The following is a 108,006-nucleotide window of genomic DNA, read 5'->3' on the forward strand; positions in this document are numbered from 1 at the left end:
CAGACAGATGAAGCAAGTAATGAGAGAAGACTTGCAAGGGAGATACACAAAGCAGGTGGAACGAGTGCTACAAATCTCCAGCTTTGTGGATGCCCGATTTAAGGGACCCTTCTGTAAAAACCTGGATGACACCGTTGAGGCATGTGTGGAAGAAGCTGTGAACCTTGCAACAACTTTGGATAGAGAACATCCTCAAGCAGAAAGAGGAGAAAATTGGGCAGAAGCGGGAAGCAGCAGTACTACCACCACCAAAATGTCTATCTGGTTTGTTACAGCGAATCACTTCAGAACAAGGCAACCTCAGGAAATGAGAATGTCAGTGATAAAGTGCTGTCTGAAATGACGATGTACAAGTCTCTTCCCACCATCAGCGCGGACACTGACCCACTGGCATGGTGGAAAATGCATGCTGCCGAAATGCCTCTTCTGGCAAATGTGGCCAGGAAGTATCTTTGTGTCCCTGCCACGAGTGTACCTTCGGAGAGGATGTTTAGTACAAGTGGACACATTCTCTCACCTCAGCAGTCAAGAATGAGCCTTGAAAATCTCAACATGCTTACATTTCTTCATCATAACCTGACCTGGAAAAAAAAGCAAAGAAATGCATGCTGCTATGATAATCTTAACAAACATGAAAATATTAACAAACATGACCCTGCACATTTTGCTCTCCCATATATGCTGTTAAAGAGGAAGAACAGTTTGGTTTATTCTTGTCTAATATAAAGAGAAATAACTTATTCCTTATATTGTTCAAATGGGAGATGTGCTGCTTTATTTTTCTTTTTTTCCCCCCCAAAAGGTAGACTCATACTTACATAAAAAGTTTTTTTATTTTCATAAAAAAAAAGGTTTGTTACAATAAACCATGTTCAACCAAAAACCATATCTGTTTTTATTCATTTAAGGGTCATTGTAGCTGATGATTATAATAATAATGGTAATTTAATACCGTATACCGCGAAACCGTGACATTTTCTGAGAGGATTATCATACCGTGAAAATCTCATACCGTTACAACCCTAATAGTCACAAACCAATCTCCGGTTCTGATATGAGACAGAAATGGATTTTAAAATCAGCATCTTGTATTTGCTCACTCTGAACACAATATTTAGGCGACGCAAGTCCAAAATTAGATGTAAACCCCCATTATTTTTGGGCAAAGCAAAATTCCGGCTGTAGAAGTCTGACTCTGTCTGAGAGAGAGGTATTTCTTCTATAGCCCATTTCTCTAGGAGTGACACAATCTCCTGACTCAACGCTGAGGCATCTAATGGTACAGAGCACCCACTGCGAGATCCACGTGGCCCAGTAGTCTGCCAGGGGGCTTAACCGTTCTATGCTTGGAAACTGCTGAACTGCAGGTGATGAAACATCCTCTGATCGCCACTGGGATCTGCGAAAACAGGAAGCACGTGCGGAGAGACCACACTTAATGAAGTCGTAGTTATAACCCGATCCTCCTGCATCGGGCCCTGAAGCACGCGAGTGGCTGGAACCTCTGAATCAGGAAGCTGTCCAATCGCCTGATCGGGCCAACCTGGCCCATCAAAAGTGGGGGCTTTGAGCACTGTCATAAACGAGCCATGTGCGCATGAAAATGAAAATCTGGAAAGTCTCAAAACAAAGGTGCCTAGCGTTGCCCTTGACTAAAGATTTGTATAGTCGACTAGTAGTAATTAATTTAGGCAAATAATCATCCAATAGTTTGTTTATATTAATAAGTCATATAAATCATAATAATGAGCCTCTAATAGTCTAAAATATGTAGCCATGCATAAAGCTTGCTGGAGGGCAAAAGTAATGATTATGAATGTGTTGGGGAAAAAAAAAAAAGCAAAGAGACTGCCTGAACATTTTAGTTATTAATTAATTACCACATTGAGCACCCGTGTTAATGATCTGTCCATCAAAGTAACTGATTCATCTCATGACCCCTTTAAACATTTAGCTGGCAGAATAGCTTTGGATGTTTTTGTTTTTATTTCTTTCATAGTGTTTTGCCACATCTTAGCCTGCAAAATTTTGCTGAGCTGTAATAAATGTGACCACACCTTAATGAGGAATTTTGAGTTCTGAAAATGATATTGCTTTGGGGAAACATATAGACTATGGAGTGATTTTATTTTAAACAAATTATTTTTTTTTTTACCATTGTAATCTTTCCTAAATAGAAGGTTTGTGAATGTTGAAACCGAGCAGGGTGACAAGGACTCAATTGAACTACACGAGAGCAGAGGGGTCAGATGATGAGTCTGAGATGCTGGATAAGAAGTCTAACTTAAAATCCAGCAATCTTCTTGAAAAAACCATTTGAAAGACTGAAAGAGACACAATGTTTCATTCAGCTGATGAGGTTGAGAAAGCAAAGCAAAAAAATTCCAACAAGAAAAAAATCTAAACAAGTTGGCAAAATCCTGACACGTATTTGGAACTAAAACAGTACTGTCTACTGTGAAAAGGCACAAGGCAAGATCTCTAGACATTTTGAGAGAAGGAGAGAAAGTGAAATCAGCTGTGGCCTGTCTTATACCAACGGCAGCAAAGTGCTCTGTAGGCCTCAGGGATTAAAGATCTCCGTCGCTACGACGGATTTCCGTTAATTGCAACGAGTCTATGACGGATTTCCGTCAATTGCAGGGTTCCGCCTGTCCTTAATTCACTTTTCACAATTTTAAGGCCGTAAATAGGCTTACATTTCTCAAATAGTGTAATAAATGTCTTAATTTCAGTTTGAATAGGTCTTAAATTAAGGAACGATGAGGTGTATTCAGCCTGCTGAGGGGGATGTGATCAAAGCCTGGAGTGGAGTGAAAGCATGTTCCTCTCGAAGCGTTCTGTAATCACTCCGCTCTGGATCCACTCCGGGTTTTCTTTTCCCGCTCATGGAAAAAGTGCTCCGTGTGTTCAATCCATTTTAAAAGTTATTCTAATGTGTTTATTTTTTGCATGTCAGGCTACAGCTGAGGTAGAACTGAGCAATTCCAGCGTTATGGACGTGACATTCGCAGTCAAAACCTGAAATATAAATTCTCATAAATTGTATTCTTTACCAATATATTGAACCATCTCTTTATATTTTTCTAAACCCCTTAAAATTTAGTCCAGATATCAGAAAAGTATCAGTCTATAAACCTGTTTTATATTTTAAATGAGGGAAATACATGCGTTACGGACGTGACAAAAAAGGACAGGAGTTTCTGGGAGACAACATATTTTAGACTTTCTGTGAATTACAATGCACAAACCAGAAGCAACAATATCTGCAGAATGGAGAAGGGTTGGCCATTTATAAAACCTAAAATATCAATTTTGTTTAAGTTTTCGTTTTTGCGTGTCAGAGGAAAAATCAATGTTACGGACGTGACATCTCTCCGTTACGGACTTAATTTATTTCCGACTATGGAAACGCGTATAAAATGCTTTAAAAACTTTAATGGAAACTAGTCGTTCGTTTAAGTCATTATTTAACTAATCACACATTTATATTAAGTCAATAGACCTATAATCCATAGGCTATTCCGCTCAAGCACACGCGTACAGTTTTCCACAAGCAAAAGTAGATTAAATTAATGATTATTAATGAATAGAAAAATGAGACATTTAAATTATTTAACAATAAACTAATGTTTTCTTGTCGGCTGCAAGATGAAATTCACAGTGTTCGTCTCCACAGTAGCCTACTGGACGTGCCTTAGAGAGAAATGTAACCTTCATACAGATTATATAGCCTAATCAGGGAGTATTTCATTTAGTTTTTAATTGATTCATTTAAGAGTATACATTTCAAGCTATAGCTGTTTCTCTTGTAGCCTATGTGAGAGAGTTGTGTATTATTTTTTGAGACGCGCTCCAGTTCAGTGACAGACGGCAAAAAGCATATCCTGTTTGTTTTCATTATTTTACAAAATCACGTTTTTTTTTTTTTTTTTTTTTTTGAATTTACATAAATAAAAATCAGCTCGAAACTGATTTTATTTGTTTCATTATCAGGTAAAAGTGCAAGTGATTGCACGGGCGCCTGCCTCCCTGTCATGCATGCTCATTGATACTCCGCACAAACACTTAAATATGGGCCAAAAATGTAGCACATTTATATAGGTTAAAGCTAGAGTTTGGAATCACATTCAAATAAATCTTCACCAAACTACATCTGAGACAGATGCAGTTCTAACCTGCAAATAGAAGGCTATTTGATATTTTAAAATGATCTAACAGACCAACGCAGCTCCAATTCGTTGATCAGTTGTTGATCAAGATTAAAAGGATGCCGCTGAAAAAAAAATGTTTTAATGACTTGCTTATGCATTAAATAACTAAGATAAAATACAGGTTAATTAAAATATGCTGAACATATAGGCCCGCCTGCTGTACAAATATTTATGAAATAAAACTGCAGATTCACGTTTTGCATCTGCATAAAGTGAATTAATTTAATATGCAATGATATGAAATTGAACCAAACAAGATATGTAATGAAAAAAATATATATTTAGACAATAAAATAAAATAAATAATAATAAAAAAAGATATAGGCCTAACCGCAGCATGCTCAACACACACAATCTTGCGCATGAATGCAGCGCAGATAGCAAACAAGTGTTATTTGAAACACATAAAATGTTTAAATAAGATAATATTGACAATGAAAATTAGGCCTATATGATATTTAAAAAAAAATAATAGTTTTGGCGATTTGTCATCGGCTATACAGTCCGCCTGTGCATATATATATGCAAATGCTTAGGCTATCTTCGCGAAGTTCTCGCAGAGAATGCGATTTCTAAAATGTTATTAAAATGGATTTCTTTATTAAATGTTATACGGTAAGCCTGAAACAGCAGTATAGCTTTATTAGTCATCAGCAACGAGGTAAACATGCGCGCCGGTATGCTATGAAGCATCCGTAGACTACAATAGATTTACAATGCACAAACCAAGCAACAATATCTGCCGAATGGAGAAGGGTTGGTCATTCACAAAGCATAAAATATACATTTTATTTTAATTTTCGTTTTTGTGTTCAAGCACACGCATAAAGTTTGCCACAAAGCACAGACGATAGCCTAATGATTCTGAAAAAAACGAGACATTTTAATTATTTAATATACTAATGTTTGAGTCCTTGTCGGCTGCAAAAATGAAATTCAGGAAATCTCCACTGGACGTTCCTTTGCAGAGAAATGCATTCACAGATTACATAGCCTAATCAGAGAGTATTTGATTTAATTTTGAAATGGTTCGTTTAAAAGTAGACTTTACTTAGATACAGGGCTACCGTTTCAGTCGGATTTGCGTCTGAAAACTACTGCGTGCGACTATGAACCATATTTAGGAGCACCAGTGCAACTGACCCGATCAGCGTATTTGTGTTTGTGCTGAGGGAGCTTTAAAGGTTTCTGACGTAGGCCTATTTCAACGTGTTTTTGCAGCGTTGAGTAATGTATCAGACGCATCCTCTCATTATAACAAAAAAAGTGTAGACAGTGTAAATAAGAGATTCATTGTGCAGTGTAAGGAGCTTCGTTGATTATAATGGAGTTTTGTGAGATCGTGATGAACTAAGATGAGGGACAGCTTTTAATGATTTTTAAGAGAGTTTGCAAATGCGATATTGATTTAATACAACAGTTCATTAAACAAGACGTTAATATTAAATGACTTATATTGTCTGACTACAACACTATTGCCTTATTTTGCTCCATTTCATCAACAAAAATAGTTTCAAACAAAGTCCCAGCCAAGCCGCTGCGCATCTCCATTCAAACACAGCGGTGTTTCATTTATGAATGAGCTGCGTTTTTAAATTAATCTAGTAAGTCAATAATTCAATTACCCATTCATAAAGACAGTCACGTACTTCCTTCCTGAATGAATCAGCGTTCCAACGAATCAATTAAATGAATGATTCAGTGATAAAATCAGTGACATACCGCCACCTACCCGCAGTTTTAGTTTAATTTTTAAAGTATCTTTTCTATTATTTAAATCATTTAATATTTCTTCATTCAAAATTGTATATTTTAAACATTAACCTCAACATGAACTTATGAATTTAATTGCACTTATGCAACCTCTGAGCCTCATTAAACATCTGAAAATACACCTACAAGCCACTTGTGTTCTTCGTGCCACCTCTGTAGTACACATTTATTTCTTAATTACTGATTTCATTTGATTGGCATCTTATTCTACTTGCCTTTATTCTGTTGTTTTAATTAGAAATGATAAAAGCTTATAAATATATTTTTTTGAATTTGGCATAAAAGATGACATACTTTTTATAAAGTTAGAAAAATGCCATTACAAAGGTAAAAACTAAATTCCCTGTAAATCACTTTAAGGAGTCAAATATCACCTCGTAATGGGAAGGTTAATTTTTGATCAGAATTTTTGATTATTGATTTGAAGCTGCTGCTAAATTTTTGACCATGCTCTTAAATATTTTAAATTAGAAGCACAAGCACTCCTAAAAAGAAAAGTAAGTGTAGAGCCCTGAGATATATTTCTGATGTATGTGAGGAGCCCCAATTTTAAGTTTTCTTTTTTTATTATTATTAAGTTGATTCATTTTCAGGAAAAAATGCAAGTGATCGCGAGCACCTCCCTGTCATGCATGCGCATTCTTTTCCGCACAAACACTTGCATATGAATAATAGTCTAGACTCTAGAGCATAGCCTCATGAACTTGTTTATAAATAAATCGCTTATGCATTAAATAAAGATACAAAACAGGTTGTTAAATATGCTGAATATATTGTTCAAATATTTATAAAATGTGAAACTGTAGCTAATCTTATTCGCAGTCTAGCAATTTTTGCATCTGCATAACATAGTGAATTGTTTTTAACATGCAATGATACAAAATAAAATCAAACAAGATTTGTAATGAAGAAAAAAACAAATATTTAGACAAATAAGAATGATGTAGCCCACATCTCTTGAGCGTCTCACTCAGCATGCGCGTGCCGAACACGCAAAATCTTGCTCTGCATGAATGCAACGCAGAAAGCGACACAAGTTTGTTTGAAACACATGAAAAGTTTAAATAAGATAATAATATTAACAATGAACATTATATGACATTTAAAATAGTTTTGGCGATTTTTCCTTCAGTCCGCCTGTGCATTTCTGACCCAAGCAGCAAAGCAGTCTAAATCTCTGCGATATTCTCGTTAAATATGCAATTTCTGAAATATTACAAAGAATTAATTTCTAAAAAGTTATGATATGAAAAGCCTGAAACAGTTCACAACAGTGTAGCCATACACAGGCTTTCAGTCATGAGCAACGGTAAACATGCATGCCAGTATGCATCTGATTTAATATGAAGCGTCCGTAACGCATTATTATGTTTGATAAGAGCAAATAATGGAGATGAGCTTTTGATCATAATTAGCATGGCCATAAGTTGGCTTTGTACAGAAAGTTTCAAGTTAATTGCATTAATAATTACTATATGAAATAAACCTAATCTTTAAAACGTTACGGACGTGACACAGCGCTGAAGCGTCCTGACGTCATAAATCTAGCCCTTATAAATCCAAAAATCATTGCTGTTTAGACAAAGTGAGTGTATTTACTTTTCAGACAGGCCTCCATCTTTCTACAAAATACTTACTGCTGACATAAATTTAAAAATGGGCAGTCTTTGATATCTCATTTCAAAATATGAAATACAGTCGAATGAAAATGTATTTTTACTAGGCCTATAGGTCCACCGCACATATGTGGTGGATACACATAGCGATTTCCTTCAAATTTCTATTAAAGCACGTTAATGCAGTAAAATACAGACCTAAACACACAACTTAAACAGTGTTTTGTTCTTTTGGTAAAAACTAAATTTTTTCATGGTAAGGTTGACATTTGCATGAAGTTAAAACATCTTCCACGCTATTGGTCTCAACTATTTAAATAAAGTGTTGGTTAAAGGAATATGACTTCGCCTGAAAAAAAATTTCAGTCAGAAGAATTTTTTTCACTTTAATCCCTGAGGCCTATTAGACCTCTCTTGCAAGTCATGCGAGAAGATGAAACCACACAAACAATAATGAAGGGCCAATTGATTTGTCTATATAGTGAATTACTTTATAGAAAGTCTGGTCATGATAAATCACAAGATTAGTACATGATTCCAAAAATGAGGGAGCTGGCCAAGTTAAGTCAAAATCCAAAAAAGTGAGGAATCTTGAGGAGCTTTGTAAGCCTGAGAACTTTCTCCAAGCCATCACTGCTTGTAAGGGAGTGAGCAATTATCAGCTCTTGCTCTGAAGATCGGATACTTCTTCAAGGATACCTGTCAGTTTAGTTTGGGACAAAGTTTAATGGCAGACAGAGCCGGTTCTAGACATTTGGAGACCCTAGGTAAAATTCAAGTTGGAGCCCCCCCCCCAATAAAAAGCATTTGAAAAAAATATGATTCCTAACCATTTTATTTATACAACATTTCATTTTAAAATGTGTATATTTTTACTTGTATAGTGCCGGTCAAAAGTTTGGACACATTTTTGAAAGTCGCTTATGATCATCTGCATTTATTTGATCACAAATACAGAAACTATAATAAACTATAAAATTGTGAAACGTTTTTTTTTGTGTGTTTTTTTTTTAAATAATGGTTTTCTATTTTTAGAATACTTTAAAATATCAATTTCAGTAAGTCATAGTTGAATTTTCAGCATCAATTGAGCACATCCTTTAATGAAAGTATTAATTTCTTTTAAAAAATACTGACCCATATTGCAAACTTTTGAACGGTATTGTTACAAAAGATTTCTATTTTACACTGGACAAAATTACAAACGCAACATTTTTGTTTTTGCCCCCATTTTTCATGAGCTGAAGACTTTTTCTATGTACACAAAAGGCCTATTTCTCTCAAATATTCACAAATCTGTCTAAATCTGTGTTAGTGAGCACTTCTCCTTTGCCGAGATAATCTATCCACCTCACAGGTGTGGCATATCAAGATGCTGATTAGACAGCATGATTATTGCACAGGTGTGCCTTAGGCTGGCCACAATAAAAGGCCACTCTAAAATGTGCAGTTTTACTGTTTTTTTTTGGGGGGGGGGTCCGAAAACCAGTCTGGTGTGACCACCATTTTTCCTCCTCCCATTTAGCCAATTGTATCTAGTCTACATATATTGTTATATGATTAATATTAGTAAATATAATATTACGTATTGTATTGCTACCTTAAATATGAAATATATTATATATATATATATATATATATATATATATATATATATAAATAAACTGAAAGTGTTATGTTAGAGCAGTAATGTATTCATCAGCACAATTTATAAGTTACACGCATCTGAGGTACTTAAAAAAAAGAGGTCTGGTGTTTGCTTTCTGAATTTGAATATAAACTTCTTTGCTTTTACTTTTGTAGCTAGTCAGCTCATGGCACGATGTTATTCACTGTACGTGCAAATACAAAGCGTCGAGTCTGAAGAAAGAAATACATAAAGTAAACTAATCCTTTAAATGCTGCTTTTTATTTTTACAGGACAACAGTATGTATTATTACAATATAAGATATATCTATATATTTGTGCTAAAATGTATATTTTTAATAAGTGCTGGGGGCGTGACTTGGGAAGTGGTCAGATTTTCCTTGTTTGTCTCTAGCTGATCACATGCCTGAATATAATATATATGTGCAGCTAATAGCATTTTTAAATACCTAATATCTTTCAATGCATTAATAAATTTATTCAACGAGGATACATTACATAAAAAAACCTTACAAAAGATTTTTGAATCTTTCTTAACATTGCACAATTTTTCAAACTTCTTTGATGAACACAGAGGCAGCGAGTAAACCAAAATAATAAGTATTTTTATTTAAAATAAATCTATATCAGTCCATCTCTATGTATGCAAAGATCCTGATTCTGAGGACAGAAGAACTTTATGATCTTATAATGTCAATAAGTTAACTTTTTAAGAATAGTACATTTTTAAAAAGATAAAGAAAAATGTAAACTAAAGAAAAATTGTTGTTCTCCAAACAGGAAAAAAAAGTCCTTTTACTTCAGGTGTATAGAGCCAAGGGAATACTTGCTAGTTGCACACTGAATCCAGTGCCAGCTGAAAAAGTCTAGCAAAACAATGTTTTTATTTTAAAAACTGCATCATGCAAAAAAGTTTAGGGTGAATGTAAATTAAAACCAGACAAACAAATAGTCCATTTGTTTTTTTATTCACATACACCCTGCACTTTTCGCACGATGCGATTAAAAAAAAAAAAAAATCAGTGTGCAGCTAGCAACCTATTTGCTCATTAAAAAAGATAAAGAATAAATTACAAAAAATAACAATATAGCTGCTCTTTTCTCATATTTATGAAATAATTTACAGCACAACAGTCCTCTTCATCAAACAATCCTGAGAATTACTGTTCAAACTGTCTTTAGGAAGAGAGATGGTGGGAGAAAGTAGAACGTGAGAGAAAGGGGAAATAAGAGGAGGTTTGGGACGCTTCTGAAGTTGGAGGATGCTGCATTGAATGCAATAAACCCAGACTGGTTGCTGCCCGTGTAAAACTTGATCCAGTCCTGGTACTGAGAGACTCTGGCAAACACAGTGGGATATATGGGCACAGCACATTCTCTACCAAAACTCACAATGCCAGACTGAATCCACAGGGAGCCGTTCCTGCTGAGCATCGGACCTCCAGAGTCTCCCTGTATTGACAAATATTCAGCATTTATATCTCTGAACAGCTGTTACAGACAGAAGTATGCAATAGTGCAGTCCAATGGTAAAAGTATGCTGACCGTGTATCTGTAAAAAATTTCTTTCTTTTTTTTCTGAGGCCGGCATACCTTTTTCAATTGTTCACAAGTCTCAAAAAGTAATGAGTGCAAGTCTTCAGTCAGCTTTTCATAAGTCTTTATTTTTGCAACTTGATTCCACTTGAGCAAGTGTGAGCTTGACTTATAATATATACACTCACCTAAAGGATTATTAGGAACACCATACTAATACTGTGTTTGACCCCCTTTCACCTTCAGAACTGCCTTAATTCTACGTGGCATTGATTCAACAAGGTGCTGAAAGCATTCTTTAGAAATGTTGGCCCATATTGATAGGATAGCATCTTGCAGTTGATGGAGATTTGTGGGATGCACATCCAGGGCACGAAGCTCCCGTTCCACCACATCCCAAAGATGCTCTATTGGGTTGAGATCTGGTGACTGTGGGGGCCATTTTAGTACAGTGAACTCATTGTCATGTTCAAGAAACCAATTTGAAATGATTCAAGCTTTGTGACATGGTGCATTATCCTGCTGGAAGTAGCCATCAGAGGATGGGTACATGGTGGTCATAAAGGGATGGACATGGTCAGAAACAATGCTCAGGTAGGCAGTGGCATTTAAACGATGCCCAATTGGCACTAAGGGGCCTAAAGTGTGCCAAGAAAACATCCCCCACACCATTACACCACCACCACCAGCCTGCACAGTGGTAACAAGGCATGATGGATCCATGTTCTCATTCTGTCTACGCCAAATTCTGACTCTCGATTTCTGTTGAGACATTCAGATGGTAGACTCATCAGACCAGGCAACATTTTTCCAGTCTTCAACCGTCCAATTTTGGTGAGCTCGTGCAAATTGTAGCCTCTTTTTCCTATTTGTAGTGGAGATGAGTGGTACCCGGTGGGGTCTTCTGCTGTTGTAGCCCACCCGCCTCAAGGTTGTGCGTGTTGTGGCTTCACAAATGCTTTGCTGCATACCTCGGTTGTAACGAGTGGTTATTTCAGTCAAAGTTGCTCTTCTATCAGCTTGAATCAGTCGGCCCATTCTCCTCTGACCTCTAGCATCAACAAGGCATTTTCGCCCACAGGACTGCCGCATACTGGATGTTTTTCCCTTTTCACACCATTCTTTGTAAACCCTAGAAATGGTTGTGCGTGAAAATCCCAGTAACTGAGCAGATTGTGAAATACTCAGACCGGCCCGTCTGGCACCAACAACCATGCCACGCTCAAAATTGCTTAAATCACCTTTCTTTCCCATTCTGACATTCAGTTTGGAGTTCAGGAGATTGTCTTGACCAGGACCACACCCCTAAATGCATTGAAGCAACTGCCATGTGATTGGTTGATTAGATAATTGCATTAATGAGAAATTGAACAGGTGTTCCTAATAATCCTTTAGGTGAGTGTATATACATATATAAACACACACACACACACTTATACAGTATATGTATATACAACCCAAATTCTGGAAATGTTGGGACATTTTTAAAAAGTGAATAAAATGAAAACTAAAAGAACTTCAAATTACATGAGCCAATATTTTATTTACAATAGAACATAGATAACAAATGTTTAAACTGAGAAATTTTACACTCAAAAGATTGCATGAAATGAGCTAATTTCAAATTTGATGCCTGCTACAGGTCTCAAAATAGTTGAGGTGTTGTAAGGTGTGTGCCTTTGTAGTGGATGGTGATGAGGATCCAATGACATGCAGGTGTGTTCAATAATTAGGTGAAGCCAGGTGAGGGTGTGCGTTGTGATTGGAGAGGGAGAAGGACAGACAGACAGACTCGTAACAATACCCTTAAGTCCCTTATTATTGTGGCATAATGGACTAAATTGAATAATAATAGAATAATAATAAGCTTTTTGCTGTATGGGAGGACAAGTGAAAGTTTGCGTATTGTGTTCATGGCCGTCTGCTTGCCTTGTAGTACATTTAATAATAACTATACATTGAATTTTATGTTTTAATTGCACTTAATGTATCTTAATATATTAAGCCATGTTAAGTGTTTATGGTTTTCTAGAAACTTTGCGTATTGCTCATATTCTGCTGTTCTGTAGCCACGGATTTGCGGGTCTTGTCTTTTTCTCCTACAGATGACTTGCAGGACCCTGTTCGTTATTTAACTAAATTAGTTTTAACAAAGTCTCTTTATGACAAGTTCTGTCACTCAGCGGCCATCTTTGAAACGCTTCTCGGGCATCCAAGTGCAGTTCCTATCTCTTTGAATGGGGAAACATCAAATTCTCCAAAACTGTTCACTAAGCTTACGATTAAATTTCATATTTGAAATCACCAATGAAATCGGACAACAACTGTATCATAAATATTGTTTCTTTTGCTCAAAAAGCTTATTTCTCAGGCTAGATCAGCCAGTGCACATGCACATTCCTGAGCACGCGTCTCAAGAGCTTTGACTGTTTCTATAGCAACCGGGACTTCTAACGGCAGCTGCAGCGACGCGTTGACTTTAGCGATTGGCTCTTTCATTCAGAAGGTGGTGCTTCCTGCGATTGAGCGTTCATATTCAAAACCATAGATATATATGTCTATGTTCAAAACAATACGAGTGACATGCCTTGGGTATTCTATAGTCTTTGGTTTTAATCGTTTAACCACCAGAGTGTCTTGTCTCCATTGGCAACGCACACGTTTCGTGTCAAATGCAAGTTACGTCGCAAGCGGCGATTGCAAGTGACATTGTAATTTAGTTTATTTTTTCTTGTCTTCACCACCTGGCTAATGTTGTGCGATTCAAACAAAAAATAATCAACAAATAGAACAAAATAAAAAAGACTGCAAGTGACATCACTCGCAGAAGTGCAAGTGTCTGAGCGTGCAAATACTGAGAGTACAAGTGCAAGTCTGCAGCCAGACCCTTCTCGAATTTGATCCCATTCTTGCCTGATATAGGTTTCCAGCTGCTGAAGAGTTTGTGGTCATCTTTGACGTATTTTTCGTTTAATGATGTGCCAAATGTTCTCTATAGGTGAAAGATCTGGACTGCAGGCAGGTCAATTCAGCACCTGGACTCTTCTACTACGAAGCCATGCTGTTTTAATAGCTGCAGTATGTGGTTTTGGTATTGTCCTACTGAAATACACAAGGCCTTCCCTGAAATAAACATCGTCTGGAGGGTCTCTAAATCCTTTATATACCTTTATATAGTGCCTTCCAAAACGTGCAAGCTGCCCATACCGTATGCACTTATGCACCCTCATACCATCAGAAATGCTGGCTTTTGAACTGAACGCTGATAACACACTGGAAGGTCTCCCTCCTCTTTAGATCGGAGGACATGGCGTCCTTGATTGCCAACAAGAATGTCAAATTTGGACTCGTCTGACCATAGAACACTTTTTCACGTTGAAACAGTTCATTTTAAATGAGCCTTGGCCCACAGTACACGACGGGGCTTCTGGACCATGTTCACACATGGCTTCCTTTTTGCATGATAGAGCTTTAGTTGGCATCTGCAGATGGCACGGCGTACTGTGTTTACCGACAGTGGTTTCTGGAAGTATTCCTGGGCCCATTTAGTAATGTCAATGACAGTATCATGTCGATGAGTGATGCAGTGTTGTCTGTGGGCCCGAAGACCACGGGCATTTGGCCTTGTCCATTGCACACAGAGATTTCTCCAGTTTCTATGAATCTTTGATGATGTTATGCACTGTAGATGATGAGATTTGTAAAGCCTTTGCAATTTGATGTTGAGGAACGTTGTTTTTAAAGTATTCCACAATTTTTTACGCACATTTTCACTGATTGGAGAGCCTCTGCCCATCTTTACTAAGACATCCCTTTTATAGCTAATCATGTTACAGACCTGATGTCAATTAACTTAATTAGTTGCTAGATGTTCTCCCAGCTGAATCTTTTCAAAATTTATTGCTTTTTCAGCCCCTTGTTGCCCCGTCCCAACATTTTTTGAGACCTGTAGCAGGCATCAAATTTGAAATGAGCTCATTTAGTGCATAAAAAGTATAAAATGTCTCCGTTTAAACATATTATGTCCTCTATGTTCTATTGTGAATCAAATATTGGCTCATGTGATTTGAAAGTCTTTTAGTTTTCATTTTATTCAAATTTAAAAAACATCCCAACATTTCCTAAATTCATATATATATATTAGAGGTGGCACGGTACAGATTGTATGTACAGTTTGGTACATACCTCGGTTCGGGGGTCACATTTTGATACAATTTCGGTACAACAGGAAAAAAAAAATCTACTATGCTCAGTTTCTTTTCATTTATTTTGAATAGACAGTAGTGCAAATTACATTTTTTCCATCTAGATGTGAAAATACTGAATATTATTACGTTATATGTATAAAATCTGTTTTGTTTTCATTGTGAGTGTACACAAATAAAAGCAGACCTTTATACAGCGATTATTAATATCACCATAAGTGTTTAAAGTTGATTCTGCTGGTATAAGGAAACAGTTGAAGTGATTGCGCCGGAGCGCGTGTGTGCACACACAAAAAAACAAACACACACATCAGTTCCAGCATTGCTAACTTGACAGCGCAGTTGGTACTTTATCAAAATAAAATACAGTGAGCCAAACATCAGCTGACCCGGCTCTGTGTCACCGTTGGAACGCGACTGAAATACAAAGGCTATGATTTACATAATAAATAATAGTTTAGCATTCAGATATGTTACATCGCAAATATGGAAATATTATGGAACATTTGGATTTGTGACGAATGAGAGAGGTAGGATACACGAGCACAAAGCCCCATTTCACAAACAGTTGAGTACACAAGCCTTTGAAGTAAACTCCTTAGACACGTTCAGAATCAGCACACGGTCACTGTTTAGTGGGCTTTGTTGTCAAGCGCGCAACTCACGGGCCACGGCATTCGCTGTTCTTTTGCTGGCGGTTATCAAACAGTGTTGCATTGCTGCGTGCGCCCCCTTCTGGATTTGGGGTGAATTGCCTGTATTCATCATAAGGCCTCATGCACCGAACCGAGATGTCCGTACCGTGACGGTTCGGTACGAATACATGTACCGTGCCACACCTAATATATATATATATATTAATGTTTTTTATTTATTTATGTATATGAATGTAGCAACATTAATATAGAAGGTTTTTATTTTTTGAGAAGCTGGAATGGTACCCCCCAAAACTGGTGAGTAGTGTTTTTCAAATTGCTTCGGATTAAAAAGGGTTCAAATAAATGACTGATGTCTTACCTGACATGCACCTTTTCCTCCCTCATTTAACAATCCAGCACAAATCATATTGCTTGTGATGCTTATGTTGATCCCTCTATAAGCATTAAAACAGTCACTGTTCTTCACAACTGGTATCATCACCTCCTGCAGTATGTCAGGAAGCTTGCTGCCTGTGACACAGATCAGAGAACAAAGTTTATGGCTTTATTTTTTATGGCTAAAAAACATTTCTATGTAAATTGTTAAGGTTTACAGTAGTGTTGTAGTGAAGACCACCTAATCCAAAACCAAATCAAGACCAAGACTTTGAGTGGTTGAGACCAAGACAAGACAAGACCAAGACCAGCATTGGTCAAATTCATATGGAACATTTACTGCCTGAAAAAAAAGTTATGTATAATAAATAAAATTAGAATAATAAGACACTATATGGAGCATAAATACGTTTTCTACGTTTCTGGACCTTGATCATGTTAGGATCCTTTCTGTCTATGCAGGGTCAGAGAGCTCTCACAATTCATCAAAAATATCTTAATTTGTGTTCGGAAGATGAATGAAGGTCTTACGTAAGTAATTAATGACATAATTTAGATTTTTGGGTGGTCTATCCCTTTAACTAGTTATTGATGGCATTTGAAGCAGGACGTTTTATATACAGTCACAATGATGTTTCTTCTAAATAAATCAGACAGTGCACTGGCAATTTAGTGATATCCCCATAGTCTTGACAAAAATCCCAAGTCCTTTTAGTCTGGGACCAAGACAAGACTGAGTAAAAATGTGGTCAAGACAGAAACAAGACCAAGACCTTCAAGAATGGTCTTGAGACCGGTCTCAAATGTTCACTCACCTCCAGGTTGTAGTCTGCCCCATCCAGTGACCCAGCTCTCAGTACCTGCAGTAAATGTACTATTAGCAGCAGACAGACAGACCGGCTTAATGTAATCAGAGAAAGGCACAGAAGAGGAGAGCTGGATCAGTGCTATGTCGTTGTCAATAGTAGCAATGCTAAAGTTAGGATGATTGATGATTTGACTCGCTGTCCTGTATGTCTCATAAGGGTTTGAGCCGGATTGGCTCAGACGACCAAAGTACATCACAACGTAAGATGCATTGATCCTGTAAATAGAGAAAATCTGCTTTAGTCTCACTATTATCAATCTACAAATGTATCTTAAGCTTTATTTAAGCTTTCGACATACTCCAGGAAGCAGTGAGCTGCAGATAAAACCCAGTCTTTAGTGATGAGAGTCCCACCACAGAAGTGGCCAAAGTCGATGTAATGAATGCTGACCTGCCACGGCCAAGCCCCTGCCGTCGCATCCTCCCCTCCAACAATCCTGTCGCTGAGGGGGGCTTGACCACATACTGATGAGAGAAAGCAAGACTTCCTTCTTAAAATGCCTCACAGTCAGGGCCGGACTTTACCGATAAGTGAGGTAAGCGGCTGCTTAGGGCCCCGGGGAATCAGGGGCCCCATCTGATATTGGCAAAACATATTTGGCAAACTCTCCAGTGTGTATTTGTATTATGGAGAGTGTCAAATGTTCACTCACCACTCAAAATGGAAAGTTTTTGTCAAGTGTTGGGTTCCGCAAGTTCCCAAATCCTCTCATTATAAAAAAGTCTAGATGTGATGTGAATAAGAGATTTATTGTGTAGTGCAGACAGCTTCATTGATTAACGGAACGTCGTGAGATTGTGACGAACTGAAGTGAATGACAGCTTTTAGTGATTATAGAGGTAGCGCTCTGCACACTTTCTGGCTGTGTAATCCTGACCGTCTCAGAACGGATATATTCAAATAAAGAATTGTTTTCTGTCATGATTTTATTTGTCTTTTTGTTTCATAATGACTTGCTTGTGTGCTTTTCCTCTGCACACCAGCGTGAACTGCAGATTTTGGCTTAATAAAAGAATACATTTTCGTTTGGTTTCTCGGCAAACCCTACCATATGTCTGAAGAACACTTGGAATACAGAGCGAGTTGCATGGGATAATTTTATCACATCTGAATCCTTTTTGTAAAAAGATTGAAGAAGGTTACATTAAATGGACAAGTGCAAGCATTTTTTAAATAATATCTTCTTTTGTGGTCTTTTTAGGGGTGTCCCTGACTAAGGATTTACAAAGTCGAATCGGAATTTTATAATCTTGCCGATAGTCGACTGATAGTTGAATCATATGTTTGGGGGCGGGGCAAAAATACATTACCAAGAGTCGAGTCAAACATCCAACAGTCATTAAAGACGTTAACACACAGGGAAAATGTACATCGGACACCTTGCAGATACAAAAATAATGTTCTATATTTTGGTTAAAAGATAGTTACCATTAAACGTCAGCAAAACCCTAAGAATTCACAATTATTTTAAAATTTGTTTTTACAATAGTGCTCTCATTATAACAATATATAGGCCTATATGATATTAATGTTATGCATTTCTGTTTTGAGCTGCGCGCGCTGAAGATAACCAGTAGAATGAAGCACATAACAGCAGGTTTTTAATCAATGGGATTCAACTCATCAATTATCTCATATAGAATACGCTTCGTTATTTATACATAATGTTAATATGTACAGACTTATAGGTTATCTGCACAAAACGCCCCGAATGCACATAAATGTGTCTGCACGGCTCTGAATGAACTCCTTCACGTTCTTCACTCAACAATGTGTAGAAACATGGCAACTAAATAAAAAAAATTCACAGTGTTTTATTATAATAGTGTTCTCATTATAATGGTATGTATATGACAGTCCTAGTCATAGTTATTAATATTCTGCATTGTTGTTTGTGCTGCTCGTGCTGCGCGCTGAAGAGATAATCAATGTAGTAACTACTACAATGGCGGAACCCTTGGAATGGGCTGAATTGGAACGTCCTAAGCCCTAGATCCCTAGAATCTGCTGTGAAGTTGGTTTTTTGTTTTCCCCCTTACGAATTTGTTTGGTGCAGCACTCTATATGTATACAGGTATGCGTGGGCTGCTATAAATGTAAAAAATAATAATAATTTATATATTATAGAGTTGTTTTGGGCGGGGATAAATTCAACACAATATGTGATGATATCACAATCATGTTGCATTGTGGTCTACAGAGCGGCATATGAAGCAGACTTGCTCCCTCTGTCAAAATTGAGGGGTTGAGGGTCTGTCCATATAAATTTCCCTCGTCCACATCCCGAAGTGGAACGCACTTCAAAATGGCAGCGGGGATTCCCCCGGGGGAAGTGCTTAGGGATGTTCACGAGTGCGTGTCTAAAAGTGGAGTGGAACGCAGCCATACATTCTGTGAGTTTTACAGTCATTTTGAGAACTTACCATCTAACTGACAGAGGGAACCTGTGTGGACAGACAAAGACAGAGACAAAGAAAAGTCAGTAGACAATGGGTCCAGACAGAGCTGATAAACTGGTTTGTTTAACCCACTATCACTACACAATACAATTTCACCTGTTACATCAGTGTTGGTTCAAAATGTCATGAAAACAAGACAAAAAACACTTTCTATGAAGCCCATATTTATAACACATTATAAGGGTATTCTTAAGACATTATAATGAATGCATAATGCATTATAAAAACCTTATAATGTGTTATAAAATCTCAATAATCATAACAACAATTGAAGCCTTGAGACGAAGAACCATACAAGTCCATATTTTCAAATTTTGAGTAATAAGATTTTTTTCATTTGGATTATGAACATTATATTATATATTTTTATTTTACTTGAAAATAGACAACAGAAGCTTCTCAATTCTAAGGAGATAACATTTTTCAGTGTCAGTATTAAAAATCAAAAGTTATTGTGATTTATATTTCTGAAATGTGGAAGAACGGTATATGTCCAGTTAGTGTGGAATAACAGTATAACTCCAGTTCATCATATCACTTTAAACCACTAAAGATCTGATACCTTTATCTTAGTTTTAATACAGTAACAGAAACTTCAGGTTAATATTAAGCATTTCTTTCAAGTTTATTATTTTAAAAACAGAAAATACAGTATGAACAATGGACAATACATAGACCTTCTTACAGTACAGGCAATAACAATGCATTATTAACAAAAAACAATATATATATATATATATAAATAAATAAGAGGACAGTTTTCCGTTGTTTATCATGATGGGCATAGTCTCTGAACTTTGATCACTTCTTGTATGTTTAGATAGCTCCAATAGTGCACCTTGTCCTTTATTTAGAAAAGCTGGCGCGCACCTGTGTAAGTTATACTACTTTAAACTGTTCTTGCGCTCCGCCATCTCACGATATAAATAAATATATAAACAAATAAACTCTGCTTGCCGTACTTTACACAGGACTGGCGGGAAATATGAATGAATACAGCTTTATTATATATGGTATGTGGTTTATTTTGATAGGTTAACTGTTTATGCGGTGTTTAGCGCTCCTCAGCGCGTTCAGAGAGAGAGAGCGATCACATCACATATACGGTTCTTCCACTCACCTCTTTCGGTGGATTTTTCCCTGGTTTTTGTTCTCCTCTTCAAGTCAAATATGGTTTTCCAGCATCCCTCAAAGCCTTCCTTACTCTGTCCTTCCATTTGGTCATGTCGGCTCTCTTTTTTTTTGCCGAGGTTTTCCCTTTTAATGTCCGAAGCGGACATGACAGCAAGCGGCATCTCCATTCTTCTTTGTGGACATAAACGGTTTTTCCGCGTGATGCTATTTTAACGTTTAAAATGCGGACTCTTGGTCGCGCGAAAATATCCCCAAACTGTTTCTGTATACAAAGTTCACACATACAATTAATGTCACATGGTTATCTCATTTTTTGTTTTTTTGGACTTATACGGTTGTTCGTCGCACACACTCATTTATAATACATTATAGTACTTACGTATTTGTGGTTATAACTTATGATTATTATGATTATTTATAACACACAATGAACTTCTCAATTTAAGACAACTTATAGATTTAATTTGGGTTGGGATTTAATTTTTTTGTCTAATGGTCATTTTGTGTTTCAAGAATAAGCTACTTAAATGTCAAATGTTTTTTTCTCTATTTTACAACAGTGAAAGATGACTTCCCTTATTGATCACGTCTCAGATTGATTGCATGTTTTCTTGTACGGCTGGATGTTGGTCTCGTGAAAAATATTCACGTTGTTTGTATTCGCCAAAACTGATTTACTGAAGTCAAAACGGAATTGGCATTAGCATGAGCGCCGCTTGCTGTGAGGTGGGAGCAACGAGCCGGCAGAGGATTTCACAGCCTTCCTCAAACAGTTATGTTCACGATTTCTGATTTAGTTAACGTATACTGTGTGAGGGTGGCTGTGACTGGATGGTGATCAGTCAGGGGTTATCAGTCAAAAACACGGGACAAGGGAGGTCACGTACTGGACACATAAATCAAGCCCAATATATGGGATGGTTGGCAACCCTAGTTATTTCTGAGTTTTATGGCCATAAACTTACTGAATAAAAAAATTATTGTCTTGTCTTTGTGTGCATTTTCACACAATGTTTGAGTAGTTTGCTGAAGTATTTTACAGTATATTACAAGTATGACAGTATTTTTGTTACAGAATATAAAAAGTATTTATTATTCATTCTTCATAATTATCACTATTTTCCACATTTTGGAAAGTGGAAAGCCATCAAATCTCATGGAAATGAGAAAAGTAATCAAATATATAACTAACTTAACTAAACAATTGGATCAATGTAGTGATCAAAATATCAAACAAATTAAAAAGTATCTTTCAGCTTCTTCAAGTCACTCAACTGCATCCTGATTCTTGACATCCTGGAATTTACATGAATATAAATTATCCATTGAAATGCAGAAATTATGCATTTGTAAAGACATTCATACAAATGCAGAATTTGTGTTTATCTACAAAACCAATTTCAAGCATTTAGTCTTTAAATCCGAAGGTTTTTACAGTCATGACAAGCATAAGGAATTAAATGGCTTAAACAATTGAAACGGATATGATTGAATTTACATCTGATTTTGTCATGTTGGAGGCTTTTTGTGTGGTCTTACCTGCTATGTAGAGAAATATGACTCCAGCAGCACTCAAAGCAGTGTTGAACTTCATCCTGTTCTGTTCTGCTCTGTGATCCGACTGCTGTTTCTCCACCGTCAGGTTTCTGACAATACTGAAAGCAAGCCACGGCATTTATCAAGAGCTCTCCGTCTCTCCACCCCACCACTACATTCATCTCTGACACATTTTCAGAAAAATAAGCTTACTCTGAGCTTTTCATAGGCATTTTTTTGCAGATGTGGGTGGGATCATCACTACCTTTAACTAAAGTCGATTTCATCGCCTCAACTTTCTGAAAGCATTTAAAAAAAAAACCCCAGCATGCAGAAGCATGAAGTGAAGTGAAGTGACATACTGCCAAGTATGGTGACCCATACTCAGAATTCGTGCTCTGCATTTAACCCATCCAACGTGAACACACACACAGCAGTGAACACACACACACACAGCAGTGAACACACACACAGCAGTGAACACACACACACCGTGAACACACAGCAGTGAACACACACACACACAGCAGTGAACACACACACACCGTGAACACACACCCGGAGCAGTGGGCAGCCATTTATGCTGCGGTGCCCGGGGAGCAGTTGGGGGTTCGGTGCCTTACTCAAGGGCACCTCAGTCGTGGTATTGAGGGTGGAGAGGGCGCTGGACATTCACTCCCCCCACCTACAATCCCTGCCGGACCTGAGACTCGAACCCGCAACCTTTGGATTACGAGTCCGACTCTCTAACCATTAGGCCACGACTTCCCCCAAATGAACAACACAGAGGAACAAAAAAGACATCGCCAATCCATCATTCTTCATAATTTAATTCACAAATGCATCATGAAATAATACAAGGCATGTACATTTAATCCACCACCTATATCCATAGCTCCAATATATGGAAATGTGGATTAAATATAGAACAATTTCTGTGAATGTTGCATTTCTAGGAACTGGTATGAATCAAGTACAGCGATCAACATTTTTTATGATTTTTTTGTGTATTATTATGCCTGTGGAAATCTTAGATTTGGTTGGGTCTGTTCTTTTTTTTTTTTTAAATACTTTAAACTAGTTTATTAAATGTCATAAATACGCACATCTACTTAATGCTTGAAGTAGTGAAATTGTTGAAAATTGACCTAGTTCACTTAATTTAGATATTGTGATACTGACTGAACACTGACTGATATTAAATCTATCTTGAAACATCACAAGTTCAATATTTTATTCAGTATATTCATATGAGAACAAAAGAATACACTGCACTGAGCCAATAGTTTATGCAATGCAATCAATGAGCAAATTTCCATGATCCCTGAACTTTGAATATATATATAATTTTGTATGTATATATATAGGGTAAACATACCTATTAAGCTCACCAAAATCTACATTGAGACATTTTTAGTGCACAAGATATTGGTTTCGGTACAAAAAGTTATGTTAAAATAAAAATATTAATCTTTCACATAAAAATATATAATTTTATTTTAAATGACAAAATAATTTTGATTAAGATATACATCATTAAATGCAAAAAGTACAAAGTCAATAAAAAAACAAAAACAAAACACTAAAATCAAGCAATCAATATGATCAGTTATATGTCATTTAAGGACACTGCAACATCAAGACTAGTCCATGTTCAGCTAAATAACACATATTCAAAAATTAAATAAAACATTTCCTTCATGGGGATGAACACAGAAACAATGCGCACATTTCTGTGTGAGTTTGTTATGATCGGAAGGAATTGAAAGTCTGCTTATCCATCAGGCAGGCAAACATATAAAGTAATAGACTAATGAGTAAATAAACTGAATGAAAGTAATGGAGCAGCGGCCAAATCAGTCAGCAGGACCCCGGGATGTTTCCGGACCGATGCGGGGCTGCAGGCTGTGCACACGTCAATGCCGTTTACGTTCGGGTCCAGTCGGGTTCGAAAATAAATCGGGTCGACTCGGGTCTAATTTCATCGGGTCTGTCTCGGGTCGGGTTTATCTTTTTAAAAACATTATTTATGCACATCGGGTTCGGGTAAGAAGTGATTCGGGTCTGGCATGGATTTTAGGACCCGAGAAGACCTCTACTGCATATGTGTCTTTATAAATACATAATAAATATACACAGTACACACACATATATTATATAAACAAAAACTTTTGATTTTGGATGTGATTAATCGTTGCCCAGCACTACTCATATATTAAAAACCCAAGATCAGATGTTATGCAGTGACATTGTATTGCACCGTTGATGAGATAGTTGATGATCTATTATATAATCAGAGAAGAGACCTGCTTGTCCATTCATTATTCTAACCTACTTACAAAGGCACCTGCATATGGCCAAAAATTTGAAAAAACCTGTTTGTACAGTCAACCCTATTCATATTTATAATAGCAAAAAAGTCAAACAACTTTAAAGGTTAATCTGTTAACATGATTTCAGTCCTGGAGCTATGCAGAGACAATTGAGACAACAACAACGAACTACATTATGAAGTCAATTCAACTTTATTTACACAGCGTTTTATACAAACAGATGGTCAAAGCAGCTGACCCCTGACCCGATACCTTATAGTGAAAAATGCTGACATTGCCAGAAGACATAAAAAATATATAATCTACATGGACTATAAATGATAAAATATTTTTTTAAATGAATGCCAGAACTAGCTAAAGTGTTAGTCATTAGGGATCAGGAGGCGCTGGATAAATACCAACGAGGATATTGAAATATTTAATGGATGGAAAAAAATGTTTACAAAAACATTACAACACTGCAAAAAATCTTCATCTAGTCAAGACTTACAATCTTATTTCTAGCCATAAAAATCTTATTGATCTTATTTTATTCAAATACTATGCCGATTGTGTAAGATTATTATGATTGTTTATGACTATTTAACTTTTTTTCTTACTTAGTTATCTAATAACTGAAATATGTAATACATGGAACAGTTTTGACGCTATATTATGTGACGCTACGTGAACTGTTGGGTGAAGCGGTCATGCTGACCAATCAGAACAGAGAACTGCAACTAACTGTTTTATAAAAGAATATATAAAATATCTTTTTAGAAAAATTATGAACTATAATGTGATAGAACTAGGGGTGTAGCGGTACAGCATGGGGGGAAAAAACATAGATTGCTTTTTAAACAATGGTTTACTGAATAAATTGCTCTTTCTTTAAATAAATTCAATTATAATTAAAAGTTTCTAAGGATACAAATCTACCTCAGCTTCTGCTCTAAACTATAGGGAGCCCTTTTACATTACTATAAGATAACAATTAACAACAGAGCCCAAACTTAAATTCAATTACTATTTATTTTACTATAATAATCAACACTCAAATTAAAAAATTGTATGCAAACATGCAAATTGTTTTAAATTAAAGGTTCAGTAGGAGATCTCGGAAAATGCTAAAATGCTATGGATTACTTTCATTTTTAAAAGTAATGTGCCTCAAAATTGACCTAAATACGTTTATCACACTAGACTCCTTTGTGAATGTCATGTCATTATCAGTGTTGTGTAAGTTACTTCCAAACTGTAATACGTTATATATTACTTGTTATTGTTATAGTAGTAATTCCTTACCTTACAATATTACTGTCTCAGAATTGTAATGCGTTACATGACTCCTGTATTGAGTTACTTTCACCAAAATATCTACAGAAGTAGAACTTAACAATCTAAAATGACTAAATGTACTGCAGAGTATTTTACATCCAATAGAGGTGTAGCAAAATGACTGTGGACTATCTAGGCATCTCGCGACTTTACAGTCTCCTGCCATCTTCACCCATTTGCCGCTTTTCCACTGGCCAGTGCGAGCCGGGTGAGGCTAATAGCCTCGGAGTTCGAGCACAGAGGCCGAAATAGCCTCGCGGCACTCTTGTAAAACCCGCCCTAAACACGCCTTCACACAAAAGTTCCACCAGCGAGAGGGAGATGAATGAAATAAATCGCTAAACAAATATATCAGAAGCGTTGTTTAGTCTTTATTTACAAACTTGGACACCACACGCAGCTATTGACTGACCACAAACAGGAAACAGAACTTATTTGCGGCATTTTTGATTCGTTAATGTCTCGTGGTCTTGTGTTTTTTTTCTTTGAACAATTAAATTTTGGGCTAACAGTGTGTTTTATATAAGAAATTAAATATGTAAATAAAACCAACAGCAATATGCAGAAATGAACAGGAGTGTAGATCACATTCTGAAAGTCCACGCACATCTGGCACAAGAGCACTGTGTGAGCAGCACAAATGGCTCTTTTGCAGTTTGTGCACTACTTGTCAGTTTTTTGAATCCTTGGCCCGTGGACAAGCCTGACACCTCTTTCTGTTTGATGGTGGAGGTTCAGAGGAAGGCCTTGGAGCGTCGGAAGAATCCTGTTGTCTCTTTAGGATTGTTGCAGAGGGTGGTGCATTCCCCAGCTCCTCTAGAAAGAGCCTCCTTGATGGTTTGACATCTCTCCACACCACACCACAAAGGCATTTATTGCTGAAACATCAAGGATTGTTGAGAAGACAACCACTGACCAACGATTTGTCTTGCGCTTGCAGTTCTAGCTTGCAATCAGCTGCAATATTTCAAACACACATAAATTAGTATATCTGCTGGCAAAAGAGATAACACTCACTCTATCACCAACTTTGAACATTTGCAAAATAATGCATCAGATCATAAAATTTGTAAATACCTTGTCAAGGTTGTCAACTCCGCCTTTGCAGCGATTGTAGTCCAAGATGATGTCTGGCCTCTTGTCCTCCCTGTCACTGATTTTGGCATCCTTGTGACATGTGCTCATGAGCAGCACATTTTTATGCCTTTTGGGGCAGTATGACACAAAACTGTGTGCCTCAGTGAATGCAAAAAGAGAGGAAAACACAGCTCTGTCTCTCGTTGCCAGAAGATCAGGTGAGAGTTCAGGTTTGTTTTTGCGAACTTTGCCAACCATGGTCAATCTCCTTTTCGGGAGCTCCTGGCCAAGGGCATAAGAAGTGAAGAAATTATCACACGTAACTGTGAGTCCCTGGAGCCCAGTGGTCAAATCAAGGACCACACGCATTCACTGATTTCTCTCTGGCTGTCCATCTGGAGGCTTGCTGGTGTACACTTGCATGTTCCATGCATAGCTTGTCCTGTCAACGATGTCATACCTGCATGGAAACGTCAAATATCCTTTTTTTTTTTTTTTGTGGTAATAAAAATATATCTAAGGGAACAAAAATAAATATATAATAGCAATGAGGCAAAAATAATTGTTTCAAATGAAGTATCAAAAGCAAGTTATATGGTTTTATTGAACAAAACATTTTAAAATACATAATGTAATATAAAACGATATAATCATAACTTAAGTACACTATCCCCCAGTTTCACAGGCTAGGCTTAAGCGTAGTCCTAGACTAAAATGTAAGTCTGAGCTGTTTCAACTGAAAGAAACTTACAATGACTGATCTTAAAATATATCAGTGCATTTGTTTTGTCTCAAAATGCACACCAGTATATACAGGTCCTTTTCAAAAAATTAGCATATTGCGATAAAGTTCATTATTTTCTGTAATGTACTGATAAACATTAGACTTTCATATATTTTAGATTCATTACAACACAACTGAAGTAGTTCAAGTCTTTTATTGTTTTAATATTGATGATTTTGGCATACAGCTCATGAAAACCCAAAATTCCTATCTCAAAAAATTAGCATATTTCATCCGACCAATAAAAGAAAAGTGTTTTTAATACAAAATAAAAGTCAACCTTCAAATAATTATGTTCAGTTATGCACTCAATACTTGGTCGGGAATCCTTTTGCAGAAATGACTGCTTCAATGCGGCGTGGCATGGAGGCAATCAGCCTGTGGCACTGCTGAGGTGTTATGGAGGCCCAGGATGCTTCGATAGCGGCCTTAAGCTCATCCAGAGTGTTGGGTCTTGCGTCTCTCAACTTTCTCTTCACAATATCCCACAGATTCTCTATGGGGTTCAGGTCAGGAGAGTTGGCAGGCCAATTGAGCACAGTAATACCATGGTCAGTAAACCATTTACCAGTGGTTTTGGCACTGTGAGCAGGTGCCAGCTCGTGCTGAAAAATGAAATCTTCATCTCCATAAAGCTTTTCAGCAGATGGAAGCATGAAGTGCTCCAAAATCTCCTGATAGCTAGCTGCATTGACCCTGCCCTTGATAAAACACAGTGGACCAACACCAGCATCACTGACTGTGGGTACTTGACACTGGACTTCAGGCATTTTGGCATTTCCCTCTCCCCAGTCTTCCTCCAGACTCTGGCACCTTGATTTCCGAATGACATGCAAAATTAGCTTTCATCCGAAAAAAGTACTTTGGACCACTGAGCAACAGTCCAGTGCTGCTTCTCTGTAGCCCAGGTCAGGCGTTTCTGCCGCTGTTTCTGGTTCAAAAGTGGCTTGACCTGGGGAATGCAGCACCTGTAGCCCATTTCCTGCACACGCCTGTACACGGTGGCTCTGGATGTTTCTACTCCAGACTCAGTCCACTGCTTCCGCAGGTCCCCCAAGGTCTGGAATCGGTCCTTCTCCACAATCTTCCTCAGGGTCCGGTCACCTCTTCTCGTTGTGCTGCGTTTTCTGCCACACTTTTTCCTTCCCACAGACTTCCCACTGAGGTGCCTTGATACAGCACTCTGGGAACAGCCTATTCGTTCAGAAATGTCTTTCTGTGTCTTACCCTCTTGCTTGAGGGTGTCAATGATGGCCTTCTGGACAGCAGTCAGGTCGGCAGTCTTACCCATGATTGCGGTTTTGAGTAATGAACCAGGCTGGGAGTTTTTAAAAGCCTCAGGAATCTTTTGCAGGTGTTTAGAGTTAATTAGTTGATTTAGATGATTAGGTTAATAGCTCGTTTAGAGAACCTTTTCATGATATGCTAATTTTTTGAGATAGGAATTTTGGGTTTTCATGAGCTGTATGCCAAAATCATCAATATTAAAACAATAAAAGGCTTGAACTACTTCAGTTGTGTTGTAATGAATCTAAAATATATGAAAGTCTAATGTTTATCAGTACATTACAGAAAATAATGAACTTTATCACAATATGCTAATTTTTTGAAAAGGACCTGTATATACACACACATATATGTATCTTTAATTTTATGGAATTGCAGCATTAGTGAATTCACAATAGCACTATGCTAAAGTATGATTTTTAAATGGTTTTAATGCATAGTGCAGCCTTAGGAAGCGGTCTACTGTGTTTCATGGATTCTCATCCGTGGAATGGACCACTGTGTGTATTTTGCTGGTTAATCAACAGTTAAAATTGCAATCAAATATTTTTCAAATTAAGTACTCTAATTTAATCAGGGAATCATGACCACTTCTGTATGCCATTCTGTCTGTCTATCAGTCTTTCTACCTGTCTGTCTGTCTGTTAATTTACTATATTTGGTCTTGACTTGAGAAAATCTTACACACTGTTTCTAGTGTAATGTACGTAGTGCATAGACCTGTAGTTTTAGGAAAGCCATATAAACCCTTTGGTACTAAATACTCACATACACACATTTCACAGGTTTAGCTGAAGGAGGGGACTCTTTGTGAGGTTCAGCTCTTAGTGTTTCAGGGCTTTATAATGGTATGTGCTTGAGTTTCCAGTATTTAAGTGCTCTTTTTTGGATGTTTAGGAGAGGGTTGGCCTAATTCTGCCCTGCATCCGTTATTTTGTGTTTTTCTGTGGATATTTAGTGTTCTTTTACAGAAATCTAGATGTAGAGTTTTAATTGGATGTTTTTCCCAATTAACAAAATCTAATTTTATAGATGGACCCCACACTTCACTGCCATATAATGCAATTGGTTCAATTATTAATTTGAAAAGTTTGAGCCAGATTTGGACTGGAATGTCAATTTTAATCGATCTTTTTATGGCATAAAAACGCTTTGAGCTCCTTCACAGCCACTGAGCTGATTTTTAGGCCTCTGTCTCTCTTCTCTCTTGTGGTAAATGTGGCATATGAGTAAGGTTAATGTACAGTAAGCCAGTAATTTTCAGTTAATAAAGCCTGACATGGTGATCAAGACCTCAGAGTGCTATCTTCTTATTTCAGCCGCTTGCCAAATACATGACCATGATTTGGTTTTAAAACATTTTTATGATGTTTTATTAGGTGCTTTAAGAAAATTAGGAATCAGATATTGAAAATCATTTGTAGTACCCTGTTACGACAGTTTTGTTTCTCTCTCTTCCACTTTTTCATATTTTTCTTTCTTTCTTTTTTGTCCTTAACAGCATTTGGTTGATTACTCAGACAGCGAAGATGAAGTTTTGTGTTCTAAAATAAAAAAGGTATTTATTTTTCTATTTACTGCCATTTGTTTTTACCTGCCTCATACTTAAAAGACCTTCTTTTTTGTAAAGCTGAATAATGTGAAGTAAAGTAAATTTAAAAGGACAAATAAAAGTTGAAAGAGGACCATCTTTTGGACCAGCTTATAATCTATTTTCTAAATGCATGTTACTTTTGTGAATAATTCAACAATTCCATACATATGCTGTTTATTTCTTTTATTTCATTGGTCTTATTTTTAATCTTATACATTTTAATTTTCTATGTGAGAATTCTCCAGTTGTTTATTCTGCATAAAATACAACACCCACACCTCAAAATCCAATTAATAACTAATAGTACAATTCTGATGTACATCACAATAGAAAAGATTTGTCAGTACTATAATTTCAATTCAATATTAAGTCATAGTCACAGGTGTATAATTATTTTCACTAGGATAGTCTTATTAAGGTGCTTGGTAACTATATTGTTTGCTTTGTTTTGAATATTGTTTGGTAATGGTTCATGATGTATGTTGTTAAAGGGATAGTTCACCCAAAAATAAAAATGTTCAAGCCTGGTGATGAGATGCCTAAACCTGGAATAACCCGTGTCCAGGTTCTTTGTGGCTTTGCGCAGCCTCCCCCACCAGGAGTAACTCATGGTGTTTGGAGGCTGTTAAATTCCATGAACCAAGACCAAGTGGCACTTGAATCTAGAAATGACTGGTGCATTTTAGAGCTAGGAAAGCATCTTTACAACAAGTATGGGTCAAGAGTTAAAATGCACGAACACATCCGCCAAAAGATGAGGGAGCTTGGAAGACTCCTAATATGTGCAAGAGAGGTATCAGTTAAAGAGCTCATCTATCCCACAAACTTCATGCATACCATCAATGCAGTTAAAAGAGCCGCTGGATACAATGAAGAGACCTACTTATATCAAAGGGCTAGTGTGGATGTGAAACTTGGACATAGTCGCAATGCTTACTGAAAGCCATTCTACCATCGTTGGAGATAAAGAGACAGGAAAAGTTGAAGCAGCTTTCAACAGCTGTATCAGTCCCAATGGCCCGAATACATTTCTTCAACAGCCCGGCGAACACTGGAGGAAGCCAAGTGAAATTCCCCACATTTGCTTCCATTCACTGAAGTTGTTAAGCGTTTTCATGTGTATCTTGACGAGCAAGAGAAAATGTATCGCAGACTCTTGTTAACACAGCCACCATCTCAGCATTGGTCAAAACTGGCCAAGGTCACATTAACTAGGTTATGCTTTTTAATCGTAGACGAGATTGGGAAATGTCAGAGAAGTGTTAGAGAAAGTTACAGTAGACAGTGATTTGGAGGAGTCCACTTCCAGTCCAAAAGGTTATGAATACATTTGGTCAGTGTGTTCCATTTATTCCACCGGTCTCCGCTCCTGTGAAGAACAAAATCAAGATCAGTGTCACTTCTTCAGACCCACCGAACTCACAAGACAAAGACTCACCTCTTGTCACCTACTCCACTGACATCTTTCACGATTCCTGTAAATAAACTCACTGTGTTTTCACCTACCTCTGCATCCAAAGTTATATATATAACACTTCTACCTCTCAACTATTGATCAACTTGATAAATGCCAAATTCCCTTTTCCATCAAGACAGGCGTGCTCTTCATTCATATCACTTCATTCATATCACAAAATAAAAATAACAGTGGCATCGTGCAGATCATTTTTGTTCAAATGCTAATCTTATATAATTTTTTTTTAACTGGACTGCCAGTGATCACAATACATTCTGATGCTGCTTTTGATGAATAGTCTAGGTCAATCGCGATTTACCAGTCGATCGTGAAGGCAATACTGGTAGATCGCCCTTTAGGTCAGTGGTTCTCAATCAGAGGGAGTGCAATATAATTTAAAACTAATATATAATGTATTCACTAATGCTATGACTAATATGTTAAATAATGTAGAAGCCAGTGTCACACTAGTAGCCTAAAGTTTTAATGGATGACGATTGTAATTTGGGTAAAGATGATTACGGTGACAAAGGATTGTGCATTAGGTGCGAGTTGTGTCTGTTATTTGATACAAACGAACCGTGTATGTGCACTGTCGGCGCACATCATCATATTTCTGCTTGAACACAGCTCAGTATATTCATGTAGTTGAATACAGCGGGTGTTTTGTAATGGATGCTCACGTGTGTTGGAGAAGTTTGTGAGGATCAGTGGTGTTCACGTACATATGGGTATCATACGCTCCAAACAGCTTATTCTGACAGAGGAATTATTCATTGTGGTGTCGAGCTGCCTTCAAATCAAATCTCTTTATTGTCATACATCATGTACACAAGTTTACTGATGGTGAAATTCTTAGGTACAAGATTCTGTGCCATGGCAGTACAAGCAACAAGATATGAAAAATGTGCAATATACATAAACAACAGTATACACACTTTACACAATATATGCATTTGCACATTATACATTAAACAATAGACAATTGTACACAATATACAATACACACATTTCCATAATATACACATAGTAAACCGTATTCTCAAGAGACTTGTAGATGAATGTATAGCTTTATTTATGACTTACAGTGATGTATACTATTAGTGTTTTACTGTGTAGTTAGTGCAGAAGAGAAGATGGAGCTGCATGTGTTCTAAGCTATGCAGTGCAGACATGCTACAGTGCTGTCAGAGTCAGTGTGTCTGATGTGTAGATGGAATCCAGTGTGAGTCACTGTGGGTGAGTATCGTTTGCTATCAGGAGTTCAGCAGTCTGATGGCCTTTGAGAAGAAGCCGTCTCGCGTTCTGCTGGTTCGGCACCTGATGCTGCAGTACCATCTGCCTGATGGTAGCAGCGAGTATAGGTCATGGCTCGGGTGGCAGGAGTCTCTGATGATCTTCCCTGCTTTCCTCACACGCCGCTGGGTGTAGATATCCTAGAGGGAGGGAAGCTCACCTCCGATGATGTGCTGGGCCGTCTGAACTATTTTCTGCAGGGCTTTTCGGTTGAGAGCGGTGCAGTTCCCGTACCAGGCGGTGATGCAGCCAGTCAGGATGCTCTCCACAGTGCAACTGTAGAACTGTCTGAGGATTTTTGAGCTCAGACCGAATTTCTTCAGTCGCCTGAGGAAGAAGAGACGCTGGTGGACCTTCCTCACTTCTGACAGTGTGTGAGTGGTCCAGGTGAGGTCATTGGTGATGTTTACGCCGAGGAACTTGAAGCTGCTGACCCGCTCCACTGGACTCCCGTCAATGGTGATGAGGGGGTGCTCACTGGTCCGCCTCCTGAAATCCACCACCAGCTCCTTGGTCTTACTGATGTTCAGAGAGAGGTTGTTTTTGTGACACCAATTAGTCAGGGTGTGCACCTCTTCTCTGTAGGCTAATTCATCGTCATCGGTGATCAGACCTACCACCGTTGTGTCATCTGCAAATGTGACGATGACTTTGAAGCTGTGCGTGGCTACACAGTCATGCGTGTACAGGAAGAACAGGATAGGGCTAAGAACACAGCCCTGAGGGGCTCCAGTGTTGAGGGTCAGCGGGGAGATGTTGCTGCCTACTCTGACCACCTGTCGTCTGCCTGTCGGGAAGTCCAGGATCCAGCTGCACAGAGAATTGTTCAGACCTAGAGCCTGGAGTTTCACTACAAGCTTTGAGGGCACTATGGTATTAAACGCTAAACTATAGTCAATAAACAACATTCTCACATAAGTGTTCCTCTTCTCAAGATGGGAAAGAGCAGTGTGCAGTGTGTTATTGCAGTAGGCGAACTGCAGTGGGTCGAGTGATGGTGGTAATACAGAGCAGATGTGATCTCTGATAAGCTTCTCAAAGCACTTAACTGATGATGGGAGTCAGAGCAACAGGGCACCAGTCATACATGCAAGACATTTTGGGTGTATTTTGTATTGGCACGATGATGGATGTTTTGAAACATTGGGGGACAACGGACAGGGAAAGGGAGAGTTTAAAAATGTCCTTCAGATCACAGAGTTCAGAATATCCATGCTTTTACATACTTTTAAGTTGAACAGAATATCTGCAGTGACATTTTTGCAAAGTAGGCTATGTTTGCAAAAAAAAAAATGCCTTTAACTAAAAATTGAGTGTTTAATCTTATTATACTTTTACTGAAACTCTATCCTCCAATTTGATACTGTTAGGTGCTTTGACACAATCTGTATTGTTAAAAGCGCTATATAAAGGTGACTTGACTATTTACAATATTCAATTGAATTTGATAGGTGTCTCTCACATTGTCCCACAGAAACATTAAAATAGTGTAGATTAGTGTACAATGTTTTATAATAATTTATATTTAGTGCCCATTTCATTCAACACATTTGATTTTTTTTTTTAAGTAACAATAGTTACTTTCCCTACTAATTAGTTACTTTTATAATGATGTAACTCAGTTACTATTTGTGAGAAGTAACTATAACTAATTACTTTTCTAAAGTAACATGCTCAACACTGATCATTACAAAAACAATTGTCACTTTATAATCCAACTATGTAATCTTGGTCATTGTGTGTGGGAAAACATTTTTTTTTTTTTTGAATGCTCATCCATTTTGCTTGGGCAGCATTGAGGATATCATATATGTATTGTGTATTTTATAGTCATTTATTCATGCATTCTTCATCATCTAATCATTTTAGTATTCAATTTAATCTAATACTTTTTCATAATCATTATAGCCAATAATTGAATAATCATTTATATTATATTGTTTTTTATTTTATTTTTGCATTGTTTAGGCTTATGACTGTGTGGGGCTGTTTGTCTTCATGAATAAGAGATACGAGAGAATATTTATGGAAACCCAAGGTTGGGATTTTGTTGTGAAGCAGTTTGGTATAACACTACTTGTTCGCTTTGTGCTGGTCAGACGAAGTCTGTGCATTAAAACATATGCAACTGAGACTATTCAATAAACTTTGCTTCTTTTTATCATTACTTCGTCTCCTGCTTCTGATCTTCACTTGATTCATTCAGTCAACTTCTTGGCTGATAGAAGACTGTTAATAGTGTTTTGAGTATTTTTGGTACCAGACAAGACTTCCTGTTAACAGGTTTTGGTATTACTAACAAAATTTATATTTTCTGACAGGATTTGGCATCCAGGGCTGGATCTTAATTATCTGGTGTGGAGGCATGATCTAACATTTTGGAATTACACTGAGCTCTTATCTCCATAAGAGCAGAGGCGGGATTGTTTCTCATGAGCAGATGGTGGAATGTCCCAGACCGCTGGGCTTCTGAATCCAGGCTGAGTGAGGACGAGGACAACTCTCACAAGAGTCTTCTACTTTCTTATCTAGTGCAAAGCAGAGTGAGTGTGTTCTGTCTGACATTTCATGGAAATTTGGTGCGTACCATGGGGGCAGCTAAGCTACTGGGTCAGATGATATAATTTCTACAGTTATGGAGTAGTCAGAAGTTATGCTAGATGATAATTATCTTTAATTATAATTATCTATAATTATCTTTTACACAACAATCGTAAGAGCATTTTAAGACCAAGCAGAAGCAGTAATAATCACAGTGCAGAAAAGCGTTCTTATTTTAACCTAAGGATAACCAAATAAAATGTGGTAAATAAGTAGTCAAATAGTTGGATACTTTGGAATAATTTTTCACTTTGGGGAAGCATTTGAACAAGTTTGAGGGAGTTTTTTGCGAGAAAAGCACATCCTAACACAAGGGGGGAAAAAACTCTGAAATTTTAAGGGTTTAGATGCAGTGCCGACACTAATCTCATAGAAGATGAAGATGGTGGCATTTAAAATGTTCTGTTTATTTGTTAAGCGATTTACAGGCTTGATTTGGTAAAAAATACACTTTATTCACTTTATTGTTTTTCAATATCTTCTTTGTGTGTTTGTGCAGAAAATTACATTATGCATTGTTATTCAGTGATGGAATATTTGAAGAGTTCAGATGCAAAAACCTCTAAGTGCTGTCTGAAATGTTCATCTAAAATTAGCATTTTTCTAAGGCTCCTATGTTAATGTTCAGCTATTTCACTTTAATGGCAATGAACAGAACATATTCATTGCCATTAAAGTGAAATTACTGAACCTAAACATAGGAGCCATAATAAGCCATAATAAAAATTGACGTGAAGGAGCCATAATAAAACTGCTCATTTTAGAAGAAAATTTGAAACGGTACTTAGATCTGAACTCTTCATTTACAATGTACTTTCCAGTAATACATGTATAGGAAATGTTCTAGAAATAGACTGAAGTATATGTGTTTACCTTTATTTTATGTCTATATCAATTTTTTTTATTGATTATAATTATTTTGGTCAAGAGTTTATGGTATATATGCTGCTGTACTTTTAATTTGTTTTTTTTAATGTGCACAATTGTTGTAATGTTTTTTTTTTTATTGTTGTTGGCATTTATTGTTGTAATTTACACAGGATTTATTGTTGCAAACTACATTAAAGTTCTCTAGATTTTAAAGTGTGTGTATGTGTGTGCCATGTTAATTTAATGATCTTTATGCTTTTAATACACCATATCAGAATGTTGAAAAATAGCTTTATAACAAACTAACAGTGTACTGGTAAAGCATTTCTACTGATCTGAAATACTATTTAAAATGTACTTGAAGCACATTAAAAGTGAAGCTTAAAATATAATCTAACTGTACTTGAAGTGTATTTTAAATAATGTAAAGAAGTACATTTAGATTACACTAAAGGTACTTGAAGTTGTTCCATTTTAGCACAACTAAATATATTAAAATATATTGCAATTAGCCTAAAGTTGATTTTAAGCATATCTTAAAGATCACTTAACATACTTGAAGTTGTTCCAAAATAACACATTTATTATGCACTTAGTATAGTATAATAAAAAATATAAGTACATCGATATTAGTACAACTTAAGTGCATTTCTTTTTTTACCTGGATATACTCATTGAGTTTTGAATGCAGCCACTGCCATAGCACTTTCAAATGCTATAAAACTCAGTTTCTAACATAACCTCAGTTCGTTGAGATAATGAGAATAAGCATATTGCGTTAGTTAGCTGATGCATTGGGGAAATTCCTTTTCTCTGAAATAATGTTTAAACGTTTAACCTTCAAAAACACATCTCAACACCCTCTTTTAGTTTGTTTGAGTTTTTAAAAGCACAATCTCATTGATTGCTGACTGCAGTTTTAAAGCCCTCAATATCTGTTCCAGGCAGTGTGGGACTGTAAGCTGGCAGATTTCAATAAACCGCCTCTCACTGCCTCTCTGGTGTCTGTGTGCAGTAGACATGTTTCTCTTGGCTCATTGCTTGAACGTGTTTGTTCAGTGTGTGGGTGAATTAGGCTCCTCCTCTAACAGACGAATAGACAAATGAGAAGAATTCACAAGAGAAGTATTAAGTGAAAGTAAATCTAAGCCCTGCAGCTTTGTTTCTCTTTTGAAAAAATCCTCAACGTGTTTCATTTTCATTAACAAGTGTGGTTTATTAATGTTTTGTACTTACTGGAGACAAAAACGTTTTTTTGTACTTACTATTTTACTGGAGTAGCATTAACTAAAGATGGCAGAGGGACATTCTGTGCCTACAGGTAAGAAATATCTTCACACAGACTCAATGACTGTAAGCTTTTGTTTTTGCCAAATTTATTTTACATGGCTATCTGAGATGTTGTTTTGCTAAATGTCTTTGATTTTTAGAGAGAAGTTTTTGGCATTGGGGTTGTGTAACCTTTGAATTATGTTCTTATTCTTGTACAAATATGACTAGAAAAAAAGAAAAACAAATCACAAGATGAATGATCATTTTACACCAAAAGAAAAGCAAATTCACAATGTTCATGTTACTACTATAGTAACACGACCATACCTTTCAGTCATCAGGCTGTCAGAAAAACAAGCAGGAACACGTTCAGTGCTCTAATGTCAGCAATAAAAAATAAAATATACCCATGACATGTAAATTTTAATTATTAAACAATTAATAGACAATTCAATCATCATAGGTCAGCAGAAAAAAAAAAACTGAGATTAAATCCAAAACTATATTTGTATCAGTTTATTTTATGTACATCATTATTTTGTTGCAAGACTAAGTTCAGTGTCTGTATTTCACTGGCCATATGGCCATATAGAATAATTCTTCGGAATAAGGAATATTATTTTTGTTTTGTTTTGTGCAAGTGAGACAAAGAGCTGCTGTAGAAATCTGTTTAATTTCTTATTTTTCCATATATGTTGACAGAAGTTTCCTGTCGATATTTCACTCGTACTGCGTCGTAAGATGCTTGTATGAGAAAAACTCTTTTTTCTTTTCTTTCTCTTAATCTCGTTTGGTGGGAGTGACGACAACATGGATGACAGCCTTTCTCTGGCTGTTTCGGATGCGGAGAAGTTATTCTCTTGCGGCCGTCCTCTTCACACAGTGCCAGACCCAAAATGGACGAGGAGCTCGTCCGTATGATGACGAAGGCTGTCAGTGAGCTTGGGCTCGAGTGGTCTCCGCTAGTAGCCTTCTTGCAGCAGGCTGGATGAGTGGTTTCTCCCGGGGCACCAACAAGCTCCCCGCCAACGCTCGCCCCCCCCTTCCCAAAGTGCACGACGAGCTCACTAAATCATGACGCGCTCCCTACTCGTCTCGCATCCTACCTTCTGCTTCCTCCGCCCTCACCTCCGTTGATGGCGCTGAAGAGAAGGGATACGAGCACCTGCCCCCTTTGGATGAATCCGTGGCCGCGCATCTCTGCCCACCCACGGCTATCCGTCCAAGCCGTGCAGAGCCACGTCTGCACTCGCTGGACGCGCCTACGCGGCAGCTTGTCAAGCAGCTTCGGCGCTGCACTCCATGGTTGTGCTCCAGGTATTCCAGGCGAAGATGCTCGCCAGCGAGGAGGCCGGTCTTGACGCTGCTTCACTCAGGAACCTGGCCCTGCGCGCCACCAAAGCCACCGCTCAGACTCAGCAGCCTGCCAAGCCAATGCTGGCCACTCCCGAACCCCGACCTCCTAAGGATCAGTAGGATAGAGGGCATTCCCGCTCGGCAAGATGCTACCCCTTCCCGAAGTGCCAAGGACCCCAGCCCAAGATCGCCTTGGATCCAGCACCTCAGAAGTCTTTTCTGCCTACATAAGCGTCCTGCCCTCATGCAGCCAGTCTTTAGGGCCTATTCAACCCCTTGACCCACGGGCCGAGGCCTGGCAGGCCATCCCCGGTGTGTCAGAGTGGGTAATGGCGACGATAAGACGAGGTTATTTACTCCAATTCGCTCGAAGACCACCACGCTTCCGCGGTGTGGTCACCACCACAGAGTGCAGTGAGGACGTTCGTGTCCTGCACGCAGAGGTGATGAATTTTCAGGTAAAGGGAGCCATAGAAATCGTTCCTCCAGCCCAGAGCGAGTCAGGCTTCTACAGCTGCTACTTCCTCGTCCCCCCAAAAAAAGACAGTGGCCTGTGACCTATTCTAGATCTCAGACTCCTGAATCACGCCCTGGTAAGAAGGTCATTCAGGATGATCACATTGCAACAGATCCTCTCGCAAATATGCCCAGGGGACTGGTTCATGTCACTGGATTTGAAAGACGCATACTTTCACATCCAGGTAGCCCCCCATCACAGACAATTCTTGAGATTCACATTTGAAGGGGTGGCATATCAATACAAGGTCCTCCCATTTGCACTGTCCCTGGCTCCCTGCACTTTTATGCTATGCATGGATGCGGCTCTCTCCTCTCTGCGACAGATGGGAATCCGCATTCTCAACTACCTCAACGACTGGCTCATTCTGGCCCAGTCAACATCACACAAGACAACTTCCAATTTTGTTCAGTGTTCAGAATTGTGCACGCTCATTGACTGAATTCTGATGAATATGCATTCGCAAATTCTTTCATCAGCATAACAACAAACTGCCATTGCATGACATTGGATGCGGCTCTCTCCTCTCTGCGACAGATGGGAATCCGCATTCTCAACTACCTCAACAACTGGCTCATTCTGGCCCAGTCAACATCGCACAAGATCCTCCTCCTCAGCCATTTAGATTACCTGGGGCTCAGGGTCAACTTTGCCAAGAACATACTGTCACCCAGCCAACGAGTGTCATTGCTGGGGACAGTTACCGACTCTGTGCAGATGACAGCAACTGTCACAGCGGAACGAGCCATGACTATTCCCTCTGGCTGAAGCGAGGTGTGATCTTAGACACGACGCAAAGAAGGAAGGTTGTTACGACAGATGCTTCCAACAAGGGTTGGAAAGCACTGTGCGACGGCAAGCTGACCTTCGGTCTTTGGTCCGAAGAGGAGTCGGGTCTGCACATCAACTGCCTAGAGATGTGTTGTGGAGGAACAACATCTCCTCAGAGGAATGGACGCTCCACCCGCTCGCAGACCAGAAAATCTGGGAGGTCTTTGGCAGAACTCGAGTAGACCTCTTCGCCTCCGAAGACAACTCTCATTGCCCAATCTATTTCACGAAGAACATGAATGCCCTGGCCCACGAGTGGCTCAGCCTTCCGCTCTATGCATTTCCTCCAATCGCTCTGCTACCGCAGGTACTCCGACGAGTCAGGGAACAATGGCACAGGCTTCTTCTAATAGCCCCCCTTTGGAGGAACCAGTCGTGGGTGTCTGAGTTATTCCAGCTGCTCGAAGCAGCCCCGTGGCCCATTGCCTTGAGACGGGAGACTCTCTCTCAAGCGAACAGCACGCTGTGTCATCCACGGCCCCAGTTATGGGCCCTGCATGTGTGGCCAATCAACGGGAGCCTTTTGACCTCCCAGAGCGTGGTTTAAACACTATGGCAAAAGCTAGAGCCCTGTCTAGCAGATGCCTCTATGCTCTGAAATGGTCCATTTTCTCGGTTTGGTGTCAAGACCACCACTTAGATCCGAACTTTCAATCTTGTGTCTGACATTTAATTACACTTTTTAAATAGCAAATTATGGTAATCAGAGCATATAAAGTTAACGTGTAAATGATGGTAATGAAATTATGTGCATGCGACGTTGCAGTTACGTTGCCAATAAGTCATGAAACTACCAATATATTATGAATAGAGTACATATCTGGAACGTCCTTGGTAATATTACGACATTAGGAGGACATACTGATGACATTGTGAGTTGGTAATTTGATGGTAATAAAATTACGGGCATGTGACGTCGTAGTTACGTTGTCAATTGGTAAGTCACGAAATTACCAAAAATTACCAATACATTACATAACAGTTACGTCGTTTGTTAGCAGTGATTGTAGTAGCGGTAAGCTACATCGACTGTCAAGTGAAATGTGTAGAGTGAAATTAATGAAAAGTGTTGATCGCGACATTTCATTTATAGTAGATTTGCTTAATTACATTGCATCAAATCCTTTCTGCAGCGTTGAGAATTATAACCAATCACACGTTTCTGTTGAGCTTATGAATGCAGTATCCAATCAGAGGCGTTTTGATTCGTCACCTCGAAGACTTCCAATTTTGTTCAGTGTTCAGAATTGTGCACGCTCATTGACTGAATTCTGATGAATATGCATTCGCAAATTCTCTCATCAGCATAACAACAAACTGCCATTGCATGACATTGCAGCCTCAACTTTTAATTTGTTACATGAGCTAAGGTAGTTATAAAATTGCCCTCAAGTAAGAAATGCAGAAATGCCCCTGTGGAAATCAGTTAATTTCAGATGCTGATTTATATATACACTGGTAGCCAAAGGTATTCAAACACTAGTATTTTCACCAGTTAAAAAAATATTTTAAGTCAGTTGTTTGTTTATTTTGCTGTGTCAAAAGGAAATATCAGTTTATTTCCAAACTTTCATTTTGCCATTAATTGGAATGATCCAGTGAGATATTTGTTTGCACAACAGCCTTATTGGCCATATATATATAGATACATACATACATATATATATATATATATAGATAGATAGATAGATAGATAGATAGATAGATAGATATCTCCAAAGTAACTAGTAACTCACTACTTGAGTAGATTTTTCATTGGATACTTTTTTACTCTTACTCAAGTAACTATTAGGATTGTTACTTTTACTCTTACTTGAGTATTAATTTATATAAGTATTTGTACTTTTACTTGAGTACAGTTTTTGGCTACTTTACCCACCTCTGCTTCTCTTATAAACACTCTTATGATTTACTGGTTTTATAAAGCCCCTCCCTCATAAATACGCAATGGGTTCCAGTGTTTCCCACAGGATTCTGAGAAACTTGTGGTGGCAGGTGACGTCACATATTAATTTGCATATTTATGATGTCATTACGTCAAGTTTGCGTTCAGACAAGTTTTGGGACTTAAGATCTGTTCTACATCTGAATGCCCAATAAAGCTGTTCACATTTACATTTTCTGTTGTCATACATAAATGAAGAATAAATAGTGACTAAACACGACCCATTGATACATGTTAAACAGGAATCACTCTCACTATACTCATTAAATCCTGATTTATAATCGTGACATCGTCTGATAAAATCAACATACATTTACACTAACAAGCGACTATTATGTGGTGGTTTTGGCTATATTAATGTTTTGCCTCATTCAGTGCCTGCGTCTGAGTAACAAACTATGAGCATATTAACAGACGAATTATGTTCATATTTAAAAGTCCAAACAGTTATTAAGCAACAAGCGTGCTTTAAGCGACATTAAGCGTGCTTGGAAAAGCTGTTTTGTTCTCATTTATTGACGAGTCTTCTATGGTATGGCCAACTGAATGTGTGGCTTCACTGCCACTCACTGCACAGAATAGGCGCTGAGAGAGGCAACACTGCGCCGGGAGAGTCAGACTTCATGCTCACGGGGCAGTGCTTGTGACATCTTCCAACTGAATGAAAGCTAAAGTTTTTTCAATGGGCAACCAGGTGAGACACAGGGCACACGACTGATCTAAAGTATTCAGAGAGAAATGTGTTACCCATTCTCAGTGGGAAAGTGCTCATTGCTCAAAAAGTTGCCCTGTGTATCAGCCTTACAGGATGTTTCAGAATTCTATGTTTTTCTTTTTTGTTTGTTGTTGTCTTATACTTTTAGATATGTTGTTATTTGTAAATGCTACTGCTTATGTTAGCATTTAATATACGGGTTTATCCTGATTAAGGTTTTAATACAGCAGAATACATGATTGCGTTGTAGCGTTTTTGTAAAGTAATCGATTAATTTGTAACAGCACGGTAACCGCATACGCATCCATGTTTAACATTTCTCATAGCTATGTGAAAAATATCTGTCTAGCTATACACATAAAGTGTATAATTTTATTTATTTATTTAGTCATTTAGCAGACGCTTTTATCCAAAGCGACTTACAAATGAGGACATATGAAGCAATCAAAACCAACAAAAGAGCAACAATGTGCAAGTGCTATTACAAGTCCTGGTTATAAGATAATTATTATTGTAATCATTTAAAAAAAAGATTTTTTAATAAAAAGACATATAGATCAAATAAAATAATAGAGAATAGAGAGGGGTAGAGTTAGAGGGTCAATTAAAGAATTAATTGGAATAATAATTAATAGTAATTGGAACATAGTTCATTGAAGAAGCTCTGAATCAGGTGAGAGAGAGATGCAGAGCAGAGCGTGTGCAGAGCAGGAGGACACGAGGAACAGGATTAAGAGCCGCTGCTTTAGAATATTGATTTTGAAACTTGTGAATCCATTAGAATCGTTAGAAGAAGGAATCGCGATTCATATATGAATAGATTTTTTTTGTGCACCCCTAGTTTTGAAGGCATGATGGCAGATTATTCTCTAAGGGCGTACTCACACTAGGCATGGTTGTCTTGAACCTAATTGATAGAGTTGGACTTGTAACCCGAAGGTCACGGGTTCAAGTCTCAGGTCCGGCAGGAATTTTCGGTGGGGGAGTGAATAAGTGAATAACCAACGCTCTCTCCACCATCAATACCATGACTGAGGTGAGACTTGAGCAAAGGCACCGAACCCCCAACTGCTCCCCGGGCGCCACAGCATTGGCTGCCCATAGCTCCGGGTGTGCTCACAGTGTGTGTGTGTGTGTGTGTGTGTGTGTTCATTGCTGTGTGTGTGCACTTGGATGGGTTAATACTTGGCCACACGTCACGTCACGTCACTTTCACTTTCACTACATGCATATTGCACCCGCCCCACTTCTTCCAACCAGGCCAGGGCAGGGTAAAAGAACCGAGCACGGCACAGAGCAATCACACTAGTCAAACGAACCGAGCTTTGGGGGTCAAACGCGCTCGGGCATGGTTCAAAACGCCTCGTGTGAGTACACCCTAAAGCAGCGCAACATGGCCTCGCCCCCTTTGTTGCATGTTCCCTGGGGCAGGGTTTATGCTAATTTTAGGGTTTGTGGTGTCACAAACCCGGGAAGTAACTCATTGTAGTCCCTACCAGTCGTAACTGTAGGCATTATACAGACTTTTCTTTAAAATAAAATGTCCTTGTTTCCATTGAACTTTAAGCACCATAATTGTACAGATACTGTTTTTGCTCAAACAGCAACATTACACACTAACTAAAGTAAAAAAAAAATGAAATTGCAATCAACCACCGCTTTAATTTTGCATTGGTCTCTGAATTTTTTTTTTCTCCCAGAGCTGTATTATATAGTCCACAAGACTTTACAAACCATCTGTTCTACATTTAATCTTCACATGCTGCATGACTATTTATTTTTTTTTATTTCATTTGTAACTGTGAAGAATGAACTTTTTTAAATTCATGTTTTACTTGAACCACAGAACATTAAAGTAAACAAAGACTATTCATATTCAAGTCTCATTCTTACAGGAACTAGCTTGAACTTTTACCCGCACTTCTTGTCAGACCTGATTGTCCGAAACCAGTTTTTATGTAACTGACTCACCCAAATACTTCTTAACATAATAAACCTTGAAATAAAGGTATGACCTTACCTTACAAATACTCTCTTTATGTTTCTTATATGAAATATAAATGTGAAATACAACACTAAATAATGAGTTTACTTATGTTTAATCATCAATGAAATGAATAATTAATTACATATGAGCTGCAGTAACATCAGTGATTTTCCCTAGTATTCTTTTTCACAAAACCACAAAAGAAATACATCTGTGTTCAGGGCTAAGATGCATAAATATTTCCTGAAGGGAAGTGCTTTTATTCAGTTCTTATCATACAAATGTAAAATGTACAGTTGTACCAAAAAATGTTGGAGTGACTCCCCCCCCCCCCCCAGATTTCTTAAACTGCTTTGAATCATTCAAATCCTTCTGTTCAGTAATTAAGTTTCATGTATTTCAGGAGAACAGCATATATGATTGTGTGCAATGGGGAAATAAATATCCAGACCCACAGTAGTTATCTCAAGTAGGGATATAGACAGTTTACTATCTGACCATAATTGACCATTGTGTGTGATTAATGCCACTGGTTAATTTAAACATTTGTTTTAAAATTTAATTACTGTCCTGTTAAAAAAAAAAACAATAATTTAAAAAGAGGTTATCTGGAGCAGATTAATTATTGTACAACTACTAAAAGAGCTGCTTCCAGAAGTCATAGATCCTCCCTAGTGTGATTGCTCTGTGCCGTGCTCGGGCGCGGTTCATTTAGCCGGCCCTGGCCTGGTTGGAAGAAGTGGGGCGGGTGCAATATGCATGTAGTGAAAGTGAAAGTGACGTGATGTGTGGCCAAGTATGGTGACCCATTTTCTGAATTTGTGCTCTGCATTTAACCCATCCATCATGCACACACACACACACAAAATAATTGTCACTGTGTGTGGATACCCGGAGCTGTACCATAGACCAAAGATTACCTGTTAGATTTACCCAAAACAAATGATATCTTATGTTTATCCACTACAGAGACACTAACAGGGCCAGTGGCAAATGTCAGAAGGACTAGCCGAGGTTATGCTCCTCTCTTCGGGATACATGAGCACGAGCGCCCGGTGATCGTCTGGAGCTCACGGCTCCGAAATCGGTGAAGCACATTTTCAAATAGGTGCTGTTTTTATAAATAAACCGCAGATTTGAGTTTTAAACAACTACATTTTAAAGGGCTGATATTATTTGCCAAATTCTATACATATGCTCTCTGTGGCAGTCATACCTGTGCCGCCTGGCAGAAGTGAAGTGAAGTGAAGTACGGCCAAGTATGGTGACCCATACTCTGAATTCGTGCTCTGCATTTAACCCATCCAACGTGCACACACACAGCAGTAAACACACACACACCGTGAACACACACCCGGAGCAGTGGGCAGCCATTTATGCTGCGGCGCCGGGAGCAGTTGGGGGTTCGGTGCCTTGCTCAAGGGCACCTCAGTCGTGGTATTGAGGGTGGAGAGAGCGCTGGACATTCACTCCCCCCACCTACAATTCCTGCCGGCCCGAGACTCGAACTCGCAACCTTTGGATTACGAGTCCGACTCTCTAACCATTAGGCCACAACTTCCCTCTCAAAATGTTCAAGCGTCCAACTACGCGCGAATAGCGTGATTTATTCACGCAAGTTGCGTCTGGTGTGAACGCACAGTCAGAGAAGAGGGGTGGACAGGGGTTATACATCGCATCAAGGAGAGCAGATCCCCCTCAGTAGAAATCACATTCCTTACTGTGCGTTCACACCAGACGCGACTTGCGCAAATAAATTGCGCTATTCGCGCGTAGTTTGACGCTTGAACATTTTGAGTTTACTCGCTTCATTCGCGCGTGAAATTCACTTCACTTATTCGCATCATGGCAGGGGCTTCTGCCAGGCGGCTCCAGTCTCGTTGCTAAATGGCTGTCATGGATTTTGTTGAGAGGGTAGTTGCACTTTATGTGCTATGGAAATACTGGATGCATGTATTTCAGCCGAGAATGTAGTTATTTAAAACTCAAATCTGCGGTTTATTCATAAAAACAGCGCCTATTTAAAAATGTGCTTCACCGATTTCGGAGCCGTGAGCTCCAGGCGATCACCGGGCGCTCGTGCTCATGTATCCCGAAGAGAGGAGCATAACCTCGGCTAGTCCATCTGACATTTGCCACTGGCCCTGATAGTGTCTCTGTAGTGGATAAACATAAGATATCATTTGTTTTGGGTAAATCTAACTGGTAATCTTTGATCTATGGTACAGCTCCGGGTATCCACACACAGCGAATGATTTTGTCTTCTATTGTTGTTTCGGATTTCTGCCTCCGCTCGTAATCACGTCACTACTAGAGCAAGCTCCTGATTGGTTAACGCGGCGCAAATTTCCTCCAAAGTTCCGATTTTTCAACTTGCGCGATTCGCACAAATCACGCGTTACGCGCGTCAAACGCCCGAAACGCTCAATTCGCGCCGCAGGATGTCTATTCGCGTCTTTGCATTGACTTAACATGTAAATCACTCGTGCTTAACGCTTCATTCGTGTCTGGTGTGAACGCACCATTAGGGAAAGAGCCTTATAGGCCTTCCTGGCCTCTAGGCCCCCTGTACACAGTCCCCTTTCTATTTATTTTAAAGGATTAGTTCACTTTTAAAAAAACTTTTGCTGATAATTTACACCCCCATGTCATCCAAGATGTCCATGTCTTTCTTTCTTCAGTCGAAAAGATTAAGTATTTTGATGAAAACATTTCTCCATAAAATGAACTTCAATGGGGCCCAAACGGTTCAAGGTCCAAATGACAGTTTCAGTGCAGCTTCAGGTATTTAAACGATACCAGACGATGAATAAGGGTCTTATCTAGCGAAACGATCGGTCATTTCAAAAATAAATAAAAAAGTTTAAGTTTTATAAGCACAAATGCTCGCCTTGCTCTGTTCTGTGATGCACGTTCGTGACGTCACGTAATACGCAATGACGTGGAAAAGGTCACGGTTGACTTAGGCGGAAGTACCGAGTGAGTAGGCTTTTTAATATTAAAACACCCAGGATACGCAGACGAAATGGGCATTTTAAACAATAAACTGACACAAAGACATTTGAATATGTGTATATGGTCCTCCTTTCGCACATTTGTAAACACTGACTCGGTAATCCTTTAAGTTTAAAAATTGTGCAAATATGAATATTTGTTTGTAAAACGGATAATATTACATTTAGTTGACTACATCTTTGCATTTTTAACTAGATTTTTCTCTTACAGGGTTTCACATAGCTCATTTTATGGTAGAACAGGGGTGTCCATTTGTTACAGAAATTACATTATATGATTGTTTAGGGATGGCGCTAAACGTGCAGGACAGTGGACCTCAAGGGTTGGAATTGCCCACACCTGAGGATACAAATGAGACAGTTAAAAAAAATTAAAAATACAAAATATGTCTATGCCTTAATTTTAGGACAATTACACATGTCATACATGCAGCATATTTTGAATAATCCATATTTGTTTGCATTAAATAAATCATAGAATTATTGATGACTTGGGCTGTTTTTTATACCCAAAGCAGGCAACATGTACTCATAAAATCCAAAATATATCAAATATTACAAAAATTATTTTAAATATGTTTTACTTAAGTCCAGATGATATAAAAAGTGACATGAAATGATTTTTTGCTGATCATTTTCCACTCTTGCCTGTTTTAGGGCTAATAAGGTGTACAGAGTTTGGTCGTTTAATAATACTTCCTTAATGCATTAGAGGGATAGTTCACCCAAAAATGAAAACTGTCATTAATTACTCACCCTCATGTTGTTCCAAACCTGTAAGGCCTTCGTTCATCTTCGGAACACAAATTATATGTTTTTGATGAAATCCAAGATCTTTCTGACCCTAGAGAGCTAAGGGTCCTTCCTCGTTCAAGGTCCAGAAAGGTACATTGTTACATAACACAGTGCGGCGCATACATGTTTTATTATGTCAACGGCACCATGTGCATGCATTGTTTACATGCATTGGAAAATGCGCGCTTGCATTGTGATACTCTACAAAATGGCACTAGGTTTACACAGAAGAGAAGAATTGTTGAATAAAGGTTTTTTGTTTTTTTTTTGCGCACAAAAAGTAATTCATACATTTATGACTGAACCACTGATGTCACATGGACTTATTTTAATAATGTCCTTTCTACCTTTCTGGACTTTGACCTGGCTGTCTGTGGAGAGTCAGAAAGCTCTTGGATTTAATCAAAGATATATTAATTTGTGTTCCGAAGTTGAACGAAGGTCTTACGGTTTGGAATGAAATGAGGGTGAGTAATTACACAATTTTCATTTTTGGGATAACTAACCCTTTAAGCCACGCCAAGTGTTTTCTTTTTCTTTTTTCTATAGGAAGAAAGTGCTTAACATGAAACTGTGCATTGCCTTCATTTACTGGGTTCATAAGCATTTTTCACATTAAGTGTTTAAGTCACTGGCATAGTCCCTTCAGAAAAGCAAAGAATACCCACATATCAATGGTGAATGTAAAGATTTAATAAGATAGTATCGGTATTGGTGATACTGACCCTGTATATACTTGGTATCAGATTGATACCAAAAACTGCAGTATCGTTCAACCCTTACTGATTTATTTAAAGGTACATTATGTATGATTTTTGCATTCAAATATCCAAAAAAAAACAATTAGAATAAGGTTATATGTTTTGTTGACTTGTGTATTTAGATTATCCCAAATGTTTCCAACAATGTTTCAATCTAGAGAAATGCGCAATTTTAACCACTGAAATGGTCCGTGTCATTACGTTACCTGTCAGTAGCGTCATATCCCTGCAACAATAAGCCTGAAAAAAAAGCATAACTGCTAATGCTAACGCTTCTTTTTTGGAAGTACATGGGAAAGGAGACCAGAAGTCTTTTTTTTTTCTTTTAATGGATGTCAGTGGAGGAGAGGCTTCACTTTGCTGAATAAACAGCTTATCATTTAATGAATAGACAGCCTATCAGCTAATCTACAGCATGTTTTACACCAAACAATACTTTTGGATTGAACTATTTTTAGAGTTTACACCAAAAAAAAAATGCTAGGTTTTTAACTGTAACTGACTTTTTGCGACAGGTGGGATTCAGCTTATGGCATTTATCATTCATTCCTATGGTATCTGTAAACGAATGTTGCACAACTCTGACTGAAATTCAGTGATGTCAAGGCTGTAATGTGATTGGTTATTAAGGCACACATGATCTAAGTTGACCGTTATAGTAAGTAATACAGACCCTCTCATCTCCGAATAGTAGGACAATCTCTACGGTTGCCTGTAGAAACAGTGCTTCCTGAAAAAAACTCAGAAGTAATAGTTGTACGTCAAGACTGCCGATCTCTGGTAGCATGTAGCAAGCCACAGCTGTTTGTTTTGCACATTCATGATGGACCACACTTATTCATTATTGTTTCCTGCAGGTTCTGTAGCCAAAGATAAACCTTTAATAAAGCAAAAATGGCTATGGAGGTAAATCCAACAACTCCCATGATTCCAAGACCTGTCACTGCATCATCAAGCTTTATATTGTTCTCATTGTATTTAGTATGTTATATATTATAATAAGGAGTGTCACTAAGTGCAAATAGCCCACCTTGTTGGCAGAAGCTATTTTTACTAAATCTGCCCACCAACGTATGATTGGGCTAGTCAACACTACAAAAGAAGATTGTGAAACAACAGCTCCAGTGGTGTAGATGGTAAAGCTCGTCTTAGTCTTTTTGATGCGAATAACCCAAGTTTGAATCCGCCTTTTGCTGAACTTTTTTTCTCCCTTTTCAAATATCATATCACATTGGAAAGGCATTTATCTTCAATTAAAAAAAAAAAAGTAAATAATTTAAAAGTTTAAAATAAAGTATTGAGTAGGGTTATGTTAGGTGTAGGGGGGCTTTATTTTCCAAATAAGGTGGCATCCATTTATTAATTTGAATCAATATGTTATTATTGCAGACTGTTTTATAATTTACTACAATACTGAGGTGCAGATAATTGCCAGTATTTGCAATAAGTAGTATAAATAGCAGACAATATTGCTATTTTTACTTAGTGTAAATAGAATCCATTACTACTTGCACTTAGTGTAAATAGCATCTATCACTATTTGCACTTAGGCTGGCTGCACACTAGAAGATTTTAAGGTTGATTTTAAGGCAGATTTGCACCCCCGAATGATCAGGGGGTGTGGCCTGATTCAAGGCTCGTCACAAACTCTTTTTTGTCCCAAAAATCCTCTATTGTGTGGTGTCATTACAATTATTTAATTGCTCCTGATTGAGACGGATTGTCCCTGAACTTAAATTGTAAATATCAAACATGTTTGATATTTATGACTCTTGATTGGGCTGTCTCTGATGTGATACCCGCGATAGCCAAAGAAAGTTGTGTAGTGGATGTTGTTGCACTTAATGCAAATAGCCGCTGCCATTACAATATTATATTATATAGTATTTTATCATGTATTATAATATTTAAATGTAATGTGGAACTTTTGTTTCATGCTGTGATTGCTCCCCAAAGTCCTGTTCGCAGGAGAAGATGGAGCAGAGACCCGCCTCCAGACTGTAAGTCTTTATTTTGATGAACAAATACTTAAAGTAATGAAGAGAATGTGGAAATTATGGCAGAGAGATAAATTCAACCTCAAATATGACACTTACTGGTGGTTTACTGTGATGTTAGATTGAGAGTTTGCATTTATTTTAGTGTATGAACACATAAAAAAATATTAAAGTTTGGAGAGGAAGAGGAAGAAGAGGGAGGGCAAAAAATGTCTCCCATATATCTCCCATTGTTCTATTTGTACTCCTGCGTATTAGCCATTTCAGTCAGTACTTGTAAAATTGATCTATATTTAAACAGACCCTGTTGGGAGTGTTCATATACTGTACAGAACTTGATTAGTGCCCCAAACTAAGAGAGAGGAGAAGTCATCTGATGTACCCATAACCGCACCTTAAGTGATCTAAATATTACAACGTCATTAGTGACGTAAGTACCACCACTACGTTAATTGTCTCTTTGTGGCTGAAAGCAAAATCACTACACTATCCAGGCTGGACTAGGGTAATGCTCTCTTAGCCAGCCTTCCAACATGTACTTTCAAACCTCTCCTGCTGATCTAGAATGCAGCAGCGAGCGTGGTCTTCAATGAGCTAAAGAAAGCACATGTCACACCTCTCTATTCATCACTTTGCACTGGCTGCCAGTAGATGCTTGCATCAAATTCAAGGCACTGATGTGTGCCTACAGCAGTTCAGAGTATGAAAAGACAATGCAGAAAAGCTGAGCAGATGTGGCGGAAGCCAAAACTCGAAATTCACTATAGCATCTATAAAAACAACCTTTATGCTTTCAATGTGGACCTAGCCACAGCTAGATAGACCTTCTTCTCTTCAACAACACTCACAAGAACAACCACTGCCTCGGCACCCCTTTACCTAAATCCACTACTCCAAATTTATGTGCCCACCAGAAGCTTGCATTCTGCAAATTAACTGTGGTTTAAAAATCTTAAACATCTTACTGGCCACTAAAAAAAATCTGAAAAATAAGATTAACTTAATTATTTAGTTATGAAAAAATAACGTGATTAAAATATTTTAACACAGTTAACACGCTGGCCCCACCCCCAGACCTATACATTATCTTACATTTAATACAGTTGACTGTTGACAAATATGATACAGGACAACAACTCCATAAATACAGTTATGGCCCACAATTAAATATATTTGTGCAAAAATGCTGAGTCTTTGTCTCATATTTATATCATATGATAAGCGATATCACATGAGTGTAGCGTTTGGACCAATGAGACACATTTATTCATTATATTTAATGAATAATCCAGCAAACCCTCTCATCCAACAAACAATCAGTGAGGGTCTATGGACCCTTCCCCCCCAAAAGTGCACCCTAAAGGGCTCGTGCCGTAAGAACAGACCCTTCTGAAACCCACGCAATGCCCATACAAACAAAACTTTCCTCTTTGTCACTCATAGACAAACCTTTCTACAGATAAACATGCATCCCATGACATTGTGTGTATGATTTTAACTGTCTTGTATAGTGTCTCTTGCATTGTATTTTGTTTTACGCATACTTTATGAGTTAAGTTCTAGTTAAGGTAACCCCACCTATCGTGTCTCTTACCAAATTAATGCTCATTTGATGATGCACACTTTGGTGTACACCACCTTCTCATAGAATACCAGGTGTGTGTAATTTAATCTAATTATAGACTGCTAGAGCCTTTCGAACCATGCTCTCAGACAAAAGGTCATAAAACCCCCCAATATTTCCAGCCTCCCACTTGGAAATTCAGCCTTTCTCATTGGTCAAGCCCATCCTGAGAGATGGGACTCTTCCCTGACAGGGCTCACACACAGGTCCGCCTCTCTTCTGCAAAATCTTCCGATTGCTGCCTGTGTGGTTGGACTCACGGAGTGCCTGAGCCGGTGCGGGGCGTGAACGGCAGGCCCTAACATAGAGCCATGTGCGGTCTCCTCAGCCTGGGGAGATGGCTCCTGACCACTGGAGTTCATCTTCACTGAACCCTGGAATTCACATTCATGGAAAAACCTTCGCTCAGACATTTCTCTCTCCCCGCTCCCAGCAGTCTCTGCATCTTCATCTATGGATTGCGGCCCCATTTTACACCAAACCATGTGCTTACTTATGAGAGAGGACTCTCCCTACAGAGTCAAGAACAACCTCGGACTGTCAAGAGATTGCAACTTTGGCCATCGAATGGAACCATCCAGCCCTTCTTCAGAAGCTTCACAAGACTCGTTTTACAGCCAAGTCAAATGCAAGTATAGTTCCCTGCACCACACAGAGGTTTGTTGTAAGCTATCATATACTATGCTTTGAATTAGAGACTGATGGTTCTCTCAGATGGTCAACTCAGCCTCATTTCCCCTGTTTCTGTCCGGTTTCATTCATTCAGTCTCCCTTATCCTTCCCATGTATGTGTGATGTGTGTGTTTGTTTAGTCTAGTTATGTGTTTGTGATTGAGTTAATAAAACTTTGTGCACAATACATATGAGTATTTGTTTATGATTCCCTGCTTGCAACAAACTCAATTTAACGATCTCGATCTTGTTACATGCTCGGAGTAGTACTGTACCTTAAAAAAAGGTATTTCTCTTACCCAAGAAATAAAGATTTCTTTGAATTCATAAATAATCAATACTGAGCGTTCACTAGACAACCTGATTCATAGATTGTACAGTAAACTCTGCTTCATCAAGATAATTATATTAACTTATCCAAATATTATAATTAATTATAAAGAGTTATGATTAATTATTAATATTCCCCCTTGAGCTAAGATTACTACAGGAGTTGTGAGAGAAATATCACACAAGTGCTGTTTGTCCCGAATATAACTAGTGAAAATGTGATTTTATACAACAGTTCAGTAAATAAGAAGTTAATATTGTGTTATATTTTAAACACAACATTGTGTTTTTGCTCAGTTTTGCCAACAAAAATATTACCTATAATAGCCACAGCAGAATTGTTGTGCGTCTCTGAGCAGCACAGCCGCGTTTAGTTTCTGAATGAATCCGCGTTTCGAATGAATTGGGTGACCCAATAATTCAAAGACCCATTAATAAAGAGAGACGTTTATTTCATTCCTGAATGAATCAGCTGTTTGAATTAATTGCAGTGTTAATTTTGGCAGGCATTTTTTATTTAGTCTTAGTCTTTATCTTGAGACGAAAATGCTTAATAGTCTTAGTCACATTTTAGTCATTTGAGTCTTTCATAGTTTTAGTCGACGAAAAGTCATTGCATTTTTGTCAACTTTTAGCCATTACTTTGTCAAACTGCAGTTACCATCATTTATTTTGGTAGCTATTTTATATGTAGTATTCAAACAAAAATAGTCATCAATTCTTCTCTCTTTAGACCAAATAAATTAAGCTTAGTTATGAGAAATTTGAATCAAGGATTGAATTTGGAAAAACTGGAATACATTTTTATTTTTTTGGTAGAGATATAAATTAAACTCATTTTTCAGATACAGTAGGTTTACTTAAGTATACATTTATTTAACATCTTTTGTTGGTTAACATTTATGACAGATAATTATGAATGCTGACCATTTAAGACGGAAGGTATGTATGTAATAGCCTACTGACATACATTCAGTTTTCACCCACCTGTTTAAGCTCACTTAAACCATAACGGACTGTATTTCCGTGAGATACTCTACATGAGAGACATGTGGACTGCTGTGTGTGTATTTGAGCACTGAGAACTGATCGCGCTGTATGAGAACTGAAGAAGTGGAGCGTGCGCGAGAGAGAGCCCTTCTATCAGCGCGTTTCCGCCTATCGCACCCTCACTGACTTTAAGTTAATCGACAATGAATTGTGACTCCCGGGAAAAACGGGACGTCTAGTCACCCACTCCCTAACCCTTCGGGTGCTGAGGCCATTGTTTCAGATCGCTAGTTCGCGTTTTGGTAGCCTATCCGTCCACTGCGGCTACCATACTGAGACTAGATATGCAAACGCACCTTATCCAATGACAGAGACGCACATTTTGAAAGACAAGACAGTTAACTTAGCCTATAGGATGTATTTTGAATGTCCGGTAGTCCTCAAATAACATTTTAGTCCCGTCTCGTCTTGTTAATGAAGACGCGCATAAATTTTGTCAGTTTTTATCATCAGATATTAGTTTTAGCTCGTCAACGTCTCGTCTTAGTCACAGAAAAAAGGTTCGTTGACGAATATTTTTCGTCGTCATCTTCGTCGATGAAATTAATACTGATTAATTGAATTAATGAATGACTCATAAAGACATAAACCGCCACCTGCTGGCAGTTTGGTTTCTTCTACTTTCTTTTGTGAAACATAAAATAAGGTATTTTGAAGACTGTTGGTAACTTCCAATGCATGAACGAAAAAATCTGAGATGTTTCTCAAATTATCTTCTTTTATGTTCCATAGTTTGTGTTACGCCATTGTTGCCTAAATGTTCATGTGTCAATGTGTCAATGTCTCGTTTGGCTCTCATCGAAGGCGGTCGCATTTTTCTTCCCTCCCTGCCCTTATCACCCCTGCTTGCTCTCTCCTGTCTTGTCCTTGTCTGACACTGAAGATACTTTCTCCGCAATATTCGACAAAACCGAAATTATGGATCTGATCAACTGGTCTCTTAATGCAATTGACACCATCTTGGGATCGGGAGAACACAAGTGTCCTGCTGGGACTTTCGCAGCTGGCTACACGATGGACGCATGGGAGAGGTGGCGGGTCTTTCCGTGGAGGACATTGAAGACATCTACCTATTCGGAACCATGATAACTGGGTTTCTGCTGTTTGGATTAGGTGTTACCCTGTTATCGGAGAATTCAGGAGACGGGAACAGCTGTCCAAAATCTCACAAGGCTGCCCGTCATGATTGAAGCAGTTGGCAGAGCGGTCGGCTCTGAGACAGAGACTATTAACCGCAATATGGATTCGATCACGGTTAAGCTCTCGGCTTTGGAAAGGAAAATTGATGGACAAGGAGATCAGAATGGACAATGAGAATAGCTGCGAAATTAGGCAGCTGTTCGCCCAAAGACCAAACAATCTCATCTCTTTCGGCTTCCCAAAACAACAGAACAGCTTGGCAAGGTTGTTCTGGAATCTAACTCCCCGGATGAATACTGCAGAGAGACGCTCTTTCTTCCCTCCCCCCTCAACAAACACCTTGTGATTGTCGAGCGTTTGGGTTCCGGCCAAGGTCGTTTCCATGTCAATACAATCTGCGGACTGAGACAACTTGTCTGGAGTGCCAGCGCGGCGGATCTCTAGGCACACGAACTTACACATACACACATACAGATATTCATTCACCTCCCTACCCCCATCCAACGCCTTTGACGCTTCTTCCCGTCAGACTGATAACGTATCTGTGTTGGCGCTGTAATGGCCGCAGACCAGATAGCTGGTCGCCTGAGCTGGATTATCTTGCAAGTGTTCCTGTATTGACTGTGCTCTATGCTGAGGTTTTTTGTCTGTTCTCACACTGTACTCCCGTTCAGGAGCATAGTGTGAGGATTATTTTTTTCTCCTTTCCTTCCTCATGTTGTGCTGTATTCTTCTTCTCTATTGCATTTTGTTGCCTTGTTACATGTGCAATGGCAATAAATTGAATCCAATCCAATCCAATGTGTAATAAATTTTATGTTAAATCAAATAAAATATTTCTTTCTAAGCTACTTTTTATAACACAAAAATAGCTTTGAATAATTTTTTCAGAGTATTTTCACAGCCAAATGTAATTTGCGATTAGTTAGATTAATTCATCGACACATCATGTAATTAATTAGATTAAAAATCATATATACAGGGTTAAATTGGGATTTGTTATGTGGGGGGGGGGGGGGGGGGCTCTATGGTATTGAGATTTTTTATATATATATATATATATATATATATATATATATATATATACACACACACGTTTACATTTACATTTAGTAATTTAGCAGACACTTTTATCCAAAACGACTTACAAATGAGGACAATGGAAATATGTATTGTGTGTGTGTGTGTGTGTGTGTGTGTGTGTGTTTTGTTTTTTGCAAATATGATTTATTCTAATGTAATATTCTCATCATTTTCTATCAGCTGTGACATAGGCTATAAATCTGCATGTTTTTTAATATTTTATCAAAGTAATTTTTTTTATTTTACCTTTATAGAGGGCATTTTCCCACTAATCTCATTAACTATCATTTCAAATTCTTACATTTGATCTATAATAATGTGATTGTTATTATCGCTACGTTATTAAATTAAGTTATTTACACTGAAAAATACAACTACATTAAATAATGAGATTCTTTAAAAAAAAAAATTTGAATATACAAACAAGAAATGATGGTGGAAATTATACTTTTCAATGAAGTTAAAACGCCAGTAGGTGCCAGTATTGGAATCTCCTGAGGAAGAAAGAAACCACTGGTGTACTAAATAACACACCTCAAACGGGTAGATCAAGGAAAACATCTGCAGTTGATGACAGAAACATTGTGACAGCTGTAAAGAAAGACCCTAAAACAACTGTTAGTGACATCAGCAACAACCTCCAGAGGGCAGGAGCGAAGGCATCACAATCTACTGTTTGCAGAAGACTTCATGAACAAAAGTACAGAGGCTACACCAGAAGATGCAAACCACTCATTAGCAAGAAGAATAGGAGACGAGCCTCAAAAATTCTGGGACAAGGTTTTATGGACTGATTTTACTTACCAAAGTGATGGAAAGGCTAAAGTTTGGAGAAAGAAAGGATCTGCTCATGATCCCAAACATACTAGCTCATTTCAAACACAGTGTACACAGGTGTACATTATAGTACACATTACTCAAGTAATGTAATGGCTTGGGCTTGCATCGCTTCTTCCAGGTTGCGGTGAAAGCCTGGAAAAGCATCACAAAAGAAGAATGCAAAAGTTTGGTGATGTCAATGGGTCACAGGCTTGATGCAGTTATTGAAAGCAAAGGATCTGCAACTAAATATTAAGTCTTTTTCACTTTAATCTATGTTAATTCTATCTGTTCCCATACTTTTGGTAACATTAAAAATGGGTGGGTTCAAACAAAAGGTGCTATCTTCGAAGTTCTGTATCAGATCCAGATGAAAATACCTGTAAATAAAAGCTGAAATGTTAATCTCTCATGTCATATTCATCTTTTGATGTCAAACCCAAATGTTTTCAGTCTACAGCAAAAATAAAGGAATTGGCCTTACTGTTCCAATACTTTTGGAGGGCAATGTATGTATATATATATATATATATATATATATATATGTGCTGTCAATCGATTAAAAAAATTAACTAATTAATGGGTTCTTTTCTGAAATTAATCGCGATTAATCCTGTAACAGGGCGAACGATACGTGAGACGTGTGGATCCATGTGCAAGCTCTTATTAATAGACATGGTCAAAAACAAAGGCAGGGTCAAACAAATGGCAAACAGGTATATTGAGGGCAAGACAGATGAGTACTCAAGTAAACGGGCGTGGTCTTCGATCGGCGAACAATATTCAGAGGGCTTGACAAGAGGGGTAAACCAGGTACAATGGTCCAGGCAGGGGCAAACAGAGTCCAAATGGAAGGCAAAGGGTTAATCCAAGATACAAGGCAGAATATCAGGAACCAGACAACAAGGCAACACGAAAAGACTAGACTAAAACTAAAATAAGAAACAGAAACTAGGAATGGCTCCGTAAAGCAGCTGATTAGTGCAATTAGCTTTGTGTGTCGTCAGTGCAATAGATGATGGGAATTGTAGTCCGTGGGTGACGTGCAACAGTAGTGTAGTGCAAGAGTCAATTTGATGGAAGTGCGACCTCTGGTGGCTAGCGGGCGAAAAAGGCCACAGACCGGATTCGTGACAGAGCCCCCCTCCATGGAGCGGCTTCCAGATGCCCCTAAAACAGTAAAATCCAGGTGGGTGGTGGAGCGGAGGCAGAACAGGGGGAGGGACAGAGGGCTAGGTCCACGTGGAAGTGGGAAGACTGGGGACTGAGGCAGAGCAGGACACCTAGGCAGAACCGGCGAAGCAGGAAGCCAGGGCGGAGCAGGGAACCAGAGCAGAGCAGACGGAGCAGGAAACCATGGCGGAACAGGAGCCCACCAGTGTGGAGCAGACGGAGCAGGAGCCCACCAGGGCGGTATAGACGGAGCCGGAGCCCACCAGAGCGGAGTAGATGGTGCAGGAGCCCACCAGGATAGAGCAGAATATCACCAGAGCCACACAGCCGACCACCACGACGGGGCAGATGACCTCCACGGTGGAGCAGTTTTCAAATGTCTTGTGAACAAATATTCTGTGTGTTTTTTGGCCTTATTTCAGTGACTCTTCATTCAATTTCTGTATATGTCCTACTTGCTGAAGGGCACAGGTAGCTAAATATGACTTCTTTTAAACTGTTAACGTTTGCCAGAGCGACGGCGCACTGAAGTGTTTTTTTTTCCCACTAGTTTAATGCTTATGAATGAATTTAACGTGAAAGAATATCATTAATCTTGACAAACTACTGTATATATCATCCTGAATGTCTAAGCCTCAAGCATCGACAACAGATCGCTGTTTTCCGATGGAAAGCTTATAAGGAATGTATTTACTACATTTGTGTAAGCAGTACACATCAAAACATTTAGAATAAAAAAGCAGTACGTACCAGATTCATTGTAATAAGGAGCTATAAACACGTCCACTGCTGAAATCCCAGTTTAGTTACAGGTGAGGGTCCACAGAACAACATCCCAGTGAGCACTTTTAGTCCAGCGAAACAATAATGTTGTAATAAGGATGAATATTCCTTTGTTTACATTTCATTTCTTCGGGAGAGTTATTGTTCGCGTCGGTTATGGAATAAATTACGCTCAAAAACAGCGTCTTGGTGGTAAAAAAAACCACGGTGCTGTAGCATACAGTTTTACAAACAGAATGAGACCATCCACGGAAAAAAAAGTCACAGATAAGCGGAATATAGATTATTTGAATTTGGCTCTCTCTCCTGAAAGCGTGATGCACGCTGTGATGCAGCTGTCATCTGAGGGGGGCGTAACTTAGTTTTTTTTTTTTTCTTCTACATGTATTGTGTGGGGAATGTGGCCGTATCTGCATGATTATCATATGTATGGACGGACATCAGCGTGTTTATTACCGATACTGCAATTCTGGTGGTTATTATCTGGGGAGACTATAAATATTTTCAGAAAAAATATTGCAGGAATCTCATTTTTCATGGTATCTTCTTCAAATTTGAAATATAAACTCATGAGACACGTGGCTTTCAACCCATTACTTTTCTGGATTGCTCCAGGACTTATTTCATGTATTTGTATATGAAATAAAAAAAACATTCAGTGTGGAAAAACATTTTTCAAGGCACGTCAGTGTTTATAAATTTTTATCTTTTTGAGCATTATCAACTCTGGATGATGGATAGTAAAGCCTAGAGTGTCTTCTTTCCAAAGATACCTAATTTGTTTGTGTAGCACACTTTGTCAGGAACTATTACCATTTTAATTTAGGTAGGTTATTTTCACCTGTGAGGCCCCAAATAGGGGGGCGAAGGTTAACAGGTTAAAAGTGACCCGTATCTGCTGTGTGCATTTTACACTGCATTTGGTGAAACAAGCCAAAAATATCATATATGTGATAAAAGTGATGTCTTAGAGAGGCAGAGTCTCTCAGAAGTAAAGATGGGCAGAGGCTCTCCAATCTGTGAAAGAGTGTGAAAAGATTGTGGAATACTTTAAAAACAACATTCCTCAACATCAAATTGTAAAGGCTTTCTCATCATCTACAGTGCATAACATCATCAAAAGATTCAGAGAAACCGGATAAATCTCTGTGCGTAAGGGACAAGGCCAAATACCTTTGTTGGATGCCCGTGGTCTTCGGGCCCTCAGACGACACTGCATCACTCATGGGCATGATTCTGTCATTAACATCACTAAATGGGCCCAGGAATACTTCCAGAAACCACTGTCGGTAAACACAATCCACCGTGGCATCTGCAGATGCCAACTAAAGCTCTATCATGCAAAAAGAAAACCATATGTGAACATGGTCCAGAAGTTCCGTTGTGTCCTGTGGGTCAAGGCTCATTTAAAATGGACTGTTTCAAAATGGAAAAGTGTTCTATGGTCAGACGAGTCCAAATTTGACATTCTTGTTGGAAATCACGGACACAGTGTCCTCCGGGCTAAAGAGGAGGGAGACCTTCCATCGTGTCATCAGAGTTTAGTTCAAAAGCCAGCAACTCTTATAGTATGGGGGGTGCATAAGTGCATACAGTATGAGCAACTTGCATGTTTTGGAAGGCACTATGAATGCTGAAAGGTATATAAAGGTTTTAGAGCAACATATGCTCCCCTACAGAAGACGTCTATTTCAAGGAAGGACTTGTGTATTTCAGCAGGACAATGCAAAACCACATACTGCAGCTATTACAACAGCATGGCTTCGTAGTAGAAGAGCCTGCCTGCAGTCCAGATCTTTCACCTATAGAGAACATCTGGCTAAATGAAAAAATATGTCAAAGAGGACCACAAACTCTTCAGCAGCTGGGAACCTATATAAGGCAAGAATGGGACGAAATTCCTACACAACAACTCCAGAAACTCGATGCCCAGATGTCTTCAAACTGTTTTGAAAAGAAGAGGAGATGCTACACCCTGGTAAACATGCCCTCGTCCCAACTATTTTGAGACCTGTAGCAGACATCAAACTTGAAATGAGCTCATTTTGTGCATAAAATTGTAAAATTTCTCAGTTCTCAATATGTTCTATTGTGAATAAAATATTGGCTCATGTGATTTGAAATTCTTTTAGTTTTCATTTTATTAAAATTTAAAAAAGTCCCAAAATTTCCAGAATTCGGGTTGTAAAATAATGAGAAAATTTTTTATCTTCACCCACTTTGGCCTAAATATCCACCATTCTTTTATAAATTTTGTTAACTTGAAAGGCTTTGTCTTTAACAACTTGCAAAATAGAAAAACCAACATGACAAAGAATCCTGATAAAATCGTGAATAGTGATATTTCTAAAAAAAATCGTGATATGATATTTTTGCTATATCACCCACCCCTACACTTGTTTCTCTGGATAACATTATATTAAGCACCATTACTTCAAACGAATTATACTTGGAACCCGACCTCTGAGAAATACTGAAGATATTGCTATAAACTGTAGCAACACCTCCCCCTTTAACTTTTAGACATGGCTCATGTTCATAACCTTGGTAAATATTGCTTTCGTAGAAAGGGATCTAATATTCAGTAAGCCAAGCTTTATCATTTGTTTATCTGTATTATATATGTTTTTTTATTTTTTTAATATCAATTAAATTGTTACCCTTAAGTTGATTTTGACGGGGGTTTTTTTGTATTTTCTAGTTCGGGGAACAGACACAATCTCTATAGTGTGATGTCTAGGTGAAAGAGTCTCTATGTGCTGAGAATTAGCTGACTTCTGTGACGTGAGGTGGCTAAAAGACGATCGGTTTAGCCAGTCTGTCTGCTTCCTGACCTGGACCCAGTTAGTCAAGTTAGAACTCTAAGACTATGTGCCATATTTCTAGAGAAAAGAAATTACCCACCCCTGGAGCAATGAAGACCATCTCTTTTCAACAGGTCAGGTCTGCCCCAAAACCTCGTCCAATTGTCTATAAAACCTATGCTATTCTGCGGGCACCACTTAGACATCCAGCCATTGAGTGACGACAGTCTGCTATGAATCTCATCATCCCGATAAGCAGGGAGGGGACCAGAGCATATTACAGTGTCTGGTATCGTACTTGCAAGTTCACACACCTTTAACATTAGTTTTAGTGATCTCAGACTGGTGAAGTCGAATATCATTAGTGCCAACGTGAATAACAATCTTACTGAATTTACCAGCACTTATTAACCAGCACTTTTAAATTTGTCAATATGTCAGGCGCTCTGGCTCCCCGATAAACACTGGACTATGGTGGCTGGTGTCTCTACTTTTCCGTTCCGTACAATAGAATCGCCAATAACTAGAGCACTTACATCAGGTTTTTCAGTGGGTGTGTCACTGAGTGAGGAGAACCTGTTTCATGTTTTCACATTCACATTCTTACTGTCCTCAATTAAAGTTTGGATGCGTGTCTCTAATTCTGAAATCTTCTCTGACAGCCTAACTATTTCCCTGCATTTATCACATGTGAATAAAAAAAGCGGAAGGAAACATGAATGGAGATGCGATTGACAAGCTAATAGGCTAACGGAATGCTAACGCACAGTACTTTTAGCGGTTTAGATTAAAAAATTAAAGGTCAAAAGATGATGTCAAATTAGATTGATAGATCAAATCAGAAATATGGTGAGAATTAAATTATACTTCAGTGATTTAAACAACGGACAGAGTAAGACAGAGATTTCTTCTGATAAACAAAGCTATAGCTACAAACGCACTCAGCAGCATGGCAGACAGGAACTGGAAGCAACATAACAAAAGCCTTATAACATGTTGATTTCTGTTGTGTTTTGTGTTTCAGTGAGGGATTTGAGGATTGTTCTGCTGGGGAAAAACCTGTCAGAAAACAGTAGGGTGGGAAACTTTCTGCTGGGACGAGCAGCATTTGACAGTGAAGCTCCTCCAGATGTTATAGAGAAAGTTGGAGGAAGATTGAAGGACAGATACATCAGCGTTATAAACATACCTCAGCTGCTCCAGCCACATCTGTCACTCCATCAAATCACACAGACAGTGAGAAAGAGTGTGAATCTGTCAGATCCAGGACCTCATGTAGTCGTTCTGGTCCTCAAACATGAGCTGTGTTCAGCAGAAGATCAAGAGTGTGTGGAGAAGGTGCTGGACTTTTTCTCTGAGCGGGTTTATGAACACACCATGGTGCTCAGCACACAAGAGACCAATGAAACCAATGATATCCTACAGAAAATCATTCATAAATGCTTCAATAGACACTTCAGTCTTCAGAGAAGCAGCTCTCCCAATGATCTTCTGCAGACATTTGAGGACATTGTGCAAATGAATGATGGACGGCATCTGGATTGTGCTGAAGCTTCGCAGTATTTCACAATGGAGAAACAGGCCACAGAAAGACGTGAGTGTGATGATATTTGATGTTTCTAGTGATAAATGAACATTTTGTAACTTTCTTCTTCTTCTATTAGTTTCAGAGGGTGTGAAACTGCATCTGGTTGTGTGTGGGAGTGATGGGACATTAAAATCCTCCATATCAGAGTGGATCCTGCAGCAGACAGACAGACAATTAGACGTGGAGCTTCATGGATGTCTGATCAATCTGGTAGAGCTTAAAGCACTCAGTCAGCTTTCTGAGGAGGATGTGATTTGTCAAAGTTTCCATTGTGTGTCTTTCTGTGATCCTGGAGTGCATGTTTTCCTCCTCATTATTCCTGATTTTCCACTGACTGATGAAGACAAAGCAGAAATGGAAGCGATCCAGAGGATATTCAGCTCAAGAATTAACAAACACATCATGATCATAATAATGCAGAATTCAGAGCTTCAGACAGAAATAAATGAAGAAACACAATCTGTCATCGACCGTTTTGGAAAATATATATTTTTTGGTCCCACCACAAAAGTGTCCACATTGATGGAGAACATTAATCAGATGGTGAAAGGAAACAGAGGAGACTTTTTCTCCACAGAGACATTTTTGGAGGTGCAGATGAAAAAACTGCTGCAATTTGAAGAGATGAAGAAGAAAATTCATTCATTTGAAACAAATTTTCTGTTACCAGGTAATGACCAGAAAGCCAGTTTAGGTTTTATGTGGGACTAGAAAAATTACAAAATAAAAGATTTGAATTAGAAAACAGTATATATATATATATATTAGGGCCGGGACTCGATTAAAAAAATTAATCTAATTAATTAGAGGCTTTGTAATTAATTAATCGAAATTAATCGCATTTTAATCACATATAAATATTTGACCTGAGAACAGTGAGAAGTAAGTTTTTTTATATGGATTTTTAAATTTCCCATCCACAGGGCCAACCAAAGCGGTCTCATCAGCTTCTTTGTCCATGTTCACTGTGGTTTGTTTTTGGCTGTTTCTCAATATGCGTTCTTCAGCGATCTTGCGTCCTTGTGTTCTCGTTCTACGTCATCATTAACCGTCGAAGTTCAGTTCCAATTCTCAAGAACGCAAGTACAGAGGATGCATGAAAGTGCCCGGATATGTTCTTGAAACTGAGGATGCATCGAGTGCAGACTTGAGAGAATCGAGCCGTTAGAAATCCCAGAAAACGCTGTGGGTGGCCGGTGTACGGAAGCCTGTAAGCTTTAAAGTCGCTCTCACAAATACTTAACGGCTCTTCAAGTTGAAAGTAAACATTTATCGTTTTGTTTTGGTTAATTTTAATAAAGTTATAAGACCCGGAGAAAGTCTGCATTTTTATTGGCATATTAAAATGAATCTTAACAGTAAAACATATAACGCTGTAAAATAAAACAATACAATTATATGAAAGTAATATCTATAATAGTATGAAATGTTTTAATAAGTTATGACATTTTGTAATATTTATTGTTCATTGGCCGTTTCTTATGCTGAGAAGCATAATAGTCAATGTACCCACTATGAGTTAACCGCTGATTTAAATAGAAGAACAGATTAAATAAAGATGATGGACATCCTCAACATCTTCCTGTCAATCAGAATAAGCATGAGTCTGTTGGTGAACCTCTTTGGTGGTTCAGGCACAGCTGTCACAACACACGGGAGCGGCGAGCTGTCGGCTAGCATCAGATCCAGCGCACTGATCGCCAGACCCCCGTCACTTTGCGGTCAGTTAAGCAGGAATGCAGTACATCTCAATTCTCATAAGTGTGCGTTCTGTGTTCTCGCGTCCTTCCGAGTTCGTTCTTCCAAGGAAACCTGGCAAGACCGATCTCCACGAGAACGCAAGTCCGTTCTGAACGCTAGTTGGTGCTCCAGTATAATCGGTCCGCCGAAACGCATCCAGTGAGAAACGTTCCGCAGTGCAAAAATAAGTGCGATTAAAATGCGTTAAAAAAATTTAACGCGTTATTTTTGTGTAATTAATTAATCTAAATTAACGCGTTAAAGTCCCGGCCCTAATATATATATATATATATATATATATATATATATATATATATATATATATATATATTACATTTACATTTATTCATTTAGCTGACGCTTTTATCCAAAGCGACTTACAATTGCTATAGATATATATATACACATACATATATATATATATATATATATATATACACATATACATATATATATATATATATATATATATATATACACATATATATATACATATATATGAAGGTCAAAAGCTCAAGATGTAGTGGTAAACAGGACAAAGTTTGCTGTAATTTTATAATGTGATAATTTGGCATTTGAAAAAATCTTGGTTACTCTTGGAACCTCCATTCCCTGATGGAGGAATCAAGATGTTGTGTCAATGTAGTGACATGTAGAGGTTGCACTCGGGAGCCCCAAACACCTCTGATGCTTCAGAAAAGGCCAATGAGAATTGGCAAATGGAATTTGCATACCACTCCCCTGGATATGTGGGAATAAAAGGAGACAGCTTGCTCCACCCATTTAGATTTGTGCTGAGAACAGTGTCCCAGATACTTTAGCAAGTAGTTCTGTGTTGTGGCAGGAGAGACACAATGTCTTGTTTCCTCCATCAGGGAACAGAGGTTGCATTAGTAACCTAGTAGTAAAAGACATTTCCTGTCCAACACTCACTTGACGTTGTGTCCTTATATGGGTAAGTTTTTTTTATCCTTTATAAAAAAAAAAGTCACAATGAGCAAATTTTCAAAAATTAGTTATTTTTATTTTCACATGCTCCATGAAAAGACAATCAAAACAATGTATGATTTGTTGGAATCAGCAAAAAAAAAAATACTGAGCTACACCTGTTTGAAGTCAATTAAGGCAGCAAAGTCAGTTCTGGAAAAAAAAGCGAGTTTTCTGAAGGTTCCAAAGCAAAAATCACCTAGCAACTTCACCTTGCATCTTGATTTCTGTGTTCTATTATACACTCGGGGACGTTATTATTCTTTATTTTGATGCATTGCATGTTCAGATATTCATACAAAAAAAATATATTCTGGGGGCCATGAAATTTTAGTGAAAATCCTCAAAAATGCTGGTGGTGGCTGGCAACTTTTTAAAAAAATGCTGGTGGGTAAAGACTTAATAATACTTATGTTAATAATCACAATGTACCCATTTTTTTTATCTTTGTTATTAAAAATAAGAACAGATGCAAAACAACAACAGTAGAACAAATATAAGAAAGAAACAAATAGTGCATTACTCTTTTCATTTTACATCTAAACAAAAGCATTCAAGTAAGAAAAACAAATAATCAAATGTAAAAATTACTTTAGTTTGTTCATTACAAATAAACTGATTATTAAAACTAGAAAAGCCGCTAAATCAAGAGCAGTGAGTGATCTTTTCTTTTATTGTTATATTAAAATTGAGATAGATGGCCTATTTAGTAACACTTTATAATAACTGCACAGTATGAATCATTAGTTAAGCATTAGTGAAAAGGAATCTGTTCTCTATAGGTAGGTGGAATGCTAGTCCACTACGGAACTCCCATAAGAAGTGTGACAGGAGACACAGATGATTGTTCGTCAGTTTAATCTCTTCAGGATGGGTCATTTCACATCATCCAGCATTGTACAGTCATTAAATCAACAGAGGTAGTAATTGTGGTTTAATCTGGAATAAACAAATTAAATATCAGTATCCGTCTGTATACAGTAACATAAACATTTGCCTTAACAGTAATGTATAGAGAACTGGTATTAAGTACAACCCGACAAATGGTGCCAAACATATGAACGTAAATCGCACGCGCATCACTCCTCCACATTCTGTATAAATTTAACTACAATATGAACCGGTGACCACAATCAGACATGCAGCGGTAACATCATCGCGATATGACTGGGAAAGGAAGATAAATTAACTTACATTCATGCACGCACATTTACCAATCAATGAAATAGCGGCAGAGAATGAAACTGAAAGTAAACTGGAACCGCGCTGACGGAACTGCTGTCAGCGCTCTGTACACGCACGTCACAAATGAATAAGGAATTTAGTACAGCCACCCCCAGATTAGCATAGCTAATGTGCAGAAATATAAATTCCTTAGTCCTTAACGTCTGTGCCCTCACCGTCCGGGAGTGCTGGGAGTTGAACTAGTTTAGCCACAGGACGAAGATACAGGCGGTCCTTTATCCTGACCTTTGCTGACCTAATATGGCCGTCTTCGCTGGGTACTAGACTCTCAATCCTACCGATGGGCCAGTGAGCCCGAGGTAGTTGTGGGTCCACCACCATCACAACAGCATCCTTGGTCAGATCCTGAGTCTCACGCTGCCACTTAAGACGAGACTGAAGGTTAGGCAGGTAATGACGGGTAAAGTATGCCCAGAAATGATCAACTACAGTCTGAGCATGGCGCCATCGTCGCTTAGACAGAGGATCTGGAGTGTAGACGACTTGGGGTAGCGAGGCATCCCGCCGCCCCATGAGGAGGAAGTTGGGGGTGACTGGGTCTACATCTGCTACGTCAGACGAGACGTAGCCTAGTGGTTTGCTATTCAGGATACCCTCTATCTCAACTAGCACAGTGTGCAGAATGTCTTCTGGCAGGGATTGATTTCCTACAACAACCTGTAGGGCCGACTTCACAGATTTGATCTCACGTTCCCATGTGCCACCAAAATGTGGGGCTGCAGGAGAATTCATCTTGAAAGTAATCTACTGGTCTGCCAGCTGTTCCTGCAGTTGAGGTTGCATTTCTTTAAATGCCTCTCTCAGCTCTGTTTCGGCACCTCGGAAATTAGTTCCCTGGTCTGAGATGATCTCTGATGGAGTACCCCGTCGGGCTATGAAACGTCTTAGGGCAAGTAAGAAAGCATCTGCATCTAGGCTGTTGAGGAGATCGAGGTGTATGCAACGGGTGGTCAAACATTTAAAGATCACACCCCATCGTTTCTCTGAAAGGTGGCCTACTTTGTCAGTGAATGGCCCAAAGCAGTCGACACCTGTCGAGAAGAATGGTGGTTGATAGGGTCGTAGCCGAGCTAGGGGTAGGTCAGCCATAATGGGCACCGTTGGCTTAGCCCTCCACCTCTGGCATTGCACACACCCCTTCTGGTGTTTTTTCACCGCCTGTCTACCTCTCAGAACCCAGTAGTAAAGATGGAGTTCAGCAAAAACTCTGTCCGGCCCTGGATGCAGTAGGCATTCATCAGCGTCTTGGATGAGTGGCTTGGTAACAACATGATGGGGGTCTAAAACTACTGGGTGAATCTCGGTTGGACTTGAGCTCTCCAATCTTCGAAGCCGTCCTCCAACTCGAATCAAACTTAGTGTCTGATCCAGCTCTGGTGCTAATGTGCTCAGACGACTAGAAGAGGGCACTGGCTTACCTGCTTTCAAGGCTTTGAATTCTAGTGGGAAGGATTCCGCTTGGGACTGACTCAAGATCAACGCTTCGGCACTCCGATAATCCGGACTACGTGCTCCCACATCCAAAGCAGGCGCCCCATGAAGGGATTGGTAAATTGCCTTAACCAAAGCCTTCCAGGAGGTGAATTGAGCTGCATCAGGCATCTGCCGATTCCGGTCATCTACAGTTAGTCCACAGAATACAGTCTTTCTGGTTTCTGAGGAATCATCTCGATTCTCCAGAGGAGGTATAGTTGGCCACTGATCTGGTGGTCCACGTAAGTACTGAGGTCCCTGATTCCACCTACTGGAGCTCACCAGTTCTACGAGGGTCTTCCCCCGGGTGATGTCATCTACCGGGTTACTTGCTGAGTCCACATACCTCCACGAATGCAAGTCAGTTAACTCCTGGATCTCAGCCACTCTAGTGCCAACAAAAACTTTATATCGGCAAGACTCTGACTGAATCCAGGTCAAGACAGTAGTCGAGTCGGTCCAGAGTGTGGTTGTCTCAATAGGAATGGTCAACTCTTGCACTAGAAGCTTAGCAAGCTGGGCACCAGCCAAGGCTGCACAGAGTTCCAACCGCGGCATTGTCAGTTGTCGCTTGGGGGCCACCCTTGACCTGGCCATCACAAAGGAGGTGTGGGTTTCACCCTGATGCTTGACACTCTGCTGTCGGGCGGTGCTTGTAACCAAGATGATCATCCAGGCAGTGCCAGATCAGACCTAGAGCTGGCTCCTGAGGGTCAGAATGATTCTTTTGCAGCCATAGCTCTATGCTCTCTGATTTTGCGTTAGCTGGTAAGTGCTCAACAACTGAGGGGATGTTGCTGGCCCACTGCCGAATTTCAAACCCCCCTGAGGCGAGTACAGATCTCATCTTGTTGACCAGCTGTCTAGCTTCGTCCACAGTGGGAAGACTCTGAAGACAGTTGTCAACATAAAAGCACTGTTCTATCGAATGCCTTATTTCAACATCACATGGCTGGTGGTCTCTGACGTGCTTCTGAAGTGTAAGGTCGCACAGCATGGGCTGCAAGTCGTTCCAAATGGTAAGACTTGCCATTGGTAGATATCAGGCTGATCTCCTTTTCGCATGTTTCGCCAGATGAACCTCAGGAGAGGTTCGTCCGCCGGCAGGAGTTTTACCTGATGGAACATAGCACGTATGTCAACGCTGATTGCGACCGCGTGCTGTCGGAATCTAATAAGGACTCCTAGTAATGAAGCACCAAGGCAAGGACCAGGAAGGACCTGCTGGTTGAGGGAGAGACATTGGTGGATGAAAGAACAGTTAAAAACTAGTCTGTCCTTACCGTTGTGGTGGACAAGATGATGTGGGATAAACCACGATTCCTCATCTGAATTTAGAAGCTCTAAGGGGACCTTGACAACATATCCTGCATCCAAAAGCTTCTGAATCTCTGCCTCATAAACCTTGGCTTTGTCTGGATCTTTGCCCAAGCGTTTCTCTGTGCTCCGAGATTGTGTAGAACAGAATCCCTGGTACCCTTCAGTGGTGGTGCATTGGCAGCACGTAAGAGAGGGGTCGCATAACGCCATGTTCCATCCACTTTCACACGCTGTGTTCTGCTCTCCAGCAGTTCCATGGCAAGTTGGTCTTGTCGCGAACGCATTACCAGCTTCTCGTTGCGGTAAGGGAGAATGTCCAACTGCCACAGCCGTTCGAACTGTTGGAGGACAGGGTCTCGTGTTAAAGAAAGGGAAGTGAGTAAGCACTGTTGTGGCGATACCTGGTGCGGAAGAAGCCCTCTGGTCCTTGCAGCACCCAACCGAGCTGCGCGTGTACAGCGGCTGGTCCGCCATCGGGGCCTAATCGAATGGGTTCCTTCGCAGCAATCAAACCCGGGTAATCTGACCCGATTAAGAGTAGGGGCTGAATCTTACTGAATGATGGAAGTGGAATCCCCTGCAAATGACAATAACTCTGCTGAAGTCTCTTGATCGGGTATGTCTGCTCAGTTAGAGTCAGGAGAGGCGCATAGAATACACCACCTAGGTTGTACCTTTCATTTGGTTTGGACTGGGATGAAAGCTGAAACAGGACTGATTGTCCCTCCAGTTGTGTAACATCATGACGAATGGTTCAAAGGGCCATAACCTCCTTGTAGACCTAGTTGCTGGACCGCCACCGGGAGAATAATGCTGCGCTGTGCCCCATTATCAAGGATGGCGTAGGTTTGTATAGACTTCTCGCCTTTCCACAGCAGCACGGGGATGACCTTTAGGAAGACACGTCCTGTAGGGCTAGGTGGTGTCACGTAGATGCGGTCGCTTGCTGTTGTAACTAGCATGATGCTCGGTCCCTGCTCTGCTATGCGATGGAGAACTCTGAGATGCACATCCCCACATTCCCCGCATGGTTTCGTCAGTGTGCACTCATTACAATAGTGGCTGGTGCGTCCGCATTTCCAACATCGCTTACCATTTCTTATCCATTTGATAAGTCGCTCAGGTGGGCATTCAGTAATCTCATTGCACTGAGAAAGGTAGTGCTCTTCACTGTGACAGAATAAACACAGGTGCTTTGTTATCTTGACAGGTTGCTGTTTTGGAGAAGCCTCTGTTCGGACTGGCTGTACCTCTTTAAGCTTCTCAGGCTGATTACTACCATGATAAACAGAGATAGCCCGAGTCTGTGGCTTAATGATAGCAGGACGGTCTCTACGTGGAGCCGGAGCCTTCTCATTGTCATAGTGTTGAGCCATCTTTGATGAAAGCCGTTGAGCTTCAGCCTTGACCTTCAACCACTCTGTAAGGTCATGTAAGTTATATGGATTCAGACTGTCTGTACTCAGTCTTCCCCTTAATTGGAGGTGCTCTATGAAGCCATCCCTGTAATGTTTAGGGAGTTTACTAAGCAGCCTGTCAACATGTCTGGTACCAGTAAGCTCTCGTCCATGTGGTCCCTCCAGAGATGTAAGCATACCCACTAGAAGGTCAACGTTAAGAGCAAAGTTCTGGAATGCTTTAGAATCTCCAGCCTTGATATCTGGTGAGTTCATTAGAGCCGCAACCTCACTTTGTGCCAGCTGGTGGGGTTGGCCATATTGGCGCTGCAAGGCTGCCATGGCTGCTGAGTAAGGTGCAGGGTGATGATGGCATGCTTGGGCGATTAGCTTTGCCTCATCCAGGACCAGCTGCTCCATTTAGCACACAATATTTGTAGTGTTCAGTGAGATCAGTGCGGGGATTCAGCAGATTGTCTAGGGCTATTTTCAGATCTGTGAACTCCCTCTCACTGTCATTCACAAGTTTTGGCTGTGATGGGACTGGCTGCGACGGAGGTGCAGCAAGTACTGGCTGGTATACTGGATGTGTGGGGGCTGCCATATGTCTAATGTTGGATGCCACTGGAGGATACCAGTTCTGCACTGAAGTCTGCATGAAGGGCTGAGGAGCGTAATATCCAGTGATCACGGTGAAGGCTGATATGGATCTAACAGAGGCATCGGTTGGCCCTGTGACTGACTATGTTCAACTAAGCTGGTGGCACCAGAGTACAGTGTACGGTTGTAGATATTGGCAGCTTCACTGATGTGATGGTGTGAGGCAACGAGGATATAAGATTATAGGAAGAAGGACGGGACACTGCACTGCAGGCTGCTGGTATTTGCCTCTCATAAGTTGCTGATATCGGTGGAACAGGCGGTTGTAGTGTGGGTGTGCTGTACACCATATGAGCTGTAGTCTGAGATGTCTGCCACCGTACTGATTGATGGGTGGCATCCCTGGGTGTTCTGAGGCAGGATATGGATGGCTCTATATCCAGTAATGGGATGGCTGGGACTGCCGTAGCCTTTGGCCTAACAATGGGGGGTGAGTAAGCTTGCTCCATTTGCTCAGAAAAAGGAGATGCAGTGCCGCTACTTAACTCACACTCTGACTGGTTGTTTCCTCGCTGCTGTGGTACTGGAGATGTGTAACGAGAAGGGCAAGGAGATCTCCCAACATCTAACTGCTCTACCAGATCGCTGAGCCCAGTGTCTATATTGCTTCCACTAACTATGGCAGGACCTTGTCCATACTGCAGAGATGATAACTCATGCCTAATCGGCTGCATCCCAGTCGAGGCAAGCTCGGCCTGCCCACTGAGAGTCAATGGTGCCGCTGCATTGTCCTTCTTCGGCTGCTGAAATGGTTTGTAAGGCCCAGTAACTGGCAGAAGGGATGGAGGCAAGGCTACGTCGTAAGCCTGCAAATATGAAGGGATCTGACGAGCTCTGGCTTGCATCTGAGCAGGACATGTGGTATCGGGAGAATAATGCAGTATCTGTTGATCCATGTCACCGTAGTGGCTCTATCTATCCGGCTCGAAGGACCAAATTAAAAGGAATCTGTTCTCTATAGGTAGGTGGAATGCTAGTCCACTATGGAACTCCCATAAGAAGTGTAAAAGGAGACAGATCATTGTTTGTCAGTTTAATCTCTTCAGGATGGGTCATTTCACATCATCCAGCATTGTACAGTCATTAAATCAACAGAGGTAGTAATTGTGGTTTAATCTGGAATAAACAAATAAAATATCAGTATCCGTCTGTATACAGTAACATAAACATTTGCCTTAATACCACTTCTCTATACATTACTATTAAGTACAACCCGACAAATGGCGCCAAACATATGAACGTAAATCACACGCGCATCACTCCTCCACATTCTGTATAAACTTAACTACAATATGAACCGGTGACCACAATCAGACATGCAGCGGTAACATCATCGAGATATGACCGGGAAAGGAAGATAAATTAACTTACATTCATGCACGCACATTTACCACTCAATGACATAGCGGCAGAGAATGAAACTGCCGTCAGCGCTCTGTACACGCACATCACAAATGAATAAGGAATTTAGTACAATTAGTAAATAGTCAATTCATCTTTTATAAAGCATTGTTCCAACACAGGCATTAGTAAGCAGTTTATAAATGCAGCTAATAAATGTTTTGTTATTGAGCATATCTATAATCTTTAATAATTGTATTTTTATACTTTATTAACCCTTTAAGACCTGCCATAGAACAATTCCACCAGAGTATATCTTAGTATTGTTAAAGGCTGTGCTGTCATTCTTTTGAGTATTTTCAAATGCCATATAACAATACAATCCTTACACCCCCAATTTGAAGGATATGTATGTAAGAAATCCATAGTTACTAGATACATAGCTCAAAAGTGCAATAAACCAACAAAAAAAGTTATCAAAAAATGTTTTCAACATATTTTACTACATACAGAAAATGTCAACCTCAAACTTGTCAATGTAAAAAAACTTGCATAAAATACTTTGAAACTACACACAATTGATTTGAACTGATTATATAAATTTGTTTGTGAAATACACTCATTTTTATAAACAGTGCATTGTAGGGATGTGCATCTCCATAACTGAGGCCGATGCGATACGCCTCTCAATGCACAGCCAACAATACGATAAATTGAAGATACATATGAAGCAGCTAGCGATGCGATATGATTCATCCCTATTACGATGCTATGCGATTCGACACAATGCAATTCGATGCAATGGAAAAAATATGATCGCTTTTATTTCTTTGGTTCAGACAGACAGCAAATCATAAATTAACTTGTGTCTTCTGACTGTATCATAAAACAGGTTTACCAAATAGGCCATGCTTATTTCAGTTAGTCTGACTCACTGTCAAATTATTTGGTTATCAGGCTAAACTGAGCTCACTGACCAATAGGAACGCAATGATATTACCACTGACTCTCTCACATACTATCATAGCCATGCAGCCTTTCTCTCTGGTTTTATAACAGCTGTACCTTTTATAGTTACAACAGATAGCATTAGAACATTACAATCTAACATTGCTCTTTAAAGCATTAACAATCACTAAACTAAAAGTTAAAATCACTAAATTAAAATAGCATTTTAACTGCTATAAGAATCAGACATTAACTCATCTGAGCTTAGTAATTAGGACTGTATTAGCTTACATTTTATTTACCCATTACATTAGTCCATACATAAAGTTACTGCTATCATAAAATGCATATTTGAATCAGAATTATTGCGCACCGTCTGTTTAGAGCGCATGCGCAGCAGCGCTCGTCCACTAGCGTAAGCCCGCTCCTGACAGCAAAATGGATATATTTGCATGACTTTCTAACATTTACAAATGAAAAATATACTCGTGACATGTCAGTTATGCACTGAGGAAAACAAAACGTCGCAAATGCATTAAACAGCACAAATATATTTCCTGTTTGCCATGGTGGATCGATTTGATCTATGATAGACATTAAGGGCTGCTTAAGAATAAATGTGCACAGATGAGTTAGATTGTGTGAATTTACATTGTCATTTATAACCGCTTTAGCCCCGATTGATTTGTTAGGTTATTTCAAGTCAGGTTGTGGACTTCCCCGTTTTTCCTCAGGTCTCCAACGTTGTTGTGATTCGTCATAGTCACGAGCAGCGGTGACGAGAGAACGCGCTTGAGAAACAGTTTCGAGAGGAGAAATCAATCTACATATAAAATACTGGTCACAGATTATTGGTCACTTTCTAAACAATAAAAGTGTAGCGTGTGTTCTGCTTAAAAAACTTAAGAAAGTTGTCAGTGCAACATTTTGATGGCCATGTTCTCGCAATGAGTGCATATACCAACCACAAAAGCTGTTTTAGCCTACACAATTGTGGTCAAAGCAGGGCCGGCGCCACGGGGGGGCGTGAGGGGGCGTCGCCCCCTCACTCGGACTATCCCGCCCCCTCACTCAAGATGAGTGTGAAAATAGATTTATTTATGAAATATAATGGTTTATTTAAAAAAACAGTTGCCAAATGAATAGGCTTTCTAGCATTAATATGATGCTACTATAGCAAATATTTAGGACAGTCTGTTTAGTTCCAAATAGTTCCAAATGATTTTCCTGTTTTTTAACTCTCGGTGTCACTCTCATTAACATTGAAAAATAAACATTAAAAACCTAAAAAAAGTGCCTAATATGTTGCCTATAAAGATATTATGGGGGAGGGGTCAAGCAACTCAAGCAAGCAACGCGCAAACTTTGTGCAATTCACTAGAGAACATGAAAGTAAAAAATAAAAAAAAACTACTGACGGCATTACCGGCGCATATTCGCTCTGAGAAAACGAGAGACGAATCTAGTCTAACATATGCTGATATAACTGTCTTAAATTATTCCCTTAATATTTTTTTTTTTTCTCGTAGTGAAAAACATGAGAAGAAACGTATTTTGTGTTAAACAGGTTGTTTTTGAAAACCAGTGCCTGAAATAAAGCTGAATTGTCATTGATGACTGCAGTGTTAATCATTTTAATTATAGGCCTATATTCATTGTATAAATTAACAAACCTGTTTAAAAAAAATCTTTCTAAAAAATATTTTCAATGAGGAGTAAGCTAATACCCTATTTTATCCTCAGAAATTATTGTGGGGCAATAATTTCACGTAATTTAATAATACAATTAATCTAATAATAATAATAATAATAATAATATGCCAAATAGTAAGAAGAATGTAACACGTCTACATTAATTGGAAATGATAAATCCTCTTAATATTGCCCATTTTTGACGCTACCTCTGGCTATCATCGACACGATACCATGCAAATCAGCACGGAGCGGTTGTGTGCCCGCGTGGAAATAGTTTTATGAATTGTAAAAAAAAACAATTTTTTTCTATATTTTTTTCTATATTCGTTCATAAATTATATTACTTTGTAAGTGTCATATTTGACAGTTCGCATTATATTACTAATGACAGTGACACATGAGAAGTTTAATATCACATGGAAAAAAAGTAAAATATGCCTTTTTCGAAGCTGCTGTATATATATATATATATATATATATATATATATATATATATATATAAGATTTTCTAAATTTAATTAGTTTATTTAGCACCCCCTCTGAACTGTTCAGCCCCCCTTAGCACCCCCAACAAAAAAATCCTGGAGTCGCCACTGGTGCTATGGATGTCTTTGAATTTGAATGCTGCACTCTCGTCTTTTATAGCAGTTTCTCAGCGCGTAATACATCATTATAAAACACTGCACTGGAAAAAATAAATAAATAAATGAAATAAAAAATGAAATAAAATACCTTCCACTGACCTGTCTCGTGACCAAAACACTATCTGTGAACCCAGTATTCTAATAGTTGTAGTGGTAGTGCGGGCAGGTTTGTTTTTATTTATTTATTTTTTATTATTATTTTACTTTGCGCTACGTCATCGCCCCCTTTCGTTACCTCAGCCGCCCCCTCATCAGTGCTGCGCTGGCGCCGGCTCTGGGTCAAAGGTTTACATACACCTCGCATAATCTGCAAAATGTTAATTATTTTACCAAATTAAGAGGGATAATATGAAATGCATGTTATTTTTTTTATTTTTTTTTAGTACTCAATAATTTTTCACATAAGATGCATACATATAGTCCACAAGGCAAAATAATAGCTACATTTTTAAAACGACATTAACTTGTAGTGCACTGTATACCGTGCAATGCATCAAACAAACCTTTTAACATTGCATCTGTTATACTTCCTCACAGTACTTTACTACAGCCATATTACCCTGCAGGCCAAGACTAGTTGCCCACTGAAGCTAAGCAGGGTTGAGCCTGGTCAGTACCTGGATGGGAGACCTCCTGGAAAAACTAGGCTGCTGCTGGAAGAGGTGTTATTGAGGGCAGCAGGGGGTGCTCACCCTGTGGTCTGTGTGGGTCATAATGCCCCAGTATAGTGATGGGGACACTATACTTTCAAAAAGCACCATCCTTCGAATGAGACGTAAAACCGTGGTCCTGACTCTCTATGGTCATTAAAAATCCCATGGCACACATCGTAAAGAGTAGGGGTGCAACCCCGGTGTCCTGGCCAAATTCCCACCACTGGCTTTTGTCAATCATGGCCTCCTAATAATCCCAATCCACTTGATTGGCTCTGTCTGTCTCTCCTCTCCACCTGTAACTGTTGTGTGGTGAGAGCACTGGTGCCGTTGTATGGCAACGGATGAATGGCCAGACCCAGGGTTTCCCAGCGAAACATAAAACCTGAACATAATTAAAATGGTCAAAGTCACTTGAATCTTTATTCCTGTCCATTCTCTCTGCATCCAACACATTAGTTATGAGAACTGATCGATTGCTTACTATCTAATCTAGACAAAACTTAATATGAAGACTTCAAATGCAAAAGCTGTCTAGAATTTTCTTCTATAATTAGCATTTTTATCAGGCTCCTATGTTTATGTTCAGTTATTTCAATTGAACAGCAGTGACAAGGACCTATTCATTGCCAAGTAAAATTACTGAACCTACACAAAGGCGCCATAGGAGTCTTTTGAATTTGAAGTCTCCGTATGTGGCCTTGTTAGGAATTGATCACTAATATTCACTTTACCCATCACTGGTCATAATGTTTTTGCTCATCAGTGTACATGCTAAACAAGCAGAAAGCAAACAAGTAATAAATACGGGATTATGTAGATCACCCTGCAAATTACAGAAACAAATTTAAAAAAAACAAAAACAAAGAAAAAAAACGTTTAAGGATTTAGGTCTGATGCACTGTATTTTATGTATTCTTAACTGTTATAAATTTAATTTAAAATCCTTTTTTAAATATATATTTTTAATTAAATTCCTTGTTTTATTGTTGTGATTATTTTATGAGTATTTTACGAGCACTTTGAATTACCATTATGTATGAAATGTGCTATATAAATAATTTGCCTTGCCTTGATGCATATTTTCTTTTACAGGTTCAATAGAAAGACAAGATGAACTGAGGATCGTTCTTTTGGGTAAAACTGGAGTTGGAAGAAGTTCAACTGGAAACACCATCTTAGGAAGAGAAGCATTTACAGCAGAAATATCTCAAGAGTCAATAACTAAAGAGAGTCAGAGAGAGTCATCTGACCTCAATGGCCGATGCGTTACTGTGATTGACACTCCAGGACTGTTTGATACTAAACTTACTAATGAGGAGGTCCAGAGAGAAATCAGCAACTACACCTCCATGATCCTGCCTGGACCACATGCATTCATCATTGTGCTCAATTTAGGACAACGATTCACTCAAGAAGAAGCAACATCAGTAAAGATCATTCAAGAGATGTTTGGCGAAAATGCTTTAATGTTCACCATGGTGCTGTTCACCAGAGGTGATGATCTGAAGAATAAAACTCTTGATCAGTGTTTGGGAGAACCTGGATCTCCTTTGAGGAATCTGATGGAAGCATGTAGAAACAGATTCCATATGTTTAATAATAATCAGACTGGTGACCGAACACAGGTGTCTGATCTACTGGAGAAAATAGACGCCATGGTGAAAGCAAACGGAGGGAGTTTCTACTCATGTAAGATGTTCAGACAGATGGAAAGAGAAAAACAAGAACAACAGATGAAGATTCTGATGGAGAGAATCAGAGAAAGAGAAGAAATGGTGAACAAACTAGAAGAACAGAAAGAGAGAATGAAGATGATGATGGAGGAAGAAAGAGAGTTTCACAAAGAGAGAAAGAGAAGCGAAGATGAAGATAAGAAGAGGTGGGAGAAAGAAAAACAACTTTATGAGGAACAGTGTCTGATTCTCAAGAGTGAAATGGAGGGAATAATCAGAGAGAAAGAGAAAGTAGAAAGAGACAGACTAATGCAACTAGAAGATTTGGAGAATAGACTAAGAGAAGAAATAAGCATTAAAGAAGATCAAGAAAAAACTCTTGAAGAAACACTAAAACACATTGAAGAACAGCATAAAGAAGAACTAAAGAGAAGATGGATAACATCAGCTGCTAATATTGGTGAGATCATCTGTCAGAAACTGAAAGAGCCCATTGAGCGGAGTGTGTACAAGACGACTGCCAGAGATCTGACACATGAAATGAGAACAAACTGTGAATCGCTGAATGGAAACAGATCAAATCTGGAGAAATACATCCTGAAGACACTAGCACAAGAGGAGGATTTTGACAAATACATTAACTACATTCATAATCCCAGAGATCACTTTAAGAGTTTCATCAGAGATGAAGTCAATCGGTACATCACTGATAAGTTCAATGTCAGTGTTATACCCAAGATGAAGGAGAACATTAAAGTCCTGCAGCAGAAGATCATGAAAGCAGCTCACGAATCTACTGAACATGTTGAAGTGAACAGAGGAGATGCTGGTTTTTGGTTGAAGAGATTCACACAGCAGCTCTCAGATGAGCCGATCTTCTCTGAAAAAGACCTCAGTGGAGTCAAACATGATGATGTTTATGATTTCAAGCTCCTGGAAGATGTGATAAGAAAAGACCTTCCAGATATAATGTCTGACATCAGCAGTAGATTCAACACAAAGACATTTCCAGTAAATCTGGACTGTAAATTCAGACCAGATGAGCTTCTGATTGATCACTTCTGTCAGTGCTGTTGGGTTCAGTGTCCGTTCTGTAAAGCCACCTGCACCAACAGCATAGAAAACCATGATGGAGACCACAGTGTTGCTTTCCACAGAGTGAATGGAATTAATGGCATATATTACAGTCCAAAGCAAAATCTCTGTACTGATATTTGTACAAATATTGTGGCAAGTAGTCATGACTTTAATACACCAGATGGTAAGATGGTTAAATATAGAGAATACAGAAGAGCAGGAGGGGTTTATGCAAAGTGGAGCATCAAGCCGGATTTCTCTGAACTGCCCTACTGGAAGTGGTTTGTATGCAGATTCCAGAAAGATCTGGAAAAACACTACAAAAAAACATTTATGAGGAGTGGAGAGATACAAGATGAATGGAGAAGATACACAAAGCAGGACGCTATTAAGAGTTTGGATCGATACATCTAATGGAGAATATGAAGAATGAGACTATTGTAATGTTCATCACCTGAGACTCTGAGCTCATCTATACTGAGGCTACATAGGCAAAATACCTTAACTCGCTAGAGTGTGAAACTGAGAAAAATTACTTTTTTTACTTGTCCAGCCAAATTAATTATAGGTAAGATGCTGGAAATTTGGCAATTAGGTGTTTTAGTAATGAAAATTATCTACATTAAAAAATTGTGAGCTCAAACTGGATTTGTACCCCTATTTTGAAGTTAATGTACTCTGCCTTTGCATTGTCTGCAAAAAGTGAGAAGTCACACCAAGGCAAAAGACAGTAACTTCCACATTATCAATATTGATCACCATTTAAAAAATCATTATAGTAACACCTGTATAAAATCTAGTGATCATGGTCTATCTCATGCTATTGCATATAGTAATGTGACTGTTAATTGTTTGTGTTTTTATTTTTTTGACCATTACAAGCAGACTAAAAGTTAAACGTGAGAGGATACCGTTTTGCAACCAATTTATTTGCTATGCTCAGTAACGTAAAAGACTGCTAGTCATAACATAATTGCTTATATTGACTTGAATGAAATAGCCTAACCTAAAAGAACGATTTGTGGATTTATGTGAGCGCCCGCAAGCAGGCATGCTCAGAAATGCGTGTGGATTAAACATCTCCGACAACGTTCAGCGCCATGCATTGATTTTATCGGGTTACAAGAAAAGGTAGGATATGGATTTAATTGCGAACTGTTAGGCTACTGATTTTATGATTGATCGTGCTAACGTTACATGCTACGGCATTCAAGTACACACGCATCCAACTAGAAGTGACAGCCTATAATCTGCACTACAAAAAGGGGAAAAAAAAATCTTTAAAGGTTATTCACGATTATGTATTGCTGTCAAGGTGTCTAGTCTTTACTGTGCTTTGTTAGTTTACGATCTACCAAACAGCTCCATATATCTAATTAGTTTGTCTGCACCGTAATTAAAATCCGGCAGACTTTAATGGCAGAACACCCTATAACTCCAAGCCGTAATTTGATTTTGACGCACAGTTAAACAAAGGCAGAATGCCGTAACTCAATTCGAGCGTTCCAAACAAAGTGAAAGAGCGGTAACTGGTGTTATACGGTGTTCTGCCTTGGTTTCTCCAGGGCTTTTTGAAGTTACGGTTGAAACGACCCATTATTTTCTCAACAAAAAACTAAATTGACTCAAGATACTAAAAGGATGTCTTGAATGTCCCAAAAATATCAAGAACTAATTTTCGACAAAAATCGAAGTTACGGTCTTTTGCATTTGCACGGCAGCATACCTCGGAAGATCAGAGCTTCATCAAACACAGAAGAGGATTTAAGATTCAGTCCCACATAGTAATATCAGTGAAATGATCAAATCAACATATTTTTGAAGACATGCATGATTGACAAAGCTTAAAATGTTTGATGTAGGGTGGGTGACTTGTAATTATAATTTAATTAAATTTAATTCATGTTTATTTGTATAGCGCTTTTCACAATACATATTGTTGCAAAGCAGCTTTGCAGAAAATTTTAATTTCTAGATTATATTTAGTAGTAGATTATCAGTGGTGACTTTCAAGTTGATGTCTATTTGGCAGAAATGTACTGTAAAATTAATGCGGTTATTAATGCAGTTAGTTAATGGCGTAATCAAACAGATGGTGAACACTATTAGTAATGATTATATGTTGTGATCAAATTTATAGCAAAATTTGGTAGTTTTTTTATGTTGTTTCAACCAATTTAAACAGCTTAATCTATATAATAAACCAAAAAAAAGATAAAGATATTACTGAATGATCATGTGTAAAAAAAAAAAAAAACTTTTTGTACAAATAATGTAACATCACTGTGAGGATGATACATTTTATTAAAAATAAATTTGTCCAGTGGCCTGTATTGTGATTTCATATTATGTGAAATTTGAACCATGAAAATTAAAAAACACTATTACTGTGAAGACCTCTCTAGCAGGTTTTCATTCACTCTATTCCTTAGCTTTGACATTATTGTAATTACAGTGTCTTGTGTGCAGTCAAACTATCTATTCCCAAAATAAATAAAGAAACATCAAGGACAATGTGTGCATTATTTCTGTTTCATGTAGTCTTTCAGTATCATATGAATTCTGCAAATGGCATTCAACTGCTAATCGAATCAAATAGTTTAAGGGCGTTATTACGATGGACAGTAGAACAATAAAAAAACAAATAAATAAATAAATACTTTCACTCTGTTGTAAAACTAAATCTAAGTCACCACTTTTCAAGGGTACAACAGAAACAAGAGCTCATAGCTGTGTCCGAAACCGCTCACTTGTTCACTCATCCCTATATAGTGCATGGTAGTTGAGTGCACTATATCAGTAAAGAGTGAACGAAAACAAGTGAGCGAATCGGACGCTGACATAAATAGTACGCGCCAGAGTCCGCGGACAATTTCGTCATAACATACACCTACCCATCTATAATATTGGATTATTTTGCTTTATGAATTGTTGTCACGTTTATTGTATTATTTGATATTAAAAAGGATTTTTTTTTTATTACATTTAAAAAATAAAAGAGAACAACAACAACTGTCTGTCACATTTATTTGTTCATAAAATATAAATATAACATAGTATATTAATATAATTTGAAAAAAAATTTTTTTTTTAAATAATATATAAAACAGCGGTCAATGAGACAAGTGTATAATGAGACAAGTGTATGAACATACGTTAACATTATTTTTTTGTCTTGTTAATTTTCGTTCAGTTGAAACCTCTTTTCCTGAGGAGAAGGCATTTTTCAAGAAGTGCAACAACTTTAAGGTGTGCTTTGTTAGCTCGAAGATGCCACCTATCGGTAAGATGTTAGTCAAAACACATTCAGCTATTAACAAAATAATAACTTATGATGAGCTTCCAATTTCTTGAACATTTTTTTTCCACCAATCCAGTTACCATTGTTTCTTATAAGAATTAGGAGAACTAATCTTTTTTTTTTTTAATTGTTAGCTATATTGTCAATATAACATTTGTTGACATACAGTCAAAACCAAAATTATTCAGACACTAGATATAATTTTTAATATATATATATATATATATATATATATATATATATATATAAACTTTTTAAAATGTTTCTTACTAGTGGGTGCAGGACACTATAGTTTATTTATGTAAGTGAGGATAGCAAAATAAAGTGAACTGTGACATATACCAAAAAAAATCTTCATACAGTGGACTACCAGTAAAATTTAACTGTACATATAATTATTACACAATATGCATATTTATTACACGATATGACACGTTTTACTTCAGTTTGGCACTCAAGCTCCATACTGCCTGCTGAACCAACAAGTGTCTGTCCTCAGGTTGTACCTGGATGGGAGACGTGACTTGAGGCCAGACATTCGGCTTAACAGGCAAACACTGACCTACCTCATTAACACCCTCCGTGAGGATCGTGACCATGGTTGGGGTCAGGATCTTGAAATTCTGGTTCAACAGTCCACATGATTGTCCACAAAGTCTCAAAAATGCTCCTCTGTATCAAACGCAAAGTGATCCACTTCCCATCTTTAGAAGAGCTTGAGGAAATCGGCACAGTCTTTGCAAACCTGGCTGGCAGTCCTGTCTTTAGTTCAATTTCTGGTAGCATTGACTGCTGTCACATTAGAATCAAGCCTCCATCTGCTGATTCTATGTGCTACTTAAAGTTATTTTATTCCATCCTGTTACAAGCACTCTGTGACCACCAAGGCAAATACCTGGACATTTTTGTGGGTTATCCCGGATCAGTCCATGACTCCAGAGTGCTTAGGAACAGCCCAATCTACCTGAACGCACTGTACCCACCAGATGGATACCACATTTTAGGAGATGGAGGTTTCCCCTGTCTTAGCCACCCAATCTCTCTTATCACTCCATATAGACCATTTCAAGGACGTAAACAATAACAAAGGCGTTGGAATGCTACTGCGCATGTCTGGTCCTGAAGCATTTCCGGTAGCGTCATCTTTAAATCTCAAATCTATCAAAACCTACAGTGCATACTTTTTAAGTCTAGCGAAAACGCAAGTTATCTATTTAAAAAAATAGAATTACTCTTTAAATATGACTGCGGTGCAAACTTACAAAGAACATTAAAAGTAGTCTTCCGGGAAGGCTCTGATTGACGCTTCGTGCACACGAGAGATGGCGGTAAATGCGTATCGCAGTCTGGATGCTTACAATTAACTCCTTAGCGGAAAAGTGAAGCAAGACAAACAGTGTTACTTACGATCTTATCATGGTTTGTGCTAAGATGTCCGAGGAGGTTTTTGGTGGACATTTCACTTGCATTGCTGGGTCAGTCTGTATGTCTACGCACTCATTTTTATTTGTATAGCGCTTTTCACAATACATATCGTTTCACTGCAGCTTTACAGAACATGCATGTTTATCACAACGCTAAATGAATGCTAGTAAGCTAATCACTTCATGCCATTATTACTGATTTCATTCGTTTTATAATGTGTGCTTAGTGTGCTCAAGTTTGTTGCTGTGGAACAGTGCTAGAAAGCATTTGAATGCTCTAAGCCATTATGCGGTCACAAATAAACAAGATGAATACAATTCAATGCTGGCTACCATGTTTTGCATTAACCTTTATTAATTTTTTTTTTTTTTAAGATAAAAGTATAGCCTACATGCAGATTAATAAATGCACACACACTACAGAGTATATATGTGAGTATGTTTTATGCACATTTACTCTAAACACACATACAGGTAAAAAGTGTGGCCACTATTAATGTTTTTGAAATAAGTCTCCAATGCTCATCAAGCAGGCATTTAATTTATCAAAAATATATACAAAAACAGTAATATTTTGAAATATTACAAATTAAAATCATGGTTTTCTATTTATAATATGATTTAAAATATAATTTATTTCTGTGATCAAATCTGGATTTTCATATTTACTCCAGTCTTCTGTCACGAACAGGCTAGGAGACACGGAGGAGTAAGGTCAATACAGGGTTTATTGGGAAAGGTGCAAGGGTGAATGCTGGGTGGAGGAGCGGGAACAGGATCCAGGAAGGGGAGTCGGCGGTGCGCACTGCCGCGGGGAGGAACAGGACCAGGAAGAGCCAGGAGCGGTGGAGAACAGGAGCGGTGGAGACTAGGAGCGGTGGAGACTTGGAACAGGGGGAATCTAGAGGTCTGCAGGAAGGTAACACAAGGTTAGTAGTCAGGCTAGGTTCGGGTAGTGAACGGTAGACCGGACGAGGAAGGAGTGCTTGTGGTGAGTGGATATAGTGCTGTTCATTAGCCGGTGACAGGTGCGGGGAATCAGTACTCAGGTGATTGGGATCTGGCTAATGAAGGTGCAGGTGACTGTGATTCTCTGACATTACCCCCCCCTCCAGGGGCGGCTCCTGACGCCCTACCACGGCGACGGGGGCGGCCTCGGCCTCTGGGTGCGGGACGACTAGGGTGGTTGCGGTGAAACTCTTCGAGGAGCAAGGGGTCGAGGATGTCGTCCCTGGCCACCCAGGATCTTTCCCCTGGGCCATACCCCTCCCAGTCCACCAGGTACTCGAGCCGGGCGCCCCGTCGCCGCGAGTCCAGGATGTTGCGGACCCGGTAGACCTCAGCGCCATCTATCATCTCCGGAGGAGGGGGCGTGTCCGGTTCGGTGGTTCCTGGGGTAGAGGGGGAGAAGGGTTTGAGTAGTGAGACGTGGAAGGTAGGGTGGATGCGATACCTGGGGGGGAGCTGAAGCTCATAGGTGACGTCGTTCACCTGCCTCTGGATCTTAAATGGACCAATGAAGCGGGGACTCAGCTTCTTGCAGGGCAGGCGGAGACGGATATCCTTGGTCGACAGCCAGACCCGATCTCCTGGCTGGTATTGGGGGGGTTCGGATCTCCGAATGTCCGCAAAGCGTTTATGTCTCCGCACTGCCCGCTGGAGATGGATGTGGGCTGAGTCCCAAACCCTCTCACTCTCGCGGAACCAGTGGTCCACAGCTGGAACTTCTGCGGGTTCCTCCGTCCAGGGGAATAGTGGGGGTTGGTAGCCGAGCATGCACTGGAACGGGGTGAGGCCGGTGGTGGATTGACGAAGGGAGTTCTGTGCATACTCGGCCCAGGGGAGAAAACGGCTCCAGCTGTGCTGATCGGGGGAGCAGTACGACCGGAGGTAGCGTCCGAGCTCCTGGATCTTGCGCTCAGTCTGGCCGTTGGTTTGGGGGTGATAGCCCGAGGACAGGCTGACAGTGATTCCCAAGAGGCGGAAGAAGGATCTCCAGACCCGGGACACGAACTGAGGGCCACGGTCCGACACGATGTCTTCCGGTAAGCCGAAATTGCGGAACACATGGTGGAATAGGCATTCGGCGGTCTCCAATGCCGTGGGCAAGCCCCTGAGGGGGATGAGTTTGCAGGCCTTGGAGAAGCGGTCAACCACAACTAGGACACAGGTGTGGCCCTCAGACTCAGGGAGGTCGGTGACGAAGTCCACACCGAGATGGGACCAGGGCCTCTGGGGAATGGGCAGGGGAACCAGTTTGCCCGCGGGCAGATGGCGAGGAGACTGGGACATGGCACAGACTGAGCACCCTCGGACGTACCTGATGACATCCGCGGTCATACCGGGCCACCAGTACCGAGCTTGGAGGAGTGAGAGGGTTCGCTGGCTGCCTGGGTGTCCAGAGCCCGGTACTTCGTGAGCTGAGCCCAGAAGGGTGAGGCGTTGGGAGCGGGGCACATAAATTTTCCCTTCTGGGCCTCCCTGCGGGGCGGGTTCGGTGAGAGTGGCGTCACGGATGTTGTCGTCAAGTGTCCACTGGATGGGGCTGACTATGAGGGCTGGAGGGAGAATGGGTTCGGGGTCTGTGGGTGTTTCTGGGGCATGCAGGCGGGAGAGAGCATCGGCCTTGGTGTTGCGGATTCCGGGGCGGTAGGTGATAGTGAAGGAGAACCGAGTGAAGAAGAGGGCCCAGCGTGCTTGACGGGGGTTTAGGCGTTTGGCATCTCTTAGATACTGGAGGTTTTTATGGTCCGTGATGACAGTGAAGGGGCAGGCGGCTCCCTCCAGCCAGTGACGCCACTCCTCCAAGGCTAGTTTGATGGCCAGCAGCTCTCGATTGCCAATGTCGTAGTTTACCTCCGCAGGGGACAGCTTCCGCGAGAAGTAAGCGCAAGGATGGAGGCTGGGAGGCTCGTCGTGGTGCTGGGACAGCACGGCCCCGACTCCTGTGGTGGAGGCGTCGACCTCCACGACGAAGGGGAGCTGGGGATCCGGGTGGCGTAGGATAGGGGCCGTGCTGAAGGCTTCCTTGAGCTTTTGGAACGCTTCGTGGGCTTCGGGGCTCCAGGACAGAGACTTGGGCTTACCCCGGAGCATGGAGGTGAGGGGTGACGACAGTCGACTGAATTGGCAGATGAAACGTCTGTAAAAGTTGGCGAAGCCCAAAAAGCGCTGTAGCTCCTTGACCGTCTGTGGCAGGGGCCAGTCCAGGATCGCTTGGACCTTCCCCTGGTCCATCTGGATTCCTTCGGGACTGATGGTATAGCCGAGGAACTGTACCGTGGAGCGATGGAACTCGCACTTCTCCAGTTTAAGGTAGAGCCGGTGCTCTCTGAGCCGCTGGAGGAGAAGATGCGGGCCCCACGGAGTTCCTCGAGGGCGGCCGGGACCAGGGGAAGCGGGTATGGGAGTTTGACGGTCTGCTCGTTGAGTGTGCGGTAATCTATACAGGGCCTCAAGCCTCCGTCCTTTTTGCCCACGAAGAAGAAGCTCGAGGCGGCGGGGGATGTTGACTGCCGGATAAAGCCTTGTTGAAGAGCCTCCTTGATGTACTCCTCCATTGCCTTGCGCTCCGGGATGGACAGGGGGTAAATCTTACCCTTAGGAAGTTTTGCCCCAGGCAGCAGGTCAATGGCACAGTCCCATGGCCGGTGCGGTGGTAGGCGAGTGGCTGCCTGTTTGCTGAATACATCCTGGAACGCCTGGTAGTCAGATGGGACGGTACACTTCACCTGGGGCTCAGGACTTTCTACTAGCGTGGAACAGACTGTCAGGGGGGCGGGGTTCGTAGGGATCCTCTGTACTGACTGCAGGCAGGACTGGGAACAAAACTCGCTCCAGCGAGTGACTTCGCATGGATCCCATCTGACTACTGGAGAATGGAGATTGAGCCATGGGCGTCCCAGGATGATATCCACCGTGGGCCCCTCCAGTACCAGAAAGGTGATGGACTCCTCGTGTAGACAGCCGACCCGGAGTGTTACGGGAGGAGAGCGATACCTCACTCTACCACGCCCCAGCGGTTTTCCCTGGATGGTCTCGACTCGGAGCTCCTGGGGTTGCCGCCTCCGGGGGAGATTGAGGTGGGTTAGTAGGGCTTGGGAAATGAAGTTCCCCGAGGAGCCCGAGTCGACCAGGGCGGAGACTGTAAGAGAGGAGTCTGGGGTGAGGAGTTGTACTGGCATCAGTGATAATGAAGAAATATCTGGCTCAAGTTGAAGGGTACTCACCGCGGGGCGTGGAGGTCGGACGGGGCATTCCCGGATGAAGTGTCCATGTTTCGCGCAGTAGAGGCATAGGTTGGCCGCGAGGCGGCGCGCACGTTCTATGCGGGAGAGGCGGGCGGTGTCTACGAGCATGGGTTCTGGTACTGGGGAGCTTGCGGCGGGTGAAGCTGACGGGGGGGCGGACTCATCCTCGAGGCAGGCGGTGAGGCGTTGAGAGATGCGAGAAGCGCGTTGCATGAAGGTTTCTAGTCCTACGCTGTCATCGTAGATGGCCATCTGGGCGCGCAGGCGGGGATTCAAGCCGAGGCGGTAGGCACTCAGTAAAGCTGCTTCGTTCCAGCCGCTTGTGGCCGCTAGAGTGCGAAACTCCAAGGTGTAGTCATCCACGGACGCCTCTCCTTGGCGTAGGCGAAGAAGACGATCCTGCACAGAGATGCGTCCCGCGGCGACTCCGAAGACCTCCTTGAAGTGGCTGGTGAACGCTTCGTAGGAGTTGATGATGGTGCTCTGCGCGTCCCAGATAGCCTGCGCCCATAGCAACGCCTTGCCGGACAGGAGGGAGGTAAGAAAAGCCACCTTCGATCTCTCGGTGGTGAACTTACGGGGTTGTGCCGCGATGTACAAGGACACTTGGAGCAGGAAGCCGCCACACCCCGCCGCATCACCCGCGTACTTGGATGGAATGGCCACGGGACTCTCAGAGGCAGGTGGTGGGACAGGTGGCGGAAGAAGGGAAGCCCGGAGAGTATTGACCAACTCCTCCAGCGTGTCGACGGCCGAGGGTGGCCGGGACTCCATGACACGCGGTGCTGTAGTTGGTCCGGTCTTCTGTCACGAACAGGCTAGGAGACACGGAGGAGTAAGGTCAATACAGGGTTTATTGGGAAAGGTGCAAGGGTGAATGCTGGGTGGAGGAGCGGGAACAGGATCCAGGAAGGGGAGTCGGCGGTGCGCACTGCCGCGGGGAGGAACAGGACCAGGAAGAGCCAGGAGCGGTGGAGAACAGGAGCGGTGGAGACTAGGAGCGGTGGAGACTTGGAACAGGGGGAATCTAGAGGTCTGCAGGAAGGTAACACAAGGTTAGTAGTCAGGCTAGGTTCGGGTAGTGAACGGTAGACCGGACGAGGAAGGAGTGCTTGTGGTGAGTGGATATAGTGCTGTTCATTAGCCGGTGACAGGTGCGGGGAATCAGTACTCAGGTGATTGGGATCTGGCTAATGAAGGTGCAGGTGACTGTGATTCTCTGACATCTTCAGTGTCACATGATCCTTCAGAAATCATTCTAATATACTGATTTACTATCAGTGATAGGAAGCAGTTGTGCCGCTTAATATTTATTTATAAACTGAGATCATTTTAGTATTCTTTGAATAAAAGAACAGCATTTACTTTATATGTTTTGTAACAACATGCACTACTGTTCAAAAATTTGGGGTCAGTATATATATTTTTTAAAAGAATATGGATACATTTATTCAACAAGGATGTTCTTTTTTTTTAAGCGATAGTACAGACATACTTTTAGGAAAGATTTCTATATTTTGAAAATCCCTGCCAGGATCCAGAAAAAAATATTAAGCAGCACAATTGTTTCCAACACTGACAATAACCAAATATCAAATCAGCACATTAGAATGATCTCTGCTAGATCATGTGACACTTAAGACTGAAGTGAAGTGAAGTGACACTGCCAAGTATGGTGACCTATACTCAGAATTTGTGCTCTGCATTTAACCCATCCAATGTGCACACACACACCGTGAACACACACCCGGAGCAGTGGGCAGCCATTTATGCTGCGGTGCCCGGGGAGCAGTTGGGGGTTCGGTGCCTTGCTCAAGGGCACCTCAGTCGTGGTATTGAGGGTGGAGAGAGCGCTGGACATTCACTCCCCCCACTCAATGGCACAGCAACTGGAGTAATGGCTGATCAAAATCCAGCTTTGCATCACAGAAATAAATATAAAGAATATTCAAACAGAAAACGATTATTTTAAATTGTAATATTTCACAATATTACTGATTTTGTCTATACATTCAACATTTACAGTTTATTCAACTATTCAACAAGTTTACAGAATACATTTCTATAATGTGTTAAATGTGTTACTCACTGCATTTATCTGCTGACAAGATAGCTAGACGACTAATGAGAACTGGTATTTAATTATAGCCCACATACCGCTTGCAATAAAACGGAAATAAAAGCTTGGCCTTTTTCACTAAACAAGAATCAAAACGCCAGGCGCATATGTAAACAATGACGAAAACAAAATGCTGCATCATACTTAACGTAAATAAATTAACGTAATAAATGCAAAGAATCAAATGGAAAAAAACAAGAACTTGTCCTTACCTGAATCTAAATGTGTGCTGTTATATCCTATAGCTGCTAGAAGCTATTCTGCTTCTCGCTTCACTGCTGCAATCCAGGCGCGTTTCTCGGACATCAAAACCCTTTAATTTATGATTATTTATAAATTAATGTTAGTTCCAGGCCAGAGGGAGCAACGAGCAACAATGATCTAATTTTAATTTTGACATTTTAAACAGCAGAATTAAATAAATTAATCCTACTGTGCATCAAGCGCCTGCCGCCATTGTTTTGAATGTTCCTTGGACGTTTCCGGTTAGCGTTCGAGCGCAAAGACGTCACTTCCTTATACCGGCTAATATCCCTTGAAATGGTCCATAGAGAGCCAATCCAAAATGAAAGTCAATGGCATTTCAACTGAATATGGTCTTAATTTCTCTCCGTTCTCTCTCTGAGAAACTCATTGTCTGTGTGTTTTGGGAAGAGTACCTGATAAGAGTAATAGCATAGCTACCTGATCTTTAGGGAAATAAGTGTTTCTGTATTTATGTGTTTTGCTATCTGTCGGTGCAGGACCAGAAAATGGCGTATGGAGGTTTTTCCACCACCCTGGTGTCTGGGTGGCAGATATAAGTCTTGGGAGAGACATGTTGCGTGTGAAAAATTATTTTCTTCAGTGAATGTTTCCTCAATTAATTTTTATCTATGACTCCTGGACTTTATTCATCATACCCGTTCCTTGGGTATAAGTGTAAATATAAAAAGTATACAACAAAGACAACTAGTGATTGAAAAGCAAAAATGGATGGAATGGGGACAAAGGGAGACAGATACCTATGGAAATGTTGGAACAAAAATCTGTTTGATTATTTTTAATGAATATTTAAAATGTCTGTATAGCAACTTAAATAGCATTGGTCATGGTTTTGATATGCAATTATTAACAAAGGATAGCAGAACATGCAGAACAAGAATCTGGTGGAGTTTGAAGAAAACAATTTGATTTTATTTTTTATGAATTTTTAAAATATGTGATACAGTGAGGTAATAAATAGCATACCAAAGTCATGACAAATGCTATTATAAACAAAGGATACAGTAAAACAACATGAAAATCTCCACAGTGGTACTTGGGGAGATGCAGAACAAGAATCTGGTGGAGTTTGAAGAAAACAATTATATTTTATATTTTTATGAATTTTTTAAATATGTCTATACAGCAATGTAAATAGCATTTGTCATGACTTTGGTATGCAATTATTAAAAAATGATTAAAAAATTACCACTGTGGTACTTGGGAGATGCATAACAAGAATTTTCAGAAACTATTTATTTTATTTTAAAACAAAAACATTTTACAAACACATTTGTACAAAAAAGTTAATGTCAAGCCCAGCACATAACCCTGAGTTTGTTCAGCCACCAACATGGTACAGCAATGGACTTTATCAGTGATGGTAATGACGGTGCTCACAGTGTTGATGCTGGCTGTGGAGTTCCTGTTATTTTTTAATCACAGATGTCACGTCCATAAGGAGCAACTTTATAAAAAAGCATGATATTTATAAGCATGTAATTTTTGTCAAAGCAACTTCAATATCAAAGTCATATTAACAGATTGACATATTTAAAAATCTAGACAGACATGCTTATAGCAGTGAAGGGACGCCAACATATATTAAAATCCCACGTCTCAAATGCTCCTCAAGGTTAAACGCTAATTCCAGGTTTTCATGTCTTGGAAATCTTAGTTTTTCCAGCAGTTCTGGAGGGACCAAGCTACCATTGCCTGGACAGCAGTCACTTTTGATTTATTCTCCACTTTTATTGATAGATGTTGTGCCGCAATCAGGAGTGACATCAAAAAGTAAGTTTCCAAGATGAAAATAGACGAAGACCTTTTGCCAGTAGCCAACAGCTTCTGAGAAATGTAGTATGTCAGTTACTGCTATTATTGGTCCCTCCAAATGACAAAAATACCTTACATCATTAAAAATCTATTTAAAGAGACCTGTGTGAAAAATGCAGCATGTGGCATTAACTGCAGGCATTTCTTTAGCCCCAGTTATTTTTGTACTTTGCCCAATATTGACTGCTCAATTGACCCTTTCACCGGGAGTTTGTTTAACAGGCAGTTTGACATATTATAACTCTGAAAAACAAACCAGACAGGAGATTAAATTAACATTGAACTTGAACAATTGTGTGTATTAACATCTTTTCACTGTTGAAACAAGAAACCTTCTGATGTTCATTCATGTTTATTTTGTGCTATGACTAGTAAAGATGAAGAGATGATTGGTTCATGTGGCGCTTGAACTGAGGCGCTACAGTGATCTGTCATGACATGTTAAAGAGCCACAAAACAGTATTTGTTGTTTAAATTTCTTCTAAAAAATGACAACTTGAACACTGAGACTTTGTTTCATACTAAAAGTAACCAGCTCTGTCTGGTTTGTCAGTGTCCTCTTTGCTCCGTGATGTATTTTTCAATGCGTGAGAACATGATGTATGGCATAAAAGTGCCATGGTTTGTCGGATGTAGTAACAGTAACACCTTAGTAAGGTGAATTTACTAAGGTGATAAGGTCTTTGTGTAAGGTCAATTTAGAGTAGGGGGAGGTTGCTGGCTCAGGTTCCGAGATGACAACATGAACATATACTCATATACTCATAGTAGAAAATGACTTCTATCAGAAAGACTAAGAGAGAAGGTAAACGTTTACATTGTATTTATTCCAAAAAGTAATTCTTCTTCGTTTCTTGAAGATGGGTAAGGATTCGGCTACACGGATTGAATTGGGCAGGTCATTCCACCAGATGGGAACAGTTAATGAAAAAGTCCCTGAAAGTGTTTTTGTGTCTTCATTATTATGCGAAAAGCCGCCATAGGCTGGGAAAAGCTGTGATAGTCCAAGCTATGCAAAAGGCCACAGAAGGCTGTGATAGTCTGCGTAAAGCTTTGATAGTCTGTGCTATGCGAAAAGTTGCGATAAGATGTCATATCGATCACAAGTGCAGTATGGAGTACCTCAAGGCTCAGTACTAGGGCCTTTACTTTTCACGCTTTACATGTTACCCTTAGGAAATATCATCAGGAAACACGGTGTTAGCTTTCACTGTTATGCTGATGATACTCAGCTCTATATTTCTTCGCGCCCCGGTGAAACACAACACATTGAGAAACTAACAGAATCCAGGGCTCTCAAGTCTCACGCATTCACCGTGAGACTCACGCATTTCCACCAGTTCACACGCTCTCACGCCACACCTTTTATTTCTCACGCTGAGAAGGGATAACTTGCCCTGTTATATCCAATTAATAGTTGAGGGAATACGGAGGCAAGTTCTCTGCCGAGTTCATAGCTGTCTCGAGTTATACAGAGTTAAATGCCACCTACCAGCCAATCAGAAATTAGGATGTTTTTGTTTCCGTTTAAATTACGCTATTCTGCCGCACACGCGTTCGTTACTAAGCAACATGGATGCGTGCGCACATGGAGTGTAAATTGGAAGAGACAGATATGAATGTTGTCGGTAACCCCTTAATTTATTTTTTTCGATTTTAAGATTCCTGGAAGAAACTTTTTTTTCCTGTGAAAAGGTAGTGAGAGCTGATGTTGGGGAATATAGCCAAATTCGTGCAATAGTAGTATTGATGCAGTAAAAAACTCTAACTGCTTTGCAACCAGAAGCTTTGGCTTCCAGAAAGGAAAGTACTAGAGATGTTATAACAGTTGGTAAATATGTTAAAAGACAAGACAAATTCATCCTAATAAAATAAATAGTTTTATACAGTATATTTAAAAAAGTATCAAAAATACAAAGAAATTTGGCCCCAAACATGCCAACTGAACATCAGTGCTCAATGTACATACTATACACATACAGTAGGATTACAGAACTTGTCCTGAGCATGTATGTCAAGCTCTCTCTGTGTGTGTGTGTGTGTGTGTGTGTGTGTGTGTGAGAGAGAGAGAGAGAGAAAACACATTTCAGGTTGTTTTTTGTTGGGTTTTTTTCTGTTGTTTGTTGCACATTTTGATGCCTTGATGACAGGGGTAGGGGGCTCCCATATAAAGCACTGTGGCTTCCCCACTCAAATTCAGATGCAGATGCAAACTGATATTAAAGGAACATGGAATATTTTGAATAAGCTGATTGGGAAAAGTACATCAGGTCAGGACAGTATACCACATTATTTTATAAACGAGGATTATAAGAAAATTGAAAACTTAAACGAAGTAGTAAATGAATTTAACTCCTTTTTTGTAAATGTGGGACCCAAGCTAGCAGAGAATATTGAAAAACATAATCCAGGGTCACAGAAGGGAGGGATAAGGGGGAGTAGAGTCCTTCAATCAATGTTTCTTGGAGATGTTAGTGAAAATAAAATTCTTTCTATAGTAAATGCACTAAAAAACAAGACATCTACAGATACGGATGGGTTAGATATGATTATTGTGAAAAAAACCATTGATTGTATTGTTAAACCTTTAAGTTATATATTTAATCTTTCATTTCAAACAGGGATCTTCCCTAATAGGATGAAGGTTGCAAAGGTGGTCCCACTATACAAAGACGGTGATAAGCATATGTTTACAAATTATAGACCAATTTCGTTATTATCTCAATTTTCTAAAGTCCTTGAAAAAGTTTTTGTGCAAAAATTAGATGAATTTATTGAAAAAAAACAGTTGTTAAATGAGAGCCAGTATGGATTCCGTTTAGGTAGATCTACAGCTTCTGCGACCATGAATATAGTTGAGGACATAGTAAATGCAACTGATAATAAGAAACACACAATAGGTGTGTTTATCGACTTAAAGAAAGCATTTGATACAATTGATCATTCAATCTTGTTATTAAAGTTACAATTATATGGTGTGAGAGGAATAGTATTGGACTGGTTAAGTAGTTATTTGAACAAAAGACAACAGTATGTTCAGTATAATAATAACAAATCTAATAATATGCAAATTCAATGTGGTATACCGCAAGGTTCAGTTTTAGGACCAAAATTATTTATACTGTACATTAATGATATTTGCGATGTATCCAAGTTATTGAATTTTGTTCTATTTGCAGATGACACAAACATTTACCTCTCAGGAAATGATTTAAATGAATTGGTACTTAGTATGGAACAAGAAATGGTTAAAGTGAAGGAATGGTTTGATATAAATAGATTGTCATTAAATTTAAAGAAAACAAAGTTTATGATTTTTGGTAATAAAAAAAAAAATGAAAGTATTGCATTATCAATAGCAGGAACAAAAATAATGAAAGTTAGGGAAATTAGGTTTTTGGGTGTGCTACTAGATGAAGGGTTGACTTGGAAACCACACATCTCATACATACAAAAAAAGATATCTAAGAGTATTTTTGTATTAAATAAGGTAAAACATGTGTTAGATTATAAGGCATTGAGAACTTTGTATTGTGCACTGGTGTTGCCTTATATTAGCTACTGTGTGGAGGTGTGGGGAAACACATATCAAAGCAACACAAAGTCACTCTTCTTATTACAAAAGAGAGTCATACGAATTATATTTAAAACAGATTATAGAGAGCATACAAATGCTTTATTTTTTGGCTCTAAACTGTTAAAATTTAAAGAATTGGTTGAATTACGGACACTTATTGTTATGTTTAAAGCAAAAGATAAAATATTGCCCACAAACCTTCAACACTTGTTTATCCTTATAGAAAATGAAGGAAGAAGAAAGGGACATTTTAAGTATCCAATTGTAAGGACAACAGCAAAACAAAAGTGTACTTCAGTGGTGGGAGTGAAAGTTTGGAATTCCCTGCTAAATGAACTAAAGCAATGTAAAAATATATTTCAGTTTAAAAAAGGATTTAAAGAGAAAACAATGGATTTATATGAACATTTATAGAAATTGATGATTATGATGATGATGGTTGTGATTATGGTTTGCTTTTGCTTTGGATGAATACTTATATAAATTGATGATGATGATGATGGTTGTTATCATGGTTTGCTTTTGCTTTGGAATTTGTGTCGGGTTGATGTTTTTGGTTTCTAGTTTGTTCATTTGTTATCGTCATGTATTGATGGGGACTTGATATGTTGAGTTTTTGGAAATGACTTTTTTGGTGTTTTTTTTTTTTTTTTTTGAGGGGGCAGGAAATATAAGATATTCTTCATCCTGCCTCCTTTTCATCATGGTTTTATAAATTATATGAATGAGGATGATGAAGTAAGTTTTGTGGGAAAAAAAAAAATATCCATGAATGAAATAAACATAAACATACATACAGTGTGCTTTCCATGGTGGGTTTGAACAAAACTAGGAACAGTTTGACTCTGGATGGAACGCTATTATCTATCATGACAGAGCTTTATGTGGGAGTCCTCTACCCATGTCACCAGGCATCAAAATGTGCAACAAACATTTACAACAGAAAAAAATAAACATAAGCTGAAATGTGTACTCTCTCTGTCTCTCTCTCACACACACACACAGCTTTACATACATGCTCAGGATAAGTACTGTAATCCTACTGTATATGTGTACAGTATGTACATTGAGTACTGCTGTTCATTTGGCACGTTTAGGGCAAAGATTCTTTTTCTTTTTGATAATTTGTATTTTTAAATACATATTTTATTTTATTTTATTTTATTAGAATGAATTGTTCTTTCATCAGATTTACCAGATGTTAATTATATTTGTGCTGGTCAATTATGAACAATAGGTTAAATTGAACTGCTAGCAAAAACTTGGGTGCTGCAAATATTTGAGTTGCTCCTCCCCTTTGAGTGCCCCCTCCCCTTTGAGTGGCCCCTCCCCTAATCTCACTCCAAACTTTTGCTATAACAATTTGAGAGCCCTGGGAATGCATAGTTAAAAAACTGGATGACGAGTAATTTCTTACTGCTAAATTCTGAAAAATTAGAGGTGTTAATTATCGGACCTAAAACCCCCACATGTAATAATCTAGAACACTGTCTAACACTTGATGGCTGCTCTGTAAATTCTTCGTCATAAGTCAGGAACTTAGGTGTGCTGTTTGATAGCAATCTTTCCTTTGACAGCCACGTTTCTAGCATTTGTAAAACTGTATTTTTCATCTTAAAAATAAATCTAAATTGAGACCTATGCTCTCAAAGTCAAATGCAGAAATGTTAATTCATGCATTTATGACCTCAAGGTTAGACTATTGTAATCCTTTATTGGGTGGTTGTTCTGCACGCTTGATAAACAAGCTACAGTTGGTTCAAAATGCAGCAGCTAGAGTTCTTACTAGAACCAGGAAGTATGACCACATTAGCCCGGTTCTGTCAACACTGCACTGGCTCCCTATCAAACATTGTATAGATTTTAAATCTTGTTAATTACTTACAAAGCCCTGAATGGTTTTAAGAACATTTTAAGGAAAATATAATTATATTTTCATAATGATTTTTTTCTTCTCAAACCTTGTCTGTGGTGTAAAAATACCCCTGGCCAAATGCCCCCAGAGGCAGGCGCAGACTGGCTCCCGGCGGCCTGGTGGCTGATTTGGCCCTCTGCCCTGTGTTTATTTATTTATTTTTTTATAGCCTTCACAATGTGCCAAAGTGATCATTTCCGATTGTGGCATTCCCTAATAAATCGATTAGTCTTGACTGGCAGCGCCACGCTTCACGTCTGTTCCTTGCCTCCTCAAACGGTTTTGAACCGGGTGTGTCTCACTCATACTGAAAAGTGACGCTGCGGGCTCTTTGATCGCCCCCTGGTGGCTGGCTGCAGTACAGGTCATAAACCCTGCCCTCTCCATGTAAACGAATGGGACTTGACCCCCCAAAAATTTCACAAATCACGTTTTCATGGGAGCCCATGTCTTATTAAAGTGCCCCATTATGCCTTTTCGAATATTACCTTTTATGCAGTGTGTCATGTAGCAGTGTGTGAACATAAACTATACTAACGCAAAGTTGTGAAGCTGACAGTGCACAATAAATAAAGTTATTGTCTATCAAAAAAAAGAGTCTGCTCGCAATCGCTTAAACGAGTCATCAGGAATTCAAATCTTATTCTGTTACGGCATGTAATGTCTGTTATGTCACAAAGTAACATTTGCATAATGTCCGCCCACGTTCTCGCAAATAGCTTGCCCGTCCAATAAAATTTCCGTGTGGTTAACATCATGTCGAGAATCTGTGATACCAGCTATCATACGCTGTGAGAGTAAATTAGTTTTCTCTCATATTATAATTACCACAAACTTGACACTTACCACTGAGAAACGTCCTGCTCCTGCTCTTGTCGATCAGCCACTTCAACCGTTCCATCATCAGACTCCGGCTTGAATTGGTAAGTTACAATCGATACCATCTTTTCTATGTATTGACAAGTCTCCAGTCATTCCGTTATGACAATGGGCATTTTGTTTTCCGACACACGCTGTACTCGGTAGACCAAGGCTGTCCAAACTCGGTCCTGGAGGGCCGGTGTCCTGCAGAGTTTAGCTCCAACCCTAATTAAACACACCTGAAGCAGCTAATCAAGCTCTTACTAGCCCATGATTGTCTTAAAAAAAAAAACTATGCAGCTTTATATTGTAAAACAGAATCTTGTGGTATTGATACGCACTTTCATAATTTACAATATAAAGCTATAAATGTCAGAATATTTGGATCACAATTCAGATAGCAGCTGCTTGCTCCAATCCGCTTGTTAAGTCTGACGTCACCGCTTCCGCGTCCAAACGATAGAGCAGGCTTTCTCAACACTGTCCTGCAAATTTTAGCTCCAACCCTAATCAAACACACCTGAACCAGCTAATTAAGCTGTTCAGGATTACTAGTAAACTACAGGCAGGTGAATTTGATTAAGGTTGGAGCTAAACTCTGCAGGACAGTGGCCCTCCAGGACCAGGGTTGAGAACCCCTGAGATAGAGGGAGGTCCCGTTCTGTTGAGCTCCGCAAACTCAGTGGTTTATTTTATCAGGGAATGCAGTTTGGAAGTTTGACCTAATAATTTATACCAGTTTAATTTTAACTGCGCGTCGCTTTGGCTGCCAGAATGGGAAAATCTGAAAAAAGGAAGAACCGGAATGGACCTAAAACCGCTGCTAATGCTATCAAAACAGCTAATGAATCGGCTTGTCAAGCCTACCAAGATCCCTTGGCTGAAAATATGCATGATTGCTTACATTTACATTTTACATTTATTCATTTAGCTGACGCTTTTATCCAAAGCGACTTACAATTGCTATATATGTCAGAGGTCGCACGCCTCTGGAGCAACTAGGGGTTAAGTGTCTTGCTCAGGGACACATTGGTGTCTCACAGTGGATTCGAACCCGGGTCTCTCACACCAAAGGCATGTGTCTTATCCACTGCGCCATCACCACCCCATGATAGACCCCGTGTTTGAGTCAAGACACTGAATCTGTTGAATTCGAGATGTGTGAGGAAGAATTCCCCTGTCTCCTTCCCTCTCTTCCAGAAACCCCTTGGAAATCTCTTGCTGCTAAACAACGCAAAACTGAGGGTGGTGACACATCTGCTATCCTTTCGCAACTCGGGGACCTTTCGAGGCTTATTAATAATCGCTCCGAAGCTCTAGAGAAGATGGTAGGAGAAAATTCACATGGAATCGCAAGTATGAAAAAATCGATCAACATAAACACCAAGCAGATCTCTGGGAGAAAATATGTTATTGACTTTATGAGTGTTGAGGTTAAAGATCTAAAAGTTAAACTCGGGATGACTGAGTCATTAGCCAAAAGAGCTGAACTCAATTCGCGTCAAAAGGAGGAGCGACTTCTTCACCGGGAGGCTTTCTCCCGTCGATCTAAGAGTTCACAGGGTTCCTGAAAATGAGAGAGAGGACGTCAGTGGAAAGATCGTCAATGTATGCCAGCAGCTTCTGCCAGATGCCAAGGATAAACTCACAGATGCCGTGGACACTGTTCATCGGCTGGGTCGTAAGCGGCTGAACGACAACAAACCCAGAGGTATCATCGTCCAGTTTACTTTCCGTTTTCAGCGCGACGCAGTCTGGCGTGCTGCCAAGGATTCGGTCTTTTTGAGAAATAATCATTTGAAAATGTCTGAGGATCTGTCGCCTGCAGACAGGGAGCGAAGAAACAAGCTATGGCCTGCGGTGGAAAAAGCGAGGAAAGAAAATAAACGGGCATACTTTGTGGGCGGAAGAGCATTCGTGGAGGGAGTTGAAATATTCCCTCCTGCCTAATATGTTTACTTTGTACGGGCAACTGACTTGTTTATCGGTTCCATCTTCAGAACTGGTCGACTTCGCGTCATCAACCTGCGGTTCTTCCTAAGACACTTAAGACATTTTTGGTGGGTTTACACGCTTACTATGCAAGACATTTAATGCGACGCATTTTCATATGGTTCAACGAGTTTTATCCTACAACTTGTTTCAGGTTGTAGATGTAAGGGTATTACATATAATATTAATACGTAATTTAAAGAAATAGTTTAATTTAGCTCAAAGGGAATAATTTATGATTTTATAGGGATTTGAACAGAATCAGTGTTACGGCGATTCACTGAACGATCCGTATGACAAACTCTGCACTGGATATTAAAATCCCAAATATAGTGAAAACACTATTAAATAGCACAGTAACGAAATCGACAGATTAAGGCATTAACTTGTGAGCAGAAAACACAAGATACTTCTCTTTTAAAATATAAATCAGATTTTATTTATATAAACCTAAGACATAAACTAATCTAACACATGAACACAAGCATTCACACATTCACACGTTGCAGAAAGAGAGGAAAGGATGAGTTTAAGAGAATGGAAATGTGAAATCCCAAGTTTACAGCAATATGTGCTATTGCATAGACCTGAACAACCATCAATCACTTATTTAACCCTCGCTTTGAGTTTCTCAATGAGGCTAAAATTTATATTAAATACACCAATTAGAACCTGTTAGAACCTGGAGGTGTGTTGCTTGCTTTGCCTGTGTAACGGGGTTGTGTCCTCGTTGCAGACAGGGGGTTCTGATTGGCTGGAAGTTCAGTAGTCTTTGAAGTGATGTCTCTTTGGGCGTTGGCTTGCTGGAAGTTGAAGCGAGTGCAGTCGAAGCTGGACTTTGTATCAAACTTACATTAACACACGAAACTCCACGGAAAGAAAAGAAACTAAAGTAAAAGAATAAAATTAAAAGGATGTGACGAGACTAAGTTGTTTTCCTTCTCATTATGGCACGTGGGCCAGAGCACGCTCAAAGAGCAGCACTCGGTGAGAGGTACGAGAGACGTAAAAGAGAGAACAAAAAAGAGCTAAGAGAGAGGGAGGAGAAAGCGGACAAGAGTTTTAAACTCACTTCTGGACACATCCCATCTGGATGTCTTGACCAATTAGATAGGCTATTATCTTAGCTAGGGGTGTTCTTTACATTATAAATCAGCTTGTTATCAGTCACATGGTCCGAATTTTACAGGCTCTGGCAAAGTACACCTTTTTGAACATTATTTCATAATAACAAGACTGATGCATTGGACAAAGAATTGATTGGAAGAAACACTTAAAGCATGGATTTTCAAGCTCATACTAAATATGCAATATTTATCTTTAAGGCTCGAGCTATTCAATAATGATTAAAAAGACATAGATATTATTTGATTAAAACATGATATGTGGGTACAACATAAAAATGTCCTTTTAGGATGATTTAATGTGAATATGGAGAAGAAAGTCTTTGTGCAGTTCTAAGGAGAACGAAGGCATGCTCTTTAGACAAAGGAATGTTGGTTTGGACTGTCTTCTATGTGGAGACCCTCCCCAGAGAGAGTCTGTAGTTCGTGATTTTCTATCACAGGTTTAGATGTGACCATCAGTCTTGATTACTTGCAACAAATTTGACAGTCTCCTTCTTGAATTGGAATTATCAATAAGTGTTTCTTTTTCCTCAGTGTTGCAAGTTGTTTGGTGAAAGAGGCTTGCTAGTTGGGATTGCTTGCTTCAAACTAGATTTATGACGTCCTGTTCCTTAAGGCCTCTCTGTATTCCAGCTCCTCAGGTTTCAATGTTCTGATGCATCTTAAAATTGTCTGATTTAGTCTCTGATATCCTACATAGAGTAAACATCTATACGTTCTATGCCTCAGTTTAACTCCTTTTGGGTTTTGTAGAACATGTTTCTTGTTGGCCTAAATCTGGTATTTTACTTTTAATAGTTTATCAAATTTTGTTTCAAGTAGAATGCAATATGCTTTTCATACTGCATTTCAGCTCTTTTGCCTGCTATCAGAGTTGTGGTTCTCATTCTTAGGCTCATTTTTGATTGGTTAAAGTTCTATATAAATAGACTTCTATTTTGTGCACTTAAGTCTATTTAGTTTTTTTTTTTACTTTGTTGTTTGTTTCCTAATGTATGTCTTTATCCATTGTTTCTTTAAATGCTAGAGGGCTGAGAAATTTGACATGTATTCTTGTTTGTGTTTATGGTTATAATCAGCCAAAAGAAAATGAAGCTTTTATTAGCCGTCTAGAGGAACAAGTGTTAAATCTATTGACTAAATACCCAAATGCCATGCTCAATTTTGGTGGAGATTTTAATGTGGCTTTAGACAGCAGTATTGATAGGTGGCTCCCAAAACCACCGGATAATTCTTGTCTACATATAAAAATGTTCATGCAAAGATTTTCTTTAGTAGATAGTTGGAGGGAGTCACATCCTCTTGAAAATAATTTCACATGGTGAAACAACTCTCTCTTTTCAGTCTCAAATTGATTTTTGGCTGATTTCTAAGGAATTTATTATGCAATTTTATTATGCAACACATCTACCAATATTTTGCCATCACCATTATCTGACCAGAAGAGTATTTTTATTCGTACTCACTTCCTAGCTTCCGATAATGTGAGTGGATTTTCCTCTTACTGGAAGGTTAACAATTCAGTTCTCCTTTATGATGAGGTGAAAGACAAAATTATTAAAGTAATTCAAATCAACTGGAATAAAGCGAGAGAGGAGAATAGATACAGTAGCTATTGGGAATTTACTAAGTACGAAATTGGTAAATATATTCGAACATTTTGTAGTGATTTGGCAAAAGATAAAAAAATGGATGAAAATAGTGTTATATGTAGTATCACAAATCTCTTATCTAAAAATGTAGATAGCTTACTTGACTCTAAAATAGCAGAATTGGCAGATTTACAACACAAATTAGATAACTTATATAAACATAAAGCTGAAGGGGCATTGATTAGATCGCGTAGGAAATGGATTGAGGAGGGTGAACAAAATTCTACGTATTTTTTTAGACTGGAAAGAGGACAATATAAAAATAACCAAATTAAAAAACTTATGGTTGATGGCAATATTACTGAGGATTCAAGAAATATTGCAAAGATCTGAGCCAAATTTGTCAGAGATTTATATACTTCAAAATTATCCGTAAAACATATGAATGCTTTTTTTCAGTCGTTATCTAACATAAAACAATTGAGTATTTCAGATCAGCATTTTTGTGATGCATCTATCACACTAAAAGAGATTGAGGAAGCTATTAACTCTTTAAAAACCAACAAATGTCCTGTAACAGATGGCCTTAGTTCAGAACTTTATAAGCTGTTTAGTCACGTTATAGCTCCTTTTTTATTTAAAGTTTATGAAGAAAGTTTAGAGAAGACAGAACGTCCAGCAACATTATGTCAAGGCCTAATTACTCTTATTCCAAAATCGAAAAAAGATCCCCCCTTCATAGATAATTGGTGTCCAATCACACTGCTGTGTTATAAAATATTAGTTTTAGTCTTGGCAAAAAGATTAAAACATGTTTTGAATTCTATCATTGATGAAACACAGTCAGGGTTCATGCAGAAAATAAATATTTCTAATAACATACGGCTAGTATTAGATATGATGGATTACTCCGATTATATTAATTTTGATGGTTTTTTTTTTAAAGGACAAGGATAACAACAGAACTTGGTAAACAGGTCACCTTTGCATCTTTACATAGGTCTTGTTAACAGGTACATACAGAGGTCCAATTACAAAACAAAGAGATAAACACAATCCATTTTTCCCAGTATTGAGAGTATGTGTCCATCCGTAAATTTAATGCGAAAGCGATTCTCTCCATATTTTGAATACTGGTTACAATGTCCAACCATTCAGACTTTGTTGGGGGATCAGACTGGAGCCACTTTCGTGTTACAGCTTTCTTGCTGGTTGCTAATAATATCTTTAATAAGTACTTGTCTCTCACCGTCAAATGAGTCGGTAAGTCCCCCAAGTAAATTGTAGAAAAGGAATAATCAATTGCATCATCAAAAATATTGTATATTACTTGTGTTACCTCCCGCCAGTATGGCTGAATGATTGGGCAGTTCCAAAATACATGAAAGTGATCTGCTAGTTGTTCCCCACATTTCCTCCAGCACAAACCACTACCCGTCTCACCATTCTGAATAGACTTTAACTTGGGCGTTATAAAGTATCTAATAAGATTCCTCCAGCAGAATTCTCTCCACATACCGGAACTAGTAGAAGTAGCCTGAACAGAACAGATATTTAACCACTCTTCCTCTGAAATAGCAAGACTGGCTTCTCTCTCCCATTTTAATCTTACCTCCCTAGTTGAGTATTCTTTATTGGATTGAATACATAAATAAAGTTGAGACAAGTTTCCTATTATCCTTATTTTTATAAACATCAATAAATAAATCTACTAAATTAGGTTTATGTTTCTCCAAATATCTTATTTCACTGTTGAAATAAGTTCTGGTTTGTAGATACCTAAAAAAAAAATCAAATTTTTCCAGGCCATACATATTAGAGATATCCTGATAACTATCTAATTCACCCTTTGAGGAAATTGAACCAAAAGTAGTGATGCCAAGTCTATACCAAGATTGAAACCTCCCATCAGACATTGCTGGTTTAAATTCAGGGTCAAAGGAGACCCATCTCAGTAGTCTTGACTGTCTTTCAAGTAAAGGTGATTTACATTATTTAAACCAGATTCTAAAAGGAAC

General features: G+C 39.2%; 2 protein-coding genes and 1 long non-coding RNA gene across 3 annotated transcripts; 1 reads left to right on the forward strand and 2 right to left on the reverse strand.

Moving 5' to 3' along the window:
* Positions 1 to 10,418: 10,418 nt before the first annotated feature.
* LOC306861672 (chymotrypsinogen B-like) lies at positions 10,419 to 22,163 on the reverse strand (the record flags this gene model as incomplete). The annotated part of the gene is made up of 6 exons (XM_079404078.1): positions 10,419 to 10,703; positions 16,010 to 16,161; positions 16,842 to 17,110; positions 17,194 to 17,359; positions 19,319 to 19,339; positions 22,028 to 22,163. 6 exons carry the CDS (start codon positions 22,161 to 22,163, stop codon positions 10,419 to 10,421), a joined length of 1,029 nt encoding a protein of 342 aa, XP_079260204.1.
* A 15,573-nt stretch (positions 22,164 to 37,736) lies between these two features.
* Positions 37,737 to 83,010, forward strand: LOC306866633 (GTPase IMAP family member 8-like). The gene is made up of 4 exons (XM_079411899.1): positions 37,737 to 37,960; positions 64,332 to 64,901; positions 64,972 to 65,565; positions 80,094 to 83,010. Exons 1-4 carry the CDS (start codon positions 37,933 to 37,935, stop codon positions 82,163 to 82,165), a joined length of 3,264 nt encoding a protein of 1,087 aa, XP_079268025.1. The 5' UTR covers positions 37,737 to 37,932; the 3' UTR covers positions 82,166 to 83,010.
* LOC306867361 lies at positions 58,701 to 99,293 on the reverse strand. Its single transcript, XR_013784012.1, has 3 exons — positions 98,709 to 99,293; positions 98,291 to 98,654; positions 58,701 to 58,831 (listed from the first exon to the last, which is right to left on the reverse strand). It is a non-coding gene; the product is annotated as an uncharacterized lncRNA (long non-coding RNA).
* Between the last annotated feature and the right edge of the window lie 8,713 nt (positions 99,294 to 108,006).

This window comes from Barbus barbus (assembly GCF_936440315.1).
Source record: "Barbus barbus genome assembly, chromosome: 4".
Taxonomy (NCBI): Eukaryota; Metazoa; Chordata; class Actinopteri; order Cypriniformes; family Cyprinidae; genus Barbus; species Barbus barbus.

What these genes read in the sequence shown, in the direction of transcription:
- LOC306866633 (XM_079411899.1), top strand. Translation starts at nt 37,933, where the DNA reads ATGGCAGAGGGACATTCTGTGCCTACAG. An exon ending in GGGACATTCTGTGCCTACAG is followed by an intron (nt 37,961 to 64,331) that starts GTAAGAAATATC and finishes TTTGTGTTTCAG; the next exon opens with TGAGGGATTTGAGGATTGTT. An exon ending in GAAACAGGCCACAGAAAGAC is followed by an intron (nt 64,902 to 64,971) that starts GTGAGTGTGATG and finishes TTCTTCTATTAG; the next exon opens with TTTCAGAGGGTGTGAAACTG.